Source organism: Prionailurus viverrinus, unplaced genomic scaffold, assembly GCF_022837055.1.
Source record: "Prionailurus viverrinus isolate Anna unplaced genomic scaffold, UM_Priviv_1.0 scaffold_39, whole genome shotgun sequence".
Taxonomy (NCBI): domain Eukaryota; kingdom Metazoa; phylum Chordata; class Mammalia; order Carnivora; family Felidae; genus Prionailurus; species Prionailurus viverrinus.
The window spans coordinates 1,725,338-1,842,706 of record NW_025927607.1 but is presented as its reverse complement, the minus strand read 5'-3'; the positions used below and the strand labels follow the sequence as shown (position 1 = coordinate 1,842,706).

General features: G+C 55.3%; 3 protein-coding genes across 5 annotated transcripts; 1 reads left to right on the top strand and 2 right to left on the bottom strand.

Moving 5' to 3' along the window:
- Positions 1-29,536: 29,536 nt before the first annotated feature.
- On the top strand, positions 29,537-39,324 carry RAB17 (RAB17, member RAS oncogene family). The gene is made up of 5 exons (XM_047846557.1): positions 29,537-29,693; positions 35,389-35,540; positions 36,631-36,756; positions 38,385-38,478; positions 38,752-39,324. Exons 1-5 carry the CDS (start codon positions 29,537-29,539, stop codon positions 38,862-38,864), a joined length of 642 nt encoding a protein of 213 aa, XP_047702513.1. The 3' UTR covers positions 38,865-39,324.
- A 6,460-nt stretch (positions 39,325-45,784) lies between these two features.
- Positions 45,785-46,542, bottom strand: PRLH (prolactin releasing hormone). Its single transcript, XM_047846392.1, has 2 exons — positions 46,327-46,542; positions 45,785-45,921 (listed from the first exon to the last, which is right to left on the bottom strand). Exons 1-2 carry the CDS (start codon positions 46,424-46,426, stop codon positions 45,791-45,793), a joined length of 231 nt encoding a protein of 76 aa, XP_047702348.1. The 5' UTR covers positions 46,427-46,542; the 3' UTR covers positions 45,785-45,790.
- A 10,035-nt stretch (positions 46,543-56,577) lies between these two features.
- On the bottom strand, positions 56,578-99,179 carry MLPH (melanophilin). Of its 3 annotated transcripts, XM_047846379.1 has the most exons (16): positions 98,983-99,179; positions 94,633-94,763; positions 81,506-81,727; positions 81,266-81,378; positions 78,613-78,651; positions 77,148-77,251; positions 75,861-75,977; positions 74,504-74,705; positions 72,303-72,445; positions 67,640-67,825; positions 67,216-67,371; positions 65,689-65,781; positions 65,077-65,154; positions 63,542-63,599; positions 61,332-61,432; positions 56,578-57,733 (listed from the first exon to the last, which is right to left on the bottom strand). In XM_047846379.1, exons 2-16 carry the CDS (start codon positions 94,740-94,742, stop codon positions 57,707-57,709), a joined length of 1,749 nt encoding a protein of 582 aa, XP_047702335.1. In that variant the 5' UTR covers positions 94,743-94,763; positions 98,983-99,179; the 3' UTR covers positions 56,578-57,706. The 3 variants fall into 3 exon arrangements, 2 of the variants coding, with proteins under 2 accessions (XP_047702335.1, XP_047702336.1); XM_047846380.1 differs by lacking the exon at positions 78,613-78,651; XR_007149560.1 differs by lacking the exon at positions 56,578-57,733 and having other exon boundaries at positions 61,354-61,432; positions 65,077-65,176.
- Positions 99,180-117,369: the final 18,190 nt, after the last annotated feature.

Sequence of the window (117,369 nt, the reverse complement as noted above, 5' to 3'; positions counted from 1 at the left end):
AGGCAAGGCAGGCGTTAGGGCTGTGACCTTGTTCTTTACTCGTATTCCCGGAGCTTGTGCACGCCTGACACGTCGTAGGCACTGAAGAAGCGTCTGTTGATTGACTTTCCGGTGACGTATTCCACCGCTTAGGACCCCATACTCCTTGGGTGACGTGAACCTGGTTGGAGGAAACTATCTCTTGCTGTGCCCTGAGCCTTGCTGGAGGTGGCTCACCACTCCCCTCGCCCGTGACGCATTGCGATGACTCTGTGTCTTTGCTCAGCCTGGTTTTCAGCCCCATCTCTTTGCTCATTCGTTCGCCCACACCCGCTACCCGGCAGGTGCTGTGCTGGAGGCTGGAGCATGACTGTCAAGGACACAGACATGGACCCAGACATGTGCTGGAGGTACCCGGAAGTCCTTATCCCAAGCCACATTAAAGCCTCCTACGTCTCCTTTCTAGAGGAAGTCTTCCCAAGTTCCTAAGGCTGCCCCTACTTCCCTCACCATTCTTCATCAGAACTTTGAGCCACTTTTTATTCCAGCACTTAAATTCTTCCGGAACGGTCTGTTGACCACGAGGAGGGCAGGCACAGACTGAGTCTCACTCACCTTTCTGTCCACACTGGGGATTGGATGTGCTGCTGGTTCAGTCATACTAGGAGCGTGTGGCTGAACTCCGGGAACTGAATCTAGTTCCCAACACTCCTACTTCATTGTCCCAATTGGCTTTTTCCCAGAGACAGAGGACTCACTACCTTGCACTGGCCAAGAGGTGTTTCTGAACAGTCCCAGTCCCTGGACGGTGTTCTTAGACTCTGGGGTGAATTTTGTCCCCACTTCTCCTCCTTACCCCCGTCCAACCCCCACTCCTGAAAAGAGCCACCTTTTGGGAATCTTCTGAACCAATGTTGTTGATCCTCAGTCCAATGATGTCATAACCTCCAGACCTAGTCCAATGATGCCATGACCTCCCAGACCTTGTCCTATGATGTCATGACCTCCCAGCCCTAGTCCTATGATGTCATGTCCCCCCAGCCCTAGTCCTATGATGTCATGACCCCCAGCCCTAGTCCTATGATGTTATGACCCCCAGACCTTGTCCTATGATGTCATGACCCCCCAGCCTTAGTCCTATGATGTCATGACCCCCCAGCCCTAGTCCTATGATGTCATGACCTCCCAGTCCTAGTCCTATGATGTCATGACCCCCCCAACCCTAGTCCTATGATGTCATGACCCCCCAGCCCTAGTCCTATGATGTCATGACCTCCCAGCCCTAGTCCTATGATGTCATGACCTCCCAGACCTAGTCCATGTGCTTTTTCCAACTCTCTCTGGCGATGTGCTCCCAGATTGGCTGGTTGTCACTTTAGAATCAGTTTTTTGTTGTTGTTGTTTTTTTACCTTTAAGTGGAAATGCTACTACCTGCTTTGTCATGGTGGGAGCAGTCCATGTAAAGAGGTGTTTCAGGGTTTGACACACAGACAATCGATAAATAGTCCCTTCAGCTCCTGGGTCTGGATGAATGGTGGGCAGTAGTTTGTGCCAGGTGTGGCGGGGCAGGGGCAGGGACATTAGGCAGCTTTAAGGGTCTCCCCTGTTCTCTGGTGCCCCCTCAGAAGGAGATAGACTGCTACATGATCTCATCCAATCATGCTGAGCCCCAGGCTCGCTGAGAAGCTGGGGCTCTCTCAGCCCTGGACCCTCGGCCTCTCCCACGTGGTCATCCGGGAGCCTATTTCTACCGAGAAGATGAATTCTCCGTGGTTGTGCCACGACAGCCACCAAACCCTCCCCTGTAGCCCTTTTCCTACTTTCCTGCTCCGGGCGTTTGCACTACCCACGAGGGGTTGTCTCAGAGCAGGAGACAGAGAGCACCCATCACAGGTCCAGCATCCAGACCTAGAGAAGCAGTGTGGGCCGCCTGGAGGAAGAAGTTAACGAGCACTCTGGAGGCGGCCTCCAGCCCGCAGGGCCCTCCGTGGGAGCTCACGTGGGCCAAGAGGTGACTCACTCCGCTCCGCTGGGCAAGACCTGCTTGTGGTTCTGCCCCAAATTTCTTTCACTCGTCCTCCGGCCTTGCCCCTCCAATGAGCATGGGCCAGAGTGACCTCATGGCTAGAGAAAGGCTGCAGAGAATTCCAGCCCCTGACAGGGATGGCTTGAAAAACAGCGGACACAGCATGGAGCTGAAATCATGCTCGGAAGAGAGGCTGGCTGGGGTCAACTCGGGAGGTCAGCTGGCTGGTCTCCAGGGGCCGCTGGCCTTGATCTATGATCTATGATCTGCATCTCGTACACAGCATATCCCAGGTAGAACATTGGACCCGAACCCGCTTCCAACCCAGTTTTGCCATTTCCAGTTACTTTTTCATGTCTCTTGGACTCCTTCTTCTCCCCTAAGCTCAAGTTTACCCTTTCTTTCATCTCTGATGGTTTCTACCCCCCTTCTGCACCTGTGCTGACACTCCGTGGTCTGTCTGTACGAGGCTCATCTTATCTCACGTGGGGAATTACCTGCAGTGAATCGTTTCTAGGACTTGGGTGGGGCACACAAGACAGTCCATTGAGGTACAGGAAGAATATACTAGAACTTGTATAAATATGTATTTTTTATGTTTATTTATTTTTGAGAGAGAGAGAGAGAGAGAGAGAGAGAGAGAGAGAGAGGGAAAATATGAGCAGGGGAGAGGCAGAGAGAGAGAGAGAGGGAGGCAGACAGAGAATCAGAGAATCCCGAGCAGGCTTCATGCTGTTGGTGCAAAGCCCAACGTGGGGCTCAGTCCCATAAACCTGTGAGATCATGACCTGAGCCAAAATCAAGAGTCGGACACTTAACCAACTGAGCCACGCAGGTGTCCCTATGAATATGTATTTTCAACTAAAAATAAAAATGTGATATATCCAATATTAATTTGATTTTATGGCTCAACTGAACGAAGAGCCCCTATAGATTAATATTTGATACATAACCTCCCTTGAAGTGGCCACATGCCGTGTCACAGTGATACACAGGTGTCCCCAGGTGCTGGTGGTGACCTTCTCTCTACACAGGATCATTTTCAGAGTACTTTGATGTATTTGCGTTAGCAAGGTGAGATGGGTTTATGGATTACACAACCTAGTTTTAACCAAAACTCAAAGAATAGATCAATGACTTCAAAGGATTTACGAGATGCCTCAAAAAATGATTCCCCCAAATCACAAACAAATAAGAAAATGAGATACACGTTTCTTACGCCAAGTGGGAGCTGTTCATTGACTTCAGTATAAGGGTCTTAGGTAGGATGAGAATCAGAAACAATGTGAAACGTGAATTTCCATTTCCTATCATTAATAATTTGCTTCATTTTTAAGTGATACTCTTCCTTGATTTACAAACTAATCGTGATAGATTATGAACAGAATTTAGACGTTAAAATATATAAATATTTATGGGGGTATTTAAAAATATTTAATGTTTGAGTTCATGGTGAAAAAAAAAGTCTCGGTTCTAGACCAGTAAGTCTTGAATTTGGGGGGATCGTGAACTCCTTTGAGAATCTGATGACAGCCGGATTCCTACCCTCCCCACCAAAAGGCATGTGAATAGGAAATTTGAATACAATTTAAAGGCTGATACTTTGAAGCCGTCCTTGGCCATCTGACCCCCATTCCATCCTGTCCCCATTCAAGCCTTTCTACGTACTAAAGCAGAATAATCTTCCGAAATACCCTTTTGTCATGTTGTATACCGCACATTCCAGAACTGCTCCCTAGGGGAGCTATTGCAGAAGGTCTGGAGTGTCCCGGTAGGTGTGAGGTTTGTCACTGCTAACGTATGACCACTGATAGCGGAAATGCCGAAGTTCATGAAAGTATTTGCTCTAAGTGATATTACCGTTGTAATATCATCCTCACCGAGTGCTACCCAGTGGCAGGAAGTTTGCACAAATGAGCACCTTGGTAGGAGGATGTTACACCCGGGATAATTACGTGCTGTGTGTCTCTGGGGAGAAAGCTGAGGGTGGCTGTCCTCCCGCACACAGCACCGGCTCCTTGGCCAGCCCTTCGAGCTCTGCCAGGAGAGCATTCCTGAGACCTGGGACCAAGGTGGCCTTTTCATAGCCGAGAGCCTTGTCCAGGGTCAGGGACCCATGGGTGCTCAGAAAATGTCTGTGGCTCGATGGTATAAAGAACCCTTGCATAAGGTGCCATATAAAAGAGGATGAGAAGACCGATTTCCTTTCTTCTTGTGGAAGAGCAGTACTGCAGGTGCTTACTGATGTGCGATGGAATCCATTTTCTCCTAGCATGGGATTTATTAGCTGTAATTCAGCTGGTTTTAAAAATAGGTGTCAGAGGGCTTTTAGCTTCTAGCAATGGAGATGAAGCTTATATCAAACCGACCTTCCTGCCGACAACAATTATAAACCTCAACCAAAATATAACATCAGTCATTCTCAGGCACTGGAGAGTAATCAAAGCAGGTAGAGACGGGAAAGGTTACAACCCTTGAAGCGAGGGAAGTCAGAGAAGTGACATTACTCCCCCAGAGGACATTCCCAGGCTTCGGGGTGCCCTGGGGATAGAACTGAGGACCGACGGCACTGAGGAATGAGATGTCAGAGGCGGGGGCTGCAAGTGCAGTGGGGAATCGAGTGAGGAAGCCCCATAGAAGGGGGCTGCATAGAGGACTGAGCCTCAGGATCTGCGTGCTAACTTAATCAGAACCTGTGGCTGGGCCCTGAAGTAGGTGTGTGAAGTGAGACTCCGATACACCCCGAAGAAAGAAAGAACTGAAAGCCTGAGTTGAGGAGACGTTCCTGCAGCTGCCTAGTGCTGGGGAGGTGAAGTAGGAATTCGAGTCCTACAGAGATAGAGGGATGTGGCGATCACCCAGAGCCTTTCGCTGCAACTCCAGAGGGACTTACCTTAACGGTAAGACCACATACGAGGACTAAGGGATATGACAGGAAAATGAAAATAGACATCTCGGAACAAAGCCTAGAACCGAGTCTCAGCACATCAAGGCCATGTGTGGGATCAAGGCTAACTGTCTGCTGGAACCAAATCCAGTGCTCTTCAGAAGAAGATACTAGAATCCAGAGTCATGAGCACTGTCTCCAGCACAAATGAAAAATTACTAGATACAAGAGGAAGCAAGAAAATGAGACTCATAGTCAAGAGGAAAGATAACCAGTCAGGAGGGACTCACAGGTGCCCCCGATGATGAAATTAGCGGATGAGTCACATAAAATAACTACGAGGAACATGGATATAATGGATGAAGCGAGAGAGAATTTTAGGAAGGATTTGGGAATTCTAAAAATGAATCAGATAGAAATTGAAGAACTGGAAAATATAATATTTGCCACAAAAGATTCACTAAATAGTATTCAGAATAGATTGGCTAATGTAGAAGAAAGGATATGGAACTGGAGAAATGGTCAATAAAATTACCCAAACTGAGGGACAGAAATAAAAAAATATGAAAAAAACGGGTCCCAAGGTCAGGTTGCCACAGTGGTCAGCTGATTTTTAACAAAAGCACCAAGATAATTCAATGGAGACAGGAAAGTCTTTTTTTTAGTAACTGGGGCTGGAACCCCTGGATATCTAGAGGCAAAATAAAGCTTGACTCTTGCCTCACAATACACTCAATAATCAAATCCTAGTAGATTTCCAACCTAACCTTAAAAGCCAAATCTATAAACATTCTGGGAGAAAAATGGAAGAGTGTGCCTTTGAGACCTTGGGGTAGGCAAACATTTCTTAGGTGGTATACAAAAGGCACTGATCATCAAATACAAGATTGATAGATGGGATTTCATCAAAAATTAAATATTTCTGCTTATTTAAAAATTCAATTATGAAAATGAAGAACATGGGCCAATCTGGGAGAAAATGTCCACAGTCCACAGATGTGACAGAGTACTTCTATCTAGAACATATAAAGATTTCCTGCAAATCAGTAAGAAAGATATAAGTGGGTCCTTTAAATAATGGGGAAGAATTGTAGGAGACTGTACGGAGGCTTCTCAAACAACTAAAAATAGAACTACTCTATGATCCAGTGGCTGCACTACTAGGCATTTACCCAAAGAATACAAAAACACTCATTCGAAAACTACATGCACCCCTATGTTTATTGCAGCATTATTTACAACAGCCCAACTACGGAAAGAGCCTAAATGTCCACTGACTGATGAATGGATAAAGAAGTGGGGGCAGTTGGGTGGCTCAGTCAGATGAGCGTCTGACCTTGGCTCAGGTCATGATCTTGCAGTCCGTGAGTTCGAGCCCCGGGTCGGTCTCTGTGCTGACAGCTCAGAGCCTGGAGCCTGCTTGGGATTCTGTGACTCCCTCTCTCTCTGCCCCTCCCCTGCTTGTGCTCTCTCTCTCTCTCCCCCTCTCAAATAAATAAATAAGCAAACAAATTTCTTGTCTAGTCCTACGCTAGTGTTTAAAAAAAAAAAGAAGTGGTATATATACACAATGGAATATTACTCGGTGATCGAAAAGAACGAAATCTTGTCTTTTGCAACAACGTGGATGGAGCTGGAGAGTATTATGAGAAGTGAAGTAAGTCAGTCGGGAGAAAGATAAATACCACGTGATCTCATTCCTGAGTGGAATTTTCAGAAACAAGACAAACGAGTGAGGAAAAAAGGAGAGAGAGGGGCAAACCAAGAAGCAGACTCTTAACTATAGAGAATAAATGGAGTACACTTTCGTGATGAAAAAAAGAAAATAAAATGATTTAAAACAACAAATAATGGGCAAGAGGTTTGTAGATTGGCACAGACCCCTCCTTTAAGATCACGTACAAATGACCAAAAACCAGCGAGGGAGGTGCTCGGCTTCCTTATCTCCAAGGACATGCAAAATAAAGCCAAGTAATATACCACTTTGCACACACTGGAAGGTCCACAGTGGAAAGGTCCAGCAAGCGTGCGTGTGGGTGAGGATGTTGAGTCCAGGGAAGTCTCGGACGCTGTCGGTGGGAGTGTAGAGTTCTACAGCCACTTTGGAGCGCTGTTCTTAGAAACATAGCCTGCCTGCCCTGTGATCCGGTCGTCACTCTCAGTGTTCGCCCAAGGGAGGTGGAAACGTGTCCACAAAAAGATGTGTACCAGAATATTCCTAACAGTCAAGAGCTGAAAACCAACCCAGTGCCCGTCGGCAGGTGAATGGATAAGCCCGTCGAGGTTCCAGAGGTGACACCACTCAGCAGTGAAAAGTAACAAACCACATAGGCAGTAACGTGGGTGAGTCGCCAACACATTATGTTGAGTGAAAGAAGCCAGACTGGTCCCATTTCTGTGAAACATTGAAATGGTCCCATTTCAATGGGAAAACTTTGACTGGAGTCCCATTTCTGTGAGATTCTAGAACAGCAACACTGAGCTGTGGGGATAGAAGTGAGAACAGTGACTGCTATCTGAGGTGGGGGATGGATTGACTACCAAGCGGCCCAAGGGGACCTTTTGGGGGAGATGGCCATGTCATGTACCTCCAGTGAGGTGGTTGCTACAAAGGGTGACCACCCCCCGCCAACCCTGTCCAGGTCACCTGGGAGGAGGGGCTTCCTGAGATGTCCGACTTTCAGTTTTAAAACAGGGATAGTCCCGGAAAAACTGAAACCAGATGGTCACCCCTCACCCCCGCCACGACATGCACGTATACATTTGCCATCCAATTTTTGCATGCACGTGGAAACACATCTACGCTTAAAATCCGTGCATCTTATTATGTGTAAGTTATACTTTAATCTGAAAAAAGAGTGTCTTAAAAGGGAAAAACACCAAACCAATGAACACAGAAGCTGGCAACAGAAGAGAGCGTTTGCCCTTTAGACATCAGGTCAAACTCAGTTTTAGTGCAGTGACTTTGAAGGGACCACAACTTAAGGAGCTGCCCAGCACATCATCCATACGCATCACTTCCTCCAGGACACGGGGATGCTGGATGAACAAAGGGACCGTTGGTGTTCCGCCGAGGTGACACCGTCCCGGCGAGAGTTAAGGAGCTTGGGTAGTCCCACCTGTTTCCTTCCTACCGTTAGTTTTCCTGCAGAAGGACCACTGGGAACATCAGGATGCCAAGAGAAGCAGGTGATTCGCCCACAGTGTCGGCTGGCTTGTTTAACCTGCCGTGAAATGAGTCTTGGAGCTCCTTCCACAGCCCTCCCACCCCGCAACCGATTAGCCAATTAATCCCTGTTAGCGTTTGCACACCCAGGCAGAGCCGGGGTGTTCCGGGCTGTGTTTGGATTTGCCGTCGTCGTCCGTTTGGCGCGACTGTCCGGGCGATCTTAGGTGCGGGCTGGTTCCTGCGCAGTCTGGCGGGCCGTCCGTGCCCGCACATCTGGGGAGGCGTTTTGAGGGCGGAGTCGCCGTGCCCCTCCACTACGTCCGGGTTCCAGTTAGCTCATGCGGCCTTTCCCCTCCAAGGATCACTGTATTCCTGAGCAAAACACCGTCCTTATCAATCACTCACCCCCGAGCCTCCAGAAGCGGAAATTGAGCACAGCTGTTTCAGATCTTTTTCATTATTACTAGAAGATGACTGCCATATTTTTGGCAGTGGCTTTAAAAGCACTCCGTGTCCTCAGTTGGCCAATTTTTAAACCGTACAAACATCTCACCAAGTTTAGGTGATGCTGAATAATGCTCTGAGGACTTTCTCCGGGGGGGGGGGGGGGGGAAGTCAGTGGAAATTTCTGCACTTGAAGATGACAGTGACCAATCGAGAACACTCTGGAGGAGTCTTGCTCTGCCTGGTCCCGCTCTCAGCTGTAACAGCGCTCAGGGCTCCGGGCCAAGGCGAGGCCTCCCCGTCGGCACCCGATCTATTTTAGGAACATGAGAGAAAAATAGTTTGCCACTGACTCATTTGCATCCTGTGCTCAAGGTGAATTCTTTACATCCATTTCCCCAAAGAACAGCCGATAAAATTCGGCTTTTTTTCGAGCAGAACAAAGATGATAACGGTTTTCTTCCTAGGAAACGTTTTCCTGACTCCTAGTAAAATGCAATCCACAGCGCGAGACAGGGGCCTCGGAACATTGATCGCCGAAGTGGCCAGCCCTGCAGACTGTCCGGGGGAGTCCAGGGCCCAAGACGCAGGTGCAGCAGAGAACCTACTGTGTGCACGGGAGAGAAGAGAAACGAGTGAGACCCAGTCCCTGCCCTCAGTGCCTCTCAAGGCAGCAAAAGGAGTTGAGGCATGAGTCGATTACGTCGCCACCCTGCTCCAACGCAGCTTCTCACTGGACCATCAGGAAGGGACTCCTGCTTTGTGGATGGGTGTGATTTACTCCCACGGGAAGAAGCTGAAGCCGAGGAAGACCCAGGCGGGGAAGCTGTGCGTGGCTGCCTTGCTGTGACCCGGGCCTCACGGCCCCGATTTCCCCGCCCTAAGGACAAGAGCGTCAGGCTGTGAAGGGTAGCAACTTCTGCCATCCCCCAAATGCCTCTTTGGCATGAGGGTTATTCTGAGCCGATTATTTTAGGAAACAGTAGACACAGGAGAAGCGCAGAAAACAGGGTAGCAGTTGCTCCTTTGTAAGAGAAATTTGCATGTACACAGGACAGCTCTGGGTGTGGGGGTGGCTCCCTCTCTACCAGAAAGAGAAGAGACTCTAAACCACAAGAAACTCTGATCAGGGGACAAGGTGCCACTCAAATCTGCACAAGCTTATCCTGGTTTACTGTGCTTTTCCTGGTAACCTCCCCGTAACTGGACCCCCCGCGCCTTTCTGCCTTTTGTCTCTAGCTGAAGATGGCGTTTCAGCCAGTGGCTTGAGCCACTCTTTTCTGGGTGCCTCCCGTGGATGCGTCTTAATCAACTTCCGTTTGTGCTTCTCTTGTTATTCTGTCTTGTTTCTCCCCCACAACCATTTCTGTCCTCTCCGGAAACACCAGGCCTGTCACTCTGAGAAGGGGACTCAGGATCCTGGCTCAGCACCAGACCTTAGCTACTGACCAAGGCCCCTGGCTGCCCTGATGGGGCAGAAATGAGACACAGCTCCCAAGAGGAAGGAGGGGCCCTGGTCTTGGGGAGGAGAGGAGGGGTGAGAAGGGCAGGGACTGGGCCGAGGGACCGGCCAGAGCTGATCCCAGGAAGGAGGACCACCCTCCAGAACAGGCCCAGAGCCATGTCAGTGCCCGAGAGAGGCGAGCGAGAAAGAGACAACTGAGACCACACATCCGCAGGTAAGCTTGTGTGAACCCCCGTGGGTGTGTGTGTGTGCACACGCGTGTGCAAGCAGGATACATCAATAACTTTCTGCTTCCCAGTCTTGGGCAAGAGCTTGCTTTTGCCTCTCTGGGTGGTCGATGAATGCATTGTGGGGGAAACCATCAGCAGGCCGGGACTCAAATTATTTCAGCTCCTGAAGGACACGTGTCTTTCATTCATTCACTCACATGGCCGTTTAACTCTGCTAGGTCTTTTTCTTTTTTTTTTCCTATTTACCCACCATGCACCTGTTCACTGACCAGTTCAATAACTATGTTCTGAAGGTCGTCCAGGAATGAGGCAGAGGGGTGGCCTCCTTTGGTGGAGTCCCAAGGGAAGCAAAGCCTTTCCCGGCATCCTTGAAGACCATCTTTGTCACTGTGGATGGTGGTGCCTCCTGGGGTTATTGGGGCTTTTACAGTTACCAGTCCTGGTGTAATTACAGAGCCTCCCGCTGTGGAATCTTACCCCAGCCTCTGTTTCCAGTTCTGCCCCCTGGGATGGGGTCTTCTGCACCCTGCCGTGTTCTGGGCAGGATAACCATCTACTCGGGCCTCGGTCCTTAGGAGAAGACTTCTTCACAGCAAACCTGGAGAGGAAGAAAGGCCTGGAAGGGGATCAGGTACCTGCCTTCCCTTGCCTGGCTTCCAAACAGCGTGTCTTCCACCACATCCTGCGCTTCTGGCCCGGGGTGGGGGGGGGGGTGGGGGAGGTGGGCACTGAGTGCTCTGGGCGACTCTGACTGCCCTTCATGCTCTCAGGGGCTCCCCATCTATTGTTATGGCAACATTCCTTGTATTGCTGTTGCGAGCGATGGAATTTATATTATGATTTACTTCTGCGAAGTTTCCTTTGGCCTTTTCAATCCACAGTAGGCTCCTCGAGGGCATTTCTGTGTGGCTGCAGGGCTCTCTGGCACAGTTCCGGGGGGCACGGGAAGGTTTTTGATAAATACTTAATGAAGGACAAGTTTGCAGATCTCTTGTGCAAAAGAAATGACGTGCTCACTCCATTCTGTGTTGGTCAGACTGCTCTTGGGGGTTTGGTCTCGTTCTGGGAGTAAATTTATGTGGGCCATCGACAGAGTGTCCAGAAGGGCAAGTGGGGGAGGGGGCTTGGTGGTGCGAAGAAGCTGAGTGGCGTGGCTGCTGGGAGGGCAGCAGGCATGGGTGCAGGGCACTCGTGCAGAACGAGCAAGGACGTTTTTAGCGCTGGGGCCTAAGGGGCACAAGGAGCCTCAGGGAGGGATACGTGTCCAGGGGCACCTCAAGGAGGCGCTGGCACCAGGTCGGGTGGGTTCCCCCAACATGTGCTTCCTTACCACTAGTCCCAGGGCACATAATAGGCAGTTCACGAAAGATGCACGTAGGGTCCAGTAACTTTGGGAAATGCGGGTCGAAGTAAAGGTGAACGGGGGGGGGGTGGTGCACAGCTCCCCCAGGGGACTCCTCGGGCAAATGGGATGGTTCATTGACTCCCCAAGAAGGGATCGCAGGGAGCGGTCCTTCCAAACGCGGCTGGCCGAGCAACGCTGGTCCTAGGATCATATCACACGGGTCTAGAATTCACGGAGCCCGCTTTCGGAGCTAACAGAGCCCAGGGTCTGTTGGACAAGACGTGGGTCGAGGGCCCTGCCTGCCCGGCAAGGCTGCCGCAGAGTGACTCAGCCCCCACGCCGGGTGCCCCACCTGGAGCTTTCTGTGGCTGTCTTAGTCCCTTTGGGCTGCTATAGCAGAGCAGCACCTTCATTTCCCACAGATCTGGAAGCTATGGAGTCCAAGATCAAGGTGCTGGCGGATTCCGTGTCTGGTGGAGGCCTGCTTCCCGGTTCAGGGACTTGCTGTGTCCTCAGTGCTGCAAGGGGCGGGGGAGTCTCTCCGGGGTTTCTTTTACAAGGGCACTAATCCTATTCGCCAGGACTCGCCCTCACCCTCGTGCCTAATCTGCCCCCAAAGGCCCTGCTTCTGAATGCCATCAGATGGTGGGGGTGGGGAGGGGTGGGGGCGCGGGGTTTCAACCCGTGGAATTTGCAGGGACGCACGAGCCGCTTCCGGAACAGCCACGGGTGTCTTTCCTGTCTGGGATCAGAATGCATTTTAGGTACATTTGCCCTGAGAAGTTGAAACAATATAAAACCAGACTGGTTGTCATGTTTTGGAGTTTGTAGGCCGTGCACCGCATGAGTAATAATAATTACGTGATAATCATTCGAGTAACAGCCATCGCCCTGAGGACTGTCTGTCCTGCGCACAAGGAACCCCCTTTTGCTCAGACGTTTGTTCACGTTCCCCACACCCCATCTGCCTCCCCTAGCGTCCCCCACCGTCGATGGCTCATGGGGATGGGAGTTTGGGGAGTTTGTGGGGTGATTGGCAGCCGGGCAGGGCTGGTCCCTCGTCCATCCCAGATCTGAGGGCTGCTGTGAGCACAGAGGGGCAGAGATGTGGATTCCAAGCCCCCTGCTCTGGGCTTTGATAAGCAACCTCAGTAGATGTCTAATAAAATCCCTTCTATTCCTGGTAGCTTCAGCTAACTTCGTAACTTGCAGCCAAAAGAATGTTTTCAAAATACATTGGAGACAGTGGGGAAGCATCGGTCCCCTGCCCCTCCCTGGCTTTTGGTGGAATCCTTGGCATCCTCTGGCTTCTAGAAGCGTTTCCTCCATCTCGGCCTAACTTTCCCTTTTTTGTAAGGACACCTGTTGTACTGGGCTAGGTCCCACTGTGATGACCTCACTTTAACCCGATTACCACTCTTTGGCCTCTATGTCCAAATGAGGTCTCATGCGGAGGTACTGGGCATGAGCTTCAGCGTATGAATTCTGGGAGAGACGCAGTCCAACTCGTAACACTGTGGGCGTCATAAATCTTCACGAGAAGCTCGGCCAACATGCTTTTGGGGAGGTCTGTCTCTGCGAAAAGCAAACTGGGCGTTTGTTCAGGCCCAGTCCTTCGGGGGTTCCTGAACCAAGAGGAGGCCTTTGGACACTAAGTGTTAGTACTAGGTTGATGAGCATCCCCCAAAATTTGTGTCCTAGGAGAACCAGGGGTTGCCAGGAACCACCAGAAACTAGGAGAGAAGCGTGGAACAGATTCCCTCTCAGAGCTTCTGGAAGGAACCAGTCTTATGGACACCTTGATTTCCGGGCCTCCAGGATTGTGGGGCAACACATTTATCTTGTTTTAAGCCCCCAGTCCATGGTGATTTGTTACATCAGCCCCAGGAAACTAGTGCAGAGCTGAACCCAATGAGGGGTCTCTGAGAGGATAATCACCTGACATGGAACAGCGGACAGAGCCCAAGTCCTAGAGCTTGGCCCCGCGTGATGCATGGATCATGCTGGGAGGCACCCCCATCTCTCCTGGGCCCCAGCTGACAGGGGCACAGAGTTTACCCCACAGAGATAACGGTTGTAACACGAGCACACACTCACTATGTCACTTGTTAGTTCCACGTGACTAACTAGGATGATCATGTTCTCTTGTGGGCACTTGGCCACAAGAGCAGAGACCAAGAAAGTGGACAGAAAGAAGGAACAGAAGGACAGCGGTGGGACTCTAGAGGGGTGGCAGATTATAATTTGGTCCCTGGAGGTGCAGCAAGTCCTGAATCACTTCAGCCCAGCCCCCACGAGACCTACTGCCAGGATCCCCCCACCACTGAAATCCCTGTCAGTCCCTACGGCCGAAGAGATGACAACATGGTGGCCTTGTGCCTACCCCTGGGCAGGGACTGGGGACCCTGCAGCCGGAGAAGGAGGGGCTAAGCTGGTGGTATAGAGTCTCCAGAGCGACGGCCACACCAGCGCCAGACGGGGGCCCCGATCTGGACGTCGCCTCCCCAGCCAGCAGCTGGTCCAGGGTTCCTCACCTCCCAGCAACTCCCTCCTCCTGCTTTGCTGATAGTACAGGTTTGGGGGGAGCACCCAGAGGAATGGGCTCTCACCTCTCACCCCTGCAGCTGGAACATCCAGCACTACTCTCTGTAGAGGGCCCGCCTGGCCGCTGCCTTGCCCTCCCTGACGGAGAGAAGAAAGTGTCGGTCAACCAGCACAGAGGGAGGGTCAAGCCATGGGCTTGGCATCTGACAGATGTGAGTTCAGAGCCTGCTCTGTCCTTTGCAGGTTGTGGGACTTGCAGTAGGTCATTGACTTCTCTGAGCCTCGGTTCCTACATCTGTAAAAGATGAATAAATCTGGGTCCAGAGCACGGGAGGTTGTGAGCAGTGAAGGACTGGGAATGTGCAAGACCCAGCACAGAGCCTGGCATGGGATGAAGAAGTGGGGGTGACTTGGCCCTTGAAGGAAGGGACCTGTTCTGCATGAGATCGTGTTGATACGACTTCCCTCTGAGGGCCTCCCCACGTGCTCAGGGCAGGGCAACTAGAACTTACAGGTCTGAAGAGTCAAAGAATGCAGTTCAGGCTGCCAAGAATGGCTAGAAAATAAGGGGGAAAATATTAGTGTACTGAGAGTCTTTGTCATGAAAGGGTGTTGGGTTTTGTAAATGCTTTTTCTTCATCTACCGACTCGACCCTGTGATTTTTCTGTTTCAGCCTCTAAATGTAATGGATCACATTAACTGATTTTTGAATGTTAAACTAGCCTTGCATATGCGGGTTAAATCCCACTTGGTCATCATGAATAATTCTTTTTATACATTGTTGAATTTGATTTGACGATATTTGTTGAGGACTTTTGTATCTGTTCATGAGAGATATTGATCTCTAGTTTTCTTTTTTTTTTAATGTTTATTTATTTTTGAGAGAGAGAGAGAGAGAGTGGAGGAGGGCAGAGAGAGAGGGAGACACAAAATGCAAAGCAGACTCCAGGCTCTGAGCTGTCAGTGCAGAGCCTGATGCAGGGCTTGAACTCATGAACCGCGAGATCATGACCCAAGCCGAAGTTGGACGCTTAACCAACTGAACCACCCTCTGTAGTTTCCTTTTCTTATAATGTCTTTGTCTGGTTTTGGTATTAAGGTAATGCTGGCCTCATAGAATGAGTTAAGAAGTATTCCCTCTACTTCTGTCCTCTGGAGGAGATTGTAGAGAACTGGTTTGACCTCTTCTTTCAATGTTTGGTAGAATTCACCAGTGAACGCATCCAGACCCGGTGCTTTCTGTTTTGGAAGGTTATTAATTACTGATTCAATTTCTTTGAAATTTCTTTGAAGAAATCAGATGATTTCTTCTTGCGTGAGTTTTGGAGGATTGTGTCTTTCCAGGAACTGGTCCGTGTCATCCAGGTTATCATGTTGTGGGTATGGAGTTGCTCACAGTATTCCTTCATTATCCTTTTATTGTCCATGAGCCTGTAGTGATGTCCTCTTTCATATCCAGTATTAATAATTTGTTTCCTCCCTCTTTTTTTTTTCTTAGCCTGGCTAGTGGCTTATTAATTTATTGATCTTCTCAAAGAACCAGTTTTTGGTTTCTTTGATTTTCTCTGTTGATTTCCTGTTTTCAGTTACATTGACATCTCCTCTAATTCTTATTCTTTCTTTTCTTCTGCTTACTTTGGAGTTAACTTGTTCTTCTTTTTCTAGTTTCCCAGGGTGGAGGCTTGGATGATTGATTTTATATCTTTCTTCTTTTCTACTACGTGCATTCACTGCTATCTATTTCCCTCTGAGTGCTGCTTTTGCTGCATCTAGCAAATTTCGATAAGTTGTATTTTCATTTTCATTTAGTTCAAAACATTTTAAAGTTTCCTGTTAGATTTCTTCTTTGCCTCCTGCATTATTTGGAAGTATGTTGTTGAATGTCCATGTATTTGGGGATTTTCCAGTTATCTTTCTATTACTGATTTCTAGGTTAATTTTGTTGAACTGAGAGCAGACGCTGTATGATTTATATTCTTTTAGGTTTGTGAAAGTGTGTTTGATGACTCAGGACGTGGTCTATCTTGGTGAGTGTTCCACGGGAGCTTGAGGAGAATATGTATTCTGCTGTTGTTGGGGAGAGGGATGAAATCTTAAAGAGAAGGGGGCCACAGAGGAGAGAGCCCCCAAATACTGCATCTTTATTGTCCTGAAATCCTTAGCTGATGTCTCAATGGTGCACACACACAGGTAAGACTGCAAGAAGCTTGGTGGCAAGTGTCACCTGTAGGGTGTGAAGAGCTGACAGGGCCTCAGCTCCTGCCCACTGTAGGGGAGACAGAGTGTGGAGTTCATGTTCTGCCACATAGAAGAGCTTGGTAGATGCCTTAGGCTTTCCATTGAGACCCCAGAAGGGCCTCAGTTTAGGAGCCAAGGCTATGTGCCAGGACTAATATTCACCCTAGGATCCATGGCAAATCAAAATAGGTCCCACCCCAACCAGGTGTGAAGTGAAATTCCCACAGGTTCGTGGTGATCCACCAATAATTGAACTGGCTGCTGAAAACAGGTCAACACTCTTCAAGGGTAAAGGAAATGAGACCCATGGTTAAGAGAAAAACAAACAAAACAAAACAACCAATCAATAGAGACAGACCCACAAACAAACCAGATGTTGGAATTTGTGCACAAAAAGTTTAAAACACTCTGACAAATATGGTCAAGAATCCGTATGGAAAGAGAGATCATATAATAGGCAAAGAAGTGTGAATTTCAGAAGAGATTCAGAAATTATATAAAAAAAAGTACCCAATGGAAATCAGATAACTTACAATTATAATATAATATATTTTTAAAAAATGTTTATTCATTTTTGAGAGACAGAGCATGAGCAGGGGAGGAGCAGAGAGAGAGGGAGACACAGAATCTGAAGCAGGATCCAGGCTCTGAGATGTCAGCACAGAGCCTGATGCGGGGCTCAAACTCAATGACCGCAAGATCATGACCTCAGCCGAAGTCGGATGCTTAAGTGACTGAGCCACCCAGACACCTCTATAATATAATATACTTAAGAAATCAGTAAAAGAGAGAGAATGGAATACGACAAGTGTTTGATGCACTCCACAGAGATGGAAAAAAAGAATAAAGGAACAAAGAAGAGAGGGAACAAATGGAAAATGAACATCAAGATGGTAGACTGAAACAGAACCATATCATTAATTACATTAAAGGTAAATGGACCAGATACTCTAAATTAGAAGGCAGAGAGGAGAAAAATGTTAAGACCCAACTCTGTCTACTGCTTTCAGTACATGCACATGAAACATGAACATGCAGACAGGCTTGCCCACTTTGTTCTTGGGGGTCTGTACCCCCTTTACCTCTTCTCCAGCTCTATCCCTCCTCACTTGCACTCCCAAGTCAGCCCCGTAAGGCTGGAAATCAGGCAGCCAGGAGAAAAAGTCCCGTGGAAGGCAGGGACTGGGGAGCAAGCAGAGAAAGCGAAGTCAGAATCCCTTTTAGAAGGTGTGTGGTGGTGGGGGGGGGGCGCCTGGGTGGCTCAGTTGGTTAAGCGTCCGACTTCAGCGTGGGTCATGATCTTGTGGTTCGTGAGTTCGAGCCCTGCGTCGGGCTCTGTGCTGACAGCTCGGAGCCTGGAGCCTGTTTCAGATTCTGTGTCTCCCTCTCTCTTTGCCCTTCCCCCACTCATGCTCTGTCTCTCTCTGTCTCAAAAATTAACGTTAAGAAAAAAATTTAGAAGGTGTGTGGTGGGAAGGATGGGGAATGTGTTCATGCTAATGAGTTTTCCCCCATCATGGACTGTGCTCAGAACATTTATTTATAAGTGGTGTGCTTGAAAGTTAAAACATGTTATTCCACTGAGACAAGACATGAGGCATAGGTTCTTAAGCCAGCCTACAACAGTCGATGTTTGACAGGCAGATTGCTCTATGCTTTCATCAAGCATGCCAAGGAAATGGTAGCTCCTGTTGGATTAAGCTGGGTTAGAGGAAGTGTCAACGTCATGATGCTTAACCTCTGGGAACATATGGAGTGTCTTCACGTATCTGGTCTTCTGTGACTCTCATCAATTAATGTTTGGTAGTTTGATTCATTTTTATCTGGTTACTTTCTAAAAGTCTATCCTTAATAATATTATAGCCGATGTCCTTTTGGATTTTCTAAGTATAAAATTATCCGTAAATAATGACATCCATCCTTCTTTCTTATGTTAATTATTTCTTTCTGTCTTGTTGTGTGTGTGTTTGTGTGTGTGTGTGTGTGTGTGTGTGTGGTGTTTTGGTTTTACTATCATAATGTGTGACCAAGGGAATTTAATGTCGTGGAAAATAATAATAAAAGGAAAATTAATACAGGGGATACTTGTTCGGTCTTCTGTATTTAATTAAAATACCCCTACTGCTTTTCCATTAAGTGTGATGTTAGTTTTGACTTTAAAGGTAGGTCTTCCTGTCTTCAGAAATCCTTCCTTCTAATCAAGGAATTCTTCGTATTAGGTTCATGGATGCACGGGTTTGATCCAGGAGTATCCTGAAATCGTGGGTACAGAATTTTCTCTAAACGCTTACATGCAAACATTGGTTCAACCAACACTTACCCGGTGACTGTTATGTGCCAGGCTTGTTCTAGGCCCTGAAGTTACAACAGTGAACAGAGCGGTTAAAAAATCCTGCCCTTAGGAATTTACAGTGTAGTCAGGGAGACAGCAATAGACAATAAGGAAAATATAAAACATGTGAGCCGCTGTGTCATGGAGAAATATACCGCAAGGCCGAGGGGCAGGGAGTGCTTGGGTAGGTCGGTCAGAGAAAGAGTTGTGGGGAGGGGGCTATGAGAGCAGGCCCTGTTGTGGGCTGAATTGTGTGGTCCCCTGAAAGATGTGCCCACGTCTTAACCTATGGTACACGTGACTGTGACGCTATTTGGCAAAAGAGTTTTTGCAGATGTCATTGAGTTAGGGATCTGGAGATGAGGTCATCCTGGATTAAGCGGTGGGTCCCAAATCCAAGGCTAGTGTCTTCGTGTGAAAAGGAAGCCCACAGAGGAGGCCCTGTGACGGGCCTGATGCAGCCAAGGGACCCCGAGGGCTGCCAGCAGCCACCGCAAGTCAGGAGAAAGGCCGGGGACAGATCCTCCCTCAGAGGCTCTGGGAGGAAACAGCTCTGCGAACTCCTTAATTTCGACTTCTGAGCTCCAGAACTATAAAAGAGTTAATTAAGTCTGTGTTGTTTTAAGCCACCCAGTTTATGGTCATTTGTTACAACGGCCACAGGAAGCGAACATGGCCTGAAGTGTGTCCGTCTGGGAGGAGAAATTTCCAGGTGGAAAGAACAGCAGCGCTAAAGGCCCTGGGAGCGTTTAGCCAGTGGAGAGCAGTAGAATGAGGGGAGGGGTCACGGACGAGGGAGGGGGACGGCGTCCGTCACTACCCAACTAACTGCTCCCGTCAGAAGGCCCTTCATCTTCTTGCCGTTGGGCGAGTTTCTGGTCCCTCTTCGGTGAGTGTGGTGTTACCTCCCTGAACGGTCTATCTTGACCCTTCCCCTTCCATCTGGCCCGGGGAGCCTGCCTCTTCTGCTCGCACCCACTGCTCTGTTAGCACCTTGTCCGAACCTGGGGAGGCCGCCTCTCACCGGGCAGGCCCCTGTCCCGGCCTGTGGGGCCCCGGGTGCCTCGGGCCGGACTTTGCTTCTTTGCTCCGCTCTGCTCGGCCCAGCCTGGAAGTGAGCCAAGCACCGAACTGATTGCTGAGCTGAGGAATTTCACTCGGTGTTCAGAAATCCCTGCCGGAATTTTCCATTGAGATAAGCAAGGGTGAAGGTTTGGAGGCAAGGCAGACGGCCGTTTCTGCTTATCTCAGAGGCCTTAGGAGATAAGAACATTCTGGAAGACCCGTACCTCAGCCATCTAGCACACTGGGTCTGATCCTTAACTACAGGAAGCCCAAGAAGGAAGGGGACACACCTCTTCCCCACAAACCCCCACAGCGGGGTCACTGGGCGCATCTCCTGGAAAGATGTGGTAACAGTCTGGGCCACACCGGTGGCCTCTACACAAGGATTGGGGGCGGGGTGGGGGGTGCAGGGCAGGTCATTGGCAGTGTCTGCGACGAGCCCTGATAAGTGCTTCCAAAATCTCAGAGATGTTTCTGTGGCGGTGGGTCCGGCGTTCGCCACATGACCCCAGGAAGGCAAACTGGTGGGACGTTACAGAAGGCTGGTTTGGATGCGAAAGAACCCACATGCAGGGGCTGCCTCGGGAAGCAGAAAATCCTCGGTCACTGCAGATGGCCGAGCAGAGTCGGAAGAATCGGTTGGCGGGGGTGTTACAGACGGTCTTCAGACACTAGCGGGGGGCTCAGACCAGATAATCTCCAGGGGCCCTTCCGGCTTCCAGATTCTATGATTTTGTATTTCTTTCCAAAGAGGAACACAGTGAGACCTTGGATCACAAATTACCTGTTCTGTAAGACTTCTGCAGGACGGGCAAACGTTTCTAATAAATTTTAACCTGATAAACGAGTGGTCTTGCGACCCGAGCAGTACGTGATGCCGAACTCACATGATCACCCCTGAGCCAATGGTTCTTGAAATTCGCTTTGAAATACGAGTGCTTTGGATGACAAGTGTGTTTCCGGAACGAATTACGCTCGCAAACCAAGGATTTACTGTATACGCCTGCGAATGTGGATGCTTGTACGTGCGTATGGCCCGATTCCGCGGCATGGCAAAGATTCCCTCTGCTGATGCGCGTGCAGGAAAGTTGATAAAATGCCAAGAGAGAGAGCTCACAAGTTATACAGCTCCATCAAGATGATATTAACGGTGTCACAGAAGTGAATGATTTTGCCGTTTTTGCCTGATTTCCCACGGTCCGCCAGCAGTGTGCTAATGGGTAGATTTACTCTGGGTCAGCTGGGCAAGGTGTGCCCCCCTGTGTGGGCCTCAGCTCAGGCACTGGGGTAGGCAGGATTCTAGACTATCGGCCCATGGTGTCCACACCCCGTATAATCCCTTCCCCCTGAGGCTGCCCAGGGCTGTCGATAGGATGGATGTCCCTCCTGAGTTAGGTGATGTTACGTGGCAAAGATGAAGGGTTTTTTGCAGATGTAGTTAAGGTCCCTTATCAGTTGACTTTGCGTTAACGGAAAGGAAGATGTGCCTGGTGGGCCTCACCTAATCAGGTGAACCCTTTAAAAGAGGGTCTGGAAGTCAGAGAGACTCTCCTGCTGCCCTGGCAAAAGCAAGCTGGCATGTGTGACAGGGCCTGGGAGGGGGCCACATGACCAGGGCCAGCAGGTGGACCGTAAGAGCTGAGACGGGTCCTGGCTGACCGCCAGCAGGAACACGGGGCCTCAGTCCCGCAACAGCAAGGAGCTGAGTTCTGCCCACAACTGGCTCCGAAAGGACCTCCGGCTCCAGAAAGCCTGCGGCTGAGCCGACACCGTGACTGCAGCCTGGGAGACCCTCAGCAGAGGACCCAGTCGGCTGTGCGCACACCCCGGACCCGCGGAAACCGAGAAATGATAAACATGCTGGTGGCCGTCTGTCACAGAGCCTGGGACGAAGACACGGGCCCTGAGCCGGCCACTTGACGCCCTGAGTAACAGAACCTCCGGGCAGCTGGATAGTCACATGGGGGCTGAACGGATTCCAAAAACCTCTTCTGTGGTGAGGGCCTGGCTTTGAAATCTATTGTCAGACCTCAGGCACAAAACTCCCTTTTTGGAGGTAGGATGCTGGTGATCAATGACCTTGTCTCTGCATTCCTGCCGTAAAACTGGGATTTACAACGCTCTCTCATTCTGTGCCCCCTTCCCCCCACCTGCAGGAAGGTGGATACTTCACCGTAAATGGGGACAAGCCCATCCCTGTTAAAAAAGAGAAGAAAAGCATCGTCGTCAGTTTCAAAACTGGACCCCCCCCCCCCGCCATGGTTATATAGGCGGAACGGCACATCCTCCCCCCGACCTTTGGTTACTGGTCTGCAGGGGTGTGTGGGGGGGGCATGAAGGTGCCATTCACAGGCAGGGAGAGCTCCTGGGTCTCCAAAGTGGCAGGGCCCAGCCACGCTTGTTGGTGGGATCCTGGGAGGTGGCCACATCCCCAAGGAAACGATTGTGTGGAGGAAGGATCCCCCTGCCCCAGGGGCGGTGTGGGCACACCAGAAAGAAGCTGGTCCTGAAGGGGCGGTGTGAGGACCTGACAGCAGGAGCCTGGCATAGTCGAACCCCCTCCAACACAAGATCCCAGCACCCCACGGGGCATGGGGAATGTCTCCTGGCAGCTAAGTGGGATGGGAGCCCCCTTCCATCCGTCCCTCCCGTGGCCGGGTCTTCTCGTCCTCTGGGAGGAGCAGTCGGGCTGAAGGGTGACAAAGCTGGGAGGGGGCGTTAGAGAAACACAGCCCCTCACCGCCCCCTACCCCCACCCGTAGCACCAGGATCTGGTTGTCTGACCCCAGGACCAGCCCCCCCCCTGGCTTGCCTCTGGTTCGGGGGCAGGGCCCCACAAGAGGTGGCTTCCAGCCGTTTGTGGCAGGAATAAGTTCATTGGACCAAAATACAACCCTTTATTCCCTGAGCTTGAAGTTTTGAGAGCAACAGAGAACGTGCAGCCCCCAGGAAGGACCAGGGGATCCTCAGCACTGAAAGGAGGGACAGAGAACAAAGCCTAGAGCTTCCCCCAGCTCCCCTGCGTTGAATGACAGCTCACACCTGCAGAGGCTTTATATCTGGCCCGCCCTGCCCCCACCCCAGGTGACACGGACCCTGGTGGACTTTGCCCTGGGATCCTCCCGGGAAGGGAGGAGGAAGGTTGACTTTGGAGCTGGAGGCGGGGTGGGGCTGGGCCCGGGCTGCTGTTCTGACCTGTTTTCTGTTGGAGCAGGACCTCTGCCCCTCCCGGCTCTCCCACCTCCCACCATCCCAGCCGCCTGATGAGGGAAGCAAACCTTTCCCCAGGCCAGAGGACTGAGAGAGGGGACCAGTGATGACAAGCCGTCAGGCTTCCCGGGGGTGACCAGGCCTGGGGCACACGTGAGTCATTGTTTTCACTTCTGTGTGCTCTGTAGAGTGTGAGTGTGTGTGTGCGTGCGTGTGCAATGCTTGTGTCTGTGTGTGAGTGTCTGTGTGTCTGTGAGTGTCAGTGGGTCTGTGTATTTCGGTGTGTGTTTGTGTGTGCACACGTATGCACGTGTGTGAGTGTGTCTGTGACTTTGTCCTCGGGCACGTATGCAAAGGGCAAAGTGCCAGGTGAGGAGTTTGTTCTTCTGACGACCAGAAGTGTTTGGATCCCCGTGGCCGGCGAGGTCAGGCTCCCAGAAGGGGCCTCCTGTCTAAACAGGGGCCCTTTGAGGGGCACCTGGATGGCTCAGTTGGTTGAGCGTCTGACTCTGGCTCAAGCCACGATCTCACAGTTTTTGAGTTCGAGTCCCGCGTCCGGCTCTGTGCCGACAGCTCGGAGCCTGGAGCCTGCTTCGCATTTTGTGTCTCCCTCTCTCTCTTCTTCTCCCCTGCTCTCACTCTGTCTCTCAAAAATAAAGATTAAAAAAATTAAATAGTGGCTCTTTGGGAAAATCCTAGACAGGCGTTCATCAGAAACTGCTGATGAGAGGAGCCCTTGAAGGGACCCATTTCAGATGACCTAGGTGCCCAGTTAGCACAGACTGGCGTCGGCATAACCAGCACGAAATCCCTGTGTTTTTTACACGCTGGGGCAGGGATGACACACACGGTGACGTCCTGCACGACAGACTCAGCAAATCAGACCCTTCCCCCAAATGCCCTCTCCCACCCCGAAAAAGGACTAGCTTGGGTTTGCAACCCTTTCTTTTTCCCTTTTGTGGAAAGGAGACAAGCGTAGAGAGTGTCTCTTCACCCTAATCATGAATATTTCATTCCTGAGAACATCTTTGTGTTTAGGAGGACTTCAAATAACCCCATCTTGATTAAATTCTAAAGGCTGGGTCAGAAGTCATAGTTTTAATTTTCTCTCTGCACAGAGGGTTCCAGTCTATGACTATTGGAAACTTTCAACGTATAATCACACAGAAACGTAGACACGAAAGTGCTTTCTGCAGCCTTATTCATTACAGAGAAAACACTTCTGCCCAAGAAAAGATCTCGCAGTTGGGAAATGGTTCAGCCAAGTGGAAAGGCTGTGAGAGTGTTCTGTGGGTCATTAAATGTCTGTATGCTGAATGCATATAGAACATATGCAGCAATGTGAAAAGCTTCTGTTAATACATATTGCTTTGTTTAAGGGGAGGATACATGATTTCATGTTAAAACTATGGGTTTTGGTTGGCTTGTTTTTAAGATTTGTAGAAAAGAAAGACAAGAAGACAATAGGCAAATGGCACTCCTGGTTATATTTAAGGATGTAGGATTATGGGGGATTTAATTTTTTTCCTATTGACAAAGATGTGTTTATATTGATGGTGAAATACTATTTTATTTATTTTTTATTTTTTAAGTTTTTATTTATTTATTTTGATAGAGAGAGCGAGCAGGGGAGGGGCAGAGACGAGAGAGAGAGAGAGAGAGAGAGAGAGAGAGAGAATCCCAAGCACTACCCAATGGGGGGCTCCAACTCATGAACCATGAGATCATGATCTGAGCCGAAACCAAGAGTCAGACGCTTAACCAACTGAGTCACCCAGGCGCCCCGTGAAATACTATTTTTAAACAAAGCGATGTATCACCACCAAAGGAGTAAGATGCTGGAACGCGATATCGTGGTAATGGTGTATTCATTCATATTCCACCTGTTTTGATTCATGAGGACATGTTTGGGGCTGAAGATTTTCTAGACTTAAGAGCTTTATTAATCTGAGCGCATAAATAGCAAGGCAAACTTGAAGGGGTATCTTTACATACTCGAGAAGGCGTTGCCGTAGGTGTGTTAGAACTTTCTCCGTGCAAAATTCCAGTACAAATCAATGGGAGACCTGCTTCTAAGCAGGAGCCTTAAGTCCTTCCAGTTAGAAGCGAGGTGTTAGCTGGGGGGTGATGCAGAAAGCTTGGAAGTTGCATCCTTAAAAGTGTTTCTTTTTTCCAGCTTTGTTGGGGTGTAATTGACATCTGACACCGCGGGGGTGGGGGGGGGTGGGGGGGGGTGGGTTAAGGCGGGCACCCCGTTGATTTGATACATTTATGGATTGCGACAGGATGCCCAGCACGGTGTTAGCTGCCATCTCGTCCTGTCTCACAGTTACTGTTTCTTTTTGGCACTGAGAACAGTGAAGATCTACGAGGGTGACTTGCGAGTATACGATACAGTATCAGTAGGTAGGACCTCCGAGCGGTACATCGGATGCCCAGCCCTTGCTAACCTTGCAGCCTGAAGTTCGTACCCTTAGACTGACATCTTCCCATTGCCGGCCCCCAGCCCTTGGTGACCACCGTCCTGCTCTGTTTTTCAGAGGGTTTGCTATTGAGCTGACTGTCCTCAGCTACTGTCCTCAGTGAGTCTGGGCTGGTGGCTCCCTTGGGCAGGCTCAGTGAACCACCATTTTTTTTTTTAATGTTTATTTTATTTATTTTGAGAGAGGGAGTGAGTGGGGAAGGGGCAGAGCGAGAGGGAGAGAGAGAGGGAGAGAGAGAGAGAGCTCCAAGCAGTTCCACACTGTCAGTGCAGAGCCCGGTGCGGGGCTCGAACTCACAGATGGTGAGATCATGACCCGAGCCGAAATCAAGAGTCGGATGCTTAACCAACTGAACCAGCCCCCCTCCCCCTGCCCCGGGCGCCCCTGCACCACTGTTCTCGATGTGGGAAGCACGTGCTGGCACCCTCTGCAAGTGGCCGACACCACACCAGTGCCCAGGGAACCCAGGGTGAGTGTGAACACGGCCCGCTCCGGCTTCGAATTCTGTGTCTCTGTCTTAGAAAAGCTGCTGGGCCTCTCTGTAAGGTGGGGGTAACGCCAGGACCCCCCCGAGGCTTCCGGCTCAGCTTCAGTGGGACGCTCTATGCAGCCTGAGCCGGTCTGGGGCGTGTGGGCACGTCTGCCCTGCCCCTCCGTGGAGCTGGCCTCTTCGTTAGGCTTGGCTGCTCCTCCTATCACAGCCTCGTCCGAGTACCTGTGCCGGGTGACCGTGAAGCAAGTAACGGTCAGCTTTTCTTGGCCCCTCGGGGCTGAGCCCCCCGTATGGATCTTTTTCTACCTGTTTGTAGATACCCCAGGTCACCGCTTGGCAGGCTGCCTGGGGTTTGGCCGGCCGAGCAAACTGTGCAGTGTAAACAGCGCGTCTGTCCAATACGGCTTCTTGCCGAACCCTTTCTACACGTGTCCATGAGGTATTTATTGAGCACCTACTATACGATCAACAAACACAGTCCTGGCTCTCATGAGAGGTTACAGCCTGGCGCATTCGAAAAGGTATTAATAAAATAATTATATCAAGTGCATCTCGGAAGTTCCAGTCCAGTAGGGTGCCTGGGTGGCTCAGTTGGTTAAGTGTCTGACTCCGGCTCAGGTCATGATCTCGCAGTTCACGAGTTCGAGCCCTGCGTCGGGCTCTGTGCTGACAGCTGAGGGCCTGGAGCCTGCTTCGGATTCTGTGTCTCCCTCTCTCTCTGCCCCTCTCCTGCTTGTGCTCTGTCTCTCTCTCAAAAATAAATAAAAACATTAAAAATTTTTTTTAAAGAATTAAAAAAAAAAAGAAGTTCTAGTCCAGCAAGAGAGTGAAGTTGTTAAAAAATAATTCTTTGAGTTAAGGCAGAGTTACAAACTGAGATTAATTCAAGCTAGAAAAGGGACAGGGGACTGCAGGCCACATGATGGAAGAGACTTTTATCTGTTTTATTTACCTGCTGTTGGTGGGGACCGGATGTGATCAGGGGTGGCCGCTGAGGCAGGACAGAGGTCTGCTTCAGCTGGGACAGCGAGCCCTGAGCAGATGTAGTGGCTTTACCAGAAGCAAAGCCCCCAGTTTATCTGACAGCAGAGTGGATGCATAGTCAGTCTCCGGAAATGTCTGAACTTTGAGACAATATCATTTTGTTACCTTTCGTGGTGCTTCCATTCAGAATCCTGGGCTCTGATTTGCCACATGGCTTGCAGAGTTGGAATCAAGCTACAGATTTTATTCCTGGGGGGCCCGGCTGACATTTCAGCGTCTCTCCTATTTTGTTCATGTTTATTTTGTGTTGGCTTTGAGTTTAGTCTTCGACTGATGGGTTTAGACCTAATGGGCTTAGGCTAATTGAGTTTAGACCGATGGGTCAGAAATCTGCGGAAGGAACTGCATGGGTGGAGGGCTCTCGGAGAGGAGGACAGACCCTCCCGGGACCCTCGAGGGGCTGCTGTGTGTCTGGGTGTGAGGCGGCAGGAGTGGGCGGGGCTGGGCTGCCGTCCAGGCCACTGTACCCCGAACCCACCCCCGGCTGATTCTCCACGGAGAGCCTGCTCCCGGCCAAGTCGCTCGCGTCCTGCCTCAAGTCCTAAGAAATTGTGCTCAGTCGAGGCAGGCATTTCGAAACACTGGTGCTTCGATGGGTCATTTGCCCCTTCCTGTGTGTTTGGATGGTACACGGCTACTCACTCCTCGGGTGTTCATGAGGCACCTACTGCGCGTGCTGCCCTGCCCCCAGCCCTGAAGAGAAAAGATAAAAATGACAGCAGCGGTTCTCAGCCTTGGCAGACACCGGGATCACTTGGGGAGCTGAAAAAAACAAAAACAAAAACAAAAACAAAAACACAAAAACCATGGGTGGAAAACTTGAAACGCTTTATTTTTCTAAACCTTCTCTGAAACGTCCTACGTTGACCCTGTAAGCATCATACTTGATGGAGAAACTCATGAGTCCCGTAGAAGATGGCACTTCATGTGCCTCCCATGGTCCCCTGTCCCCAAGGGGCAGGAGCACCAGTGAACCCTTCTCTCCAGACCCCAGTGAACCCTTCTCTCCAGACCCGTAACCGATTCCCCCCGCCCCGTCACTTCTGCTTAGAACAGCCTCGTTAGTATTTCAGACCCAGCCCGGTTTGTGCTGAGACTTTGAAATGCTTTTCCTCTTCTTCAAAATTCCTTCCCTTCCTCCCTTCCCATAGCCCTTGGGGGTCTCCCTCCTCCCCACTATGTTAAGGAGGGAGCAGAGATGTTCCTAAGACTGCCTGCCAGGGGTGGCAGTCGATATTTTTTTTAGAAGAAGGTTTCTTCCTAGAAGCGCCCCAGATAATACACGGAGACAAAGTGGTGACCTTGGAATGCTCACTGTAGCTCCTCGTGAAACAGAGGGTCTGGCAACGTCTTCAGTGACCCCTAACATCACCGCGACAGCGCTTGGCCACTACTTGCCTTCTGAGGAAATGCAAGGCTCACTCACGAAGCATCCTGGCCAAGAGATGGCCTGTATCTGATCAGATCTCTGTTCGGAAGCACCCAGCTCTAGGAAACACAGCATTCACGGGACACACTCAGTAACCACAGCGGAAGCAAACAGCCAAACCCAGACTGGAAAGTCGCAGGACAATCTGATCTCTTGAACAAATGAATTACAAAGAGGAAAAGATTCCCCGTACAGGTACTGAGATTTGCGGATGAAACAACGAGGCGTCTGGGATTGGCTTCAAACCAATCTTTGGCGGGAGGGGGTTTGGGGACGTGAGTGAAGCAAGACTGGCCATAGCTCAGTGTGCAAATGCAGCACGGTGCGCGAGGACGGTCTCCATTCTACTGTGGCAGGTGCCCGAAGTTTTCTATACGGAAAAGATACGCGCGGTTTGCCCAAATTTGTTTTGATCACAGAGCTGTTTTCCTCCACGGCACATCTCTCTGGGTGCTGAGGCTTTAGACACAGTGGGAGGGACCAAAACGTCGAGGTCCTTGAGACACCAACTTTTTCTTTAGGTGGATAATTCTGAAACACCAACTTGAACCCGTGAGTCACAGAGACAGTACGTTGCCTCTCGGGTGTTTCAGATACTTTTTGGAATAAGTAATGGGTCTTTAAAAATTATTTATTATTTTTGTTAAATTTTTTTTTTAATGTTTATTTTTGAGAGAGAGAGAGAGAGAGAGAGACAGAGCGAGAGCAGGGGAAGGGCAGAGAAAGAGGGAGACACAGAATCTGAAGCAGCTCCAGGCTCTGAGTGGTCAGCAGAGAGCCCCACGCGGGGCTCGAACTGACGGACTGTGAGATCATGACCTGAGTCGAAGTCGGATGCTTAACCAACTGAGCCACCCGGGCGCCCCTAAGTAATGTTCTTTTTTTTTTTTTAAGTGAGAAGAATGGATTGAGGACAGTAAGCCCCTATGATAGCTAGCCCCTATGATAACTATGGGTCCTGCTGGGCACCGCCCGTACCCTTCCCAAACACGACCCCCAACTAGTTCCTCACAACAGACCTGTCACCTGGGTACTGCTCACCCCACTCTACAGATGGGGAGACGGGGTTGCGGAGTGGGGCAGGGGTATCGACCCAGGCTGCCTCCGACTCATTCATTCAACCTCCTGCAAATGCTGTCTCTTTGCAGGGCATGGCGCAGGTGGGAGGTGTCCCCTGCCCCGGGGCTGCCCCGGGCCAGCCCCTCGTGTTCAAGCTGGTCCTCTTGGGAAGTAGCTCTGTGGGCAAGTCCAGCTTGGCTCTCCGGTACGTGAAGAATGACTTCAAGAGCATCCTGCCCACCGTGGGATGTAAGTGACATGGGACAGCATGCCCTTCCTTAGTCCGCTAGAGGAGAAGCCAGGGCCGATGGCTCGGGTGCGGGCACTTCCCACGCTCCCCCCAGAGCCCCGGGTCGTGCCCAGCACCGCAGGGAGGGGACGAAGACTGTGCTGGTCAGACACAGAAGGCGGTCGGGTTTCAGTAAAGCAGGAGTCTGCAGGGGGTGGAGATTCGGGGTCAGGGCCTCGGGTCCCCAGGGGTTGGTGAGCGGGATTGTACCTGGTGGAGGGGGGAGCCCAGAGGAAGGCCCCCTAGGCCCTGCCACACATCCACCGGACGAGCTGGTCTCTCACCCTGCCTGGGTTCCCTCCTGCTGACGCTGTCCCCCTGGGGTGGCTTACAGGAGAATGGCTCCCTTTTGGCCCAGACTCTGTTTACCAGCCTGGCCTGGGTTGTGGGGGTGGGGGGCAGGGGGCGGGGTGGCAGGGAGGGAAGACCCTCTCACTGCACTTCTTGAAGAGGTGACATAGGTTACCCTACCTCTCAAGGGTAGGGGGCTTTGGAGCACCTGCCGGGCTGTCGGCCTCCTTCGCATCCTGCGAAGCATAGTCACTATGCTATTATAATTACTGCATCAATATGTATTACTATAAAAGTCGATATTCCCACTTTTCAGACGAGGAGGTGGAGACGATCCTTCCTGTGGTGTACGTAAATGTAGTCCGTGTTGTACAACATCCTTCTGAAGGCAGGGGCTTGCCTTTCTTGTCACACACGGCGCTGGCTTTAACAAGAGAACTGGCTTTTGTTCTGGAGAGGGTGCGGGAGGAGCAGAGCCCCAGGGCGAGAGTGAGGGGCTCTCCTCCTCCCGGGCAGGTAGCTGGGACAATGACAGAGGTAGTGTGTGCTGGGGGGAGGGGGAGGGGGGATGGGCCTGCAGAAAACTTTCAATAAGTCTGACCTGAGTGACCAACACGTGGGTAAACGGCTTGTTGTCTCGTCTTGACATCGTCATCTGTGCGGGGGCGGGGGGGGGGGGATATAAACGCCCCCCTGTGGTGGGCTCTCCCTGCAAGGCGGGCTTAAGGCTGTCTAAAGGCACCGATCACCATCTTGTGACTAAGGTCATCACCCACGCCCGCACTGCAGAGAGCAGGGTGGGACCAGGGGCTGGCTTGTCCAGGGTGCTGCTGCCTTCCGAGCATGCTGGCTTCAAGATACTTTACTCCAGGAGGGCCGGGGTCCCTGGGCCCCCCCAGGGGGTCTGGATCTGTTGGCGATCGCGTGCAGTGACCTGGCTGCAGAGGATGGCACAGGCTCTGGGTACCGCCCTCTGGAAAGGTGCCTGAGTCAGGGCAAGACCCCCATCCTTCCAACCAGGGGATTCTGGAGCCAGAGCGGTAACTGGGACAGACAGACTCATGTCCCCAAAGCAGAGCCAGAGTGGGAATCCCAAGTGAGCATAGTCTCCTGCGGGGGTGGCAGCCTGCTGAGGGGAGACCAGAAAAGCCCTGGTTCTCCTGGCCACCCCAGCCACCCCCAGCCACCTACCTGCGAGGCCAGGGTCCCACTTCAGGAGAGAGCTTAGTGGGGGAGGTGGAGGCTCCAAGTGGGAGTGCTGTGGCTGGGGGGCTTGAACCACAGAGAGCTCCCGAAGACCCCACCGGGGTCCCCGCAGAGCGACCCCTCATCCTGGAGTCCCAACTGGCTGCAGCCTGGGGATTCGGGCCCATTTCCCCAGCCTGCACGGAGTGACATCTTTTGGAGAAATGCTGACATCTAGTGGTTGTGGGCGTATTCGCCCGCGGGTAGCAGTGCCTCTGGCGGGAAGGGAAAGGCGGCAAGCATTCTCCACTGTCGCTGCTGAACCCTGGTGGCCCCGAGAGAAGGCATCCATTTCTCCTTCAACCGGGGCTCCGATGATGATGTTTATGAAAAAGGCAAACGCCACGAAGAGGCTCAGAGGAGTGAGTCAGCTGTTTGTTGACATTAGAAGGAGAGCGAGCACAACCACGTCCCTCATGTCAACGTTTGTAGAGACGCTTTTTAATCTGGGGCTATACCTTACAAGCCGGGCGCGCAGATGGGGGCTGTTCAGGGCACCAGCTTCCGGGAGCCCCCCCCCAGAGGGCGTGCAGCTGAGGCTGGGGCGTGGCCGAGGGGCGTGGCCGGAAGCGTCCTTGGCTCTGGGGCACCTGTGTTGAGGTCTTCGGTGGGACCAGCCAAGGAGGAGGAGGTGGGGGAGGGGGGAGGTGGGAGGGGGAGGAGGCCTGTATTGTGCCCTGACGGGGCCACGATAGTCACTGTGCAGGCACCCCGGCTCAGTCCATCCAAGGCCCGTGAAAATGTGCCAGTGTGTTCGAGAAACTGAAAGTCCCCTGGGTTTTGGCCTGATTCCACCCCCCACCCCCCCACCTTGTTGCTAATATCATTTCAGGCAAAATCTCCAAGTCGGTCTGGATTCCCTGGAAGTTTACTTTTCAATCACTTTTTGGCTTTAGCTGTGACAATGTAGACAATGCGGTCCGTGGGTTTCTGAACAAGTGATTAATGTGGGCTCTTCCTGGTTGGAACCCAGGGGTCCCTGGGGCCCAGGACTGGCAGGTTGCTCTGGATTCCATTCCTGGGGCCCCAAGGGAGCTTGTGTCTCTCTCCGGGGCAGATAAGGTTCTGGTCTCTGCAAGTATCTGGTTATTCGTGCCTGGTCATCACTTGGACTGAAACCCTCCTTGCAAATTGGTTGGGGTTGCACATGGATTTAAGCTCAACCGGGAGCCATCTTTTACAAAGTGGAGAAGGAAGGGGCGCCTGGGGGGCCCAGTCGGTCTAGCGTCCGACTTCGGCTCAGGTCATGATCTCACGGTTTGTGAGTTCGAGCCCCGCATCGGGCTCTGTGCTGACAGCTCGGAGCCTGGAGCCCATTTTAGATTCTGTGTCTCCCTCTCTCTCTGCCCCTCCCCTGCTCGTGCTCTGTCTCTCTCTCTCTCTCCTTCAAAAACAAATAAACATTAAAAAAAAACACACAAAAAACAAAGTGGAGAAGGAAAAGATAGGGAGCTAGGCCTGCTGAAGAGTAGGCAGATCCGAGAGGCCCCTGGGGAAGCTGGCAGAGGGGTCTGCTTACATCACGTTCCATCCTGGCAATAGCCCCGTGAGGGCTGGGAACCCTTCGTCCTGCTATGGAAATAGGCTGCAGCTTTGTTCCACCCGGAGCTGTAGCTGCTCAGGCTGCCATAACAAACACCACCCACGGGGTGGCTTACACAGCAGCGATTTATTCTCACTCTCCTGGAGGCTGGCGTCTGAGGTCAGCGTGTAGGCCGGTAGGTTCTGTTTTGGAGCCTCTTCCCTGGGCTTGTGGGTACCTGCCGTCTGGCTGCTATCTTGCTGTGTGCTCATGTAGCCTTTCTTTGTGCTTGCATAGGAGGGAGGGAGAAGAGAGGGAGAGAGGGAGGGAAGGGAGAGGGAGAGAAGGAGAGAGAGGGAAGGTAGGGGGGAGAGGGAGGGAGGAAGGGGAGAGAAGGGGAGAGAGGGATGGTGGGGGGAGAGAGAGAGGGAGGGAGGGAGAGAGAGAGGGAGAGGGGGAAGGAGGGAGAGATCAAGCCTTCTGGATCTCTTCTCACAAGGTCATGATCCTACCATGGGGGCCCCACCCTCATGACCTGTTCTAGCCCTGATCACCTCCCAAAGGCCCTACCTCCTAACACCGTCTCTTTGTGGGTTAGGACTTCACCTATGAATTTTGGGAGGGGATACAAACATCCAGGCACAACACCTCGGAAGTTGATCTGACTTCAGGTTTGTGGACACGCAGGGCAATGCAGGCTGTGCGGGCAGAGGACACCCATTGGTGGGTTCTGTTAGGAGCCACCCCAAACTAGGTTCTCGTGTGAGAGAACTCCACCCGCGTTGCACTGAAAACCTCAGCCCAGACTCATCCCTTTTCCAGTGTCCGTAGCGGGTTGCATTGTCCCCCAAAGGCTAAATCCACATCCCAATCCCCAGGGCCTGTGAATGTGGCCTTGTTTGGAAAAAGGGTGTTTGCAGCCGTGATTAGTTAAGGATGTTGGGATGGGATCATCCTGGATTTGGGGCCGGCCCTGAATCGGTGACAGATGTGCTCATAAGAACAGGAGAGAGAGAGAACAGGAGAGAGGGAGCGAGCACAGAGTCACAGAGGGAGGGCCCTGTGGAGACACAGGCAGAGATGGGGTGACGTGTCTCCAAGCTGGGGAATGCCAGCAGGTGCCAGCAACTGCCAGAAGCCGGGAGAGAGGCAAGGAAACAACTCTCAGAGATTCCAGAAGGGGCCAACCCCGGTGCCAGCTTGATTTTAGACCTCTGGCTTCCAAGGCGGGAAGAACGAACGTCTGTTGTTCTGAAATACCCAGTTAGCGGTAATTGTTATGGCAGCTCCGGGAGCGGACGCACTTGGCCTGGCAGTGACAGTTTTAATATCAAACACGTGGTTGTGTTTGCAAGGATCCCCTAACGGGTCCGAAACCCAGCCTGGGGTCTGGGCAGGCCAGCAGCTCCTCCTAGAGCCTCCTCCCTGCTCTGGACACGCCTTCCCCGGCCCCTCCCAGCCCCTTCCTCCAGTTCTGGAGAGGACACACCAGAACACCTTGGTGTCACCAATTTTATTTACTTATAAAGTTTATTTATTTTGTGAGGGGCGGGGGGAGAATCCCAAGCAGGTTCCATGCTGTCAGCACAGAGCCTGATGTGGGGCTCGATCCCACGAGCCCTGAGATCACGAACAGAGCCGAAATCAAGAGTCGGACGCTTAACTGACTGAGCCACCCCGCTAAACAACTATTTTAAAACCTCACCACTTCGGCAAGTAAAGCTCAGAGTTAAAAGTCAAACGGGAGGCAGATTTCCCAGTGCGCAGAATGAAGGGTTTGGAGCAGGTAGGTCCTTCGCTGCATGTAACTATTAAGCAGGGATGGGAATGAATACAGGTCCCTGCTCACTGGCTCCAGGGTGACAGGTGAGAACACAGAAGTCCACCTGTGCCATCAGGGGTGTGTGTGTGTGTGTGTGTGAGGAGCACAGGTTGGCTGCTAGAGACCCGTCCTCGGGAAGGAGGGGGGACTCAGCAGAAGCCCTTGAAGGCTGATTGTTGCCTGAAGACCTCGGCAGACACCCGGGCGGCCAGAGGAACGATGCCGAGTGGGGCCCTCAGGGAAGGGAGGTCGGCAGGGAGAGGCGTCGATGAGGCCAGAAGGTCAGCAGGAGGCAGGAGGGACTTGGGGGACGACTGATGTGGTCGTGAGCACCTCTCGGCCAGGTTGATCTGGTCACTGAGCGGCCGGTGGGGTGGGGGTGCGGACGGTTCTAGAGGTCCCCGGGGCTCAGCTGCATCGCTGGAAGCCCACTGGGACGTGCTGGACCCCTGGTTGTCAGAGGTCCTCAGATGTGGGGAGGCCCAGGCCCAGAGGTCCTTCCACGTCACGCTGTCTGGAGGACTTTGTCCTCGGGCCCCAAGAGCCCATCTTCCCGCCCGGAGCCTCTGCGGAATCTGCGAAGGGTCCACGGCAACTTGTAACACTTTTCCTTTTGTGGAAGCCGCCGTCTTCCGGGAGAGGGGATCGCTCGGCCTTCCCGACGGTGACTCGGCCAGCTGTCTCTCTGGGCCCAGGGCTCACGACGGCCCGGCCCGAGCTGGGTCGGGGGGAGACCCCGTCCTGTGGGCGAAGTTGTCCCGGGCTTCTGTTCCAGGTGCGTTCTTCACAAAGGAGCTGGAGTCGGGCGCCGTGGCTGTGAAGCTGGAGATCTGGGACACGGCCGGCCAGGAGAAGTACCACAGCGTCTGCCGCTTGTACTTCAGGGGCGCCAGTGGGGCCATCTTGGTGTACGACATCACTAGGAGGGTGAGGCTCCCCTGGGCGCGTCCCCACCCGCCTTCGCGAGGCACCTGCTTCCTTGTGCTCCCGGGCACGGGGACGCCAGCTTCTGAGGGCTTTCTGTGACCGGCCCGCGCTGGTGCTTTATGGTAAAACCACTACAGCCAGTAGAAAACACTTAATGAAAGTCCGTCACTTCCTCCAGGAAGCCTTCACTGATAACCCCTGCTCCTCCTGCATGGTTGAGTTTGTGCCCCTCCGTGGTCCTCTCAGAACCCCGCACGGAGCACCCCCGTCTACCGCTCACGGTTCCTTGGGTGCCCGCCGAATTGGTGAGGGGTGTTGTTGCAGAAATAGTATGCGACCCCTGGCTGTACGTCCCCCACAGTGTCATCTGGGTAGCTACTAAGTACGTGAGCAGGTGCTTAGAGCAGGAGGAGGGAAGGGAGCTGAGAGGAGGGGCACCTGACTCAGCCTGGGGTTGGGAGACTTCCTGCAGGGAGGGAGGGAAAAGTGGGGATTAGCCTGTTGGGGGTGAGGCTGGGCACGGGGGTGCGGTGGGCAGGTGAGCAGGGAGGGAAGACGGTCCTTAGTGAGAGAGCAGAGACCCAGAGACCGCGGGGTGAGGGCGGGGAGGGAGACGGGCTGGGCTGGGGAATGGGAGGCCACCTACCTGAGCAGCAGGAAGGGGAGAGGGGCAGTGTGGGGCCCAGGGCAGGCCCCCCCACCCCAGGCCTGGTCTCCGGGGTCCCGAAGTTAGGATCAGGTGATAGCCATGCCCCCAAACTCTCCTGCACAGAGTGGTCCCGGAGGGCACCCAGGAGTGAGGGGCCCGAGGCCTGACCCCGAACAGCCCGTAGCCTTCAGACTCGGGCCCTGTGGGGAGGGGAAGGAGCTGTGGTATGACCTGGGCCCCGAAGCCAGAAGACCGGGTCGCCCCACCTCAGGGGACAGAGCAGCCCTCCGGGCGGTCTGTCGTCTGGCCGACTGGACGGTGGGTGCTTCCACGCAGCGTGGCCGTGGACATCTGCATTGCCACACCCGCATGTCTTTGCTGGGAGAGCGGATGAAGAGCACCCGTGAGATTTGTGTGGCGTCCATGTTTTTTCTTCGTTAGGATTCCTTCTGCAAAGCCCAGCAGTGGCTGCAGGACCTCGAGAGGGAGGCGCCCCCGGGGGAGGTCGTGGTGATGCTGGTTGGCAACAAGACGGACGTCGGCGAGCGGCGGGAGGTGACGTTCCAGGTAGCGCTTGGGACTGGGTTGTGTCACGCCCCGAGGGGAGAAGGGGGTGACCCCAAGGTGGACACGACCACTCGCGACCCAGTCTCCCACCCACCCGCGTGCACACCACACCTGCACGCACGTCACAGACACTCATTTATACTTCCTACTTGAATGTCCCTTTTGGGCAAAGATTTCTGATCTTTCCTGGAAAAGTCAGGCCTAGCGATGGTTGTTCCCCACATGTGGGGAGGCCCAGGCCAGCCCTTCTGGAAGGGGGCGGGGGGACCCGAGTGGCCGGCCTCCAAGGACCCCGGCCGGGTTAGCCAGGCTCACGAAGAAACCGTGGCCTTTCCTGCCCCTTCATCCCGGGCTGAGTTATGTGGGTGTTCAATCAATGATTGAAAAAGAGATAAGTGAAAAAATCCAGATTTCCTTGCTAGGAACCAAGCAAGGGCTAGAAACTAAAGAAAGCCATAGTTTGGGTGCCTGGGAGGCTTAGTTAAGTGTCCGACTTCGGCTCAGATCACGATCTCGGCATTCCTGGGTTCAAGCCCCACGTTGGGCTCTGTGCCGACAGCAGAGAGCCTGATGTGGGGCTTGAACTCACGAACCACAAGATCATGACCTGAGCCCAAGTCAAACACTTAACCGACTGAGCAGCCCAGGTGCCCCCAATTTTCATTTGAGAGAGAGAGAGAGAGAGAAAGAGATTGTGAGTGGGGGAGAGGGGCAGAGGGAGAGAGAGAGAGTGGGGTTCGATGGATCCCACAACCCTGGGATCATGACCTGAGCCAAAATCGAGAGTCAGATGCTCAACTGACCGAGCCATCCAGGTGCCCCTGGCTTTCATTTTAAAATAATTCCAGGATTACAAAAAAGTGGTGCAGAAGTACCACAAAAAGTTCCTGTATGCCTTTCGCCCAGGCTTCCCGAACACCAACATCTCGCAAAAACACAGAGCAGTGAGCAAATCAGGAAATGGGCATTCACGCAATACTAAGCCCACACCTTGTTCAGATTGTATCAGTGCCCCCCTAACACCCTGACGCATCACTCCCCGCAGTACTCACCCGTGTGGAGAGTGAGGGGGGACCCCCAGAAGGAGGGCTCAGCTCGGCTCGGCTTCCACATTTCCTGCCTTCTCACTTGCTTGGCCCTACATCAGAGCCCATGGGTGCAGGAGAGACGTGTGGGCGGGGAGCCATCAGCTTCCCCTGGTGGCTCAGGCTCTGCTGGGAGGGGAGCCCTCCCCCTGCGAGGGCCTCCCCGCCTCCCCGCCTCCCTGGCCCTGGGCCCCCGAAGGAGAGAACCGAAACACAGAATTGGGAACCGTCACTGGTCTTGGGTCTTAGAAGGCAATTGAGTATTCCTAGGGAAGAGACTTTTTTTTCCTTAAAAAAATTTTTTTAAGTTTATTTCTGTATTTTGAAAAGGAGAGCATGAGCAGGGGAGGGGTCGAGAGAGAGGGAGAGAGAGAATCCCGAGCAGGCTCCACGCCGTCAGCGCGGAGCCTGATGTGGGGCTTGATCTCAAGAACTATGAGATCGTGACTTGAGAAAAAAATCAAGAGTTGGGCGCTCCACGGACTGAGCCACCCCGGCGCCCCGGGGAAAGTCTTTTTGTAAATTTGCGACCACTTCCCTCAGGAAGGGAAAGAGTTTGCGGAGAGCAAGAAGTTGCTGTTCATGGAGGCCTCGGCCAAACTGAACCACCAGGTGACTGAGGTCTTTAGCACCATAGGTGAGTGGTGGGGCCCCCAGGAGAGCAGGGGTGGTGGTGATGGTGGGGGAGGGGAGTCATCACTGCCTCTGCTTCTTGGGTCTGCTTTCTGGCGTCCTGGGACCCGACAGAATGTCTCCGGGGGCTGGAAGGTGAGCAGGATTGCCAGGGGCCTGGACTTCATGGCTCTGGGTAACCGTCAGGGAGGACGGGGTCCCGGGACTGCCCCGCGTGCAGGGTGCATGCCAGGCCGGGGGCCTCTGCTCCCAGACCACCCTCCTCTGTCCTTCACAGCCCGAGAGCTGCTGCAGAGAGAAGACAGGAAGAAGGCCCAGCCGCAGAGGGGAGATGCAGGGCTGGCTCTGAAGGGGGCACCTGCCGGGCAGGCCGGATGCTGTGCCCACTAACAGCAGCCGCGCCAGGAAGCCTGGCTCCGGCTGCCCCTTGGGGTGAGCCACTGCCACGGCCACGTACTCTGATTCCCCCTGAAGCGGGCTTGTTGCCGAGTCCTAGAGGTTCTGGAAGCTGGCATCCTTGGGCCTTACCACTTCTCAAAGCCGGTGGGAATCATTCAGGAGAGGAGCCAGTGACAACGGGCTCCCAGGGGTGATGAGAGAAATTGCCCCCTTTTAGGGTTTGTGGGCCTTGGCACGGGGAAGCTGGACTTTAACATTTACCAAGGGACGAAAACTTTTCAAAGCAGTCACTCTGTTTCTGCCCCCAGCACACTTTGTACATCCACTTCGGTAAAAACAAAACAAAACAAAACAAAACAAGACAAAAACCAACAAGGAGCTTTCCAAACATAAAGATGAGAAAAAGAAAAAACACCTCCCTGGTTCCCGTAAGATGAAAGTCATACAGCCTCGCACATACTAAAAACATAAGATAAAAATCTGTAACTTTCTGGAATGTTCTTTGCCGTGATGACTCATAATTCTTTATGTAAAAGGCGTATACGACTCTGCTCTTCCTTGTGAGGATCGTGTGTCCCGGGCAGATGTCCTCACTCGGGCTCCAGTAAAACTCTTTTCTCTTGAAAATTTTAGGCCCCGTGTTGATGGGGTGGGGGTGGGGGGTGTCAGCTCTGCCTCAGCAGACGGTGATTCCAGATTCCCTGGGACAGGTGCACCCGCCCCTGCCTGAATTCTCGTCCCCTCAGCTGCCTCGCCACCCAGCGTAGGGTGAAGCAGGCCAGGGGACGGCAAGGACTGAAAACCCTGGGCTGGACGGGGCGCTGTCCGGGGCTGGGCCCGCCTGGTTTGGGGAGCTGTGAGAGGAGGGGGCAGGCCCGGACAGGGGTGGCGGTGCTGGGAGGAGATGGGGTGTGGACTATGGGGCTGCGTCCACGTCCTGCCTCTCAGGGCCGTGGCCCAGGGAGGGACAGAACCCAAGGGAGGGGTCGGGGCCCCAGGCCCTTCCCCCTCTCTTCTCCCGGCTCTGAGTTTCACCAGGTGATGCTTGTGCCCTGTGAGCCTGACTCTTGGCCTGTGGTGTAAGTTTTGCAGCTTGTATGTCTTCAAACATGGAACTGCGTTCTCTAACCCGGCGGTTAGAGAGTTTGCAAGTTGGGGTTTGTCATGGCACGTGGACAGGAGGTGGTGCGTGAATGAGGAGGCGGGCCCACGCACAGGCTGTGACGGAGGAGGCCCAGGACACCTCTCCGGTGGTGACACATCACATGTTCACCTCCTTACTGCCCGCCTTCAGGGGGAGGCCCCGATGGCCCTTCTGGGAGCTCAACCCTGATGTCAAGGTGGCTATTTTACTGTGGGGGGGGGGAGGGGTGGTGTTGGTTTCATCCTTGTCCCTGGGACTGTGATTAGCTAGTCTGAAATTTTAAGTATTAAGACACTGTTGTCCCCCTGGAAAGGGTGGCCTTGCTGTATCGACTATGAGGGTCAACAGCAGGACCAAGGTCATGCTGACTCTGAATTCATGACATCTGCAAAGGGTGTGGCAGCATTTCTAGGGGCTCCTCCGGAATTGCTCTCATCCACCTGCGTGGGGACGTCCTCCCAGCTCCAGGCCCGGCCCTCTGTGGGGGCCCAGCGCATGAGGATCCCCGGCAGCAGACTGATCAGGACACGGAGCCAGGCACTGGCTGGGACCCGTCCACATGAGGTCACCTCAGCCTGGCAGTATCCTGCCAAGGGTCAGGGCTCCCCACGAGGATCCCTTCTAGGTTCTGGCGTCTGGTCCCGCCCTCATCCAGCAGGCCTGGGACCCCCTGCATCCCAACCTCGTGATCCTAACTGGAAGGAGCTGGGCCCAGGCAGACCCAGCGTCTGTTCTGGGGAGGTGGGGACAGCCCAGGTGTCCCACGGATTCAGGCCTTCCTGATGTACATTCTCCAAGAGCTTCTCATGGATCTTTCTAGACTAAAGCAGATTTCACAAGGCTTCCCTTGTCATGATCTTTGAGAAAAGCTACAAGGCAAATACAGAAAATAATAGCCTTGGAGAGGGCCTGCTTCCTTGATTTCCACTTATGTTATTTTTATTTCTTGAACAATTTCATCCGTGACCGTGTCTGTGGTCAAGTTGCCCGGTTTCTCATGATTATTCCTGCGTAGATGAAACATGTAAAGTGTGAGTCCCTGGGGCGCCAGTCCCTGGGGTCCCCTACCCCCTCTGCTCCCCCCATCTTCCCTGCTGTAGCAGGGCTGGGGACCTCTGTGCCAACCTGACCAGATCCCCCTTGGAGGCTGCAGGAGGCCGAGGTCACCCCTGGCCACTAGATGGCATTCCAGCATCGCTTAAGGCAGACCCCGCTGCTCGAGGGCACAGGGTCTGGGTATTCGCTGCTAAATGCCAGGCTTTCAGAGACATTTCTCATGAGTTGATCGATGCGATGGGAAGTGGCAAAATGAAGGAGATATTTGTAGGATACCCATGTATCTATACCTATTCCCTCCTGTTTTGTCTAGTGAGTATCACTGTGCTAGAATTTATTATTAAAACGTATCCTTGGACTTCTTTCCACCAGGCATCCTTCCATGGTGTCCCAGGCTGGATGCGGTGCATTGTGGTCCTGGAGCTCAGCTCCCCATCACCCAGGATGTGACTGCACCTTTCCCTCTCCTCTGCCCCACTAGGCGGGTGGCTCGACCCTGCTATGGAATGACCTGGGAGCCTCCACAAGCAGCAGCCCTTGCCCCCCGCAGGCTCTGGTTAAATCGGTCTGTGGTGCAGCTTGGGCCCTGGTTCCCGGGAGATTTGAGCCTCCCAGGTGAACCTAATATTCTGGCGAGCTGGAGAACCGCCCGAGGGCAGAGGTTCTAGCCGCCCTTTTCCTGTGGGGCGCTCGGTGCCTGGTACAACATCTGACACCCTCCAGGCGCTCAACAAACGTGTGCCCGGCAAGAGGATAGAGATGGGTTTTCCCCCGAGATCTAAAGGAAAGACAGGCTTTCCAAAACCAGCTTCCACCACAATGACGGGTGGAAGGGCTCTGTATCTGTGCTCCGCCCACCTGATCTCAGCCCCATCCTGGAACCTGAGACTGGGGTGGGGGGCAACGTATGCAGGGAGATGCACCCATGGGGTCGGCAGGCATCCCCGGCGGAGTCCCAGGAATACCAGTTCCCTTGTGCGATGGCCTCTGGTCCTGACAATGTGGGAACAAAGGCAAATGACAAGTTGAATTTCCTTACTGCCTACAGCCCACTGACAAGTCCTTGAGACAGGCAGTGACCTTCCTCTGGGGGCTTTGCCCGGATGATGACACTTTGCTATGGGCAAAAGGCAAATTTAGCTTAACATTATCCTTACCCACCCCGTCCCCGCCCCCAGGATCCCGGGAGTCTATATTAACATATAAAAATTCCTTTAGAAACTTTCTTTATCTCTACCTCCCGAGATATATGTTGGCAATCATCCTCCAAGCTTCTGGCCCTTGATAGCCATCTGAAGGGTCTCCTGACAGTTTATACTCAACGGCAATAAATGACGTTTCCCTAGCAACAGCCAGCCCCTCAAGGTCCTGGACACCTTGCTTCCAAAACACCTTAGAGACTTGCGCTGTCCCTAACCCCCTCCCAAGCTGAAGGTGTATAATCAGTGACCTGCCACAACCCCAAGGCGGCTCTTTCTGCCCACGGGTCCTGTCCCTTTTGCACCAGAGATGTCTCAAGAATTCTTTCTTGACCGTCAGCTCCGGACCCCTACTGCTCTCAAACCCCATCACTGAGGGATGCCGGCCTGTGAGCCCACTGTCCTGCCTGCAGCCTGGGAAGCTGCTCCCACCCCACTTAGCCTGAGTTTGGACCTGGGTCCTCTCTGGAGCCTGTATGTGTGCACGCCTACGGTGATGGAGGCAGGAGACTCAGAGGGTTGGTAAGTGGCCTCCAGGAGGGGCCCTGCTGTCCTGCCCCTGAAGGTACCCTTTCCTGTCTTCTGTTTCCTCGGGATGCATCTCCTCCAACCCCACTGGAAGAGTTCCCCGGGCCCTGTTAACAAGACAACCACAGGCCATAATGGAACCACTGAAGGCCCTGTTAATACTTAACCCAACCGCGGTTTCCACTCCCTCTGGAATGTAACCTTTAACCTGCCAAATTGGAATTTCCTGGAGGCCATCCTCTGCAAGACCCCTTCCCCCTTAGGAGGGCGACCTTGCCTAAACAATGCTAATAAATCCCTTAAAAAAAAAAAAAAAAAGAACCTTCTCTCTGTCCTTAAAATCTTTCCTTTTCTGCACCTGGGCAGAGCATGTCTACCGGCTGGACTGAATGCTGCCCGATTCAGGGGTTGCTTAAGAAAGCCAATTAGGTCTTCAAATGTTTGAATTTTGTCTTTTAACAGCCCAGAGGGGTCGACCCAGGGACTTCTTCTTTCTTTAAAAATTATTCCTTTCTTGGGGTTCCCACTGGGCCAAACTGAGACAATTGAAGCATCTAATATTATTTGTAAGGTGTTGAACAAAAAGAGAGAGAGAGAGAGAGAGACCTCCTTTAGAAGAATCCAGCTAATAAATGTGGAAGGAATTGGAGAATCTCCATTGTGTGACCCACCGGTGAGGTCATTTGCTTCCCAGCAGGGATGTTCAGTGGGTGTATAAATCACTGGTGGGGGCGGGGGGGGTGCTGGGCACACAGGGCTTGTATGTCAGGCACACGGTGAGCAGGGGGGAGACCCCTTACGGTGGAGATCCCCGCCTCTAGGCCAGGGTCACACGGAGGGACACAGCAGGAGGAGGGACACAGTGCTGGTGCCCACAGCAAGTGACTGAATCCAGCTGAGGCGCTCGATCTGCCTCTCAGACCACAGGAAATTCAGGGACAGAACAAGGGAACACACCTCAACAAACCAGATCATTCTACAGGATGACGCATCGGGGCTCTTGAGAGACTCAGTGTCAAGACAAAATAAGAAGGCCAGGGGCTAACAAGCAATACCTAACTATGACAGTGAATTTAGATCGCAGTCTGCTTTCAACGAAAAGAAAGAAAAAAGGACAGCAAGACTTTCTGGCCATACTTGGGGATTTTTGACTATGGACTGAAAACCAGGTGATATTATGGAGTTATTAGAAAATGTTTTAGGCACGGTCGTTTTGTGGTTATGCAGGATACTGTCCTCATTTTGAGGCGCAACGTGCTGAAATATCTAGGGGAAATGTCACGATGTTTACAACTTACTTCCAGATGGTGGGCGGGGAGGGGGGGGGGGAAGAGAAAGCAAATACATAAAATAAAAAGTGTTGATTCTAAGAGAGGGTGTGTGGGATGCTCCTTAGATTACCTTTTGAACTTTCCCGTGTGTTTAAAAACTTTCATAAAAAGTTGCAGGAAGCATAATCTCCCTCCTCTCCATCCCTCTGGGCACAGAAGGTGTGTTAGTGGCCCTGGGCTGCCCTACCGGAGCACCACAGTCTGGAGCCCATCGGCACACCGTTGTGTTTCCGTGCGAACTCTTTTTTTTTTTTTTAAAGGGTGTAATTTAGCGGCGTGAGCACATTTACAGGGTCTGCAAGCAGGCCCTCGGTCCAGCTCCAAGATGTTTTCATGTCTGTCAAGCAGTTACCCTGGCAACCGGCAGTCTGCTCTCTGTCTCCCTTCCGCACATTTCATAGAAATCTGATCATACGCTACGTGGACTTTCGCGCCTTCCACTTGGCGTCTCGTTTTCGAGGACCCGAGCTGTGGCATCGGCAGAACCCCGGTCCTTTTTATGGCTGAGTCCTAACGCGCTGTGTGGATCGACTGCACTTCATCTGTTCGTGTGTCACTTTCTGAGTATCTGCTGGGACCTGCTTTCCTGACTGCGCCCCGTCCCAGGCCTGGTCCAGCACCTGTCTGTTCCGGGGAGTGGTCCTGGCCCTGCCTCCTCCCTGTGTCTGGTGAGCCCTGGACCTCCCTCCCTCGAAATGGAGCAGGGACGGCTGGGGTCTGGGGGCCTGCGGGCCTGCTCTGCGGCCTCCTGGGTGTGGACAGACGGAGGTCTGGCAGTCAAGGTGGGCTCCCGAGACCCTGAAAGGGTGCAGACAGCGGCCCGCGTGCTCTGGGTTTGGAAGTGGCTGCCCGTTAAGCCCGTCCCCACCACCCTCCTCCCTGCACGCCGGGGTGGGGTGGGCCTTGGGGAAGGGGTTTACACCGAACACCCACACCGTGTTGGCCTGCAAGCAGGTGCTGTGACTGCCTGAGCTGTGGAGTGAGGTGGGTGTTCCTGTTCGGGGGTGTTCAGATGGGGACACTGAGGCTCAGAGTTAAGGGCTGGGCTCAGTTGCCCAGTTCGTGGGGGTGTGGCCCTGGCACCGAGGCAAGCTCCTCTGAGGCAGGACGTAGGGACATCTTGGCACGATTTGGCACGGGCAGCAAAGGGACGCGGTGCAGTTCATTTAGGTTCGAGTCTCCCGCTGGTGGTTAGAAACAAGCAGCTCATACTTGTCTTTCTCCTCTGAGTGCAAGCAAACAAGGGAGGTGAAAGCGACTGGGCTCAGAGAGGACGGGTCACGGGGAGGGGCTGTGCTGCCCGCCCCTGGGGGCCTCCTGCACGGTGTGGTGCAGTGTGCAGCCTGGACAGCCACTCAGAGCCGCTCGGGTGGAGGGCGCTATGGGCCGCAGGTGACCCCGGAAGGTCCCAGCTCCCCTACCCAGTGCTGGGTGCCTTCAGGCAAGTCACGGAGCCTCTGGGCTGCTGGACTCTGAGCGTCCTTCTAGGCTACTGCCCCTCGAGGGAAGACAGCTTCCAGTTTGCCACCACAAAGATGCAACTAAACAAGGCCAGCTGCTTTTATTAGGATTGAAGGGAAAGGAGCCGTGGAGGGGGGTGGGGGGAGGCTCCTGGAATCATGTCTTCCTGCGCTGGGCTGTCCCCCATCCCCAGAGGGTTCAGCGCCTCCTTTCAGCGGGGAGCAGCCTGGCCAGTTCACGACATCCCGGGGGGGCTGCTGTCCTCCGGCCGAAGCGGCCCACGGGTCTGATCCTGCGGCCCGCGTACCAGGCGGGATCGATGTCAGGGTCTGGGAAGGAGAGAGCCAGAGCTTGTGCTCGGGCGTCCGTGGTGCGTCCCCTGGCACGTGCGTGCCGTCTGTCCCCGCAGGTGGCAGGCCAGGTCACTTCTGGGTAGTGGGCAGCTTTGGGAAATGGGAACTCAAGCTACGCAGCCACCCCTTCCTCCCCCGCCCCCCCCCCCCCCCAGGGTCTCGTGCCAGGGCCGGGAAAAGCCAATGAGCCCCTCAACTGTGTGCTGCGCGCGGTGGCAGGGGCGCTGGGAAGCAGGTGACCGGGCCACTCCCTGGAAAGGCCTGGCGAGCAACAGGCCGCACCCCTCCCAGGGCAGGGGCACTCGTGGTGAGCCACGGTTCCTGGGGGTGGAGGGGGGTGGGGCGGGTGAAGGAGGCTGATGCCCAGGGTCGGGCACTCACTGCGGATCTCCATGGAGTGCGGGTGGGTTTGGCTCGCAGCCCCCCGCAGGGCCAGTCCCAGCAGCAGCAGGCCCAGCAGCCAGGCGTGCAAAGCCTTCATCCCTCGGCTCCTGGCTCAGGGCCGGCTGGAGGCGGGATCCCACCCGGGAGGGCACGACCTGGGCACAGGGCAGGAGCAAAGTTACGTTACACACCCGGCAAGGCGGGCGGCCACAGAGGTGGGAGCCTTAGAGAACGCGAGCGCGGCGTGCGCGAGCGAGAGGGCGTATGCACGCGCATGTGAGTGTATGTGTGCGCGCGCGCATGCGTGGGACCGCGCGCCTGTGTAGGACACGAGAGCGCGCGCGTGCGGTCACAGGCCCGTGCACGTGTGAAGCGTGGGGTGCACGCGCAGCCGCCCTCCACCGTGAGCTGCTCTGAGCTGCGCTGGAGCCACACCGGGCTCTTTGCAAAGCGCGTCGCCCTCCCCGGGGCCTCATTCTGTGCAGCGAGCCTTACGTGAGGCCAGCACGCGTGTCAGACCCGTTTGCACCACCCCCGTGTCATCGGAAGGAACCGGGGAGGTGTACACGCCGTGGGTGTAGAGAAGTGGGCTGTCTGGGAACGGCCCCGGTCTGTCTGTCTGTGTCAGGGAGCCGGAGGGACTGGAGCTCTCTGTACCGCTGTGTGCACCCTGTGCACACAGGCAGGGGGGGCAGAGGCGAGCAGGGTGTGGGGAACTGGCCCCCAGGGTTGCTGCAGAGGCCCTGGGCGCAGGGGGCGGTTTGCCTGCCAGGGACGTGGCCGGGGGCTGGGGGTCCCCGGTGCAGGCTGCTTTCCCTCACTCAGCCCAGGACTTCCCGACACCCAGTCCATCGTGTCCCCACAGGTCAGCTGGTGGTCGGGCTGTGGAAGAGTCCTCTGGTACCCTGCCATCGTCGGGGGACCTGGCCCTCCTCCCGCACGTGCCCCCACCCTCGGCACTTGGGGTGGGGGCATCAGAAGGCGCCTGAGCACCCTGTGTGTTCCAGGGAGGACCCCTCTGCCGACCTTGACTTTCCAGGTTGCCCAAGCCCCAAGGAAAGCGCTTTTGGACTGAGAGATTTAAAATGCCCACCTCTCTGTTGGGGTGTCACACGCGGGGTGGGAATTGGAGGACATGGAGGTGCCACCACGAAAGCAGAGTAATGTAGAGACCCATCCGGACGGGCTGGGCTGTTGCTGCTCCTCTGGGCAGGACCCAGGCCGGTGGCTGGCCTCATAGGAGGGGTAGGACGCGTCCTGGCCCCTGCCTGCTTCTCTTCTGCCTGGAGATTCTTGCCTCCAGCCCACTGGGTTTCCTGCTCCGCATTGCCACAGGGGCGCAGGGACAATTCTGCCCTTTGTCTCTACTGTGGCCAATGCTGGAGCATCGGAGCTGGGCAGGTGGGTGCCCCTCAGACACACAAACCCCTGGCTGCAGGGAGACCCTCCCGCCCCAGCCCTACAGGGAGGAGAGTGACAAGGAAGGGGCACAGAGAAACAGGGTGGGGTCTGGGTGGGTACTCACCGCGGGTCCCCACGAGCGTGCTGCGCGCGGCGGTGACCCAGGCAGGGCCAGCTCACCCCCTTTTATAACCCGAGGAGGAAGCAGCCCACCCCCCAGCTGCTCCCCCCCCCCCCCTGCCTCAACCGCATCCCCCTCCCTCCCAGGGTGGCATCGGGACAGAGTCTCCGCTTTTTCTTTTCTTTCTTCTATTTTTTTTTTTTTTTTAAAACTCATCAGCGACGTGATTTGTCCCTTCCTGGGTTATATAATCTCATTTGGGTCGAGTGGTTTTAAAACACATTAGCCTTCCTTCTTCACACCGGCCTTTGGGCTGATGGCAAAGTCTGTGCCACGGCGGGGCAGCGTGGGAGCACTGCGGTCACAGAAGGGTGACGGTGATGGAGAGGCTGCCGGGGCCTGAGCCCGCTTCCCAGGCCGCAGTCCCCGTCTGTCCCCCACCTGCGGGGCCTTCACAGCTGCATTCATCACATGCAAACCAGTGCCGTCCTGTTTCTGTAACACACAGAATGCTTCCTCCCAGGCTTTCCAGTTTCTGTCACTACTGCTTAGAATGAGCAAGTTTACTGTGATTATAAAACAAATATATTAACTTTCACTATAAAATAAGAAACAAGTTTGTACTAAAAAACTGTTTTGAAAGTTTATTTTGAGAGAGTGAGAGAGAGAGAGAGAGAGAGAGAGCAAGAGCAGGGGAAGGGCAGAGAGAGGAGAGAGACAGAATCCCCAGCAGTCTCCTTGCTGTCAGTGCGGAGCCGGACATGGGGCTCAAACTCAGGGACCCAGGGATCACAACCTGAGCCGAAGTCAAGATTCAGATGCTTAACCAGCAAGCCTCCCAGGCTTCCCCACTGGCTGTTTCCAGGCACCCCTACTAGCTGGATTTGCTGTGCTAATACTTTACTTAGGATTTTTCTTGTCTGTTGTGTTCGATTCTCCTTTCTCACACGGTCTTTGTTCTGTTTTGAGGCTAAGGTTTTGCTAACCTTACAAAAGAGGAGGGGCCCTTCCCCCTTTCCTTTATTCTGTGAAGGAGTTTGAGGAAGGACACGAGTTTGGGGCTATTTGGGGGAGGGAGAGGGCAGGGCTTGGTGCTGATAAGAGGGGAGAGTGGGGGGGTGGGGGCTGGGGTCATGGGTGGGGGGCTTCCTGGCTCCAGAGCTTGGTGGGCTGAGACAGGAGCCCTGGGGACAGGGAAATGAGTTCAGTGGCGGCAGGTGTTTGTGGACCCTGAGGGACGGCCCTGCGGCTGCTTTGTGCGTCCAGAGCTCCTCAGTGGGGCCTCGGCCACGGCTGGAACATGGGTGTGAACAGAGCCAACGGCTGGGCAGAGGGTGAGCTCACCGGGGAGGAGCGGGGAGTGGGGAGGAGGGCAGAGAAGGGACGGGATTGGGCAGCAGGAGGAACCCAGGGATCAGCCCAGGGGAGGAGGCTTGAGCGCAGAGGGGCGGGTGTGAGGGCGCCTCCCCACGGGGCCCTTTGCTGGGCCGGCTGTGGATGATGCCCCATCCTGTCCTTTAACTGCCCTGCACATGAGAATTCAAACCCCTCTGCTGTCCCCGCCCTCCTGCGTCTCCAACACACTCTGCCGGGGGTAGGCAAACCTTTTCTGCAATGGGCCAGACGGTGAACATATCTGGCTTAGTGGGCCGGGGTCTGTGTTGTAGCTGCAAGTGAACTGAACCTGAATAGCTAGGGCTGGGCACCTGCAGGGCTGTTTCACAAAACCAGGCTGCTGGCTGGATTGGGCCCCTGGGCCGCAGTCAGCTGCCCCCTGTATTTCTAGCGGGCAAATTACTCATTATAAGTGAGGGCCAATGGTCCACCATCGAGGGAGGCCCTCAGAGACCATAGTCCCATTTATGAATCCCACGTGTATGAGGTCGCTGGGTCACTTGCACGGGATCAAATGACCTGCTCCCCTGCTAGTCGAGGCAGATCCCGCCCTAGGCTGGCAGCACCTATGAGGGATATGGCCCTGCTCGCTCCATCACTTTGTGTCTGGAAGATGACTGTGACCACTCTAGGGAAATAGAACTGGGGCTGAAAAGCCCACCGAGAGGTTCACGGTCAAGAGGGAAGCCTCAGAAACGTCATAGGGGCATGGCTGCCCCTGGGCCTCCCTGGCCCTGCCCTCCCTTCCTGAGGCTGGGTCTTGTGTCCCTCCGTCCTGACGGAAAGTTCCGTGCGTGGCTCATACACTCGCCGTCTCACCCAGGCTGGTTTGAGTGGGTTCTGCTCCTTGCAATGAAAGGAACCCTACACTGGGGAGACCCTCATGAGCGGACCCCTCTCTTGGAGTGAACTTGATGGCTTTGAATTCTTGGAACTCTTACCCTCAACCAGGTGGGTTCCCGGGCTTACTCAGCAGGGAGCACGGTGGCGGGTAGCTGTTTGTGGTTTTGGTGTTTGGACCATAATGGTGCAGTGGGTTGAGGTGTGTCCCTCAGAAATTCACGTCAACCAGGAATCTCAGAATGTGACCTTGGAAATAAGATCTTTGCAGGTGCAGATGGAATCACGTTAAGATGAGGTCGTGCTGGAGGGAGGTGAGCCCTAAATCCAGTCCCTGGCATCCTTAGAAGAAGAGGAGGGACACACGGAGACACCAGGAGAAGGTGCTGTGAAGACAGAGGCAGAGACAAGCCAGGGACAGGTGGAGGCCACCGGAAGCTGGGGAAGAGGATGGCACGGATCCTCCCTCAGAGCTTCCAGAAGGACCCGGCCCTGCCGGCACCTTGACCTTGGCCTTTGGCCTCCTGAGCTGTGAGAGAACATGTTTCTGTCATCCTCAGCCACCTTGCTTATGGTGCTTTGTTACATCGGCCCCAGGAAATGAATGCAGGAGTCCCTAAGCGTGTCTGAGTGACTGATGAAATCTCTCTTTCTGGTACTTATTTCTAGAAGACACGACGAGTCTTTGTGGTTTTGGCCTGTGTTTCTTTTTTTAATTTTTTTTCAATGTTTATTTATTTTTGGGACAGAGAGAGACAGAGCATGAACGGGGGAGGGGCAGAGAGAGAGGGAGACACAGAATCGGAAACAGGCTCCAGGCTCCGAGCCATCAGCCCAGAGCCTGACGCGGGGCTCGAACTCACGGACCGCGAGATCGTGACCTGGCTGAAATCGGACGCTTAACCGACTGCGCCACCCAGGCGCCCCTTGGCCTGTGTTTCTTAAACGTGGGCTCCTTCTGGAGTCCTGGAAAAATGGTGCACAATCTGATTGCAAGGAGGTGGCCGTGGGGACTGGGAGCCACCGGAGTCCTAGCTGCAGAATGACCACAGTGTGTGTGTGTGGGGGGGGGGGGGGCTCCAGTCACTAGCAAAGCTGCTTCTGATGCAGAAGTTTTCTGAAAATCCAAATTCTTGAGGACTTTTAAAAAATTATTTATTTTTACAAAAAATTTTTTAAATGTTTATTTTTGAGAATGAGAGACAGTCAGAGGGTGAGCAGGGGTGGGGCAGAGAGAGAGGGAGACACAGAATCCGAAGCAGGCTCCAGGCTCCGAGCTGTCAGCACAGAGCCCGACGTGGGGCTCAAACTCACAAACTGCAAGATCATGACCTGAGCCGAAGTCGGACACTCAACTGACTGAGCCACCCAGGCACCCCAATCAATTGCATTTTTAAAAAATTTTTATTTTATTTATTTTTTTTGAGAGACAGAGCACAAATGGGGAGGGGCAGAGAGAGAGGGAGACACAGAATCCGAAGCAGGCTCCGAGCTCCAAGCTGTCAGCACAGAGCTCAACTCGGGGCTTGAACTCATGAACTGCAAGGTCATGACCTGAACTGAAGTCGGGCGCTTAACTGACTGAGCCACCCAGGCGCCCCTCTTGAGAACATTTTAAAGGACTCATCTTTAATTTAGAAAGCTGTTTCCCAGGTCTGTGTCAGGGAAACACCGCTCCCAAGAGCTGAGGTCAAGTTTTAGTGAGAGATGAGTGGTGGTGGGCGTGTCTTCCTCCCTAAGGGGACAGTGGCTCTGGGAACTCTGGCATCGCACTTATCATCATCGGAAATGACTTTCTCCATTGCTTGTATGTGACTCCCATCCAACTGGGTTCTGGGTATCCAGTGTGGGAAATACCAGACGTGGCTTTTATGTAGGAACTATGCCTTAGTCAGCGTTCTCCAGAGACATGGAATGAAGTGTGTGTGTGTGTGTGTGTGTAGAGAGAGAGAGCTTAAGGAACTAATGCGATTGTGGGATTGGCAAGTCTGGAATCTACATGGCAAGATGACAGGCTGAGGACCCAGGGAAGAGACGATGTTGCAGCTGGAATTGGAAGGCAGCGCTGAGGCAGAATTCTCTCTTTCTCGGGGGACCTCCGTCTTTCTCTCTTAAGGCCTTCAACTGATTGGATGAGGCCCACCCACACTATGGAGGAGAATCTGCTTTACTCAAAGGCCGCTAATTGTAAATGTTAACCACATCTAAAAAAGCATCACAGCGACATCTAGACCGGTGTTTGGCCAAAAGTCTGGGCTCCAGGGCCTAGCCAAGTTGGCACCTAAAATTAGCCATAGCCATGGGGCAACATCCGGAGAGGGCTTCATCTCCTTGCCAGTAAACTAATCTGCAGGAGTTTTAAGTTGAGCGCAAATAATGGATGGACGTCTGGAGGAATGAGCAGGGTTGCTGGTTGAGAGATGATGCTCTCTGTTCTTGTTTCCTTAGCTTATCCGCATTTTCTGTTTTCTTCCCAACAAAACACAGAGATAGCTCGTACTGCTAATAGTATTAGTAATAATCTAATAATAATTCCATGCAAAAACAACTTTGGTGCCACAGGTCTCGTGAGCACGCTTAGAAGTCACTTGGCTGGCTCGCGTGCGGGCTGTGGAGTGTCTGGGGACCAGAGGCCAAGTGCACGGATCCTATTGTGCCTTCGGGGTGGGTCTCCGGCCCCCGGTGAAGCGGCTTCTTCCACACAGCGCTGCTGAGACTTACAGAAATCGCTGCTGGCTAGAGCACCGCCGTGGAAGACCACTGACCCGAGGTGGTTCGGGTCGATGCGCTGGGGCAATCGCCTGGAAGGTCATACCCTTCGCCGGGCATCCGGCAGGAACTGAGCACAAGTGGCTATCTGGGCCTGGACCGCCACGTGTTGGGCGCTAGGTGATCTGAGCAGAGGGCCTCATGCTGCCTATTCTAAGCTCACTTTAAACCATGAAGGATCCGGGGCACCTGGGTGGCTCAGTCGGTCGAGTGTCCGACTTCGGCTCAGGTCATGATCTCGCAGTTTGTGAGTTCGAGCCTGAGTCGGGCTCTGTGCCGACAGCTCGGAGCCTGGAGCCGGCTTCAGGTTCTGTGTCTCCCTCTCTCTCTGCCCCTCCCCAGCTCATGCTCTGTCTCTGTCTCTCTCTCTGTCAAAAATAAATAAACATTAAAAAGAAAATAAACTACAAGATCTGCACATTCAACTCCTCATGATGCTTCTTTTCTCTGATAAAGAAGACTGTTGGAGAATAAAACTCTGGAGAAATATTTTACTTTTTTATTTAAGTAGGCTTCATGCCCAGCTTGGGGCTTAAACTCACGGCCCCGAGATAAAGAGTCACATGCTCTACCGACTGAGCGCCCCCGGAGAGATGTTTTCAACGCTAACTCTAACACCCACTTGGAGTTGTAATGAAACCACGGACTCCTCTCGCTCTTGGTTGGAAGCAGCTGAACACCAGGGTCCCTCGTCGCCCATCTCCCCGTAATCAGCTTCCAGGAAAGGTGCTTCTGGAATGACCGTCTGCTAGAAAAGGGACTCGGGAAAGCTCTTTCAAAGAATGGAATTTATTATATGAAAACGACCACCTCTTATTTGCTGCCACGGGGAGCTCAGCACTCAGCGAGCTCTGTGGATTCGACACTCGTCTGGGGAGAGTCCCACTGCGAGGGGGCAGGAAGCGCTTCCCTTGGTCAGCCCTTGGGGACACAGCTGACTTTCGTCTCTGCCCCCCGTTTGACTCCCAGGGAAGCCCTGCCCCCAAGCAGGGCTGCGGCCTCGGTGCTCTGTCTGGAGTGAGCCACAGCGTTACCCCTGGAAAGGCCAGCACGGAGTGGGCAGTTCGGGGGCACTTTGAAATTGTAACCGTGGTGACAGCCACAGGGAGCCTCCCCTCTCTCCGCGTGGGGAACGCTGGTCCTACTCAGGCTGTCCACATGCCACTGCCTCTGGGGGGACGGTCAGTCGTGCCTGGGAGCCTCCTGGAAACCGGCAGTCTGGTGGCTCCGTGGCCGTTCCTGGGTGCTATGCCGGCTGCCGTGGACTCCACGGGCGTGGGCCTGCTTGTGCCCGAGCCCCCAGGTCACTGCTCGGTGAGGTCACACGCACAGCCATTGTTCCTGAAGCTTTTCTACCACGTCTGGGCAGGCTGGGCCGTGGCCACTCGATGCACTCAATGCACCGTCTACCCCCTCCCAGTCCCCCTTCCCTGAACTGGTGGGACAGGAGGTTTTCTTGCACAGAGTGGGTCCTCTGGCCTTGAGTGGGGCAGTGAGTGCCAAGTGTCCTGCTGCTGGGTGACGTGAGAACAGTCACGGGGGGGGGATTCTAGGAGGATGGGGGCACAGAGGACAAGGGGGGGGCGTGTGGCAAAGCCAGTGGACGGGACGGGGAGGACGCCTGTTGTCCATGCTCCTGGTTGCTCTCGGAAGTGAAGTGTGTGCCTGAGCCCAGGGCTCCCTGGGAGGCTGGGAGGAGGCCGTTCACGGGAGCATGTGCCATGACCTTCTGCTTTCCCCGTGCTTTCTCTTAGGGTCTGGCCGGGGGAGGGGAGGTGTTCCACTGATCTCTGTCAGCGTGATTATAATTTAGCTACAGTGGGCTGAATGGTGGCTCCCCAGACTCCCATCCTAACTCCTAGAACCTGTGGATGTGACCCTGTTTGGAAAACAGGTCCTTGCACATGTATTTAGGGTAAAGATCTCCAGATGAGATTACCCTGGATAATCGAGCTGGGTCCTAAATCCAAGGGCAAGCATCCTCGTGAGAGAAGGGCAGAGGGAGACTTGGGAGACCCAGAAGGCCTCGTGAGTCCTTCCCGTGAAGGGTCAGATGGTATACACTCAACTCTGTTTTTGCAGCACAAAAGCGACACAGACAATAATGTGGCAGGTGGGTGTGGCCAGGTTTGTGGACCGAGGCCTAGAGACAGGGCAGGCGACCTGAAGAAGGAGAAGCTTTGGAGAAAAGAGGCGGGGCCGGCTTGCCTTGGACAGGGGTCCCCCAAACCCCCAAACCGACAGGCCTGGCGGATCCCAGGCTGGGGCTTGTTTGGAAGGCACGGGGATCCCTGTAGCGAGGTTCATGGCCATCCTTCTGACTTCCTGGCTGCCCCCACGCACGGCACGTGGAGTAGCTGGGGCTCCCTGGGGACGCGAGTTCGTTCACAAGTCACAACGAAGGTCTCGGTAGAGTAACAGAGCACCGGCCACAGAAGCGAGAGCAGAGACAGCACGGATACGACAGGACACAGCTGTAGACTAAGCACACGGATTTGTCACGAGACGAGGAACAAGACCCAGGTGTCGTGGAAAAGAACCGAGTGGCAGTCTTTGGCATAAAGGTATATTCCCAACAGCCAGGTTCTCCCGACAGAATGTGGGGGTGAAGGAGAAGACAGCCCCAAGCCCTGGAGTGAGCCGCTGGAAGGCTGGGGTGGACATTACCGGGCACAGCAAGGGGCTGGGGGCGGTGAGGCCAAGTTCGGCCGGAAGGGGGACTCTGAGAAGCTGGAGGAGGGGGTGGCTGGTCTCCGGTGTGGAATTGGCTGCGCAGAGCCGTGGGGTTTTGATGGGGGCTGGAAAGGAGCTCTGGAGGGGTGGACCGGTGCTGGGGGCTGGGAGGACGCCCGCCAGGTCAGCACAGGTCACCGGGCCTCTGTGGTGCCGCCGAGTGAATGAGTGAATGAGTACGTGCTCTCGCTCTGATGGCGCTCGAGTCAGCAGTGGAGGAACGAACGTGGCTAATAAAGCCCTCCGGTAGGAACACGTACTACCTGGGACCCGTTGTCCCTATGACATGAACACTCGGGGACACACGGCCGGCAGACCGTCTCTTCTCTAACTCCTAGGAACTCACGTTGACTTTGATTTACTTTGTGGATAAGGAGAGGTGTACCCCCCCCGACCCAATTGATCTCCTTTCATTTGTAGGAAGCTTTTAATCGTTTTTAGCACTGAATTAGGAGCTACGTATTTGCACCAGCTTCCATCCAGAGAAGGGGCCTCACGTCTGTCTTTTCTACAGACCCCAGCATAACCTGAAGCCCAGTCGTTCAAATGGATTTCTGAAACCCGCGGGCGGGCCTGGGGACGGCGTGAGCTCTGCGGCCGCCGCCTTTGGGCTCAGTGGAAACACAGAGCTAGCGGTCCAGGGTCCGCACGGCGGTGGGTGGGGGTGGGACTCTGACCCCCGTCAGGTCAGAAGACAGGCTCGCCTGCTCCCCTCTGTTCTCCACCTGCCTTTCGTTCCCTTCCATCCCCGAGCAGTTTAAGAGAGAAGAGTTCAAGCTGGCCCAAAGTCACTTTAGAAAGCATCACGTGGTAGCCTCTAGCTCCCAGGGCAGGCTGCCTCACACACAGGGCTCAGTGTCCCCTTCTGCAAAATGGGCTTAAAAGCGGGGCACCTGGGTGGCCCGGTCGGTTAAGTGTCCAACTCTGGACGTCAGCTCAGGTCACGATCGCACAGTTGGTGGGATCGAGCTCCACCTGGGGCCTTGCGATAACAGCGCGGAGCCTGCTTGGGATTCTCTCTCACTCTCTCTCTCTCTCTGCCCCTCCCCAACTCATGTTCTCTCTCTTTCTCACAAAATAAATAAACCTAAAGAAATGGGCTTAAATTTAACCCAAGGAGTAAAGAGTCTCTGGGAAGCATGTAATGATGCTCAGTTGGGGGGGGGTGCCATTACCATTACTATGTTCCAAGGCAGCCCTGAGGGTCCCAGTGGGCTCCCCTTAAAGCTGGATAAGCCACACAGATGCCCAGAAGTAACCCCGAATCCCAGGCTGTCCTGGTGGAGGAGCACTCGGAGCTCACCTACAAGACTGACGACAGGTGGGCAGCAGGCATCACTAAGCGGTCCTGCTGCCCTGTCCCACTGGATGCCACCGCAGGAGTGGCAGTGCCGGCTGGAACCCGCCGTCCTGCCTGTCTAGAGCCCCAGCGTCCACCTCTCCAGCAGGTCCTCTGTACCTGCACTTGGACATCGATCAGATGCTCACCAGCTACCACGTGCTTGCTCTGCCCTTGACCCCAGTGGAAGTTCTCCTGGTCTGTGAGCCACAGATGAACTTGCAGAATAAGTGTGAGGGGCGGGGGGCGGGGATCAATCCCTCTCTGTCAGCTGGCCATGAGTTCAGTCACTTGCCTTGATGCCCAATTTCTTTGTCTGACTGTGCACACGCGCACACACATGCACACACACACACCTGCTCGTGCTCCGGTACGGTGTGGGGCACACACATAGCAGGTGCCACGCGGAGCCAGCCCTTTACTGTCCCAGCCAGCAGGGAAAGGGCTGAAAGATGACACTGAGAACATTCTACTTTGTGTCCTTCAAAAAGTTGAACACGGTCCTAAAGGAAAGAGTGTCAGCTTAGATGTTTCTCACGGATCAGAGCAGGCCGGCAGGGGTGGTGTCGGAGGGCGTCAGGGAACGTGGGCGAACAGCTGAAGGTCTGACGACGGCAGTCCCCTCGCAGGTGGGGTTCCATTATGGACGCTGTTCCGTCGCGTCTCTCCGCTGGACTGAGTGCAGCACAAAGTGCACGGCAGGCGGAGGAACGTGATGGCTGAGGTGGAGGGAAAGCCGGGTCTCCGGGGTCGCTCCGTCCTCTTCTGACAACCCCCCTTCAGGGCCGCTGGGTCATCACGGGTTTCTGCGAAGCACAAATACGTGTAGGCGTGGCTGTGCACAGCTGGGTGTACACACAGACATGTGCGCACAGGCATGCACACACATGCACACACACGAGAGTGCACACAGGCATACAAGCGTGGGCACACGTGCACAGACATATGAGCACGTACACACGCACAGATGCATGAGCGTGTGCAGACGTGCAGAGGAGTGCACTCATGCAGACACACGAGGGTACACACACACAATACACATGAGCATGCACACAGATACAGACGTATGATCATGCACAGACACAAGCGTGCACACACGAGCATGCACACACGTAGACACATGAACATGCACACACACGCGTGGCACACATGCACAGACACACTAGTGTGCACACACAGGCACATGAGCACATGCACATGCAGACATATGAGCATGCACAGACACACGAGCATGCAGACATACAAGCACACACATACACAGACACACAAGCATGCACATATGCACACACAGGAGCATGCACATAAGACACACGAGCGTGTACACACGCACAGACACGCTGGCATGCACACAAGACACACAAGCACGCACACGCACAGACACATCAATGCACACACAAGACACATGAGCGTGTGCACATGCACAGGCATGCCAGTGTGCATACACACAGACACATGAGTGTGCACCTAAGACACACGAGCGTGCACACAAGCACAGACATACAAGTGTGCACACACAGGCATATGAGTGCACATGTGCACAGACACACAAGCGTGCACACGCGAGCATGCACACACGTAGACACATGAACATGCACACACACGTGCAGCACACATGCAGACACACTAGTGTGCACACACACAGGCACACGAGCACACACACATGCACACACAAGCACGCACATATGCACACACATGAGCGTGCACACAAGACACACGAGCGTGTACACATGCCGGCGTGCACACAAGACACAAGCACACACACGCAGACACATCAGTGTGCACACAAGACATACGAGCGTGTGCACACGCACAGACACACGAGTGCGCACATAAGACACACGAGCGTGCACACACAGAGTGTACACAAGACACATGAACATGTAGTCAATCCCCTTGGGGGTTTTTACACAACTTGTCTACCTCTGTTTCCCCAGCTCTGAAGCTGGGTCAGTGGCACTGGCCTCTCATCAAAGGGGGTGAGTGGACGGAAAGTATCTGAAAACTTAAGGCTCGGAAATACAGGGAGGTATATTCTAATTTGAAAGCATTTAGGTTTTCAATCCCTGTTGGCAAGTTTCTTATTAATGGTTATCAGCCCTCCGTCGGGGACGGCCATGCTCCAGCCACAGTCCCGATGCCTCCTTCTGGTGAAGGTGGGGCCCGCGGGGCGCCTCCGTTCTTTGTCATTGTCCCTACACACGGCCCCGTCCCCCCGTCGGTGCGGCTTAATGACAGCCATATCGCCCCCATCCCCATCTGCCAGCACGAGGCTCACACAGTTAGGGACAGCCTTATCCCTGGATTGGGGTATCGCTATCACGAGAGGCTTTGAAATTCTTTTTAAAAGCCAGAGTCCATGGAGAGAATAAGTCACCGGTGGGAGGTGGGGGTGCAGAGCCATCTGGGCCTTCACTGTGACCACTGGCACCCACTCATCACGTCCATCCCCAGGACGTGGGCGTGGCCTTGAGGTCCCAAGAGATCAGCTTTTCTGAGCTGTGACAGTGCCATGTTTGCGATGTGCCGCTGGGGTCGCCTTGACCTCTCTCCCACAGACCTGGGGACAGCCTGACCCCAGCATCTGTACATGCAGTTTGCTGAATGACATTTACAGCACCGGTAAGCCGGTGGGGCTATGAGGACAGTGTTCTCACTGTCTCCTGGACACTCTCTTCCCCCGAGTGTCCTGTTTTGTGGAGGATCCCCTCCCCCTCCCCCGAATGTCCTGTCTCGTGGATGGTCCCCTCCCCTGAGTGTCCTGTCTCATGGATGGTCCCTTCCCCCGAGTGTCCTGTCTCGTGGATGGTCCCCTCCCCCTCCCCCGAGTGTCCTGTCTTGTGGAGGGTCCCCTCGCCCAAGTGTCCTGTCTCAAGGATGGTCCCCTCCCCTGAGTGTCCTGTCTCGTGGATGGTCCCTTCCCCCGAGTGTCCTGTCTCGTGGATGGTCCCCTCCCCCTCCCCCGAGTGTCCTGTCTTGTGGAGGGTCCCCTCCCCCGAGTTTCCTGTCTCGTGGATGGTCCCCTCGCCTGAGTGTCCTGTCTCGTGGATGGTCCCCTCACCTGAGTGTCCTGTCTCGTGGATGGTCCCCTCGCCTGAGTGTCCTGTCTCGTGGATGGTCCCCCTCCCCCGAGTGTCCTGTCTCAAGGATGGTCCCCCTCCCCCGAGTGTCCTGTCTCAAGGATGGTCCCCTCCCCCTCCCCCGAGTGTCCTGTCTCGTGGAGGGTCCCCTCGAGTGTCCTGTCTCATGGAGGGTCCCCTCCCCCAAGGGTCCTGTCTCGTGGAGGGTCCCCTTGCCTGAATGTCCTTTGTTGTGGATGGTCCCCTCCCCTCAGTGTCCTGTGTCATGGAGGGTCCCCTCCCCCCGAGTGTCCTGTCTCAAGGATGGTCCCCTCCCCCTCCTCTGAGTGTCCTGTCTCAAGGATGGTCCCCTCTCCCTCCCCCGAGTGTCCTGTCTCGTGGAGGGTCCCCTTGCCTGAATGTCCTTTGTTGTGGATGGTCCCCTCCCCTCAGTGTCCTGTGTCGTGGATGGTCCCCTCCCCCGAGTGTCCTGTCTTGTGGAAGTTCCCCTACCCCGAGTGTCCTGTCTCGTGGATGGTCCCCTCCCCCTCCCCCGAGTGTCCTGTCTTGTGGAGGGTCCCCTCGCCCGAGTGTCCTGTCTCAAGGATGGTCCCCTCCCGAGTGTCCTGTCTTGTGGAGGGTCCCCTCCCCCGAGTGTCCTGTCTCGTGGATGGTCCTCTTCCCCTCCCCCAAGTGTCCTGTCTCATGGAGGGTCCCCTCCCCCGAGTTTCCTGTCTCGTGGATGGTCCCCTCCCCCTCCCCCGAGGGTCCTGTCTTGTGGATGGTCCCCTCCCCCTCCCCCATGTGTCCTGTCTCGTGGATGGTCCCCTCGCCTGAGTGTCCTGTCTCGTGGATGGTTCCCTCCCCCTCCCCCGAGGGTCCTGTCTCGTGGATGGTCCCCTCCCCCGACTATCCTGTCTCCTGGATGGTCCCCTCCTCTGAGTGTCCTCACTGTCTCATGGATGGTCCCCTCCCCCGAGTGTCCTGTCTCATGGAGGGTCCCCTCCCCCGAGTGTCCTGTCTCGTGGAGGGTCCCCTCCCCCTCCCCCGAGTGTCCTGTCTCGTGGATGGTCCCCTCCCCCGACTATCCTGTCTCATGGACGGTCCCCTCCCCTGAGTGTCCTTTCTCCATGGATGGTCCCCTTCCCCGAGCTGAGACCCATCCCTGGGTAGGCAGAGACCCTTATCATTGGTGTATTCTGGTACCTTTAAGAAACCGTGTTCAACTTTCCTTTAAATTTTTGCTGGTTTTACTGCACTTGTCAGTTTATCCCTATTTTCTTTGCTCTGCAGTCTGAACGTCAATCTGTAAATCTGACAGGCCTCAGGAAGCAAGGTCAAAGCTTACTGCAAAGCTGTGGTTGGCCACTCCCTTCCTGCTGTTGGGGTTTCTCTGCGTCAGGGATCCGCGGTACGCTGACTGCCGGTCAAAGGAGTCGCCAGCCTTATCTTTAGGGGAAACAGAGGCACGTCAGCAGGTGTGCAAGTGAACAACAGCAGGTGTGCAACAATTCAGTCCAATTCTTTCTCCCTTGCCTTGGAGCGAGCACTAAAGCCCCACCTCACCAGGGCTCCAGAGACTGCCACTGCCTCTCCTTTAGTTCCGTGATGGGACACGGGCTGCGGGAGTCTCAGGACCCCGCCCCTCAGAGCGAGGCATTTGGGGTCACACCCTAGTGAACTGTTTGCGTGCGTGGCCACAAGCGAGCAGAGCCCGGGGGTGGGCAGGCAGCCCCCCTTCCTCTCTGGCAGGTGTGGCGTGGGCCCCGCCTGGCACACTGCACCTGTTCCTCGGGGGTGTGGGGGGCACGTCCCCTCTTCCCAGCCCCGAGTTCCGGGACATCGAGGCGGCAGCTTGAGATCAGCCCCGGGGGAGGTGTTCACACCAGGGAAATCGGTAGATGCTGCAAAAGGTTCTAGGTGATGGCTTGTTCGTTGGCAGGGGGCTGGCGAACCCGTCCATGGTTCCGTGCTGGGCAGAGGGTGTGTGGCCTGGCTTTGCCACATGTCCCTGCTCTGGGACCAAACTCCACCGAGGGAGTTGCTAAGCCAGCAATCCCAACTCCGGGGCGGTGAGGACACACGTGGCCCTTCCCATCTGTCACTGCAGGCGTGGGGACCTGCGGCCCGCGCGGGGGTGGCCCTCTGGCAGAGGGCGAGAAGCCCCCCGCCGGGGCTGGCCGTGGTGGCAGGCGAGTAGCCTCGCCTGTGCCGTTTAGACCCTAAAATGCCCGTCAGCTTCAGGGGGCCCGGCGGCGAGGTGCCCTGGGCTGGGACTGGTGAGAGGCCTCTGACCGACAAGGGGCTCATCGCTCGTCCCCCTGCTGGAAACGTGGGCCTCCACTTGGGTTGTAGCCTTGAGACCTGCTGGGAGCGCCCCCAGCGTCAGCGCACCCGGGAACCTCCCGCTGGCCCCGTGGCAGGTGGTGTCTCTGGCAAAGTCCATCACGTGGCCGGTGGCTCTGAGTCGGGGATTCACCTCAAAGGACCTCGGGACCCACCGTGTCTCTGGACTGACCTGCCTGTGTCTGGGGAGCTCTGGGGCGGAAGGAGGGGGCCGGCACGGAGGTGAGCTGGGTGCAAACACGGACGCTCAAAGTCGTGCCCGAGGAGGTGGAGGAGAACGCCCTGGGAGGAGGCACTGCCCTTGGCCTGGAAGGGCTTCAGAAGGCGGAGGCGGGTGGGAAAGGAAGAGAGCGCCCCAGGCAGAAAGCCCGGCCCAGGCAAAGGCACGGAGGCGTGTGTTTGCATGGGGAGCTCCGAACCCCACGTGTGGCTATGAGGTGTGTGTTGTCCAGTGTGGAGGAAAGCGCTCCCAGGGCTCCCGTGTGGGACAGGCAGTGAGGGTCTGGAAGCCCGTGCTAAGTAATCCCACCCATTCTGTGGGCAGGTGGGAGCCAACGATTGCTCCGGAGCAGAGCAGGAGCGGAAAGAGAGCTTGGGCTGGGACCATGGCTATGACAGGGCTGTAATGATGGGGTGGTGAGGACAGAGCTCAGGTGCAGGGATAACAGGGGACGCCACGGTGGCGAAGGGACTCAAATGGCAGTGGAGGGACTGGACCCTGACGGGGGGAGGGGGCCGCTTTCTTCTGGTGACCCGCGCTCAGGCTGCAAGGGGAGCAACGGACGAGTATACGATTCCCCGAGAGCCCGGCCACGTGCTGTGGATGGGCAGCCAGGCTTTGCATCCTGTTCCATCTGGAACAAAGTTGATGTCCTAGTCACCATGGAGACATCAAAGGCGGCTAAGGTATGTTCTGTGCTTTGCATAAGGAGGTGGGGGGGTTGAGCACAGCATTAGAGCAATTCACAGGGCAACCCCCCCCCCCCCCCACCTCTGCATGCTCAACCAGCAAATTCCAGTTATCCAGAACACCAACCCACTGGAGTGCTCCCCGACGGTGGCCGGAGTGGCCCCGGGAGTGTCCCAGGCACAGGGACATGGGATGCCGTGTCCCCCGGATTACACAGAAATGCAGAACTCCCACTGGCCACTTTCACGGCCCTGAGCTCACCTCCCAGGCCCACGGGGACCAGGGAAGCCACTGACACTTACCTTGACTTTTTGGGGAATTACTGAACTTCCTTCTCAGAAGGTAGGGTGCAGTCATCACCTGGAAGAAAGAAGAAGTCTCTGGGCTTCGCGAAATTGCTGTAATTCTCAGCCGCACTGGGAGCCAAATTTGGACTTTTTATCATTCTTTCAGATTCTAGAGAATCGGGTCAGCCGTCTCCTGTTCTCAGGCAGCATCTGAACTTTCGTCGTATTAATATACATGGTGTCAGTACACAAAGCACCAAACTCCAGAGTATAAAAGAGAGGTTTATGCTTGTCAACTGTGGGCGGACAGTAGGGAGGGCACACGTCCCAGCCACGCAGACCTGGGTTCACATCCAGGCACCACCCCCACCCCCGTGGTGTGGACGACTTGCGTGTCCTCTCTGGACTCATCTGGAAACCGGGCCAGCGGCCCCTTCTCGGGGACTCTGGAAGATGAACTGTTCCTCACGGCTGGGGGCCCCCACACCTTCCCTTCCGTCCCACCTTCCTGTTGGCCTGGCTCCCCCGGAAATCTTCCTAGACTCTGGCACCCTGGGATTCTGCCTGGCTCCTTCCGTGGGCTGCCCCCGGAGACCCACTGCAGAGGCCTTCGGGGCCGGGCTTCCCTGGGCAGATCGGGAAGGATCCAAGAAGAGGGAGGGAGGTCAGGGCCGGGAGGCCTGGGCTGAGACCCCCTCCGTCACTTACGGTCTGCGTGATCTCAGTCATAGATGTCAACCTCCCTGAGCTTCTGTTTGCTCATTGCTATGACAGGGTGAACACCAGTGTCTACTCACCAGCTTTGTAAACGTCACTTGGAAGGAGGGTAAAAACGCTGTTCCCAACTGCGAAAAGCTACCCGGTGTCACCGTTACGATAAACAGAAGCGACTGGATGTTCCCTACGGCTCCTAGCGGGCGGCAGGCAGGGCTGGGAGCAGGTACCATACTTTCTGGGGCACTGGGGGTGGCACCCGCACCCCTACACCCAGGAGATCTGGCTCCCTCCCAGGCCGGCCCCTCCCCTGCATGCTGCAGCTGTTAATAGTGCCATCGTCACCCACGGTCCTGGTCCCTGGGCCACTGCACACACACACACACACACACACACACACGGGCTTCTGCTGCTCCCGCCGCTGAGTCGGCACCTGCCTCCCCTAGACGTAGGCCCGTCCCCAGGCCGCTGGAACCCGCCGGCCTGCGCGGGGCCTGGGAGAAGAGCCCAGAATGGATGTCGTCCATGACGGACGGGCCCTGCACAGGAGACTGTGCTGCGTTACTCCGAGCTGAGGACCCCTTGTGTGGGGTCTGCCACCGTGGGAGGTTTGCTTTGTGTTTCCCTCTCTGTCCCACCTTCCTGCGCCCCAGCTGGGTGTTCCTGGGTTTCCCCAACAAACACGTCAACGCTCACCCTGTCTCAGCACGCGCCTCTGAGGAAGCCACCCTGAGGGACTGGCCGAGAAAGCAAGCTCTGTGTGGCTCAGCCCCACCACTCCCTGGAACCTTCTGGAAAAAGCTGTGCCGACCTCTTACTCTTGGAACGACACATACCTTGACCTCATCCGAAGGCTCTGCGTTTGGATCCTTAGGGGTCTGGCCCAATCTCCCAGCGAGTCGGGGAAGAAATATCTGTGGAGGATGAGGAAGAGGCCTATACCTGATTACTGCTTATCTGACCCCTGTCACAGGAGGGCTGGAGGCCGGAGGGACCGAAGGACAGGATGCCTGTTCTCTGTAAATACTCGGCCCGTCAGCAAACCACCCCCCCCCACCCCCACACACCCCCCTGCACCACCCCTGCACCCTGCCAAAGTAAAACAGAGTGGCTGGTTAGCGTTGAATTTCAGACAAACGAATGTTTGTTTATAAGAACGTTTCAAATATTGCACGGGATGTACTTACACTAGAAAATGATGTGTCCTTTATCTAAAGTTCAGGTGCACTGGGCGTTCTGTATCTTCCCTGCAGTGGGACCTAGGGCCCTCCCCGGACCATCCTCCGCTGGCCTGCCAGGTTTCCCCACTGCTGTGACCCGCCTGGAGACCCCAGCTGGAATCTGGGGAGGAGGCCGTTGGCCCCAGACCTGCCCTGCCGTCCCCAGCCGTCTGCTCCCGTCACACCCAGCTGGGCACAGACCTGCGGGCTCTGGCCCCCCGCACTCACCGGGAGGTTGGACCTCCGCTGGGGCTTTCCCGAGCTTCTCACCGAGAGCCCGGCAGCCTGCAAGGCGGCAATCTTGGACTTGATGTTAGAAACCTGGGGGGACAAAGGACAGGCACACGGACGTTATTCTGATGTGCCAACCCAATGTCCCAGTAGAGCAGCTGCTGATTCACTGATTTTGTTGTCTGCCCTCAAGAGGCGCTTCCTGGGGTCCCGTTGTCATTCATCTTGCAGGGCCATCGGGAGGGGGCTGGTGTTCCTTGTAGGTCACCCCAGGCAGGAGCAGGGGGGCTCTGGACCTTTCCTGGCACATCAGGGAGCTTGGCTCCCACAGGGGCGGAAGAAGCAGCAGTGATCAGGGACCGTGTCACCGCAACCCTACGGGACGGGGCTACATTTTATGGGCAAAGGCTTGGCTGGCGTCGGGCAGAGTGCCTTCCTGGCATCATTTCAAATCATCCCCCGACCCCAGCTCTCACACCAGCCAGAAGAAACTTCTGGAAACAGAAACAAGGCCCCATTGCCCCTGTTCTGATCCCTCCAACAGCTCTCTGGAATCTGCTCTCCTCTCAGACCTGCCTCCCACCCCCGCCCCCTCGCTCCCTCTGCCCCAGGCTCAGGGTTTCACTGCTGATTCCTGAACATGCCAAGTCCGACAGCACCCCAGGACCTTTGCACGTATGCGCTGCCTTCTTCTTGTAACACCCCTTCCTGAGCAGCTCACCTGACCGCTCTGCTGGGCTACCGTCACTTCCTGCCTGCACGGCTCTCTTCCTGAACTGAGTTTCTCCATCAATGGCCTGTCCTCTGTCCCCACCTGCTACAGGCGTAAGCTCCATGAAGACAGAGGCCCCATCTAAGAATGTTACAGCTGTGTCTTTTGTGTTCTACACAACGCCCGCCACATTCAGGAGTTTGAAAACTGTTTGCCGGGCAAGAAGGAATAAAAGAATACAGTCGTTGGGCTGACCTGGCCTCCTAATGTGCACAGCTCTGGGGACACGCCCCATCCTCCTGGGCCTGGAGAGCACTTGCTGATGAGCAGAAGTGCTGGCTCCTCTTGTAGCCTGAGGGGGAGACCCTCTCTTCCCTGCAGGCCCCCAGGGGGAGGGCAGAGCCGAGCCCGGTCACCTCGCCGTCTCTGGGAGGCCCCGGCTCTGCCCTTTGACCTTTGTATGCTACGGACACAACCCTCACCCAACTCAAGCCCTGGTCCCACGCTCAGGCTCACAGGATGACTCTCGGGTAACAGTCTGGTCCTGAGCCCCAGGGCTGTCCTGAGCCTGCTTCTAGAGAAGCCCCTCCTCCAGGGAAGCCCCTCCTCCAGCATCTTCCTAAGGGCGGAAAACCCTGCCTGCCTCTCTCCAAGGCAAACGGGATGGCGGCCAGGGTAGTGCCCTGGGTGATTCCCACAGAAACCCCTGAGCTCCTGTTCTGGAGCTCGGGTGGATGTCCACGGCTGCCAGACCTTCAGGGCCCATCACTATCCCTCCTGGGGAGCCGCCCGCCCCTGGGGCTAGTGGCTACCTCACTCTCCACCTGCTGAACCTCGGAGGCCGTCAGGGCCACTCTGTCTTCCAGCTCTAGCAGCTCCTGGTCCGTGGTTCTGCCGGGCTGCATGAGTTCCTGAGGACCCCGGGGGCTTGTTTCCTGTCTGGACGTTTGGCCCGCAGCCACGAGCACCTAGGAGAGGGGAGCACGGAACATGACCACCAGCGGGAGAGACCGCAGGGCTCTCCCCAAGACGGGCCCAAGCTTACGACACTCTTTTCCCCTGAACTCAGAGCTGATGGGCCAGCGGGGGCTGGGTCCCCCGTGCAGCTCTTGCCAGGGCCCAGTGCCCACCGGGGGGGTGGCTTCCTGCCTGGGGTGGGCCAGTGGCTTGGTTACAAATCCTTGACTCCTGGCCCCACCTCTGCCCAGGTCTTGCCAAGCGCTCGGGTGGCCTCACCTCTGGGGCTGCCCCGGGGAGGTCCTCGATGGAGGTTTTCCTGTCCAGTCCTGCCTCTTCCTCCTTGCTCCCCTCCTCCTCGGACGAGGCCCCCTGGTCACTGATGTGGCTGGTCATCTCCTCCAGCTTCCTCTTTAGGGTCTCTTCTTCTCTGTCGGCGTCTGTGGGCTGGTGGCCGGTGAGATGCTGAAATGCACAAGCGGATCTGTGTTCAGTTGGTCCCCTGTGTGCACCGTGCTCAGAGGCAGGGCTCTGGGAGAGGTCTCCGTCCACGCTCCAGAAGAGCCTGTCCGCAGTGCCCGTGTGGGGGGGCCAGTCCCGGCCCTCAGGAAGCAGGCTGTCAGGGTAGGGGGGGCACTCCCAGCGATCCTGCCACCACCCACGCCAAAGACCCACGATGTGTGAACTAGACATTGAGCTTTCCTTCGTGGACATTTTCACCACGGGAGGACGCTTCTTCCCTCTAGCCCCAAATCAGGTCCCCAAGCCGAGGGGGTGGCCGGGGGACACAGTCCGGTCTCACCAGGCACCCATCACGGCACAAATTCCTGAGCGGCGGAAGGCCAGCTAAGGCCGCCATCCGTGACGTGAGCTGGGAAGGGTAAGCACGAAGCCCATTTTGACACAGAAAGTTCCGGAACACCAAGAGAAAGCTGGGAGCGGTCCCAGCAGAGAGGGTAAGGGGGTGAGCACAGCAGGGGAGGTGACAAATTCAGCAAGACCAGCAAGCTGCATCTGAAGGGCGTCTGACACGGCCCCGCCGCTCCCCATCCGCACAGGAAGGCGCCAATGAATTACGCCAGGTTGCTTGACCTGAAAGTCGTCAGCTGGCCAGAGACGGGGTCACTGCGGGCCGGGAGGGACCACTAACACCCGAAACAACTAAAAACACAACTTCCTCGTCCCCTGAGTCACCAGCCTCCTGAGTCACCAGAGTCTCTTAGCTCCCAGACCAGAGAAAATCAATCTTTCGGTTTTCCTCCAAGCCCAGCCTCCGCGTCCTTCCAGCCATTATCTCCTCCGCGGCTCGCCTGGTTTTAAAAGGGACATTTAAGAGGCACTTGTGGAGTGGGAAGGTGCTTTTGCTTTGTGGGGCAGGTCATTAGGTTGGTGTCCACGGCAGTGCCGCGGGCTCCAAGCAGCCAAAGCTGCCCGGAAAAGAGCGGAAAGCTGAGCGACACAAGGCAAGGGTCTCGGTTAGGATTCGGCCCTCAGTCTGAGTGGCGGCTGGTGACGGAGCCCCCCTCTGGTGGCACTGGGTGGCCGGAGGCGCGATCGATACGGGGAGGCGGGGGCAGTGTTCACAGACAGCTCGTCTCCCCGAGAGCAGCGTGCGTGGGACACGTCCTGCCACCACACGCCCCAAGAAGAGTCCTGACGTCATCATGGTCTAACGTCACCTCCAGAGTGGCAAGACGAGTTGGAAAGTTCTCATCTGGGGCTGGGGGACAGCAGGGAGCCACGGAGAGGCCGGAAGGCCGCGGCCGGGATCTGAGGGCCCAGGGCTGCTCTGAGCAGGGCCCTGGCGGCATCCAGGCTCCCGAGGCAGGAGGAGGTAGGAGGCATCCAGGACAGCGTGGACACCATAACTGTAACACCACTCTGGTCTTCCATCTGGTGTGGACGGCCGCCAGCCCCTTCCTGGAACCCCTGTGGGACGCCCGCTTCTCAGGTACTTGTGAGGGACCCCCACGAGGCTGGTGTGGCCTCGTCCTTTCTGCCCAAAGCAGCAGCTGCTTGGCTGGCGGCCTCCGCCCCTGTGTGAGCTCCAGCTGTCGGCCTTACCACGTTTCGTGGACATATACGGACATAAAGCTCGGCACGGACGCCTGGTGCTTTCAACTCGGAGGCAACAAAACCGAAATTCGCAATTTATAAACACAACGCAGACACAGGCCGTGGATTAAAATGGAACCACCACAATTTGGCACCCGTGAGGCTTCTGCGGGGAAACCGAGTCAGAGTCTGCAGCCTGTGCCCAGCATCAGGGGCCTCGAGGCTGGGTTTGGGGAGTGGGGGCTCGCACCCCACCACGGGGAGGGGTGGGGGTGCATGCCGGGGCTGTGGTTTCCCGGCTTTCCGGATCTCAGCCCCACGGAAGCGCCCTTCACACCCATGCTGGCCTTCTCTTGGCGTGAGCAATTCTTTACAGAAGGCCTTTCCTGAATATCCCTCATCCAGAAAGTTCTGACCTTGAATACAGGACAGAGACAGGCACCAGAGCACAACAGGACATGCCGATGAACCCCAGGACACATCATGCTGAAGGACTCTGGGCACCCCAGGGCGTGTCTGTGAGTCTGGGTTCAGGAACAATGCTCTGGGGGCAGGCAGGCGTGGGGGGTCCTGCAGCGGCTCTCACACGGTCCCCTGAAAGAGTCTGTCCCAGGCTTTTACCCACATGCCGGGCCCCCTGCCCTTTGCACCAGCTCTGTGAGCAGCCGGTCGCCTTTACGTGAAGATTCAGGGGAAGGGAGATGTCGCTCAAAGTGGAATCAGTGGAAATAAGTGAAGACAGGAAATTCTAGAGATGAGCTAGAGGAACGAAATGGGGGATAATTCAAGGATTCAAGGAGGCACAAAGGACGGCTGGCCCTGGGAGGGCTAGAGACCAGCACGTGTGTGTTCCTGCAAGTTCCCACAGTCGTTAAATTAAAAACTGACTGAAAGGAGGCAATTCTAGTCTGTATCCCACCGTCTTCTGATCTGGCTCCTCTGCCCGCTGTGGTCCTGCCACACGGGACGGTCCCTGCCCTGGCCTCACTCCCCCCTCCACCACCATCCCCCCCCCCCCCCCCCCCGGCCCTCCCGGGGCCAAGCCTTGGTCTGGTCAAAGGTCACTTCCTTGAGCCAGTGTTTTCCTTGCTATTCCGTAAAAGGGGGTTCAGGCTCCAAGAAGTGTGGGCCACTCTGGGTGCAGAATGGTAGGTGGCTTTTCACTACAGACCTTCTCAGAGCCTTTCATACCCTGCCGAGCTCAGGGCAGAAGGGGGGGGCGGGGGTTGCACTGCTTCCAGAGACGGAAGGTGGGCAGGAGAGCTTCCAGCCCATGCTTGTAGGACAATTCTGGGTGACATCCCAGGAAGGGGAGTCAGCTGTGACTCTGGAGAGGCCGAGTTCAAAGACGCCATGTTTCTGTCCTGCTGACGTTTTTTAGCCCCATGAATTTTACAACAAAAAACGTACAGTGGTTCCTCAAAACCCATGCAAGACAGAACTCCTTCTCCAAGTCTGCCACTGTTTTCGGCAGATCATGTCCTGGGGCTCGGCAGCGAGAGGATGGAGGTTAGAGGAAACCCTGACCCTTCCTACATCAGCCGAGCCTGGGGAGCCTGGGGACAGTGGGTTCAGCAAAGCCCAGGCCCTGCCGGGCAGCTCCATCTGTCAGCGATGGTCCTGGGCAGCGCTGGTCTACCCACGGCCAGGACTCAGCCCGCCGTGGAGCCTGTGGCTGTGAGTCAGGCTCCTCCTGGGTCGTCTGGGTGCCCGGAAGGGGTGAAGGGCCAGGGAAGGCCCAAGTCCCCTGCGGAGCAGCCCCTCCCAGCTCGGGCCCGTCGCCTGCCCCTACCGTCTGCTCCTTGAATTGCAGTGACCACAACCGTCCTCCACTGTCCTCTTCCTGCCTTTTCTGAACACGCTCAACATCTGCTCAGTCTTTCCACCTGGCGGCCCGGAGCTCAGTCCGTGGGTGCCCGGAAGGGAAGCTCACCGGAGGCATCCCCGACCCCTCAAACCTCCCTGGGGGAGGGTCCCAGGAGGAGCTCTGTGCCATGCATCATGGTGCACGGGAGGCTGAACCAGCACTCATCCTGGCTCCTGCAAATGTGCCCGAGACGGGCCTGGGCTGAGCTACAGTTCAGAGTTCTCCATCCCGAGTGGGGGCCCTTCTCCTACTCAACCTGCCTCTAGGCTCCTCAGTTACAAAACGGCCCGGCCTCACGATTTCACCCGTAGCAGTCGAGACCTTATCAGGATCATTGATGAGTCTTTATCAACCTAGCGGTCACGACGGCCTCATATAAAGCATTGTTGCCTTTCCCCCCAGTTAAGTGTACCTGCTCAAACCGAAATCAGTGGTCTGTAAACGGGATCATGGTTTGAATTCCGCGAAGGAAACCTGGGTACTCACAGGGATCTTGTGACCGATTTTATAAATCAGGGCTTGCAGTGTGAGTGAGTCACACTCATTCAACAGGCGTCAAGTGTTCTAAGTTACATTTTCTTAAAAGCTGCATAAAATCTGCTAAAGGTATAAACCCACGGATTATTTCCTCCTCTTATAAATGACATAATACTTAATAGGGTGCATAGTAAACATTTTCATCACAAGGAATCAAGTACTGGGACACCTGGGTGGCTCAGCTGGTTAAGCGTCCGACTTCGGCTCAGGCCATGATCTCGTGGTCCGTGAGTTCGAGCCCCGCGTGGGGCTCTGTGCTGACAGCTCGGAGCCTGGAGCCTGCTTCCGATTCTGTGTCTCCCTCCCTCTCTGCCCCTCCTCCACTCATGCTCTGTTTCTGTCTCTTCTCAAAAACAAATAAACGTTAAAAAAAAATTAAAATGAAATATCAGAAGCTTTGATTCCTCTGCCGTGACTTGGTGTGAAGGTAAAAGGCCTCCATCCACAGCGACGGCAAGAACGGATCCGTCCCAGGTGCCTTACCTGGCTCTCAGCCGGGGCGCAGTCCCTCCACGTGAGGCTCTGGGAGGCCACACCGTCAGCCCCGGCGTCCTCGTCATCGGAGATGCCTTCGTCAGCCGGGTACCGGGAGGAGAGCCGCTCACTACTGCTGATGACGCCCGGACCTTTGGAGTGACAGTGGGTTCGAATTATTTGTGGTGAAAAGCCGAAAGCCGGTGGACACGTTTTTCCCAATAAGAGGTCAAAGAAACCGAAGACGTGACCGCCGCCCCCTGAGGTCAGGGAGCGAAGTGCCTGAAATCGAAGTAAGAGTGGGGCTCGTTGCGCGTCCTCTCGCAAGGAGCTTCAGGCCCCTCGCGGTGACGCCCGGAGAGGAGGAAGCCAGGTCCGCAAAGCAGCAGGCAGGGGATGATTACAGCACACCCCTGTCCACGTGCCTGGAGGGTGGCACACGTGGGTCTTGGGGAGTTTCCCCGAGCGGAGGAGGCATCAGAAGTCTTTTCACATCGGGCACTCCGGGCCGTTTCTCATGCCAGACTCTTGGAGGGCAGGGATCACCTGGGTGTCGGGCTGTGCTTGTTCTGGGCTCCAGCCGTTGGGGGGAAGCTCGCCGTCCCCACCGCCTCACCCACGGCCCGAGGCAGCATGGACGGCACCACACACGGCCACGCGAGGTGCGTTCAGGGTTGACCAGCCCGGAGGCACGGCGGGAACGGCTCTGCAGGGCCCCACGGGTGCCGTGAGCTCTGCCGAGAACCCGAGTGAGCCTGGGGAGAGGGTCCCCGAGCTCCAGCTAGACTCCAGTGCAGGGAACACACGGGTTTTAGCCTGGGACACCGTGTGCTGAGGGCGCCTGGACTCCACCCACAGTGAGATTTCGAGCCACTGTGTTGGTGACGATTTGCTGTGTGGTAACACTTAGTGGACACGACTGTTTCTTTTCCGCCTACAACCGTGCCGCGCGTTGGGCACGCGCCCCTCTTGGCGACGAGGAAACGGAGTCACGATGGCTAAGCGGGTTGATCAGGTGGCAGCACATCTCACCTCAGGTGATGCACCTGCAGTCCGTGATGTGCTCCCAACGCAACGCGGCCGATCAAACTCCGGTACGTCCCGTGAGCTGCTCCCCGGTTAAGGGACGGGGTGCAAATTGTGTGTTAGCATCAGTCAAATAGAGCAACTATTGGTCAGGAACGCCGGGGCTGGAGCTCAGCGCGGACGGTCTCCCTCGGCCTCTCCTTCCCCGCCCGCCGCCCTGCGTGCTCGGGGAGGCCAGGGATCACGGGGCAGGGGAAGGGACACCACGTCTGTGCAAGTCCCCATCCTACGACCTGTTCAATGTAGATACATTTATTCACTGATTAGAGGGAACAATGCCTCCCAAATGCCTCCCGCGTCCTAATCGGCCTGCAGACCATGAGATTATGTCCCTGTAATATAATGAGAAGGGAAAACGGAAAAAGGACCTATTTCCTGGCAGACGGTGTGTTAACCACATTTCCCCGGCAGCTGGCCCCACGCCGCGGCCACGTGGGGGCTCATTAGCAGGAGGGCTGCACGGCCACCGTGATCTCATTTGCTGCGACATCAGTAGGGGGTCTCAACTCCTGAACCCACACGCCCACAGGGCACAGGAAAAGACGGCGATTCAGGATTTCATTACGAAGTGAACTGTCTGACAACGAAATTACACTGAGCAAATCCAGGTTCTGGGCATGCACAGACCTCCTGAGTCACAGCTGGGAGCCAACGGTGGGCCAGGGGAAGCAGCACCCCAATGGAGCCTGTGCCACCATCCCTGAGTGTACCAACCATCCCCGAGTGGACTCTTGGTCCCCAAGTGTACCATCGGTCTCCAGGTTTGGAGCTGCCCTGTTCTTTGGTCAGGATTGTTGGTCCAGGTGACCAGTGATCCTAATCATTTCAGGGAAACGTGCGTGTCCCTACCCCAAGCCAAGTCCATATCCTCCCTAAAAGGCGTCAGGGTTAGAGCTGTGTGGCCAGTTGAGGCGTTAATGCTGGGTATTCTGAGCGTTACGAGAGAAGCACCCAGCCCAGAGGAGGCCGGTGTTGATGGTGTTAGCTGGGACTGGCCGTGCTGGACAATCACAGGGAAGGAAGGAGTTGCTACAAACCGGCCAGTGTGTCTGCAGGAATCAGGACCTCGAGGCAGGTCTTTACCTTCCCCTCCCCCACCTGCACACCCCAGCCAGGGCACCTACCGGGTGTGACAGCCAACCCCAGGGCTGTTGTGCAGGACTGTCTGGGGAAGCGGGGCTCAGTGAGGGTGTCTTGTCTGGCAGCTGAGAGGCTGTCTGTCTGCTCTTCTGGATGAGGGTGGCATCCAGGGGCACCGACATCAGCCTCTTCCAGGACCACGGCCTCCTGGGAGGTGTCCTTGGCACGGGGTTCACCTGTGAGGGCCTGAGCACACAGGACCCCCCAATTGCGGGACGTTTCACCAGGAGGGGGCTGCTCCTTGGCATGGGGGTCTTTCCAGTCCCGGTCTTGGGGGTGTCCACACATCATCCGACTGACCGCACGCTAGACAGCCATCTGCTGTGCCCCCTTCCAACCCAGTTCCCTTCGGTTTCAGAAATTCTGCCAAAACCATTTATTGCCCACTCTGTATCATGTGTCCATGGAAGGTTGGGGCTCACGATGCCCTGACCCCTCATCACACAAGGGAACTGAAACCCATTTGACAGCCTCGGGGGCTCTGACCCTCCTAGAGATGGAACCCTTGAGAATACGGATGGGGAAGTTATCTTTTTTGGGGGCGGGTGCATTTTTCTAACTGCGTGCACCTTAATACTCCTAGAAGACCATGGGGGCAAGAGTGAGTGCGGGCAGGGCTCCCGGGTGGCCCCTTGGCTGCAACCCCAACACTCTCCCTTCCTCTCCCTTCCTCAGGCAGCAGCAGGTTCTCTCTGCTGTGCCGTCACCCTAAGGGAACCAAGGTGCTGAGGACTTCGGGAAGCCACGTGCCCCAGCCCCTTTCCAGCTGGAGGGGGGCAGGAAGGAAGCAGTCCTCAGGCCCTGGAGGCCACGGGAAATGGAGACGGCAGTGGCTGGTCCTGTGGCCGGAGCAGGACCTGGGGCCCAGAGACACCTGGGGCCCAGAGACCTCTGGGGTGCTGGCTCCCTGCCCTGCTGTCTTCTCCCCCAAAGCAGTCTGCAGATCAGCCGGGGCAGGTGCGTCCCTGCCCCAGCTCTGGCCTGGTACCTCCAGATGGATGTCCAGGCACACGTCAGGCCCAGACTCCAGGGCAGAAGCCGTTCTCCTGGCCCTCCCAAGTCACGGGGTTTCTGCCTTACTTCTGGGACAAGCAGCCAGCCCGAATTCCCTCGGCCCCTTCGTCTGTCCAGCCTTAGTTCCCATCCTGCACTCCACTTGCCCAAGCTGCCAGCCCCGTCTCTGCAGAGACCCTGGGCCCCCTCCCCAACTCTCCCCTGGCCTGTTGTGCCCTGATACTGGCTATGGTCATCGGACTCCTTCCCAGAGTGCCCTCCCCCACCTACCTCCCTGGGACCCCGAGTGGCCGGGAAGGACGGGGGCAGAAATGAGAGCCCACTGACCTGCAGGCTGTCTGTGGCCATCGGGACCGGGGACAGATATGGGGGGAGACCGCAGGACTGAGTCGAGCCATCAGAGTCTGCCTCAAAGTCCAAGCCGTGAATGGAGAGGCGCTTTTTCTGAGCAGGTGTAGACACGGGCAAGAAGGGGGGAGTCAGGGTCAGCCTGACAGAGAGGACGGGGGCCCCCTCAGCCCTGGGGTGAGAGCCTCCATGGGCATATGTCCACCTCCCGCACTTGAAACAGACCCAAAGGAGCTCCAAGGCCGCGCCAAGGGGCCCAGAGTGCCTTCCCCCGACCCTGCGAGACCTGCTTCCTCAGCATCTCCTAGAGGAGCAGGAGAGATATCCAGCTGCTCAGAAGTGCTGAGGACACAGGCCCCAGAGCACTGCGGCCCTAGGGTGGGGGGCGGGCAGGCAGTCTGCTTGAGGGCCGACAGGTGCCTCTCTCCCTTGGGAGGTGTGGGGGGTGGGGTGGGAGGAGGCTCAGACAAATGAGGGGCACCTGCCGTGGGGGTGCAGAGGTGGGGAAGAGTTCCATGCTGTTCAGATGAAGGGCATACATCTACTGAAATCCTCCCTCACAATGATCTTGATCCTTTAAAGGTATTGTATAGGGAATATTCCAGACACTGGCTAGTGCTCTTTAAGCTCAGGACAAGGCAGGAACACAGTGTTCTCACTGTAGACTGGCCAGACGTGTCCAGTGTCATATCTCAAAGACCCTGGCCTCCTCCCCGTGGCTCCATCACTGTCCCCCTGCCCCAGCCTGCTCCCCTTCTGTCATCCCACCCAGATGCTTCTCTATCACCAAAACTAACTGAAAAATAAGTTGCTGTTCTCAAGACAGAAACAAACACCAACAAAGGCAAGGCTCGTGGTTGGCTTTTAAACAGAAGCAAAAGTGTTCACAGAGGGGAGTCTAAAGAAAGGGGCCTTGCTTCCTTCAAAGATGCAAAGGCCGCCTTGGGAGACACCAGCGTGCCCTCTGGGACCCCTGCCTGCCCTGACAACCTGACACGCGGGCCCCCGGGGCCCTGACCCACGGGCCAAGCAGGCTTCGCGGCAGGCTCTGCCTACCCTGCAGCCTGCCCCCGGGGTTTCTGATGGTGACACCACATGGTGAAGGCATGCTCTCATTTGCTGCTCAGTGTCTCACGGACCATCTGGGCATGGCAGAGGGGGCAGGCGCTCTGTGCTCCTGCTGGAGTGGAGAGCACTGAGATTTTTAGGAAATCTGAGCCCAAGGCTCCAGGTGGGGGAGGGGCGGGGTGACTGGGGAAGACTTACTTTGCTCCCAAGGGGTTGGGCCTGGGCCACTGTGTCCAGTTCTCCATCCTCTTCTGTCTGCTCACTGTCTCCACTTCCCTCTCCAGGGCTTGGCTCAGGCCCACCTGCAGTGGATACCGGCATGAGTCCACCCAGGGAGGGGAAGATGGGGGCAAGCCATCCATCCACCCACCCACCTGCTCATCCATCCACCCATCCCACCTGCCCATCTACCACCCCCCCACCCATCCATCCATCCGCCCACCCACCCTCCTACCCATCCACCTGCCCACCTGCCCATCTACCAGCCATCCACACACCCATCCATCTACCTACCCACTCATTCATCCATTCTCCATTCATCCATCCATCCACCCATCCATCCACCCACCCACTGTGACACTTCCAGGCAAGGCCATCTGCTGGCCTTACAAAGACCTAGCCAAGCAACAGTTAGAACCGGTCTGAATCTCAGCAGAAAGCTATTATTCTGCATCAATTTTGTCGAGGGTCACCCCTACAAACCCATTCATCGGTTCCCTCTTGGGCAATCGGAATCACTGATGTTTGTGGTGGGTGAAGGAGGACTCTAGCTACATCATGTTTTCTCAGATGGACTGCTTCACCCACAATCAGTTCATCTGCTTGTCTGCAGGCATCAGAAACAATTGGGACGGAGGTGAGCCTCAGCCCCGGGGCTCCCACCCCTCCTTTCTCGGCCCCCCAGACCCCCTGCTTCACCTGAGCACCCAGGTGGCCCCCTGTCAAGACCTCTTCCCCCTCTTCTCCTGCTCACCCTGGCCTGGCCTGCTCCTCTAGGCCGCCAGAGAGGGATCCAGGAAATGGGCCCTGGGGTGGATCACCCGCCGTCTCTCAGGGGCCACAAGGGCCGGCACTGGGTGCTTAGGCCTGTGGGACCTGGCCCAGCACGTGGTGCCCTGCACGCCCCCACCCTGTATCCCAGCCCTCAGCCCCTGGGCCTTTGGGTGCGGGGAGGTCTCAAGTGCAAGCAAGCAGTGAATTGCACATATCTGTGAGCGCCCTGCAAGCCCTTCTCTGCCCCCCTCAGAACTCAGAACCGCGCAGCCGGCAGACTGGGTAATTATTTTCGATTCTCTGGGCAGTGGAAGTCTTGAGGGAATGCACTCCAAACTGCCAGACAGAAGACGGAGGGACGAACGCTATCTGCACTACGGGAATGTAGAAGTGCTTCCTGGAGGCCCGTGTGTGTGTGTGTGTGTGTGTGTGTGTGTGTGTGTGTGACATCCCCCCCCCGCCCCAGACTGAATATGAACAGGATCTCTGTGCCCCTGTTTGTTACCAACTCCTTCCATCCCTCTCTCCACCTGGGACAAGGGTTTGAGCGACTTTAACCCATCTCTGGAGATCGAGTCATTCTTAATAAAACCCAAGGAAGAGATTTCTTGACCGCTCTTGATAGCGGGGTAGAAGCAAAAGTAAAGCCATGTGAGCACGAAGGACTTACTGTGGAGGTCAGGTGAGTCACGTGCCCTGTCAGGCAAACCTACAGCCAAAGAAAAGGCTCTGAGAAACACAGACAACCTCTGGAGACCGTGTGCTGAAGGATGGGGTTTCCTGTCATTTCCTTCCTGGCCCTGGGACCGTCTCCCGCAGCATCTGCCCATCCTGATGTGGGGGACTCGGGAAAACACCCCCATTGCTCTGCGGAGCAGAGCACCCCCCCAGTGGCTGAAACACCCCCACTGCTCTGTGGATTCCCTGGGAGAAGACCCCCCAGTGTCCCCCACCAGCTCACCAGTCATTAACTTCAATCGTTTCTATTTTTTTTCAGTTTGACCGCTTAAAAAAACCCACAAAGACACAACCTTCCTTCCCTGTACCCCCTTTGACTCAGTGTGCTGGGCTCCCAGGCACCCAGCAGGGAGAATGCACCCTGGGCATCCTCCGGGGGACCTGAGACGCCCCTCACTGGGGATGGCAGCCACTGGGAGCCGGGGTTCCTGTTGCCCCACAGCGCCACCTGGTGGCCCTCGGTGGTGACTACTTTGAAACTGGCAGGTTACTTGGGCTGTTGGCTCCAGCAGCTGGGGATGCTGGCCGGGCATCAGAATCCCCACAGCCTTTCACACAACACAGATTCCTGAGCCCACCCGGCCCCTGGAAATCCGCACCTCTCAGGGTGAGGCCAGGTCCCCAGGGGTTCTAACGCGGTGGCCTGCGGTTTCCTCTGTGAGCAGGGCCGCCTCTGGGCTTCAGGGTCTCAAATGCTTTGCAGTGTGGCTTTCGGCCCTGCTTCCTGTGGTTCTCACCGGTGAGCCCTGTCAACCTCCTTCACCTGCCAAGCCGGCTCCTGGCTGGCCAAGGGGGCGTGGGGTCATGGGCTTTACTGATGGGCTCCAGCCTGAGACACAGATACGGCCTTGAGAAGCAGTGGGAGGGCAGAGGGAGATGAGGAAGGGCCTTCAAGGATTGGGCACCTTCCTGTGCCACCTCGGTCACATCTGTTGTCTCGGCATAGTTATCCAGAAAGTCTCTTTTTACTCATGAAAATGTTCTTATTTGAATGATTCATCATATGCCTCCCTCCCCAAGAAGCCCCCTCACCCCACAGTCTACTGTTCCAGGTGCTACAAGTCATTCCGAGTGAGGGTGCCTCGGGGTGGTCCCCGTCCTAAATTCAGGAGTGTGCTAAGATGCCTCAGAAACCCCTCAGTGGACGCCCAAGCGCTCTGGGGGTAGCTGTGCCCAACTTCAGGTCCTGCCTACCAGAGTGGGGCTTTATAGGACACAGACACAAGTAAGACCTCTCCCCAGAAGGCCTGGGAGGAGACACCTCCAATCCAAACAGTACAGAACCTGCCCCCGATGTGCCTCCTGCCTTAGGGCCCTTGCCTCCCGGTCCCCCAGATGGAGATATTCAAGACGCCCAGCCTGCCCCCCCTCCCCACCCCCAGCCTGGTGAGCTCTCCCAGCCTGAAGCCTTGGCCAGGCTTAATGGCAGAGCCTGGGATTCAAGTGGCAGCGAATGACAGAGACAAGGCACGCTCCCTGCAAACACTGCTTAATTATCTCCGCTCAAGTTCAACTTCCAAACTTCAACCTTCCCCTGAAATGATCTCCCTTTCCAAACACCCTAAAGGTGGACAAGACAGGTGAACCCACCTGTCAGGTTTGGTGTAAGATCACAGTATGGATTTCAAGTTCATTATGAAATAATACTTGGGGGGGGGGCGCCGCCTGGAGGGCTCTGTCGGTTAAGCATCCGACTTTGGCTCAGGTCATGATCTCGCAGTTTGTGAGTTTGAGCCCCGTGTCCGGCCCTGTGCTGACAGCTCGGAGCCTGGAGCCTGCTTCGGATGCTGTGTCTCCCTCTCTCTCTGCCCCTCCCTGCTTTCTCTCTCTCTCTCTCTCTCTCTCTCTCTCTCTCTCTCAAAAATAAATAAACATTAAAAAAATTATTAAAAAGAAATGGGACTTCCAGGTGCCTGGGTAGCTCAGTCAGTTAATCATCTGACTTCGGCTCAAGTCATGATCTCCCTGTTCCCAAGTTCAAGCCCCACGTGGGGCTCTGTGCTGACAGCTCAAGCCTGGAGCCTGCTTCAGATTCTGTGTCTCCCCCTCTCTCTTCCTCTCCCCCTCTCATGCTCTGTCTCTCTCTGTCTCAGAAATAAATAAACGTTAAAAAAATGAAATAAATACTTGGATTCAAAATATGAAAACACACCACTGAGTTAGAACGAATTTCTTTAAGTCTTGATAAACACACGACTCCCAGGGAATGTGTGTGGAAAGAGGGAGTCTCGGCCCCAAACCAGACGCCCAGGGAGGAGGGGTCTGGAGAACACAAGTGCCTTATTATTCGATTAGCCACTGAGGTTCAGAATCTTTGGCTCTGAGTTCTCAACCTGCTAGGAAGCACTGGAAAAATATGACTTCAAAGAGTGGGGGGTGTGAATAGCATGCAGGACTTCCCAGGGGGCCAGGCCAGGGGGGTGCAGAAGTTTGTACCACACGAAAAGCAGCCAGTTTTGCAGAAAACACCTGAAATGCATGGACAGGTGCACACACACACATTCCAAAGGATCTGCTGGGTCCGGAAACATTACGACACGCCTGGGAACAGAAAAGAGCCCCCCCGAGACAGGTACACTCCTCACCTCCACCCTGCAGCCGCCCGCACAGGGACCGGATCACTTTGGCACTCCCGAACCGCTTGAAGCGGGCTCTCAGGTGCCCGTAGTACCACTCCAGTGAGCCCATCTTCACAACCCTGCGGACACACGGAGCTCAGGCCCACGGCCCCGCCCACCCTTTCTTCGGCCAGCCCCTCTGAGGGGACGTGTCGGGCCCTGAAACCCACAGGGTCACCTGGACCCCAGGCACCCGCCCTGGCTCACCTGGCCAGGTGGCAGGGGTCACAGAGCCAGCCCTCCTCCTCCGGGTGGGCGTGGCTACAGTCTTGGCAGGTGAAGAGGTGACAGTCCAGGCATTGCCTCTTGGGGGCCACGAGGAGCCGGTAGGGCTGCAGGCAGCGGGCGCAGTGGGTCTCATTCAGGTGGGCCGCATCCGAGAGCAGCTCCCTCTGGGAGCTCTCCTTCTTAATCCTGTCCTTCAAACCCCTAAGGAAGATATCAGACACAAGAACTATATTAGACACCTTGTTCTTGCAACAGGTTTTACATGCCTGCACGCGTGTGTGTGCAAACACACACACACACACACACACACACACGGGAACTTTCTCATACGCAGAGAAAAGTGACCCCAACTCGGGTAAAGGCACCCACGGGCAGCCTTTACTCTCTGCCGTGGGAGCTCCACGCTCCCACTCTCTCCCGACGGGGGAGCCCAGTAGGCCGGGTTCACACATGTGCAGTCTGAGTAGGCTGGAATTGAAACACCTGATTCTTAAAGAAATGAAACCGCATTTAAACATATCTGTGACTGTTCACAATTGTACAAATTTTCAGGCTGCGTACCCGTGACTTTCATCCAGTGCCAAAGGGCCAAGAACCATAAAGGCTCGGGATCACAGGCTGGGACAGCTGTCACCTGCCCGCGCAACCTCACACAACTCATAACGGAAAGCTGGACAGGAGGTCCTGAACTCCAGGTTTGAGCTGGAGCCCGCAGACCCTGGAGCTTTTCTGCTGCACAGCGTGGAGCTCGGAGACCGTGTTCGGGCTCCCTGCTTCACCGGACGACGATGAGCCTGCAGTCATCACCACTGGGTGTCCAGCCTTCCTTGGAGGGGGCGAGGTTGGTGGCTTTGGGGAGCCCCGCAGGGCCAGGGGGAGTCCTGGGAGTGTAGCCGGTCAGGCCACGCGGTTACTTAGAACCAATCTGTCGCACAGGCTAAGAGGAGGCTAGAGAAGAGAGAAAAATCTAAGCGGTTCACAGCAGAAGCCACAGAGAAGGCAGAGATCAAGCTCATCAGGGGGGAGAGGCTGGCGCTCCTCTCCGTGAGGGCCTGGCCGCTCACACCTACTCTGTGTGCCGGCCCAACCTGACGTCCGGTCACACCTGCTCCACGGGCCGGCCCGACCTGATGGCCGGTCACACCTGCTCCACACGCCAGCCTGAGCTAATGGCCCTGCGTGGAGGACACCACCAGGTAAGTGGGGGTTGGCTGTGACCCTACTGAGAAAGTGACAGGTCACTGCACTCTCCCTAGGAGGTCACACAGGGTTCTGGGGGTCAAGCCAGGAGGGATCCCTCGCAAGCAGTTTTGGGTGTCTTCCAGCAGGGAAGCAAGTTGAGCTGACCCCCCATGGAGCAAGGCTGACGTGGCCTGGTTTGCACAGTGTCCGTGGCGGGAACCATCCAGCACCACGGGGTCCTGGGAAAACCACAGTTCTCCCAGACCTTTCTGGTGAGCTTGCCCAAACTGAACGGACTGCAAGATGTACACATTCCTTTTGTTCTGGATTTCAGAGAATGTCTGCCAAAGGCAATATTTCTAGCTTTAGATGCGATCAAACCGATCCATTCTTAGTGACAAAAACCAGACCCTGGGTGCCACGGTCTTGTGAGAACTCTGCACCTGTGGTTTCTGGTGGGGTCGCCCCAGGGCCGGTGGAGATGAAGGACAAGACAGCAGCTCTAAGAGGCCCTGGGACACCACTTCCCACGTTGAGTGACACGGACAGCACTTCGCCGATTTCCCTCTCCCCACTCTCCGTTCAAACACTCTGGAAGACAGGCACACACACGAAACTCCTGTGTCAGCTTGGAAAACCAAGAGAGCATGGCTGAGCGCTGGTGGCATCCAGGGTGGGTGATGTCATCCACCGACCACGGTCCAGACACAGCTGCGTCGACAAGGTAGACTTTGCGTCACAGAGACAAGTACAGGCACCTGAAGCCAGGAGGGGAGGGCCAGCCCTCCTCCACTTCCACTTGGACTGTATCTGCATCAGTCAGAAAATCTAGAGGCCACCCTGTGTCCCTCTCCTACTGACTGCCCGTCATTCTCTGTCCAGGCAGAACTACCTCCCAGCACGGCAGGAAGAAAGAGGAGGACACGTGAGGCACCGTGCGTCCCAGGATGCAAAGTCCCCTGAAATAAGAGCCCCAGGGGTGGTGGCTGGAGACAGACAGTGCCAACTATAGGGGAAGGGACAATTATACTCTGCCTCAGATTCTCTAAAACATAACTTCTCTTCTTCATAGCTGGACAGCAGGAAAGGAGAGAAGGGGAGAGCCCAGGCTGGTCCAGCACAGTGACCCCAGCTGGCTCCTGCCGGCTGCAGGGCAATCACCCTGACCCGGAGCTGCACAGGGAGGAGGTGGGCGGGGCCAGGCCAAAGCACACAGGATGCTCATTGCAAACACGGGGTTGACCAGATGTCCCTCCACTATGGGTGCCTCGGCAGACGTAAGTCTAAGTCACCATCAGGAAGAAAAGACACCCCGAGTGCGACTGCCGGAAACAGAAGACAACTTGAAACAAGTGTGTTTGGCACGTTCACTGGGATTGAGAGAGAGAGGAGGGGATAAAGAAGGAACCAGGCTGAGATGGAAAGACCACAGGCTATGTTCACCGAGGTGGGGAAGAGACGGCCAAAATAAAGATGGGAAGGAATGAAGACGGACAGTGGGGAGGAAGACGGGCAGAATTAGCACCGGAGCTTACGAAGCCCAAAGATTTCGACCGGTGGCCCTCAAGGCGGGGTCCGGGAGCCTCTGGAAGTACCTAAGGCCCTTTCAAAGGGTTCACAAGGCCAAAATTATTTTAGTAATGATGCTTAAATGCTATTCCTCTTGTTTGCTCTCTGACGCCTGCAGTGGCAGTAGAAAAGCAATGATCGCCAAACAGCTAGGACCTCAGCACGAGTCAAGGCAGAGGGACAAACTGTACAAATTGCCATTCCAGTCTTTGTCACGGAAGTAAAGGAGAGCAGGTCTTTGATGAAGTGTGTCCTGATGAAAGGCAGGTGCTCGATGCTACAATGACACGTATTCAACTAATTACACCTTGACCCTTGAGCACGTGTCTTTTTAATATTCTGCATGAATGGAGAGACGGGACGCACACACAGGAAGCGTTTCTGCTACATCCTGAAGCACCACCAAGGTCCTGATGAGGGGAAGCAGGCACTCGCCGGACTTCCAACGGGAGCTAGAAGCTTTTTTCACGGGACATCACTTTTACTTAAAAGAACAACTGAAAGAGAAACTATTCTGACTTGGGTGTTCGCCAGACATTTTCTTAGGAATGAACAGAGGGAGCCCGTCACCTCGAGGAAACAAGTGACAGTCTTTGTGGCCAATGACCAAATTCAAGCTTTCAAGCACAAAGAAGGATCTTGGGAGATTTATGTCTGCCGCCATGAGTTTGATGGTGCCAACGCTAATGTTTATTTATTTATTTATTTATTTTTGCTAATGCTTTTTTAGAGGTTGCTGATGACATCAGTGGTGACGGAGTCAATGTGATTCCTTTGGGTATATAATGAGATGTGTCACCAGAAGCTGCATACTGCACAAGAAAACTACACATGGATAAAAGATTCACTTTGAGTGCAAGACAGATCAATGGATTTTACTGTAAAAGGGAGGGAAAAGTTCACTGATACGGTTTCAGATTCCACCGTGCAACCTCCTTTAAGAAATTACTAGTTGTGGGGCTCCTGGGTGGCTCAGTCAGTTGAGCGTCTGACTTCGGCTCAGGTCATGGTCTCGTGGTTCGCGGGTTCGAGGCCCGTGTTGGGCTCTGTGCTGACAGCTTAGACCCTGGAACCTGCTTCTGATTCTGCGTCTCCCTCTCTCTCTGCCCCTCTGCTATTCTCTCTCTCAGAAATAAACCTTAAAACTTTTTAAAAAAAATTACCCATTTGTTGTGTTTCCATGTAGAATCAAAACACAATGTTCATAATCATCTGGCTATTGAAACACCCCTCTTTTTTCCAACTATACATTTGGAGGAGGCCAGATTTTCTTCAAATTCCTCAGCCAAGACAACATTCTACAATGCACTGAAAACAGAAGCAGATATGAGAATCCAACCATCTCCTCTAACACCAGATACTGAAGGGATTTCCAAAAATATAGAACATGCCAGGGGCACCTGGGTGGCTCAGTCGGTTGAGCGTCCGACCTCGGCTCAGGTCATGATCTCACGGCTGGTGGGTTCGAGCCCCACACTGGGCTCCGTGCTGACAGCTCAGAGCCTGGAGCCTGTTTCGGATTCTGTGTCTCCCTCTTTCTCTGCCCCTCCCCCACTCGTGCTCTGTCTCTCTCTCTCAAAAAGTAAACATTAAAAAATTATTTATTTATTTATTTATTTATTTATTTTTTTTAATTCTGTTTTTCAACGTTTATTTATTTTTGGGACAGAGAGAGACAGAGCATGAACGGGGGAGGGGCAGAGAGAGAGGGAGACACAGAATCGGAAACAGGCTCCAGGCTCTGAGCCATCAGCCCAGAGCCTGACGCGGGGCTCGAACTCACGGACCGCGAGATCGTGACCTGGCTGAAGTCGGACGCTTAACCGACTGCGCCACCCAGGCGCCCCCAAAAATTTTAAAAATATAGAACGTGCCAGACTTCTCATTTGCTACGGAAAAAGTTATTGTTCATAAAAAATGTTATTTATGTTAACACATACGGGGTTTACTGTTGTTATTTAAGCGAATGAATGAATATTTTTTAAATGTCTGGTTTCAATTTCTGATAGGGTAAATACTGACATGAATAACCCACATGAACAGAAGCTCTTGGGGGTTTCTCTATAATTTAAGAATGTAAAGGGGACCCTGAGGCCAAAATACTTGAGAACGGCGGACTTGGAAGCAAGTTTGCTGCCCCAGACGCAGAGAAAAGGGCTAAAGGGACGGGAACGAGGAGGAGGAGGGCAGAGCTGGAAACAGGGACGGATGGAGGAGGAGATTAGCAGAGGGGTGTCTGGGGACCAGAAGCCCACAGCCGACTTCCAGCCCCCTCTGAGACACCAACGTCAAGTGCTCTCTGCAAGACAGGCTGAGGGTCCTCTGAGGACAAGGTGGGGGGGGGGGGTCTGGTGCAAGGAAAGCCCTTTCAAGACAGGGCAGGGAAGGGAAGTCCCCTCTTGGCAATGACCGGGCGTGGAAGGGAGAAGGGCTGGAGGTGATGCCAAGAGGACAGATAGGTGACGCTATCTGTCCTTGCTCTCCTCCTCTCAGGGGGAGTCCGGAGGGGAGCGTGGTGGAAATGTGTGAGTACCGGGGACAGCCAGGACCCAGGGGCTGGTGGTGCGCCCTCCAGGTCCACTAGGGAGGATCACACTGTGGCCACAGCACCAACGTCCCACAGCAGCCACTGAAAGAGGGATGGGCTCGGACCAGTGCTCTGCTCTCTGCCTCTTGGGCCGGGCGGTCCTTAGCCTGTGTCCCTGCAGGGTGGCATGAGGTGCCGAGGGACCAGGGGACTGGCAGTCTGGGGGCTGGGGCGGAGAGGGGTTGATGGCTGGGATCGGGGATCTCACCAGCGGGTGCCAGCTGTGCCCGACGCTTGGACAATTCACACACGAGTGATGGTCCCGATCCTGGAAGCAGACTTGACCCTCCACTCCGTCACAGGGACCAGCAAGGAGCCAGGAGACAGTGGGCGGAGTCGAGACCCCAGCAGCGCTGTCACCCTGGGGGCCAGGAGCCGCTCCCCCCACACCCACCGCTGCCCTGGCCACAAGCAGGGACTGTGGGGATGCGGGACTCGGAAGGAGAAGACTGAGCCACGAAGAGTCCGTCCTTGTAAGTGAGCAGAGTCTCGGAAACTGGAAACCGACAGGCTGAAGCCATCTCCTGCCCCAGCGGTGGGGACTCACGGGCAATCTTGGACGGGTACTAAACGGACTGCTTTTCTTGGCACGGCTTGGTTGGCTGTGAGTCCTGACCAAGCTGCGGAGACAGTGGTCACCGGAAGAACACGCAAGTCTTCCGGCCAGGAGACAAGGAGGATCCGGGCCTTCAGGTCAGGAGTTGCTGGCCTGTAGACCGCACAGGGGCAGGCTGCCGGCACTGCTCGGTTCCTACAAAGCGGGTTCGCTCTCGGGGAATGTGGGTGGGCTGGCAGGTGGCTTCTCTGCAAGGCCGAGAGAGAGAGAGAGAGAGAGAGAGAGAGAGCTAGCAGCAATGGGCCAGCTTCCTGTTGCTGCTGTCGCAAATTCCCACACATCTCGTGGCTTAAAATAACACCTTCTCTTCATGTGATGGCTCCGAAGGTCAGAAGCCTGACGTGGGTGTCACTGGGCCCAAATCAAGCTGCTGGCAGGACGGAATCCTTCCGGGAGGCCCTGGGGGAGAATCTGTTCTTGTGCTCTTTCCAGCGTCCAGAGGGCACGTCGCGGGCCCGCGGCCTCGTCCTCCACCTTCAGAGCCCGTGTGGCAGGGGGGCTCCTCCCCACGGCGGAGCACTCTGGCTCTTGTGCTGTCCTGCCTCCCTTCCTTCCACCTGCCGGCCCCCTTCTGATCACCCTGGGCCATGTGGGTCATCCAGGACCGTCTCCCCAGGTCCAGGCCAGCTGATTAGAGGCCTTAATGGCCTCTGCAACCTAATCTTCCTTTGGCACACGGCCGGACACGCTCACGGATTCGGGGGATCAGCACGTGGGCGTCTTTGGCGGGGGAGGGTGTTATCCCACCAAAATTCCAAAGGGGAAGTGTGAGCAGAGGTCTCCCTCCCAGCTGAGAGATTCCCGATCGCCAGTTCCACGGGCCACGCCTCTCCGGAGAACGTAACCTGCAGACGTGCCCCCCACGGAGAGACGGGTCCCAGGGGTGACCCTAAGAATGGGGCGTGGGGGCCCGAAGGCACCATTGAGTTGCAGACTCAAGAGGTGAAATTCTTGGAGGTATGGCGCCCAAACGCAGCGTGACCGTCCCACACCACCGAGGAAAGAGACCGTGTCGTGCGACGGTAACTGAAGAGCGGACACGGGGCTCTCGAGTCCCGATTATGAGAAGGAGTATCGGGAACGATAGGGAACGAGAACAGAAACTTGCTAACGTCCCGTGCAGTCCTTGGAAGAGAGCGGCCACAGGACGACCAACAGGACGAGGAGGAAATCCTTGCGGCTGCGTGAGCCACGGGCCCCGAGTGTCACGGGAGTCTCGGCAGTGGTCTCAGTCGGTCTGGGGTGCCAGGGGGCCCGGCTGGGGGCACACTTCACGTTCCTTGGTGGCAGTGTCTCCAAAGCGAGCCACGAAAGCTCACGTCTCACGCAGGGAGAACTTTCAGAGAGGATCTCAGGAGCCCTGGTCTGTTTGTGGAAACAGCAATCCACAACCCCACCTGTTTGCCTTCCTGGGGAAGGTTCGCAGGCCTAATATTTGATTTTCGGGCTGTGCCCTTTGAAACAGGGTGTTCTATTTAGGTAAGCTCCGTCCTCACCCAGGGGCATGAGTCACTGTGCTGAGCACTCTTGTGCCCCCAGGGCTTTCAGATTACCCAACCCTTCCCACCCCGGACACAGCTAGCTGCGAGGCCACTCTGGGTGGATCTGCGGGAAGGTCCTCATAGGAGCACAGCAGACAGCAGGCTCTCCGGCAGGGAGTGCCGGCTCCGGATGCCACACGCAGGCTCGCCATCCTCTCCCCTGCGCACATCCGTGGGGTCCAGGACGCGGGCGTCCACAGGACTGGCTCTTCCCCAGATGGAGCAAGCAAAAGAGCGGGGCCACTATCTGGAGGTTTACTATTCTGTACCGATGCGACATCAAAAAATAACGTGTATCTTTCCTGTAGCTAACGTTCTCAACACCCGAGTAACGAGAACAAACGGCGACCACAGAGAGGACCGATGGTACAGACCGACACCCAGCAAGACGTCCCCTCCCCCCGATATTCCCATGGGTAAAGACTCCTGGACATTCTTCACAGCCGGGAGACCTGGCCCATTCCCAGTGTCCTCCCCTGCAAACGGGGATAATAGTAAGAGCCACGTGGCAGGCTTGTCTGGGGAGTAACCGATGTAACTCAGTGCACATTCATAATGATCCGTGCGCAAAGACAGCTTTTGAGTCTTTCTGTGGTCAGGTACTGTGCTGGGCGCTAGTGACAAAATAGAGCCCTCCCTGGGCTGAGACATGGGTGGGGAGGCCAACTCTAACTCAACAAGTGCGTGACTCATATGGATTCAGACCGGCCCTAAGTGCTGTGGAGGGAGATCCAGGAGGCTACGCAGAAAGAAGTGGAACTGGGAGGGTGGTGGCTATTTTAGAAAGGGCAATCCAGGGAGGCCTCTCTGAGGAGGTGACATCGGAGAAGGGACGTGAGGGAGGCAGCAATAGGAGGAAAGGAGCTTCCTGGGGGCCACAGAGAGAAAGACAACAGGGCAGGGAGGGCGGAGGGGAGACGTCCAGCAGAGGTGGTGTGGCATGAACTGGGTTGGCCGTGTGGCTGGTGAGCCACAGCTGGGATTGATCTTGAGGGCTGAGCCAACAGGGCTTGCCGAGGCACGGAATGTGGGATGAGGGGAAGGAGCCAACCGTGATCCCTGGGCACCAGACCTCCGCAACCAGGCTGTTTCCGAGATGGGGAAGTGGGGGCCTTGGGTGAATCGAGACCTGCCTTAGGCACGCTGGATTAGAGATGCTGGTTAGACCCCCGGCCAAGGTGCCAAGGAATAGCTGATGGCTATTCTTTGGGGGATATTTTTATCATGTTAAGAAAGAATTTTTACTTCCACTTTACTAATTCAAAAAAAAAAAATGATCGGAAAGAGCACACTACCAAACACTCCTCGGTGGCACTGAGATAATTCTAAGTTTTGTCTCCCTGACAGTCATGAAGGCTCACGGCCCAAGCCCTGCCCCAGGTAGCAGACTTAGCATAAGGGGGGCCGTTGTCTCACACAAGCGTCCGCCATGTTTGAAGGCTCAAAGTTCATCCACAGGAAGACACACATCCTCGTTATAGCCCAACGCTCAGGACTCGATGGTAGGAAACAGGTAGTATGTGAAATCTATCCGAAAGCACCTTTCTGATGCCAATGGCATGAACACCCTGATTTTGTAGATCTTTGAATTTCCCACTCTTTGGGATGCAAGGGAAGCCAGGAATAACATGACACCCTCACCCTGTATGGTAAACATGGCCCTCCCCAGTCCCTGGTCCCACACGCCACCCTCAGGGGGCGACTTCTGTGTGCCTGCGGCTAAGTCAAAGATAGCGTGGCCTCCACCTTCCTTCTAGTCGATTCTGAGGGAAGCCATCTGTGTCGTCTATTTGGAAGGCCACCTCAGGAGCTTCGGGCTGAGGCAGCGGCCAAAGTCCTTCACCCCTTGCCTCTCACAGCTGGGACGGGCTCTGTCTTCCCCACGGGGCTGTGGGTGTCCTCACCACAGGCTGGGGAGGGTCAGGCCCAGCGAGGGACCAGGGGCTTCAGTGTTTGGGGGACACTCTACTACCTGTGGGTGTTACTGAAACCAGTCTCACAGCCACGTGGACTTCGTCCTCCCCATATCGGGGATCTTCAGCCAGGCCCTGCCCCAGCATCCTCTACAACGGGTTGGTACTCCCACGTCTGGGGACAGGTCTGCCTGGCACACGTTTCCATTAGCTTGCAAATATCGAAAGAAATATTCTTGCTGTTGTCTTCAAATTGGTCTATTCGGTGGACTGCTTGTTTAGCAAAGCACCCCTTGGCAGGTCTGCTCCTGGGGAATCAGGCCCACACACTGTGCCCACCTGAGGCACATTCAGGGCAGGAGAATTCTTTCCCTTTAGCGAACATGCCTGTTTCCTGATTTCATAATTCTTCCCCCATGAGCTCCGTTCTGTCAGCCCCTGTGGCGGGTTCCTTCAGCTCTGCTGTCCGTCCAGCCGGCATCTCTTTGGGAGAATGGCAAAGACATCAGAAACCCATCTGAGCGACCCCCGAGCTGCCACCCACCTGGTGGTCATTGGAGGACTGGTTTCTCAGCTCGGGCCATGACTGATTCACAGATCAGAGAACCGGAGTGAGGCATGTTAGCTAACGGCTCTGTAGAGCAAGTTCGGAGTGTTTATGCTGCGCTGCTTGTAGCATTTCTAAGCAGAATTGCCCGTCTGGGCAGAACTCGAACCCATGGGTTCTGACCTCATGGCGCTCATCACGTCTACCTGCCTCGAGACCTCGCGCCTGGGTCCTGCGGCACCCCGGGGTCAGGGGACACTGGAGGAAAGGTTCCTCACGGACGGAAGCAGCTTTACTCTTTGTGGCATGTTTAACAATGCTGTGAACATCCTGCTTTTGCATTAACATTCTAATTTTGTATTTGAGGCAAAACCATCAAATGTGATAAGAAATGTAAAAACCCTTCCCTCCCTGCACCCCCTGAAACGACTCTTTACTTCCCAAACGTGATCACCTGCTAGATCCGGCCATGGTAGTGCCATTTGGGCGTCCCTGCCCTTGACCTAATGTTACTTGGACACAAACTTTCCACACCGCTGCATGCTTGCATTTCTGGGAGAGAACACAACCTCCCACTGCATTAACGTTCCCCGTACAACCTCTCCCTGTCTGATGTCTGATGGGGGATGTTTAAGAAGCCCGTCCCCAACCACAAGGCAGACGGAGTAGACACGGCAGAACGGGCCAGTCCCCCAACACGCCCTGCCTCCCACTCCCCACCCTGGCCCTTTCTGAGCAGACGGCTTTGGGCACCTCCTGACGAGGAGACAGGAGGTTGCCCTGACCATAACTGGCCCGGGGACCTGGCCTGAGCTACAGGCTGTGCGCCGGAGAGGGGGTGACACAGCCCACATCCTTGTAGGAGCCTTCTGGTTCCGACAGTGTGGAGAGGTCCCCAGGCCCGTTTCCTCTTTGCAATGCGAAATGACCAAAGGAGTATGAAGATAAGGAAGGACGGACGTCAGAAGGGACTCACCTTTGTGCAAGAAACACAGGGATTTCTGCAAAACCCACCTCAGCCGTCTAGATGAAGGAGGAGCTGCCCAGCTCATGGGTCTCTGGGAAAGGGGGTGGCTCTTGGGACCTGGCCCACGGGGTCCTCCCTCTGCTCCCTGGGGAGCTGGGCTCCCCTCCTGTCCCATTTATCTGTGTTTCTGTACACATTTAAAATAAAAGTTGCCAACAGCTGAGCTGCCTGGAGGCAGCGTTTGGTCCCTCCCCGGGGAAGAGGGTGCTGTGAACGGGAAAGGCTGGGCTGGTTTTGCTGGCATAGGCATCGTGGGCCTCGGCAGAGCCAGGCAGCCGGGCCGGGGCAGGTGGGTGCAAAGCTCTGACCCCTGCTTGGTACTCGGAAGTCGGGTCAGGTCAAGGCTGGCCATGGGCCCCGGTGTCAGGTCTCATGTGGGTGGGTGAGCGGCTGACAATCCCTGGAGGCCAGCAGGGTGGAAGTGTCTTAGCGACAAAAGCCCAGGGGGTGACCCGGGAGCCCAGGCAGAATGGAGGGCAGGGGGCTGCACAGGGAAACAGCTGGAAGCCTGGGCAGCACTGACCCGGACCCCTCCCCACAGACCCTGGGGGCACCAATCAGAAACAGGCTTGTTTCTCTTTGTGCCTTGTCTGTTTCTCATGGCCTTTGTCCCGTGTCGGGACCTAGAGTTCCTCCTAGCCCCGGTCTGTCTCTGTCATCTCGGGGGCCCTGCCTTCCCCTCTGGATCCCCGCCTGCGGGGTCTCCTCCTGTCTGGTGCCTAAACACCGGGGGCAGCTGAATAATGCTTCTCCCGCATGAAAAATGTCACGTTCCTGGTTCCCAGGTGTAAGCATGTCACCTCACATGGCAAAAGAGGCTTTGCAGATGCGGTTAAGTCAAGGATCTTAGGCGGGAGGTTACCCTGGATTACCTGGGTGGGCCCTGTGTCGTCACGGGTCTGTATAAGGGACAGAGGGAGAAGGGGAGGAGAGCAGAGTCGGGGGCTGTGGAAGACGCCGTGATGAAGGTCCTGAAGACAGGCAGGGCTGGGGGGAGGGGGCTCGGGAAGCTGGAAAAAGCAAGGACACAGACTCTCCCCTGGAGCTTCTAGAAGGAACGCAAACCCGCCGACACCTTGACTGGAAGACTTCTGGCCTCCAGAACCGCGGGACATTTGTGCATTTGAAGCCACTAGACTTGTGGCGACTGTAGCGGCCCCAGGAAACGGATTGAATATCATCTACCGGTGACAATGCCACCATCCCTTCTGGGCTCGCGGCCAGCACGCGTGGAGCCCTCTTGTCCGCCGGGCATCCGACAGGCAACCTAACCCCCGTGTCCGAACCCTCTCCTGGTTTCCCCCAGACCTGCTCCACCTCGTTGCACCTTCCGGGTCACTCAGGCCACGAGTCGCCCTCGTCACCCCCACTTGCAGTCGTGGGCAGACTGGCTGGTTCTGCCCTCCCAGTACATTTGGCTGGCACACTTGGCCAGTACATTTGGCCGGTGCACTTGGACAGCACAGAGCCCGGGGGCCCACAGCTGGCAGGGCAGAAGCCGGCTCTTGTTGCGGCCTTGCCTGCACTGCTCTCTCAGACACGTTCTTGCTCCCCCCTCGCCAGGAGTCCTTGCCCCCGTGTCTCCTCAACAGGTCTTCCAGCCACACGGACACCAGGAAAGTCTCGTAAGCAAGCACACAGCACAGCTAAGCCTTAGAGGTGGGGGAGGAGTAGATAATGGCAGACGGTGTTGGCTCAGTCCATGGCCACCCATTGGGGGATGGGGTCCCCCCCCCAACACACTGGAAAGAAAGACAAACTCAGCCTCGATGCTAAAACCCCTCCAGCCTGACATCCGGGTGTTTCCGTATTTTATCACCTTCACCTCGCCCTGCCACGGTTGAAGCATCTCCTGGCTCAGGAGACGGGACCCAAAGCTGGACCAGGATGAACTAAAAGTATTCAGGGCACAGTAGGACGCACCGGAATGCAGGCTGGGGAGTCGGATCCCCTCACTTTAATTATGAGGAAACTGAGCCCAGACAGCAGGACGTTTCCCAGCGTCCGGCTTCCCATCCAGTGTCCTGCCCCCCGAGCATCCTGCTGTCTGCTCACCCCCAGCGTCCCGGGGAGGCCCCCCCTCCAGGGGACACCGGAGGGACGGGCTCGGCCTCATACACTCACCCCAGCCTTTCCTCTTCTTTCCTTCTCAGATCAAAGTCCCGCTGAACCACTTCCCAGATGTGCTTGGCCTCGTCGTCCGTGAGCTTGGAAAGATCCAGTTTTTTCCCCATCTCTGCCTATCAGGATCACACCTGGAATAAGACAGGATAGAAATGGACTCTGATTTGTTTCACAGGGGGTTAATTATGACACGTGACCATCACCCAAACAGCATCTAAAATGAAAATTTCCTCAGAGGTCCTATGGCGCTCAACTAAAATATTCCCTGACTTGTGCCTTAAATTGGTGAAAAATAATTTACTAATTAAAAAAATGTTTTAATGTTTACTCATTTTTGAGAGACAGAGCGCAAGCGGAGAGGAGGACGGAGAGGGGGACGGAGAGGGGGACGGAGAGGGAGACACAGAATCCGAAGCAGGCTCCAGGCTCCGAGCTGTCAGCACAGAGCCCGATGCGGGGCTCGAACTCGTGAATCGCGAGAACATGACCTGAGCTGAAGTCAGACACTCAACCAACGGAGCCACCCAGGCACCCCAATTTCTTAAAATTTTTTTTGCATCAAACCCTCAGTATTTCCACCCTCAAGCACAATGCTGGCTGTGAATGGTGCATCCAGAAGTCGCCCTGATATGCCAGAGTCATTCAGACTGTATTCACTTATGGTTGAATTTAGATTTTGGACAAGAAAACGTGAAAACAAAATTCACTGCTGTTTCCCTAGAACCCATAGTTTCTGGTTTTTAAAAACCTGGATGAAAAAGTTCTTTTTTTTTTATTTTTATTTTTTTTAATTTTTTTTTTTCAACGTTTATTTATTTTTGGGACAGAGAGAGACAGAGCATGAACGGGGGAAGGGCTGAGAGAGAGGGAGACACAGAATCGGAAACAGCCTCCAGGCTCTGAGCCATCAGCCCAGAGCCTGACGCGGGGCTCGAACCCACAGACCGCGAGATCGTGACCTGGCTGAAGTCGGACGCTTAACCGACTGCGCCACCCAGGCGCCCCAAAAAAGTTTTTTTGATAGATGACTGAAGTTTATTCTTTTTTTTTTTTTTTGCCATTTTTGAAAAAAAAATTGTATCATAAGAAGCACATTCATTGAAGCTCTGTTTTCAGAGCAGATGAGAGAGCTGTGACTGTCAGCTGACTAGTTCCCACTCTGTCTCCTCTCTGAAGGGACACAATTCTGGGCTTCCTGGAAGACGGCGAGGGGGGAGGCAGCAAAGCAAAACAAAAGGAAACTAGCATGCTTTTCGCGCCTAAGTACCTTAGAGCATGGTCAGTGGCCAGTCAGCGGATGGACGGGAGGCCACTACTTAGTCAAGAGCTGCCCCCTCAGCCCCAGAGGCTGGGGACGTGTCTCCCCCAGGCCCCCTTCCCCACCTGTTCCTTCTTTCTGAAGCTTCTTGCTCCTAACGATGGCTTGGTTTCCCAGCTTGGATAGCAAAGATCACCAAGGTCAGGGGGACCAGATGCATGCTGGACCCAATGGGTCTGGGCACCTGTGATGAGGGGGGTGCCTGCCGAGGGGGTCAGGCCTCAGGAGCAGCTGAGATGTGAACAGGGGAGACCAGCAGGCAGAGGGTGGCCGGTGGCCCCACCTGCTTCTACAGAAAGTGTGACCTAACACCTTCCAGAACGGGCCAGTCATGACCCTGAGTTATTAAGGGAAGTGACCTCTGTTCGCTATGCGGTGTTTACTAAAAGCAGAGCTGATGTGATAACAGACTTTGAATAACATACACCCGGCATAGCTAAACCAACAACAGGTGCTTCGCTCCCAGTCCGACGTCACCTGAAAGATTTTACTCTGATGCTTACGTTCAGCTCGGACCCAGCTTCCAGGGGAGCCGGTGGGGTGGGGGGAGAGGGGTACAGGGAGGGGAGGGAAGGAAGACGAAGTCCCAAGTTCAGATTCGCCCGTAGGGAGGCAGTGGCGGTGGGGGGCGGGGGGGGGGGTGGATCCCCAGGGGAGCGTGTTCCCAGCATGGCCAGGGATTGAGAGCCAGTGGCCCACGACACGGGTCTTTATCTACTGTGACCGAATCTTCCCATGTAGTGAATTAATGACATGGAGAGGCTTTTCATGCTTTTTGAAAACTATGTTTAAAAAGTTACCTTAAATTGAACGGAGGGTATGTTTGAGTTTCCCACAAGTCCCTGTCGTCCCGAGCACCCGCCCTGGCTTGGCTCCGGCTGGGACACGGATGCGGGCTGTCCCTCAGCCAGACACAGCCACACCGTGGGACCCCCCCCCCTCCCCTCCGCCGGGCTCATTGGAGGGGATGGCCTTTCAGCCAGCGATCTCCTCTCCCATCACTACACACCGTGCTGGCTCGCCCCGACCCCGATCTGCTCCCGGAACCCCTCCACCCGCAGCAGTCACGGGGAAGCATGAGGGCAGAAGGCTAACGCAGGGGCGGGGTGGTGGGGGGGACCTCCCAGGGCACGTGTGTTGGGGCGGGCGGATTCCACCAGGCTCCTAGTTCTGTCTCAGAGCCGATCACTCCTGGTCACGAGGTTCCCAAACGAAATGCTTTCAGTTTTGCCCGTCCCACTGCTCGGATTTAATCACAGTCTTAATCTCTGAGACCGTTAGCCCTCCGAACCGGTTCGGAGTGACAGTGGAGAAAAGCCATTAGGGCAAGGAGGTTGACCAGTTGCAAGGACAGCGGAATGGGTCTTATAAAGTGGATACCCCAGATGCAGACCACTGAATTTCGATGGTGTGTCCGTCTCTGTCTGCTAAAGAACTGAGTTCACGTTCTGGCCAAATCAAAGGGAAGTCCGGGCCGGGGTTCCGCCCACACGACACTTGGCTTGACCACCTCTGGGGTCAGCTGCCCTCGGAGCCTTGGAGCACAATGGCGATTGGGAGTGGTCACCCGCCTGAGCGAATAAAACTGGAAAGCAAGTCAAAGGTCCTCAGCAAATGCCCAGCTAACAAAGGCAGGAGTGCTCCCTGACTCACGGTCAAGGCTGAGCTGGTGCGTCTGCTGATAAAGGTGCAGGCACGTTCCTGAGCGCAGGTGGAGGTGCCCACTCGGGGGCCCTGCGTGTTAACCTTGTCTGTCTCTCAGCACCACCCTCACGTTGGCTGGTGTCGTTACTCCCGCGGGCAGGACTTGCTGTCCATTTGCAGCCAGCAAAGCCCCAGCCCTCGTCGGCTGCAAAGTGGGGCATTTCCATCCAGAAGCTTCCCCCGACCCCTGCTCAAGGGGCACCAGGCACAAGTTGCCCCAGCAGCAAGCCGCTGGGTGGCACTCTAGCTTGCCTGCCCACCTGCCCGTCCTCTCTGCTCTCTCAGGTCCCTGGGAAGTCGTTGGCAATCCTCATGTATACACGGACATGGGTTCTGCATGTCCGGCTGAAGCCTCAGCTCTAGTGTCCACAGCAAGAACGGGTCCCAGGGCGAGGCTGTGGGAGAGGACAGGGCCAGGAGCTGGGAGCTGGCTTCCTGTCTCAGTTCAGGCACCAGCTGGCCTCCTCCCTGGGCCTCAGCTCTGTGGGCTCCACAGCCATGACCGGTGCCTGCCACGGTCTAGTGGGCCTCACCTCCCCCACCACCATTGCAACCTCTCAGAAGGAAAGATTTTTACAAAACACACCACATAGAAAAAGAAAATGTAAAAGCCCGACCCAACTGAAAATGGAGTTTTCAACATCTGCTTAAGGTTAGTAGGAAACCGGGGTCCAAGTCTACAGAGCTCTAGTGGATTTTTACGGGAGGCTGAGCTCAGGCCAGGAGCTAATGTCCCATAGTGGGACCAGGGCCGGCTACACAATGTCCATCACCCACGGACCCTTCCCCACATCTCTGCAGCAGGTGGATGCGTGGTGGGGGTGGGTGAGGAGGGGGGCTGTTGGCAAACAGAAGGTGATTTGGTTGTGATAAAGCTGGGGCTTTGCAGGAGCCCAGAGGAAGGCCAGGACCCTTCTCCCATGGCGAAACATCACCCGGCTCTGTGCCCCCAAATCGGCACCGCAGTGCAGAGGTCAGTCTTTGATCAGCTAGCCTCGGGCCCCTGGGCATCCAGCCTTAAGTCTCCTGGGCTGACCACAGCCTCAGCCCCACTGACATGCGGATCCGCGGCAGGGCTCTGGGTGAAACCACTCTTTTGTCCAAAACGGGCTGGCTGAGAACCCAGGCGGGTCTGATCAGGGTGGAAAGGGAGGCCCGGGTTCGGTGGAAAGGGAGCGCCCCCACCCCCCCTCACTAGCCGGGACGAAGACCTGGGAGCCGCTGGGGGCCGGTGGAGCTGCACACGTCACCGCGGACTCTCCCTACGCCCAGTCCCCAGTCCTGGGCGCCACACCGGCCTCCACATGCCCCCTTCTGACGGCACTCACCGGCTCCTTTCTAGGGGTGTGCAGGCCCTGGCCCGGCCCCTGGGGCTGCTCTTTCCGGTCCTCCGAGGGAAAAGAAGGCGACAAGGCAGGGTGTCGGGTCCGGGCACACTGGGACGAGGCGGTATAGTCGGGGCCAGGCGGGGCGTTGAGCGCAAGGGGCCAGGCAGGGCGCGGGGCGCCGGGCACGGGGCACCTGACCTGCAAGTGTGGCCGGGCTCGGACCACAGCCGGGTGGGGCCCGCCTGGGTCACGAGGGCCGAGCCCCGCCCCGCCCCGCCCAGCTCCGGGTGCGCCTCCGGGTGCCGCGCGAAGGGCGCAGGCGCTGAAGGCGCAGGTGCAGAGGCTCGCCCCCGACTCCGCGCCCCAAGCCACCCTCCAGGACAAAGGTGGCGGCGGTGAGGGGGAGGGTTGAGCCCACACCGGGAGTTGCGGCGACTCTGCCGGGGCGACGCGGCTGCAGCGGCCCGGCTCTGGGCGCCACGACCCGCTTGTCTGAACGCGCCCTCGGAGCGCGCGGGACTTTGAACTGCCATCCCAATTCTGCAGGCGAACGCAATTTACTCCGGCTTTACCGGTGGGCGAACTGAGGCTCAGGACAGAGCCTTACCGAAAGCCACCCCCTAATAAATGGGAATGCCAACTGGTAAGCGGGACCGGGGGCCCAGGGCTTCGTCGCGCGGGTCCTGTGCCGCTGGCCGCCCTCCATCCTGCCCGGCCTCGGGGCGCGGCTGGGCCGGGAAGCCCACAGCGCCAGGAGCCCCGCGCGGGGAGCGCACCCGGGGCTTTGCCTACCGAGGACAGTCCCGCGGGTCGCACAGCCGCGGCTGGGGGCGGAGTCAGCAGACGGGGCGCGCAGACCAGACGAGGTGCCTTCGGAGGACGCAGTGGAGGGGACCCCTCCTCCGAGCTCCCCGCACCCTCCCCGCCAGGACCCCGCGCGCGCGCTCAGGGGCGCTTCGAGTTCCGGTTCCAAGCGCCGCCACCAGCCCCGGCCCCCGCCGGTCCTTGGGAACTCGCGGGGACCATTAAGGAAGCTCCCAACTTCCCGCTGTCTTCCGGAGTTGGGCGCATCAGAGCGCTCCCCCCTCCACCGTCTCTCTCTTATCCTTAAAAAATTCTGAAACGAAAAGTACACCGCCCCTGCGCCAGGAGGTACCTTTGAAACTCAGTTTTTCTCATCTGCAAAATGGGGGTAGGATGAGTAATAGATACAGAATGGATGCAGTTGGGTGGACAGATACTATCGTCTCCATACAGAAGAGGAAACTAAACCTTGTAGGAACACTGGGAAGTCACATTAGGTATGATTCGTAAGGAGTTTTCAGAAGCCACACATTGCGACCCCGGTTAGAGTGGTTGGTTACCTGGCTGTGCCCATGAAGCACCGCAAGTGAATTTGGGTATTTCAGGCGCTTGGGCTCCGTTAGGATAGGAACCCTCCCCAAACATGATCAACTGGTGTGTGTGGGAGGAGGGGGGGGGCGTGGGGGGGGTGCAAACCCTGGAAATAATTGCAACTTATAATCCAGTTTCCACAGCCCACATGAGCCGGTTCTTACGTTTTTCATTTCCTTACCAAGTATTTTGCTATTTCTTGTGAAGTGAGTAAATCCTTTAAAGGTTGGCATCGGGACTGTGAGTTCCTCAAGGGCAGGAGGGTGTTTTTTTCAATGTTATTTTTTATACTTTATTTTAATGGGTGGGTTTTTAAAAATGCACAGTAGCGATACTTGGTGATACATGATAAAGGGTCGTGGTAAAGGACATAAACGGCATAAAGTGAAAAGTCAGATTTGCCCCTGTTTCTGCTCCCGACCCTGCTCCCCAAAGGCAATTATTGCTAATGGTGTCTCGTGCATTGTTCCGGAATTACTGTGGTTGTGGGAAAGGACATAGACTCTGGATCCAACTGCAAGATTGGACCCCCAACTGGGTGTATTCCCTTCTAGCTGTGATGTCCTGGGCATGTTATTCCCCACCCCCCTCGGGGAGCTCACTTCTCCGTCTACGTGGTGGGGATAGCAATGGGATCCACATAGTAGGTGGTTCTGAATCAATATACAGAAAGCGCTTGGATGACACCTGCCACATGGTGAATATTTGGTAAATATTCACTGCTACTGCTATAGACCCAATTCATTCTTTAAAAAAATTTTTTTTTAACATTTATTCATTTTTGAGAGACCGAGAAAGACAGAGTACGAGTCGCGGAGGGGCAGAGAGAGACACACACACAGAATCCGAAGCAGGCTCCAGCCTCTGAGCTGTCAGCACAGAGCCCGAGGCGGGGCTTGAACCCACAAACTGTGAGATAATGGCCTGAGCCAAAGTTGGGTGCTCAACCGACCGAGCCACCCAGGTGTCCCCCCAAATTCATTCTTTTTAATTGTTGCAGAGTATTCACTGCATGAGTTTATCGTACTTACTTTACCATTCTCCTATTGATGGACAGCCAATGTTTGATTTTTTGCTATGTAAAAAAATTCTGTCATGTAGATATTGTAGGCAATACTTCATATCATTGACATATTCATAATGATACAAAATATTGTACATACATACATATCATGGTACATACATACTTATACTGATATATTTATGGAATAAAATCCTAAAATTGAATCGTGGAGTCAAAGAATGTATGCAATGTTTACAAGGAAACTCTAGAATTAAAATATTTTTAATTGTAGAAACAATCTCAAAATTAGAGAAATTTGCAACTATCGCACAAAGATCTCCTCCCCTCCATTTGTGAGTTGATGACATGATTTTTCTTTAGTCTGTATTTTACACAAACAAGGGCAATTTCCTCCCAAACTGGTCTAACTGGCAAAATCGTGATCCATTGCCGTATCTCCTCACGAGAGCCCTTCCAAATTTCACCAGTCGTCTCAATAATATCCTTTGGAGCGTAGGATCCAGTTGAGAATACCTTGATTTCCTACTTTAGCTATTTAGGGGAAACCAGGAGAGGACAGGGAAGCAAAGAGAGAGAGCTCAGCAGTGGCCCTTGGTGAGTTCTGGCCAGGATCTTGGGGCTCGGTTGTTTGTCCTCACCCAACATTCTTGCCTTATCTGGGCCTCACCTTTGGGACTCCACCCACCCCCACCCCTTCCCAGCTTCTCAGGGCTCCCAGTGTGCCCTTGGTAGTACCTTCTGGATCCCTGACATTTTGCTCCTGCCCCTGTGACTATCCTTCCTTGTTCACTTGCTTGGGGCTGGCTTTCTCCTTCTCAGCGCTCTGTGGTTCAATCCTATCTCTTGGTCGATCGATTGATCGATTGACGGAGTTGACCAACAATGTCCTGTTAGCTTCAGGTGTACGACACAGGGATTCCACAATTCTATGCATGATGCTGTGCTCACCACAGTAAGTGTAGTTATCACCTGTCCCCCTACAAGGCTATTACAATGGTGTGACTGTACCCCCATCCCCGTGACTAACTTATTTTCTAACTGGACTTTGTACCTCTCACTCCCCTTCCCCCGTTGGCCCATCTCCCTATCCCCTCCCCTCTGGCAACAACTAGTTTGTCCTCTGCCTTTGTGAGTCTGTTCCTGTTTTGCTTCTTCATCCGTTCTGTTTAAATTCCGCATCTAGTGAAAGCACATGGTATTTGTGTCGTGCTGTCTGACTGATGTCCCTTAGCATAATACCCTCTAGTTCCATCCGTGTTGTCACAAGTGGCAAGCTGTCATTCCTTTTTATGGCTCGTTGTCTACACCACCTTGCAGAAATCCATCTCAAGTCTTTTTTTTTTTTTTTTTTTTTTTTTTAATTTTTTTTTTTCAACGTTTATTTATTTTTGGGACAGAGAGAGACAGAGCATGAACGGGGGAGGGGCAGAGAGAGAGGGAGACACAGAATCGGAAACAGGCTCCAGGCTCTGAGCCATCAGCCCAGAGCCCGACGCGGGGCTCGAACTCCCGGACCGCGAGATCGTGACCTGGCTGAAGTCGGACGCTTAACCGACTGCGCCACCCAGGCGCCCCCCATCTCAAGTCTTGATGGACACTTGGGTTGCTTCTGTATCTTGGCTATTGTCGATAATGCTACAGTAAACTAAGGGGTGCCTGTATCTTTCCGAACTAGTGTTTCCTGTCTCTTAGAGACAGAGAAGGGGCGGTGCATACCTGAGGTCACACAGTGGGTTAGGGACAGCTTACCTCTCTAGCAGTAAGCTGCTCTCCGAGCCATCAGACTCTTCTGCAATCTGGTTGATGGGTGGACACCAGAGGGCAGTAGAGGCCTCCTCCCCATCTCCTTGTCCTTGGGGTGGCTGTGTGGAGACCCTGCCTTTGCTGGGACTTCGGGGCAGTCATGACAGGCAGGGAAGCATTAGGGTCTGGGCCATTCCCGCAGGAAGCTCAACATGGAAGACGGCCTTCAGAAAAGGATCCTTGAATTTCACAGTTGGGGAGACCCTGCCTCTCCAGGGCAAGAGCCACGCAGGCAAGTTTCGCTGAAGCCTGGGTTTGGGCTGAGCCTGATCTCTGCTCATAGGGGGCTCCAGGGGGAAGGAGGTCCACGGCCTACCAGGGAGCACCCTACAGCATCTCCGAGGTGGCAGGGTCCAGGATTTGTGCTGAAAGGCTGGCTGTCCCCAACCCACAGCCCTCTCCCGGGTCCTCTAGCTTGCTGCAGGCAGCCGTTAAAATCCTTGCCTCCCTCTCCCCTGTCTAAATCCTCTGGGCCAGGTCGGCATTGGGTTAGCAAGAGGCAACTGAATTTTGGAGGTGAACTTACAGGAAGCTGAACGCATACGAAACAGGGCCCCGAACCCCAGCCATGTCCGGGAAACCACCTGTATGTTACAGGAAAACATGTTCTCATCAGGTACCGAATGACTTCATTTTCTTTTACGAATCTGATAAGTTGGGGAAAATCCCATTTTTTGGAAGCACTCTTTGGGCTCTGTGGTTGTGGGGACCAGGCAGGGAATCACTTCGAGGCAGTGTCACCTGACCCTGCTTCAGTCAGCTCTTCAGTGCACAGGGCCCCGTGACTGCCCCCCACCCCCCACATTTGGGGACACACACTGACCCTGACCTCTGTGGCACACCTGTTTGCTGTCTCCGAGCTGTCCTGCCCTCCCCCCTTGCTCTCTGAGCTCCAGCCCTGGATGGCTCCCCTCCCCTCCCCTGGTTTGGTCTTTCTCCCTTTTCCATTCCTGGCTCAACACCCCTCCCTCTGAAAAGCATTTTCTGAGCGTCCAGCCCTCCCCACATGGGGTGCCCTTATTCCCTGCACGTTCCTGCAGAACCACCCCAATGTAGTTTACCTGCCATGTGTGTGGGGACCTGGCTCACGTCTGGGCTCCCCTGCTCCAGTCTCTGAGGGTACTAGGACCGGCATGTTCACTCTGATGTGCCTGGTGCACAGTAGGTCTTTGAGAACTATTTGTTGAATAAACCGGTAGTCAGAATGATGTTTTGGTGATGCCCTCGATTTTTAAGAAAGATTTTATTTAAATTCCGGTGAGTTAGCCTACAGCGTAATATCCGTCTCAGGTATGCAATGTAGTGATTCGACACTTTGCTACGATACCCGGTGCTCATCACGACAGGTGCACTCCTTAATCCCCAGCACCTGTTTCCCTGATCCCCACCGCCCCCCCCCACTCCCCACACCTCCCCTCTGGCAACCAGCAGGGTTTTCTGTGTGGTTAAGAGTCTGTTTCTTGGTTTGCCTCTCTCTCTTCTTTCCCCCCTGTGCTCATTTGTTTAGTTTCTTAAATTCCGCATGTGAGTGAAATCAAACGGTATCTGTCTTTCTCCGACTTATTTCACTTAGCGTGTTACCCTCCAGTTCCATCCGTGTCGTTGCCGATGATGACGCCTTGGTTGTTAACTTTGACTGATGGGCATTTTCCAAACAGAGCTCTGCCCCTACCACCCCGTGCCCACGGCGCCCTCCTGGGGAAAGGGGTCTGCTGGGAAGGGGCCGACATTCTCCTCTTGCTTCTGCCGCACCCCCCCCCCCCCCCCCCGCCCGGCCCTTATAGTGTTGGGAGATCCCGGGCCCCAACCCAGCTCAGCCTCCTCCTCCTCTATCTTGAGTTGGGCCGAGGTCGTCCGTGCTTTCTCTCCCCAGGAAGGAGGTCAGAGGGCAAGAAACAGTTTCCTTCTACCCAAAGCCGGACAGGATTTCATTTGCCTGTTCCTACCCTGTGTTCAAGGGCTCAGAAACGTAGGATTCGCAAATTCGTTTAGGCAACGTGCTTTTCCTCATCGGAACACGTAAGGAATTAGATTTTGATATTGCTGAGAGGAAGCTCTAAGCAGCCAGAGGCCCAGGCCGAAGAGAGAGACAAGTCGCCCGAGGAACGAAGCCCGTGACTCTAAAACCGTCAGACCACTCAGGCTTTCGGGGTTCTGGAGGCTTCAGGTCATGTGAGGCCCGGGCCACTGAACACTTGCCTTTCCCTGGACGAGCTCAGTTAGGGGCTCTCGCTACCAGGGGTTCAGGCCCGGAGCAGAAATGGTTCGAACAGAAGGGAAAGAATCTGGGCCATAGGGTTGCATGCTCTATCTCTTGCCAAGACCCCCTTCCGTAGGGAGGAGGGCCGGTCCTGCCTGAAGACCCGCCGAGTGCCGGGCAGCGTGGGTGCCTGACCACCCGAGTCTCCTGTGCGGGGCGCCTGCTGGCACCACCTGGGCTGAGCAGGTGAGGAAGCCCAGACGCCGGGCCAGTTGTCACCGTCAGAGAGGGGAGACCAGATTGAAGCGCAGCCCGGCAGGGCACCAGCACCGCAGGGGAGGCCACCTGTGCCCGGGCAGCGCGGCCAGAGGAACAGACCCGGACATCAAGCCAGAGCCCCTCTGAGGCTCACCTGCTGGAACAAAGCGCGGGGGCGGCCCGGGGAGCCCCTGACCGTGCACCACGAGGCATCCGGTGGCCGTGACCCCCCCTTCCCGCGTCACCATGGTTACATCAGGTGCCCCAACTCTCCCCACCCTTTCTTCACGTCCACACTTCGGAGTGACCTAATTTCAGTTTTGACCGCATGAGCTGCAGTTCATACTTCACATTACACTCTTGTAAGGAATGTTCCCGAACATCGGCCGTGTGGCTAATCTGTCACCCGCTGGCTCCCCTGAACCGCTGCCCCCGAACCTCCTCAGGTCATCCCGCCGCCAGTCAGCAAAGGCTCCGAGGTCAGGGCCAACCGGAAAGCGAGCCAGAGCCAGGAGCAAGAGCCCCGCGGCCCCTCACCCCGTCTTCCCTCCACTCTGCAGCCCATCCTGTGCCCACTCACCCTCGCCCCACCCTCCCCTATGCCCATGCTCATCCGTCTTCACGTGAACCAGCCACTTGCACCCCAAAGCCAGTTCAAATGCCCAGCCCCCTCTCCTAGAGCTCCTGCCCCCCAAGCCCAGATGGGCACATTTGCTTCCTGGAGCACAGATGTGCATTCGGTCCAGGGGGGAAACCTGATGCCCACCTCCTTCTGTGCCTTCCCTTTCGAACTCCACCCTTCCCAAGTTAACCTTCCAAACTGGCTCAGATCCCTCTGCCCAGGAGCGTGGGCTATGTCACCGCTTGTGAAATTATAATTATTATTTTTTTAATATTTACTTATTGTGAGACACAGAGAGAGAGAGAATCCCAAGCAATCTTTGGGCATTAGTACAGAACCCGATAGCAGGGATCAATCCCATGACCCTGGGATCACGACTGATGGGAAATCAAGAGTCCTACGCTCAACTGACTGAGCCACACAGGAGCCCCTGAAATTACTTTTGTAAATGCAGTTCAGGGTTTCAGAGACACTCAATTAGAATTTTCAGGTATTTGAAGTCATTTAAAAACTGTAATACAGACCTAATGTAACATAACTCTAACCCTAAACCTAACCCTAACACTAACCCTAACCCTAAACCTAAGCCCTAACCCTAACCCTAAACCCTAACCCTAACCCTAACCCTAACCCCTAACCCCTAACCCTAACCCTAACCCTAACCCCTAACCCTAACCCTAACCCTAACCCCTAACCCCTAACCCCTAACCCTAACCCTAACCCCTAACCCTAACACTAACCCTAACCCTAACCCTAACCCCTAAACCTAACCCTAACCCTAACCCTAACCCCTAACCCCTGACCCCTAACCATAACCCTAACCCTAACCCCTAACCCCGAACCCTAACCCTAACCCTAACCCCTAACCCCTAACCCCTAACCCTAACCCCTAACCCTAACCCTAACCCTAACCCCTAACCCTAACCCTAACCCTAACCCTAACCCTAACCCCTAACCCCTAACCCCCTAACCCCTAACCCTAACCCTAACCCTAACCCTAACCCTAACCCTAACCCCTAACCCCTAACCCTAACCCTAACCCTAACACAAACCTGAGAAATAAATGGCAGGTACAGGTGTCTCTCAGGACATACTGGGAAAGCCAGAGGGCCTCCAGGTGATGCTGTTGAAAGAAATCCGTATCTCTCGACACCTTTGGGCAGCCTGTGCTGATAATCAGACCCAGCTTTTAATAGTAAGGGTGCCAGTGGAGGGTTTCCAGATTAAATTCGGGCTGCCTAGTTTAATTTCAATTTTAGGTTAACAGCGAACAGTTGTTTTTTTCCCCAAGTAGAAGTATGTCCTAAATATTTCATGAGACATACTTATTTTTACTAAAATGTTCGCTCTTTTTCTGAAATTCAAGTTTCACGGGACAGCTGATACCGATATCTGGCAAATGTGAGCCACAGCTACAGAGGGAATGCCCTGAATAGGTCTTCTGTGGTGCAGCCAGGGCCTTCATAGGGCAGTGGTGGCGTCCTGGGACGGGGATGTTTGGGTGGATGAGTCTGAGTTTGAACACCCAGATTCCCCAGAATGCTCTGAGCGTGAAGAAGCAGCCTCTGGTCCAGTTGGTGCCTGGACATCAGCTTAACCCGACGTAGCTGTCCGACAACAGGATGCCATTCTCAAGACCTGTCCCCGTCTGTCCTTCTTTCCTCTAGGCCAGCGACGAGGGCCAGGTCTCAGAGAAGCCCAAGTGAGGAAACAAAATTCCTGCTCTGGGCGTAAACGGCATCTTCGCGGATGGGAGCACAGGTCCCGGCTTGTATATGTCACTGAGCGACAGAAGAAATGTGTGGGGCAGACTGGAAGATAATGAACTGGGTTTATTGATTTGGCAGAGTGTGGCCGTGTCTCAGGATCTGACCTCCCAGCAGGCATACTTGGGAGTTATCCAGATGCTGTAGGTGAGGTGTCGTGCTGAGGCTGTCCCTCTAGAGTGTTGAGAAAGAGTGGAGAGGGTTTGGGGAAGTAGAGATGCGGGAAGGAATCCATCATGTGAGGCTGAAGGCTCTATCACTTGACTATGTTCCCCGGGAGGCCCAGAGGACACTTCTCTCACCAAGACAGTAAAGAACACACCTATGAGGAGTGGTTTTGCATTTCTGGGCAACTCAGTACTGGCTGTGCTCAATGCTGTCAATGTTGACAGTAGATTATGCCGTGGAACTTCACTCCCTAGTCTCAAGGGGTGCCAGGATCGTCAAACAGAGTTTAGGTGGAGGTGCTGAACCGTCAGAGGCAAGGCGGGCAGAGTTGCCATAATGGCAGAAAATCCAGAAAGGTGACCACAACCCCTTCGCCCATTAGTATCTATGGGGCTGGCTAATAGACCATGGTATTCCTCGGGACGCAAAAGACGAGGCTCCAGCTAGGACATTGCTAGGTTGGTCTATGCGGAACAAGCCAGGAACTAGTGAAAACAGAAGGCTGCTATCAGATGCTGCAATGAAAAATCAGAATCCCCTCCAGTTTCCAGATCGAAACTAGTTTTCAGACCCAGAGGCTGCTGACCCAAGGAGAAGCCGGGCCCCTGGAGGACAGACCTTGCAAGGTCATTACAATATATGCTGTGAACATCCCACATTCCTTCCCCTGGAGGGACCTATGGCTGTTTGGCAGAGTGACTGTGTACTGGGTGAAGGAAGATGCTTGGCCTTAGGAGGGTGACTGGATGCCGACTCTGGGCCGACACTTGTCAGGGAGCCTCCACACCGTCATCAGGAAAGGGGATCCGGAGTGAGTTCGCTTTCACATAGGAAGAAAGTAGCGTCTCCTCTCTGCTGTCTCGGGGCGATCCTAACTCTCTGATCGGTGTCTTCATAGAATCCTCAGGAACCTTGAGCATGCTTGTCCCACGTACTGATGTTTTTCTAATTCGACCTGGCACATCGGGAGCGGCAGGGAGGCTGGCTGCCCGGGTAGGACATGAGTATCGGGGACTGGAAGCAAATCCTGTAAGACTCGGGGGTGCGCAACTTTGGGGGGATCTTTAGGGGTCCAGTGATCTAGAGCGTGCTGGGACATGCCTTCTCGGTCACGGCAAGATATTCCCTTTGCGATCCTCACGACAGACGCAGAGCCACCAGCATTAGACGCAACTCTGGATTTTGGAGGCAGCAGATGCCTCACGTGGGAATAGGGCTCCAGTCCAGTTGGCGAGTGACCTGGAAGGCTGACAGGTTTGAGCCGGGCTGCGAGCACGGGAGGGTGCTGAGCAGGTCCGGGCTGTGGTGTGAGCCTCTCTGGTTGGTCAGGGAACCAGCGGAAGGAAGACGGGAAGATCCGAGACGAGGAGCCACGTGTCTCTCCCAAGATCCAAGGCGGGAGTGGGCACCACGTTTGTGTTTTTATCTCAGATCAGTGCTCACCAGAGGCAGTCCCCTGCAGAGGAGACGCTGAGCCAGTGGGTGTGCTGGGGACTCATCCTCCGTCAGAGGCCAGCCTCTGTCCCTGGTCACCTGGAGGTCTGCACCGTGGGTCCAGCAGCAAGGGCTTCCTCTCGCCAAGGCTGATCTTACTTTATCCGACTGACGATGAGCCCTTTATCCGGAACCATCCCCTGAGAAGACCAGCCAGCCCCGTGGAACTATTTGGGGGTATTTAGTGTGTATTTGGGGGTATTTAGTGGGACCTGGTGAGAGAAGATTTGGAACGTGTGGTTATAAAGGACTTAGGATTTTGATTCTGGAAAAATGATGCTGGACTTCCTTTCCCCGGTTCCTCTATTCTAAAAATAACCTGACCCCCTGAAAATGATTTGACTTCACCGTGGACAAAGCATAGGCTGCAAGAAGGTGGAGGCCGGAGATCTCGGGGCCCGAGGAATGATGTTCGCTGGGTTTTCATTTTATCTGGGTGCCAGAAAGACCTGTAGTCAGAACCTCCAACAGGCAGAGATGAAAAGAAAGTCTCAGAAAGCCTACTTTCTCTGGCCAAGAGGCTGGGAAAGGGGAACCCAACAGAGACTCAGTGAACAGCCCCAGCCCCGCTCAGCCACCGGGCTGCAGCAGGCCGGCCGATCTGGGAGCAGCCGCGACTGTCCCGGCCCCTCCACAGCTGGACCCCCGGGGGCCCGCCTGCCTGCAGCCGCAGGAGCCATGTGTCTCACTGCCCTCTGCCTGGTGATGTAAGGACACCCGGGCCCAGTGACCTCTGCCCCCGGGGACCACACCTGCAGGGATGGAGCCGCAGCCCCAGCAGCACGGGAAGAATGAAGCGGACCTAAATGACATGGTGCGTGTTCCAAAAACTAAGCCGTCCTTAGAGCTGACGCCCGCAAGTTCGACCTCAACGGAAGGCGGGCGATTATCTGCTGATATACATTTCGTTGGGATCAAGTCTTCTAACACGATAACCAGAATGTCTAGGACACAGCACGAAATCCCCACCATACCGAGATCCAGGGATGCCTCTGGGACGGGTGGCAGTGACCCCCAGCAGGTGGGAGTACGTGGATGAATCCGAGGTCGGAAGGACCTGATGAGGATTTGAACGCAGCTGTCGTAAACATGCTTCATAAATCGGTGTCAGAGAAATGCTTTCATTTCACATCGAGGACAGTCGATTACAAATCATCGGTCTATAAAAACACCAACAGTCCGAATTGGGAGACTGGATGTCACCCTAGCTGTGTCATGTCGGAGGAGACTGTCAGCCTCACTGTGCTGCAAGGCTGGGGTCGGTTCATTGAGTGCCAGGCGCCCTTCTGTAGGATTTACCCCCGTGGTCACAGTCCATACGCACAGCCTCCCACGAGGAAGGTGCCAGAGCTGTCCCCATGTGAGAGGGCACTAAATGGAGGGGCGGGCGTTGTCTAAGATGCACAGCACTTACCAGGTGGAGCAGGAATGCACCTGCTCTACCTTCCTGGCACCTGGCTCCATTCGAGGATTTTAAAGACCCTTAGGACGGTGCTCATCACACGGGGACATCTGTCCTCCCTGCCTCTCCTTCCTGCGTTCTCACCGTGGGTCTGTCTTTGCCGAGGGCTGGACGCATCCTCCAGGGCTGATCCCCGACAGCGGCAGGACTGGCACACAGCCTCCTGCCCCGGATGGCAGCTTGGGGAGGGACAGAGGGAGCCCTGCTCTAAAGGGGTGGGCGGGCAGGGGCGGGGCCGTCATCCTCCTAAGGCCAGCTGGCGTGGGCGCCCACACTCCTGCCCGTGGTGGCCTCAGCTTGCCCACATTTAACCCTGGGACTCTTTCCCCAGCTCTGGCGTCTGGGCTCAGAGGGCACAGGCGAGCCTTCAACAGAATTCTGTGCAGCGTGGATGGGTCCCCCTGCGGCTGGAATGAGGGCCCGGTGCTGAGCGATGAGATTTCCAATGCAGTGTGGATGCCTTCTCTCACTAGCCCAACTCCCTCCCCTGTACCCACCTCCCCCTCCGGGTACCCTCCCCCAATCCAGGCCTGGCTGGGGCCTCAAGGCTTTCCGCAAGGCCAACAAGCTTCCAGGGAGTTTAACTTCAATGCATAATTAAAGGCAGGGATGTGGTTTCTGCTGGAGGGTGAGCCCCTCAGAAGCATGCAGGCACCCCACCGTCGCACATCTGCCCCTTGGGTGGGGCTGCATGTGGCCCCTGTGGCCCCCGCCCCTGGAGGAGCCCGGCAGCAACAGAGAAACCCCGGAATGCTGGCCCTCTGCTCTCCAGTCCTTCCTTGTGGACTCCCGGGGAGCCCTGACTCCTTGGAACACAGGGCCCCCAGCCTCATGCCCTTTTACTGGGAGACTCTCGTCACAAGCCACACTATTATGGGGGATCAGTGGCGACTAGGACCTGTAAACCCAGAATATTGGACATATTAGGTGGCCCTACTCTTCCTCCCTCCCAATTGTGTGATTCAAAATAAAACCAGACTATAGATAAGTTATGGAAATTTAGCACTGGGCCCTCCAGCCAAGTGGCTTTTTTTTTTAATGTTTATTTATTTTTGAGAGAGAGAGAGAGAGAGAGAGAGATCACGAGGGGGACGGGGTGCAGAGAGAGAGGGAGACACAGAATGGGAAGCAGGTTCCAGACTCAGCTGTCAGCACAGAGCCTGATGTGGGGCTCGAACTCACGAACCGTGAGATCGTGACCTGAGCCGAAGTTGGACGCTTTACTGACTGAGCCACCCAGGTGCCCCCAAGCCAAGTGTTTTTATCCACAGTAGTTACTTGAATTCTTTTTTGTTTCGTTCTGTTTTGTTTTTAATAGCAAATTAAAAAAGAAGTCTCATCTCCCAGTGCCCCTGCCTAGCTGGTTGGTGGTCTAAGTCCCCTTGACTTGGCCCCTCGGAGTCACTTCTCAGCAGGCTGTTGTCTGGGACCTGCTGCTAACTCCATCAACCCCTTGCATCACTTGACTTTTTGATCCCGGAGTGCAGCTAAGGGAGTCCTGGGCCTTCAGAGGGTGGGGGCGGGGGAATGGGCCTTCTGGGATTTCCCTCTGTCCTCAAGTACAGGGTCAAGATCCCCGGCCCAGTGCCTTCACAGCCCCAGGACCTCGAGGCCTGCAGATGCCTCCAGGGACCCACCCACAGCTGCCTGGGGCTGTTCCATTCAGAGCTGTACCCTCTTTCCCAACCCCAATTAGCAGCTACTTCTAGGAAGACCCAACCTCCAACGACTCCCTTTCTGACCCGAACCACCCCCACCCGGGAGGCCCGGTCCCGGTCCCTGCGTCCCTCCATGGGGCAGACCCTGGAGGGGCATCCCATCTGGCCACAGCTGTAGGGCGGGGGACAGTGAGTGGGCGGGTGGCCCCGGCGGGCGGGGGGGGTGGGCTGGAGGGGAGAAGGGGCGAGACGCTATTTCTAATACTCAGGATGTGAAGACATGGGATCTGGGCTTGCCATTTCCCAGGAAACAATGGGAAGCTGGCTGTCTCTGTTGGCAGGTTAGTCATGTCATGGGTTGTGTGGTTTCTGGCGTGGGGCCGGACCACTGTGGCTATTGGAACACGTGTCCCGGGCTCCAGGCTCCGCTCTATGGAGCGAGGGCTCCGTACAGACTCTGGGAAGGGCTCCTTCTCGCTGCCCGATCACGCCCAGCATCTCCTACCTGCGGGGGCTTCCCTGGTGGGTGTGTGTCCTCTGGTGTCGTCACTCAGCCTAACTAACCCACAGCAAGTCTGAGCCGGGGCGGCTCTGGGACCTCTGTCCCCACACCCTGGGTTTTGTGCTGTCTGGTCTCCCCTGTAGGACTTGGTAACCTAAGGGCTCCCGGCCTGAGCACAAAGCCCGGGCTCTCTTATCCTGGCCTCACGGGGGCTCCAGGCTGTGCACCCCAGGGGCCTCCCTGAGTGCCTTCTCCCTGCCAGCCAGGGGCTGGGCAGGGCACCACCCCCTCTTCAGGCAGAGGTGTGGGCGGAGTTAAGGGAACCTGGGAGGGAGGCTGAGTTGCTCCTGGAGCCTGTCACAGAGAAAACCATTTGCCGCCTTAGGCCTTAAGGGGCAGAGGAGGGAGTGGTTTCTGGACCTGGCTGGCAGAGCCGCTGTGCCTGCAGCACTGTGGGGTAGGGCACAGCGAGGGCCATGAGCGGGGAGGCAGGGGGGTAAGGACCACGGCCTGGCTCCCCGCGCTCCGGGTCCCGGCTGGCGCCCATCATCGGCTGAGCCCACGCGGAAGCCAGAAGGCAGGGCCTCAGCACGTGTGGGCAGCAGAGGTCAGAGTCTGGGACACACGGCAGGATGCAGGGGGTGGGAGGGCCTCCGGAGGGGCAGACGGGGGTCCTGCACGAGATCGCCCCACATGGCCCTGGGCTTCTGAGTTCCAGCAACCCTCTCGGTCCCCCCCGGATCCTCGGGGGCCCTCATGAGCAGCGGCTGGTGAACTGAGAGGTTGCTGCCTGAATCCCAGGCACCTGACCAGCCTGGCCACGTGAGCTCCCGGGCAGTCGCTCTGGGAGCAGCCTCCAGGGCCTGCCCCGGGCCCAGCTGACGGTCACTTGCTCCTGCTACACATCAAGTGACGGCCATGTGATGTTCAGTGGCTCCCAGACTCTGAGCCTTTAAACCACGCACGGCCCTGTGCTTAGTGTCACTTACATGATCTCAGTCCCCACAGCACTCCTGCGGGGGGTAAGCCCTGCTAAACACAGCCCCATTTTATGGGTCAAGAAACTGAGGCTCGGACAGGATGAGTGCCAGTTAAGTGACTTTCCAGAAGCCACTGGGCAGTGTGGGTGGAGCTGGGGTTCCCACTCAGGCCTGTCTCGGAGCGAGCATGGGCTCCGGGCCTCGGTGATCCTTGGGAAGCTGATGGCTGAAGGCAACTCTACTGATCCTGAATTTGGTGATGATTGGGCCAGGCCCCTGGGCGGGAGTCACCCTGGGCTCCGTCAGGCATCAGGACTCCACGTCTGCCTCTCTAATACCCTCCCCTCCAAGACCCTCTTTCCGCTCTCCCACCACAGCCTGACCCGGCCCCAGCACCCGGGGCCTGGAACGTACCCCCTAGAGAGATTCCCAGCGCTGCCCTTACTCATCCCGGCAGCGAAATGACTCACCTCTCTGCTAGGGAGCTTCTGGCATGCACATCTCATTAGCCTTCCCTGTTCCCTGGGGCCCTGAGTCCTTCGGCTGCGTGGCCTGGTGCTCCGGGGCTCCGTCCGAGCCCCGCTTTGCACCCCGTCCTTGCCACATGCTCAGACTCTGACCCTGCTGAGCCCCCATGCGGGTCTTCCCTCCGCCTCAGGCTGGCGGCAACTCTGGCCTTGGCACGTAGCAGGTGCACGTAGCAGGAGAACCACCCTTCAGGAGCTCGGGAGGGAGAGCAGCACACAGGTCTGACCCTGACGTTTAAGCCAGCCAGTGGCTCCTCCCGGAATGGAGGAAAGAACCAGCGTCCCCAGGGGCCCGTGCCGCAGGAGCCCGATGACTCTGTCCGCCTCTGTCCAACAGCTTCACGGGGCTGGGATCCCGGGAGAGCTTCCTTCTTGGCCTGGGCGCTCTCAGCCCCCACCCTTTAGGGACAGGCTCCCTGGTGCCGGAACAGCAGGCTGGTTCCTGCTGCCCTCTGCTGCCCTCCATTGGCCAGAGTGGGTTACTGAGGCTGACCCTGCAAGCCTGGAGCCCCGGGTCGGGTGGGGGGTGCTCGGGATGGTGAGCACAGGTCAAGAGCGACCACACATACTCGGGCCTCAACACCAGCCCCGCGGCATACCCCCATCGGCATGATGAGCCCATCTGCCCCGACCCGGAGCCCACAGTGAGCCTAAGCAACTCTCCCCACCCACTGTGAGGAGCTTGGGTGGCTGTGAGCCTGCCCATCTGGTCTCCGTTAGGGTCTGAGGCACCTAGAAGAAGGCAGATTTCTCCTGAGCAGACCTAAGGGGCATGCTTTAGTGCTTTAACGTTTAGGCTCTTTTGCTAAATGGCTTGCCACGTCTTTAGGTGTCCAGTTTCAAGTTGCTGGTCTTTGGAATCTTACAACGTCTCTGCTTGATTTCCCAGGCAGAACGATTTCAGACGTCTGGATGCTAGAGTCAGCAGCGGTTCGGCCAAAAACATCCCCTGTGTCAAATCTGGAACCACGTTTGCCAGCCTGGGAAGCGAGCCTCTTGGGAGAGCCCCTCAGGTGCATCTGTGTGTCCCTGCACATGAGTGCAGAGCCCTGGTGGGGCAGCCGGGGCGGCTCTGTCCCCAGTGCTGCTCATATTTGGGCACTCGTGCCCTCTGCCACCATCAGACAAGGGGGGCCGGGAGCTGAGCAGAAGCTTACTTGTGGAGATGAGTTGCTTCCATAAGACCCAGAGAAGATGACAGAATTCCATATATCATGCCTCTTTCAGATCTCGTGGGAAGCATTTCTAGTACTCTAATGTGTCATTTACTTTGGTTCCTTTCCTTTGGTACAGTGAGTGTTGATCAAAGCTGACTCCCCGCTTCTGGCCTTTCTAAAGATTTCCCCCCACGGTCTCAGTTGTTTTGAGTTAAGGAGACTCTTCACTAGTATGAACTAGCTTCCTCGTCTCCTTCCTTCCTTCCCTCCCCCATCACTCCCTCCCCCCCCCCCCCCCCCCCCATCTATCTACTACTTGATTTAGCCTGCTTGGGCTGCTATAACAAAAGAGCATAGGCTGAGTGGCTCAAACAGCAGAAATCTCTTTTTGAATAGTTTTGGAGGCCAGAAGTCCAAAACCAAGGTCTTGGTTGATTCTTGGAGAGAATTTCCTTCCTGGCTTCAGATGGTTGCCTTCTTGCTATGTCCTCACATGGCCTTCACGTGGCCTTACCTCACTCTGTGTGTGTGTGTGTGTGTGAGAGAGAGAGAGAGAGAGAGAGTGAGAGAGAAAGAGAGAGAGAGAGAGAGAGAGAGATCTGTGGTCTCTTTCTTCTCATAGGGACACCAATCCTATTAGATCAGAGCCCCTACCCTGACGACCTCATGAAAATTTAGGGACCTCCCTGTAAGTCCAATATCCAAATATAGTCATACTGAGGAGAGTGATTAGGGCTCAGCATATAAATTTTGGGGCGACAATTTCAGTCCCACATCACTACTCCTTTTTATAAGCTAAGAATAAAGTACAGCATTCAAATAATTGCCCCCCTCCCCAAGTCTTCAGGTTAAAATACCTCAGATGCAGATTGCTGTTAGTTGAGACAGGTTTCATCACACAAGAATGGGAATTTTTAGGGAACAGCTGGTTTATAAGAATCCAGACATGCAGTGACAGCAATATGGCACCAACACAAACTGTAGGCCAAGGGCAACCAGCTCAAAGTCAGCCCTGGGCCCCTGTCTTGGTTTGTGTCCCCTAGAAGGAGACCCTGAGCACATCTGATGCAAATAATTAATTTTCAGAAGCCACCCCAGGGAAACACCTGCAGGGTGAGTGGGAAATGTTGGACAAGGAATTGAGGTGAAAGAGTATATGATCAAGATGTTTGCCCCCATGGGCAGCTGGAGCCCATGCCTGCCTGGAGACGGGAAGGCAGGAGAGATCATACCTCTGAGTTATTCCATCCTGGGTTGAGGAGGATGAGGTTTTATCTACCAGTTCCCTGCCCCTTGTGGATTGAGGCTCCTATTTTCAGGAAAGATGCCTCAGACGCAGAGTCTTGGGGTTACCAATAAGTAGCCTCCAGT

What these genes read in the sequence shown, in the direction of transcription:
- RAB17 (XM_047846557.1), top strand. Translation starts at nt 29,537, where the DNA reads ATGGCGCAGGTGGGAGGTGTCCCCTGCCCCGGGGCTGCCCCGGGCCAG. An exon ending in CATCCTGCCCACCGTGGGAT is followed by an intron (nt 29,694 to 35,388) that starts GTAAGTGACATG and finishes CTTCTGTTCCAG; the next exon opens with GTGCGTTCTTCACAAAGGAG. An exon ending in TGTACGACATCACTAGGAGG is followed by an intron (nt 35,541 to 36,630) that starts GTGAGGCTCCCC and finishes TTTCTTCGTTAG; the next exon opens with GATTCCTTCTGCAAAGCCCA.
- PRLH (XM_047846392.1), bottom strand. Translation starts at nt 46,426, where the DNA reads ATGAAGGCTTTGCACGCCTGGCTGCTGGGCCTGCTGCTGCTGGGACTG. An exon ending in GCACTCCATGGAGATCCGCA is followed by an intron (nt 45,922 to 46,326) that starts GTGAGTGCCCGA and finishes TCTCCTTCCCAG; the next exon opens with ACCCTGACATCGATCCCGCC.
- MLPH (XM_047846379.1), bottom strand. Translation starts at nt 94,742, where the DNA reads ATGGGGAAAAAACTGGATCTTTCCAAGCTCACGGACGACGAGGCCAAG. An exon ending in GCGCCCCGGCTGAGAGCCAG is followed by an intron (nt 67,826 to 72,302) that starts GTAAGGCACCTG and finishes TGTGCATTTCAG; the next exon opens with CATCTCACCGGCCACCAGCC. An exon ending in TAATTCCCCAAAAAGTCAAG is followed by an intron (nt 61,433 to 63,541) that starts GTAAGTGTCAGT and finishes TTTCCCCTAAAG; the next exon opens with ATAAGGCTGGCGACTCCTTT.